The sequence below is a fragment of the Photinus pyralis genome, unplaced genomic scaffold (assembly GCF_008802855.1).
Source record: "Photinus pyralis isolate 1611_PpyrPB1 unplaced genomic scaffold, Ppyr1.3 Ppyr1.4_LG1, whole genome shotgun sequence".
Classification (NCBI taxonomy): Eukaryota; Metazoa; Arthropoda; class Insecta; order Coleoptera; family Lampyridae; genus Photinus; species Photinus pyralis.
In genome coordinates, this window is record NW_022170249.1 from 33260024 (window position 1) to 33399630 (window position 139607).

The 139607-nt window shown below is 35.4% G+C and overlaps 20 protein-coding genes and 1 long non-coding RNA gene across 42 annotated transcripts in view; 8 read left to right on the forward strand and 13 right to left on the reverse strand.

Annotated features, from left to right (window-relative positions):
• Positions 1-6271: 6271 nt before the first annotated feature.
• LOC116160672 (4-coumarate--CoA ligase 1-like) lies at positions 6272-8773 on the forward strand. The gene is made up of 5 exons (XM_031473936.1): positions 6272-6674; positions 6720-7362; positions 7426-7582; positions 7633-7929; positions 7975-8773. Exons 1-5 carry the CDS (start codon positions 6659-6661, stop codon positions 8485-8487), a joined length of 1626 nt encoding a protein of 541 aa, XP_031329796.1. The 5' UTR covers positions 6272-6658; the 3' UTR covers positions 8488-8773.
• An 873-nt stretch (positions 8774-9646) lies between these two features.
• Positions 9647-10938, forward strand: LOC116160032. The gene is made up of 3 exons (XM_031473153.1): positions 9647-9807; positions 9857-9975; positions 10023-10938. Exons 1-3 carry the CDS (start codon positions 9726-9728, stop codon positions 10755-10757), a joined length of 936 nt encoding a protein of 311 aa, XP_031329013.1. The 5' UTR covers positions 9647-9725; the 3' UTR covers positions 10758-10938.
• A 7528-nt stretch (positions 10939-18466) lies between these two features.
• On the reverse strand, positions 18467-27248 carry LOC116158596 (WD repeat-containing protein 37). The gene is made up of 7 exons (XM_031471405.1): positions 26955-27248; positions 26789-26902; positions 26537-26728; positions 19943-20115; positions 19750-19894; positions 19480-19705; positions 18467-19353 (listed from the first exon to the last, which is right to left on the reverse strand). The coding sequence occupies exons 1-7, from the start codon at positions 27184-27186 to the stop codon at positions 18972-18974; spliced, it is 1464 nt and encodes a 487-aa protein (XP_031327265.1). The 5' UTR covers positions 27187-27248; the 3' UTR covers positions 18467-18971.
• A 983-nt stretch (positions 27249-28231) lies between these two features.
• Positions 28232-30988, forward strand: LOC116159033 (synaptic vesicle 2-related protein). Its single transcript, XM_031471925.1, has 10 exons — positions 28232-28518; positions 28570-28729; positions 28779-28875; positions 28925-29049; positions 29128-29191; positions 29268-29393; positions 29443-29657; positions 29706-30002; positions 30050-30224; positions 30606-30988. The coding sequence occupies exons 1-10, from the start codon at positions 28380-28382 to the stop codon at positions 30762-30764; spliced, it is 1557 nt and encodes a 518-aa protein (XP_031327785.1). The 5' UTR covers positions 28232-28379; the 3' UTR covers positions 30765-30988.
• Positions 30989-33679: 2691 nt separating this feature from the next.
• Positions 33680-37138, reverse strand: LOC116160535 (N-acetylneuraminate lyase-like). Of its 2 annotated transcripts, none has more exons than XM_031473752.1 (10): positions 36815-37138; positions 36538-36649; positions 36313-36438; positions 36022-36080; positions 34801-34877; positions 34604-34749; positions 34390-34558; positions 34194-34339; positions 33969-34140; positions 33680-33916 (listed from the first exon to the last, which is right to left on the reverse strand). In XM_031473752.1, the coding sequence occupies exons 1-10, from the start codon at positions 37051-37053 to the stop codon at positions 33768-33770; spliced, it is 1395 nt and encodes a 464-aa protein (XP_031329612.1). In that variant the 5' UTR covers positions 37054-37138; the 3' UTR covers positions 33680-33767. The 2 variants fall into 2 exon arrangements, with proteins under 2 accessions (XP_031329612.1, XP_031329613.1); XM_031473753.1 differs by lacking the exon at positions 36815-37138 and adding an exon at positions 36725-36779 and having other exon boundaries at positions 36538-36671.
• Positions 37139-42214: 5076 nt separating this feature from the next.
• On the forward strand, positions 42215-43844 carry LOC116160536 (N-acetylneuraminate lyase-like). 3 transcript variants are annotated; one of them, XM_031473754.1, is made up of 8 exons: positions 42215-42328; positions 42447-42508; positions 42557-42633; positions 42685-42830; positions 42881-43049; positions 43099-43244; positions 43294-43465; positions 43514-43844. In XM_031473754.1, the coding sequence occupies exons 1-8, from the start codon at positions 42311-42313 to the stop codon at positions 43657-43659; spliced, it is 936 nt and encodes a 311-aa protein (XP_031329614.1). In that variant the 5' UTR covers positions 42215-42310; the 3' UTR covers positions 43660-43844. The 3 variants fall into 3 exon arrangements, with proteins under 3 accessions (XP_031329614.1, XP_031329615.1, XP_031329616.1); XM_031473755.1 differs by having other exon boundaries at positions 42256-42328; positions 42447-42512; XM_031473756.1 differs by lacking the exon at positions 42215-42328 and having other exon boundaries at positions 42399-42512.
• An 800-nt stretch (positions 43845-44644) lies between these two features.
• LOC116160537 (rab-like protein 3) lies at positions 44645-45649 on the reverse strand. Its single transcript, XM_031473757.1, has one exon. It carries the CDS (start codon positions 45577-45579, stop codon positions 44884-44886), a length of 696 nt encoding a protein of 231 aa, XP_031329617.1. The 5' UTR covers positions 45580-45649; the 3' UTR covers positions 44645-44883.
• Positions 45650-48617: 2968 nt separating this feature from the next.
• LOC116160538 (N-acetylneuraminate lyase B-like) lies at positions 48618-51106 on the forward strand. 2 transcript variants are annotated; one of them, XM_031473758.1, is made up of 8 exons: positions 48618-49236; positions 49291-49346; positions 49867-49943; positions 50001-50146; positions 50192-50360; positions 50411-50556; positions 50600-50771; positions 50822-51106. In XM_031473758.1, exons 1-8 carry the CDS (start codon positions 48814-48816, stop codon positions 50995-50997), a joined length of 1365 nt encoding a protein of 454 aa, XP_031329618.1. In that variant the 5' UTR covers positions 48618-48813; the 3' UTR covers positions 50998-51106. The 2 variants fall into 2 exon arrangements, with proteins under 2 accessions (XP_031329618.1, XP_031329619.1); XM_031473759.1 differs by having other exon boundaries at positions 50600-50766; positions 50822-50947.
• Positions 51107-53864: 2758 nt separating this feature from the next.
• LOC116160541 (ras-related protein Rab-8A-like) lies at positions 53865-59287 on the reverse strand. Of its 2 annotated transcripts, XM_031473763.1 has the most exons (5): positions 59077-59287; positions 58408-58468; positions 58011-58356; positions 55213-55215; positions 53865-54342 (listed from the first exon to the last, which is right to left on the reverse strand). In XM_031473763.1, exons 1-5 carry the CDS (start codon positions 59198-59200, stop codon positions 54247-54249), a joined length of 630 nt encoding a protein of 209 aa, XP_031329623.1. In that variant the 5' UTR covers positions 59201-59287; the 3' UTR covers positions 53865-54246. The 2 variants fall into 2 exon arrangements, with proteins under 2 accessions (XP_031329623.1, XP_031329624.1); XM_031473764.1 differs by lacking the exon at positions 55213-55215 and having other exon boundaries at positions 59077-59285.
• A 2495-nt stretch (positions 59288-61782) lies between these two features.
• LOC116160540 (probable tubulin polyglutamylase ttll-15) lies at positions 61783-64084 on the reverse strand. 2 transcript variants are annotated; one of them, XM_031473761.1, is made up of 6 exons: positions 63668-64079; positions 62936-63612; positions 62630-62887; positions 62378-62581; positions 62104-62323; positions 61783-62052 (listed from the first exon to the last, which is right to left on the reverse strand). In XM_031473761.1, exons 1-6 carry the CDS (start codon positions 63695-63697, stop codon positions 61939-61941), a joined length of 1503 nt encoding a protein of 500 aa, XP_031329621.1. In that variant the 5' UTR covers positions 63698-64079; the 3' UTR covers positions 61783-61938. The 2 variants fall into 2 exon arrangements, with proteins under 2 accessions (XP_031329621.1, XP_031329620.1); XM_031473760.1 differs by having other exon boundaries at positions 62104-62581; positions 63668-64084.
• Positions 64085-70980: 6896 nt separating this feature from the next.
• Positions 70981-85411, reverse strand: LOC116172354 (probable ATP-dependent RNA helicase spindle-E). 4 transcript variants are annotated; one of them, XM_031489572.1, is made up of 24 exons: positions 85312-85411; positions 84912-85227; positions 82548-82709; positions 82268-82489; positions 82015-82218; positions 81812-81967; positions 81575-81759; positions 77479-77669; positions 77263-77429; positions 77042-77212; positions 76834-76996; positions 76658-76782; positions 76400-76606; positions 75247-75473; positions 75032-75190; positions 74793-74973; positions 74506-74745; positions 72965-73180; positions 72773-72916; positions 72453-72721; positions 71754-72027; positions 71587-71708; positions 71323-71538; positions 70981-71274 (listed from the first exon to the last, which is right to left on the reverse strand). In XM_031489572.1, exons 2-24 carry the CDS (start codon positions 85128-85130, stop codon positions 71139-71141), a joined length of 4356 nt encoding a protein of 1451 aa, XP_031345432.1. In that variant the 5' UTR covers positions 85131-85227; positions 85312-85411; the 3' UTR covers positions 70981-71138. The 4 variants fall into 4 exon arrangements, with proteins under 4 accessions (XP_031345432.1, XP_031345439.1, XP_031345424.1 ...); XM_031489579.1 differs by lacking the exon at positions 85312-85411 and having other exon boundaries at positions 74793-74970; positions 84912-85304; XM_031489564.1 differs by lacking the exon at positions 85312-85411 and having other exon boundaries at positions 84912-85304.
• Positions 85412-88502: 3091 nt separating this feature from the next.
• Positions 88503-90641, forward strand: LOC116182363 (potassium channel subfamily K member 9). 2 transcript variants are annotated; one of them, XM_031502894.1, is made up of 5 exons: positions 88503-88920; positions 89004-89221; positions 89274-89555; positions 89606-89724; positions 89779-90641. In XM_031502894.1, the coding sequence occupies exons 1-5, from the start codon at positions 88794-88796 to the stop codon at positions 90041-90043; spliced, it is 1011 nt and encodes a 336-aa protein (XP_031358754.1). In that variant the 5' UTR covers positions 88503-88793; the 3' UTR covers positions 90044-90641. The 2 variants fall into 2 exon arrangements, with proteins under 2 accessions (XP_031358754.1, XP_031358764.1); XM_031502904.1 differs by having other exon boundaries at positions 88505-88920; positions 88996-89221.
• A 3075-nt stretch (positions 90642-93716) lies between these two features.
• LOC116182353 (39S ribosomal protein L37, mitochondrial) lies at positions 93717-95414 on the reverse strand. The gene is made up of 5 exons (XM_031502886.1): positions 95134-95414; positions 94741-95082; positions 94407-94693; positions 94046-94215; positions 93717-93994 (listed from the first exon to the last, which is right to left on the reverse strand). Exons 1-5 carry the CDS (start codon positions 95304-95306, stop codon positions 93746-93748), a joined length of 1221 nt encoding a protein of 406 aa, XP_031358746.1. The 5' UTR covers positions 95307-95414; the 3' UTR covers positions 93717-93745.
• Positions 95415-96388: 974 nt separating this feature from the next.
• Positions 96389-97462, reverse strand: LOC116173012 (RRP15-like protein). The gene is made up of 3 exons (XM_031490303.1): positions 97251-97462; positions 96887-97200; positions 96389-96842 (listed from the first exon to the last, which is right to left on the reverse strand). Exons 1-3 carry the CDS (start codon positions 97288-97290, stop codon positions 96441-96443), a joined length of 756 nt encoding a protein of 251 aa, XP_031346163.1. The 5' UTR covers positions 97291-97462; the 3' UTR covers positions 96389-96440.
• Positions 97463-98177: 715 nt separating this feature from the next.
• Positions 98178-104891, reverse strand: LOC116173024 (isopentenyl-diphosphate Delta-isomerase 1-like). 2 transcript variants are annotated; one of them, XM_031490319.1, is made up of 3 exons: positions 104479-104891; positions 98695-98960; positions 98178-98646 (listed from the first exon to the last, which is right to left on the reverse strand). In XM_031490319.1, exons 2-3 carry the CDS (start codon positions 98857-98859, stop codon positions 98188-98190), a joined length of 624 nt encoding a protein of 207 aa, XP_031346179.1. In that variant the 5' UTR covers positions 98860-98960; positions 104479-104891; the 3' UTR covers positions 98178-98187. The 2 variants fall into 2 exon arrangements, with proteins under 2 accessions (XP_031346179.1, XP_031346170.1); XM_031490310.1 differs by lacking the exon at positions 104479-104891 and having other exon boundaries at positions 98695-99817.
• Positions 104892-104953: 62 nt separating this feature from the next.
• LOC116173039 (isopentenyl-diphosphate Delta-isomerase 1-like) lies at positions 104954-109656 on the reverse strand. The gene is made up of 2 exons (XM_031490325.1): positions 105828-109656; positions 104954-105779 (listed from the first exon to the last, which is right to left on the reverse strand). Exons 1-2 carry the CDS (start codon positions 106104-106106, stop codon positions 105321-105323), a joined length of 738 nt encoding a protein of 245 aa, XP_031346185.1. The 5' UTR covers positions 106107-109656; the 3' UTR covers positions 104954-105320.
• An 875-nt stretch (positions 109657-110531) lies between these two features.
• Positions 110532-112213, reverse strand: LOC116173048 (isopentenyl-diphosphate Delta-isomerase 1-like). 2 transcript variants are annotated; one of them, XR_004145850.1, is made up of 3 exons: positions 111634-112213; positions 110680-111585; positions 110532-110622 (listed from the first exon to the last, which is right to left on the reverse strand). XR_004145850.1 is itself a non-coding variant. In XM_031490337.1 (2 exons), the coding sequence occupies exons 1-2, from the start codon at positions 111898-111900 to the stop codon at positions 111127-111129; spliced, it is 726 nt and encodes a 241-aa protein (XP_031346197.1). In that variant the 5' UTR covers positions 111901-112213; the 3' UTR covers positions 110532-111126. The 2 variants fall into 2 exon arrangements, 1 of the variants encoding a protein (XP_031346197.1); XM_031490337.1 differs by having other exon boundaries at positions 110532-111585.
• A 707-nt stretch (positions 112214-112920) lies between these two features.
• LOC116159622 lies at positions 112921-113586 on the forward strand. The gene is made up of 2 exons (XR_004143017.1): positions 112921-113170; positions 113226-113586. It is a non-coding gene; the product is annotated as an uncharacterized LOC116159622 (long non-coding RNA).
• Positions 113587-114087: 501 nt separating this feature from the next.
• Positions 114088-115822, reverse strand: LOC116158738 (BRCA1-associated RING domain protein 1-like). The gene is made up of 6 exons (XM_031471570.1): positions 115660-115822; positions 115405-115601; positions 115170-115348; positions 114924-115120; positions 114594-114877; positions 114088-114542 (listed from the first exon to the last, which is right to left on the reverse strand). The coding sequence occupies exons 1-6, from the start codon at positions 115725-115727 to the stop codon at positions 114109-114111; spliced, it is 1359 nt and encodes a 452-aa protein (XP_031327430.1). The 5' UTR covers positions 115728-115822; the 3' UTR covers positions 114088-114108.
• A 2787-nt stretch (positions 115823-118609) lies between these two features.
• LOC116177822 lies at positions 118610-123277 on the forward strand. 7 transcript variants are annotated; one of them, XR_004146765.1, is made up of 7 exons: positions 118611-118825; positions 119814-120179; positions 120226-120361; positions 120412-120646; positions 120697-120772; positions 122312-122329; positions 123045-123277. XR_004146765.1 is itself a non-coding variant. In XM_031496949.1 (6 exons), exons 1-6 carry the CDS (start codon positions 118789-118791, stop codon positions 123119-123121), a joined length of 813 nt encoding a protein of 270 aa, XP_031352809.1. In that variant the 5' UTR covers positions 118610-118788; the 3' UTR covers positions 123122-123277. The 7 variants fall into 7 exon arrangements, 4 of the variants coding, with proteins under 4 accessions (XP_031352809.1, XP_031352817.1, XP_031352846.1 ...); XM_031496949.1 differs by lacking the exon at positions 120697-120772 and having other exon boundaries at positions 118610-118825; positions 120412-120590; XR_004146763.1 differs by lacking the exon at positions 122312-122329.
• Positions 123278-123374: 97 nt separating this feature from the next.
• LOC116177800 (kinesin heavy chain-like) overlaps positions 123375-139607 on the reverse strand; it is a 24261-nt gene continuing 8028 nt past the window's right edge. For 2 of the 4 annotated variants that reach the window (XM_031496910.1, XM_031496936.1), the window contains 7 exons: positions 135674-135685; positions 135218-135339; positions 130747-131025; positions 130569-130691; positions 130348-130520; positions 129345-130299; positions 124023-125396 (listed from right to left, as the gene is read on the reverse strand). In XM_031496910.1, coding sequence (XP_031352770.1) covers positions 124144-125396; positions 129345-130299; positions 130348-130520; positions 130569-130691; positions 130747-131025; positions 135218-135339; positions 135674-135685 — 2917 coding nt within the window. In that variant the 3' untranslated portion in view covers positions 124023-124143. The other 2 variants (XM_031496918.1, XM_031496927.1) reach the window with 2 other exon arrangements.

Genomic DNA, 139607 nt, shown 5'->3' on the forward strand with positions numbered 1-139607 from the left:
CGTTTTGTCCGTCCGTCCGTCCACACCCCACCCCCCCACACCCCCCGAATCATTTCCTGAGATGCTGTTTTTGAAAGTAAAACTTTAGTGGTGCCAAGTTAAACTTTAGAAAGGGGGGGGGGGGGGGGGTTAACACATGTTACTACCTTCATGGTATTATAATGAAAGGTCTCATCGAAATAAATTGCTTTATTTTTTGCAAGCTGGTAAGAAAATAACATACATTTATTATTTATTGTCAAACTGATGCTACACACGCTTCAAAATACACAATAAATTAATATTGTGTTGTTATGGTCACGTAATTGACGCGATTTACTTGTATTTTCTTCCGTCCTATTCATTCGCTGGAAAACTGCGATTTTTATACTCACAAATGGGATTTATTATACATTAGTGTGTGTCGGTGAAATAGGTGAACGATTGCAAACATTCAAGGGATAATTTGAATTTTGAGCTTCGAAGTTCAAAGTAATTACTTATCACCTTTTTCACCAGGGAGGTAACAATAGGGGTACAACTGGTGCACTGGGCCGGACTCCGCATGGGCCCGGGGTGCCACAACGTTTATGTAGGTATGTTTAAAATATCTCTACATCCCATAGCGAATAGACAATTAAGGTATAGGGAAAAAGAGATGAAACGATATTAGTGGAGTGAAATAAAAAAAATAAAAAATAAAAAAAAAAAATCGGGCCAAAAATGTGACAAAATTTTTTTTGAGGTATAACAAGATCAGACCTATTAGAATGTATAGATATTGTAATTCTGCATCCGAAATGGTGTTTTACGACATTTTCCGGTGGTCATGACATTTTTTATAGTCAAAAAACCACTCAAAAGTGCTTTAATAAAAATTAATGTTTTTAGAGATTTACACCGGGATATCTCGGCTCCCGCACGAGATAGTGTTATAATTGTTTCAGTTCTATAATGCCAAATAGTAAGTGCTTCTAACTATGCCTATTACATCGAAAACATGATATAACTACATTATGATAATTGTCATCAAAGTCGATAAATCGATTATTGAGAAGCGTAAACTTCACTCTGCGAGAAACTTTTTTATTATTTGAGGAATCTCTATACATGTACGTACGAATTGTAGCTGATAGTCACCAAAAGTTTTTGGTGAAAGAATTTTAGTGATAGGTCTTACCGTTTTCGAATAAATGATATTTCTATATGCAGCTCGTGCGCGTTCGCGGTCCGCCTAGCAGCGCACTTGCTTGGCTGCTATCGGCGCCGGCTTGTCACCTGTAGTGGAGCGAAATCATTCCAAAAACTATAATGCCAAATGGTAAGCGCAGCTGTTCTGCATATTATATTGAAAACATAATGTAACTACATTATCAGAAAAAATCTGAGTCGATAAATCAATTGTGCAACATAAACTTCACTCTGCGGGAAATTTTTTTAAATTTTTGTTGGCAGTCTAGTGTTACAGTTTCTGTGAGCACAGTAAGATGGACAGGTATCCAAATATTACTTTACATGGATCATCTGTCGAGTGTTGGTTTACATTGTTTGCTATGATACCACACATTTAATTGGTATATGCATCTAGAATTTTACTGAGTGTATTGTTGACACCGACATTTAGTCTACCTAAATCGAAAGTTTACAAGAATACTGTAAGAAATTATGTCAGAAAGCACCATTAATTAACGGAAGTTCCGACGATTGTTTATTAGTTGTTTTTGCTAAATGCAATCTTAGGTACCTAATTCAATGTTGTAATATTATTATTTTCATTCCGGTAAACCAGTATAGTAGCTACGAATATATATCGTATTGCTAATTCTAAGGCTCCTTTTTGTAGCAGTTCAACTAATGTGGGTATCAACCGCAATTTTCTCGCGTATTTTGAAGAGGGGCATTTGTTGTGTCACAACCCGTTTGAGCATGAATTCCCAACAGGCAGGCGGTTCAAAATTTCATTCAATAAAATTCTAGATGCACATGCTACGGTGAAAGTAATTAATGCAGGAGTTATTCATAATAACCGGTGACTGTGATAATTGAGGTAGGAAAATGTTTTTGAACAGCCTCCAGAATGATTTTTTTTAAGATTCAATATCTTCTTGGTTTCCTAAATGGCAGTAGTTTCCCTTCCCCTAAAGTTTAAAAAGGAAATGCGCCCTAAATTTATCACAATGGTAGGTATAATTACTTTCACCGTAACACATACCTTTACCAATTAAACGTGTACCGCAGCAAACAATGCAAACCAACACTCGACAGATGATCATGTAAAGTAATATTTGGATACCTGTCCAACAAACATTTAAAAAAATTTCCCGCAGAGTGAAGTTTATGTTGCACAAGCACAATTGATTTATCGACTTTCAGATTTTTTCTGATAATGTAGTTACATTATGTTTTCAATATAATATGCAGAACAGCTGCGCTTACCATTTGGCATTATAGTTTTTGGAATGATTTCGCTCCACTACAGGTGACAAGCCGGCGCCGATAGCAGCCAAGCAAGTGCGCTGCTAGGCGGACCGCGAACGCGCACGAGCTGCATATAGAAATATCATTTATTCGAAAACGGTAAGACCTATCACTAAAATTCTTTCACCAAAAACTTTTGGTGACTATCAGCTACAATTCGTACGTACATGTATAGAGATTCCTCAAATAATAAAAAAGTTTCTCGCAGAGTGAAGTTTACGCTTCTCAATAATCGATTTATCGACTTTGATGACAATTATCATAATGTAGTTATATCATGTTTTCGATGTAATAGGCATAGTTAGAAGCACTTACTATTTGGCATTATAGAACTGAAACAATTATAACACTATCTCGTGCGGGAGCCGAGATATCCCGGTGTAAATCTCTAAAAACATTAATTTTTATTAAAGCACTTTTGAGTGGTTTTTTGACTATAAAAAATGTCATGACCACCGGAAAATGTCGTAAAACACCATTTCGGATGCAGAATTACAATATCTATACATTCTAATAGGTCTGATCTTGTTATACCTTCAAAAATTTTTTTCCCATTTCTAGACGACTTTTTTGCCCGATTTCGCTCCACTTGTATAGGTAGAAAAGGATTTTTTAAAGAATTTGGTTATTGTTGCATACATAGGTATTTTGTTACCTTCATGTTCTTTCGTTAGAAACGTTAGAAAAAAACATTTAGTTGACGGTATTTTGTCAAATGTTCATGACGAAGAAGATGGTCCTTTTTTTATCACGATTATATGAATGTATCAGCCATTGGCAGCCGATATACGTCCATATCGATCACGTGGCCGATATTAATATCGGTATCGATCGATCCCTAGTACTATACTCGTATGTTAGAGTTGACTTTTTTTAATGATGCCGTGGGACCCGTATATTTGGTGTTGCACCAGAGCCCGCACGTGACTTGTTACGTCCCTGATGCTTTTTACAAAATCTCAAACTGTCATTTACATGTCAATTTTTGTAAAACTCAATTCCAGGACCTTCTAGACTTCTTTTAGCATTGGAAATGCTTATGTTTTGTATATGGATATGAAGTTACTATATAATATATAGTTTCGTTCAAGCAGAAAAGACACGCCGGTGTCGGATCAAGATGATGATTCTATACCGCACTCGGCCGCAATCGGTAGGTTTAATAGACTGGTTCACTTTTATAAAAAGCAGCGTTTTAACAGGTTCTAGGGGCATTTCAGACAACATTTGGCCAAATAGGCGTTTTTTACTAATTTGGACCTGCTGAACACGAATGTCAATGTTGGCACCTCGAAATCTGAACAGGAAACGCAGAATTCAAGATGGTGGCTAATTTCCGAAAATGTTGATCTTTTCACTCATGCGACCGATTTTTTCGATCTAAATCGGATTATAATGTTATTCCTGACGGAGGTACGGCACGATAATAATAGTGAACAAATGTTTAAACAATGATTCCATAGTTTTTCTAACGTCAAAGTGGGTAAAAGGGGAAACCTTTTTTTCATAATACATGGCTACGGTTTAAATTTCTTCATATCGTGTAATTATTAAATTATTTCTGTTTTGGCAAGCATTTTGGTTCCTGTGCGTCGTGTGATAGATATCCGCGAAGTTAAATTACCTCACATTTGGAAGAATTTCCTTTCATTAGAGGAAAACAAAAGAAACGAGTTATTGTCGCATCACCTTGAAGACGCCTCATTTGAAGGCGTACTGGTGATTGCCGGAGGCTTCCCGCTTCAGTAATGAAAGAAAGGTTTTCTGTAACCGTCAGACGACACAGATTTCCTCCTTAGAATCTTTTCACAAGGAAGCGGATACTAAGATAACGCTACAGATAAGTACAGATGTGTTTCTATTGCTTCTTCATCGCCTCGAGAAAATACTGGCAAACTAAGTTTGGTTGCTAACCGATACTTACAAGAAAGATAGCCTTTGTTCCTATCCATAATGATGTGCAGAGGAACTGGTCAAAGGGAGTAGTAACGAATGTCCTGTCATTTTACGCTATCACAGGAATAGTGATGTCAGTTGTGAATTGCCACGCTTGGATGCATTTATTTTTATTTATTTATTTATTTTTGACCTTTCTTTTTAAGTAAGGGGGTTTCAGGCAAGGCTGGTCTATCAACCCAACCCACTAGACATTTACAAATATCTATATCCGAACCCGGATTTGAACCAGAGAGTATTTCAAAAGCGCTCTTCTTTACTGTTCACGCTGGGCACCATACCCCTGAACGAGAAGATATATCTTTTGCAAAAATCTTCGTGACAAAGCTATACAAGGTTGGTATCATAACTAGGTACATAAAACTTCACTTGTTCAGGGTATCGACTTGACTCGCATATTTTAGGTGGCGTCTTTTCTACTCTTTAGGTAGCTGATACCATAGTTTCCACGGACGGTGCGCGTCACACTTAGTTCGGTAGGGAGAAGTTGCTACCAGGCGTCCGTTTGGAAGAATGCGCACGTCTCTGGCCCCATCTCGATTACCCAAGTAGGACTTCCCAGAGTGAAGAAGCATTGCCAGGTTTCAGGAACTGCGAAGCTTTAGATCTAACAATTCTGAACTCCATTCTCTAGGGATTCCATCTAATCTTCTCTAGTACTTCATCCATTTCCATAATTACGGCATATCAGGTGTAAATCTCAACAGGTACATCTTTGACCTTAAACTCTAAAATGTCGCTCAGACTAGCATATCTATCCTTGATTTCCTGGAGAAAGAATTAAAAATTGCTACATTCTCATTCTCACAACGTTAGATTTAGCCCGAAGGCTGCTCTAGATATCGTCCTTTGTCGTTGTAAATAGGATTGCTCGTCAAAACTTTGTAAAAATGTCGCAAGGATCAATTGATTTGTAAGTAGATGTACTACCTAATTCTCAAGAAGACGATTGACCTAACACCATGAGAATAAGGTGTTAACAAATTTGTATTGACTTTTCTATATGCTTTCATACTTCAATAATAATAATAATATATCCTGAGTAGCGGTGACTAATACCATATTATGCTAATACCTAGCAAAATAAGAATCTTCCGAAACACCGCAGTTTAGTTGAACTCCTTCATTTTTTTCATTTAAAAAGTAACGTAAAATTCGAAAGAATGTAGTTATCAAAACTTTATAAGCAGAATTATGCAATATAAACGCATATCGGGAATACTTATATATGTCAGGATTACTAGAAATCGTTTTGCAAGTTCTCCTTTTGGCAAAGAGAGGTAGGAATTTCGTAATTCTTCATTTTACGCATCCTGCCGCTAAAAAACTATTAGGTTATTGTTAAAACAATAGTTAACTATTATTATCGTGACGTACGTCAGGAATAACATTATAATTCGTTTTTAGATCGAAAAAATCGGTCGCATGAGTGAAAAGATAAACATTTTCCAAAATTGGCTGCCATCTTGAATTTTGGACTTCCTGTTCAGATTTCGAGGTGCCAACATCGATATTCGTGTTCAGCAGGTACCAATTATTAAAAAAAGCCTTGTTGGCCAAATGTTGTCTGCAATACTGTTGATACGGTCCTTAGTACATATACTTACTTAATAGTGCGCAATTGTTTTGTTAATTCCAATGTAAAGTTCTCGCACATCTGCAAGTTATAATTATAATTAGGCTTATTATGCAGAAAGTTGCATGGATTGCGACTATAATGTTATCTAGATTTTAGATACAAAATATAAGTATCTATATCTAGATACAGTAAAACAAATGTACCTATGTTTCTAAAATGTATCTAGATACAATTTGGTATAAATGTCGAATAAAAGCATCTGCCACAACACTGTCTGATCGACATGCTTCATACTACACAACAATTGTTTGAAAAATAAAAATCTTCCAGTTTACAAAAGTAACTTTCATCAGTAAACAAGCGTGGGTCCTAAAATAGCCCTCAAAAGAAAAAATAATTATTGATAGTGATATTCCATGGCAACGGCCAACGAAAGCGATAATAACTTGATAATTTGTTACATATAGGTATAATTAAAATTTTCAAGGATTTGCATTTTTACTGCGATTTATGCTTGCATTTATGGCGTACCTAGTGAAGATCCAATCAAGAAAACTTTTAGTGCTATAATTCGGTATAGTAAGTTCAAAGTACTAAAGATAAGTGCGTATGGTATAAAATACGTCCCCCTAAATTCGGTACGCTTGGACTTAAGCTCTTGTGAAAATGGAGAACTTCGAAGGTAAATAAACCTCATGATTTGCTTTGTAATTAACACAATTTTCAGATGAAATTCGTTACGAGAACAATATCATATATACTGAAGGTCTCGATGACGAACCCGACTCTAGAGGAGTGGGTTGTGCATATTTTGATCAAATGCTGAAAAATAAAGATCTTTTAGCTCAAGTCGATGGATTTACAAAAGAAAAAGATACATTTGGTTCGCTTTTGAAAAAATGCGTACGGACGTCCATCTGGTTAACAGAAATTGGATTGCAATACGGCGACGTGGTATCGCTATGCAGTAATGGTCACTTAAACAGTTGCGTCGCTCACATATCAGCGTATTTTACTGGGGCAAAGGTAGCAGCTTTAAATCCAAGTTTTTCACTTGCCGAATCAGTCCACCTATTCCGCCAAGTGATGCCAAAGGTGATATTTGTGGGACATGAATCGGTGACTCTTATAGAGAATGTTATAAAAGAAGTCGGCGCCAATACTACAATGGTAGTTTTCGGGCCTACTGATACCCACGTAGCATTCAGTGATCTAATTCAACCCAAACTCAACGAATCATTGTTCAAACCTGTTGAAGTGCACGACCTGAAAGACGTTGCCTTAATTTGGTTCAGCAGTGGAACCACAGGGTTACCAAAGGGAATTTGTCACACTCACTATTCCATTTTGAAAGCAGCCGAACTTATAAGGTAGGTACTTAGTTATTAATATCCACCGGTGAAAAGTATAGGAAGGTACTCGTAACTTTTTAGAGGTCAAGACTTCCGAAATGAGCTGATATATACTAATTACATCCCTTATTGGAACGTATTTGTGTTTTACTTGCACCAGTCGATTTATACTAAAGGTGCAAGGTTATTGGTTCCTCGATTCGATATTACCAACCCATGGGATATGTTCAGTTACATGGTAATCCGGTGAAGATCCTACGAATTAACTATAGGAGCTTTCTTCTTTAGGCAACTTGGGTAATACTTGATATAACCAGTTCGTTAGCATTGTGTCGTACTCCAAAACCTAAGAACGTAGATTTGAGGAGCTTGAAAAGTATATTGGTGGCCGGTACCACAATATACGAAGAACAGTTAGAGGAGATAAGGGAGACCTTTCCGAACGTGTTTGTTTCACAAATGTATGGGGAGAGTGAGGTTTTTTCCCCTCTTACATATTTTGACCTTGCCAAAGCAAAACACGTACACTTTTTACATACCAAAAAGGGATCGTGCGGATTACCAATGCGAGGAACTTGCTACAAGGTGAATTCGTGCCCTAAAATATTCTTATATTAATGTTTACTGTAGGTGGTAGATCCAGATACAGATAAAGTGCTTGGACCGAACCAAAAAGGGGAAATTCGCGTAAAATCCCAAATGCAACTTGGTGGCTATTATAATTTAGATTCAAGTGGCATTTGGGATTCTGACGGTTGGTTAAAAACTGGCGATTATGGCTACTATGACGAAGATTATTGCTTTTACGTGATTGATCGTCTGAAAGAAATGTTCCCATATCGCGTGAAACACATTACTCCAGCTTCGATAGAAAACGTTATCAACACCCATCCTGCAGTGTTAAAATCTGTAGTAATCGGAATACCACATTATATCGACAATCATCATGCTATGGCTTTAGTAGTATTAAAACCTGGCCTTCCAAATGTAACTGGCGAGGAAATTCAAAAGTATGTCGAAGACAGATTAGATGACCCTTTTCATCTAAGAGCGGGTGTAAAATTTGTTGAGAATTTTCCTATGACTCCATCTGGGAAAGTCCATCGGTTAAAGTTAAAAGAAATGGTTTTCAACGAATTGTAACCTCGATTGCTCGTTTGTTTATTAATTTGGAAGTTTTTAGACTGTAACTAATTTTTTAGAACTATAGTTCTTATGTTATGTTTTGTGTGTTGTGTCGATTTTTAAACAGTTTCACTAATCACGTTCATTTATTTGGAATAGTACAGACTACAGAGACAGGGTATACCACAAACATAGTTATCTATAACTTCTATCATTGTTTAAATTTTAAACAATGCTTTTCTCTCTATATAAAAATCTTCTGTTCTATGTATAATAAAGTTTAAAAAAATGCGCTATTGTGGCCACTTTGTCCGTCCTCCTGTCCACCCCTACGGCTGTGCCGCTACTATATCTTTGTTGTACTTTTTTCGCTTTTTGGTTCTTTATGGTGTCGAAGTTTGCACTAAGGAAGGAGTTTTTTTTCTGCGTTTATTACTAAAAAAGTTATAGTAATCAATGCATTTTTTTATGTACCATAATTTTCCACTTTTGTCGTTTATTGTGCTTATAAATTCTATATGCTAAAAGATGCTTCTTATAAAATCAAACTGAAGTGACGTGTCAAAGAATAGGTTGTGCATACCTATTCTTCGGATTCTACGTTTCTTTAGAGTATTCATATGGTTTCGGATCTTAGGATTCTTAAAAATCTTTTTATTCTTAAGATTAAGATTCTTCAGCCTTCGACCAAGCCTCTCATTTTGCACGCATGCCTTTAGTGGTGCAAAGTTAAACTTAAGGAAATGGGGGGGGGGGGGTTAACATATGCTCTACCCTTCATGGTATTCTAATTAAGGTCTCAACGAAAGGAACCCGGGGGGGGGGGGGGGGGGGGGGGGGGGGTAAAATTTTAAATTTATCTCTTTGTATTCTAATTAAAGGTCTCAACGAAAAGAACCGTTTTCTACCGCACCCTTCTTTCTGTCCTCTGATCAAAGTACGGGGTGGAGGGGGAGTGGAACTAGTTTTATCTCTCATGGTACTCTAATGAAAGGTCTCAACGAAAGGAATTAATTTCTACCAACCATAGTCCTCCTCCTCGACCTCTTATCGTGATCGTTGGGCGTGCTTTAAAGACATGATTATACACTTGTATCTTAATATACTATTATAATTGGCACTAAATTGACAAAATCATTTTCCTGACTTTTATGTAGGTAAATAAGAATAACTAACAAAATGTCAAACCACTGTAGCTACACAAGGAATTGTCACACATATGTCATTTAGACAAACCTTGAAAATTCTATGTAGTAATGGCAACTATTTTTCAAAATATATCAGCTGTAACGCAATGTATTACTTCTACATGCAGTCGAATAACAAATACTACCAGGGGTGAGTGGTAGAAGAATATCTAAGTAATCTTTACGTTCATATTTTGTAGCTGTATGGATCCAAATATTTAACGGTACCCTAAATCAACTTAAAGAGTTGTGTTACGAAATGCACGAAATTGATCTTTTGTTGATCAGAACAAATGTGCTGTTCAGCATGTGCTGCCAAGTGAGAACTAAACCTATTTGCACTCATAATCTCTCCAGTGGTTTTAGATTACATTCGTAACAATGCTCGACGCTCTTTTTACCGAAAAGAAAATATCAGGAGTTTTAAATTTACTAATATGCTCAATGCTGGGGCTTCTCCTTACTCGTGGGAGGAACATGATCAACAGCACTAGCGAACGCCAAAGCAATATCACTGAAGGATGGTTACCCCGCTATGGCAAACTAACAATGGAATTGTTCAGAATGGTCATGCTTGTCATTTTTATAAACGATGAAAGAAGGATGTTCCATTTCAACTTTGTGCATACATTCCTTTCAGTTTCCTACTATATGTGCACATCCTATCTTTTCAAGGAGATATTTATTGATTTTGCGGCTTACTTTAAATTGTCTTCTTTAGAGGCAATGGAACATTTATACGTTCCAATTGTCTTAAAATCGTACGCTTTGCTGCTCTCAATAACACTAAGTATAGTTGCATCGTTTAGAAAATACGTTCATTTTTCGTTATTTGCTTCTTACTTTTTGATACATCTCCCGTTAAAGGATATATATTGCAATTACGTAAAGAGATTAATTATTCAAACACGAATTTACGATTCTTTTAAAATGGCAACGGAGGAGGATATTCAGCAGCGAGATGATGTGTGCCCAATCTGCTTAAGTGCTATTGAGGAAGCGAAAGTAACATCTTGCAACCATTTCTTCCATCCGGTCTGTCTTAAGAATTGCTTAAAAACGTCACTAAAATGTCCTTTATGTAAACATCAATTCTTTTAATAAACCGTGACTTACCTACTTACAGTACAAGTACATATACTTCTGTTTCGAATACTTATATAAACCCGCGTTATGGCATTGGGCCGCAAGACATTAGGACGCAGACATTTGGACGCGCGGGCATTGAGAACGCAAGCATCATGTAGATCACCTTACAAAGCAGAAATTAGGTCGCAAGTAGGACAATAAAAGAAAAGGTATAACTAAATTAAACCAATGTTATTTTACTTATTTCATCTGTGTATATGCGCTCTAACATCTAGTCCTATCTAGCCTAGGATCTGTGCCCTAATGTCCGCGTCCCAGTGTCTGTGTCCTAATGTCAACATCCTAATGCCTGCGTCCCAATGTCTGCGTCGTAATGCCTGCGGCCTATTAAAATGCCAAGGAAACAATTTTGGTCGGTCTGGCTGGGTAATACAAAAATCAGTATACAATTCTTGAATTTTTTGGGCTCCGTGGCCTAGAACTTGATTAGTAGTGTGTTAAATGTGATGGTTATTTGGGAAGTGCCGTTTGTGATTGATAATATACAAATATTTGAGAAGTAATTTTTTAATTGAAAATTACAACACGATTCACAGATATTTTTTATTTTTCTGAAACTTTTAAATTCCCATGACAACTTACATTATATGTAGTCCAAATTGCATAACTACAATATACTCCCTCTCAATTTAGACATAGTACAACCAAAGAGTAATAGTTACTCTTTGGTACAAGCTACAACGATTAAATACTTATTTAAACAGTGGTACAACCTAGAATTATCTCTTACTTATAGAAATATTGGGTAATGCAGAGAATAAGCAAATTAAACATATCTAACCACCCTCTCCGTGGGTTTATACAGTCATTACCATTAGTTCACTATCAAAAAATCATTAAGAAATAGCCAATAGAAACAAAGATCTATTGCACGTTGTTAACCAACGAAACCATCTGGAGCTTAGTGAACTAATGTCTAAACTAGTGATTGAATAAAAGAAACCGACATCAAACAAACACAAAATATCAGTTCCAGTTCCAGTTTCAGTTCATCTGAGAATATCTAAATCACGCCATCATATAGCGAGCAATCAAAATTTATTTAATTGTGACTTTACGTCAACTCTTTAGTTACCTACCTCGTATGAAATTTCACGCAGAGCATTTTCAGCTAAACACATTTCATCTAGCCCCATAGGTTGCGATATATTTGCAAAAAAAAACGCAAAAAAACACGAACATTTATGATATTCGCCTCCTTTTATGAATTTTCCTCGGAATTTTCTAAGCTAAGAGGCACACCTAGGCTAACTTCTGAGTATCTGCCTTGTAACAAATTTCACGAGGAGCATTTTCAGCTAAAAATATTTCATCTAGCCCCAAAGGTCACGATATATTGGCAAAAAATCGCAAAAAACACGAAAATATTTTCAGCAAAAAATATTTCATCTAGACCCCATAGATCGCGAGATATCAGCCAAAAAGGGCGAAAACACGGTTTCTGGGGGGGGGGGGGGTGGCTGGAGTCTTTAGCACAGGGTCTGGGGAGTGGGATTTTTAAAATGTTGTTTCTGACACCTAACTGAACATATTCCGTACTAACGGTACTAAAGACCTTTTTTTTCCAAATCAATCAAACTTCCTATTGGTATAACTTTAATTTTTGTAACGTAACCAATTTTGAAAACATGTACTATCCGCTCAAGGCGTACGATTACAAGCGCATGTCCGATTTTGATAATAAATGTTGGTAATATTTTAAACGTTTTTTTTTAATTTAGCCAGCCTGAAACATGCAGTGACATCTAACAGTGAACGTCATAACGTTACACCGATTTCTATTTCAGTTTCAGTCCGGGTCCCTGTCCAAAGCTCATCTGAAGCTGAACAGTTTTGATACCTATCTGCTACAAATATTTAATGATGCAGTGAGATCTGCCCGTGTAGACAGCATAGTAGTGCTGTGTGCACTGATCCGCAAGCCAAAAAGACCGTACACACAACACCAAAATAAAAACCTAGCTATTAGCTCTTCACCTTTATTTATTATCACGGAACAAAACTTCCCCCTAGCACAGAGGGACTCTGCTCTCAGTTTGAAATATCCGTAGAACAAGTCAAGAGTAATTACAGTTTATTAGAATACTTTTTGTCCAGTCAAATAAGAAAAAATAAAAACATTAATCGGTAAAGATCTGAATTTTGGTACACATGTTCATTAGTGTTCCCTATTGGACATACTAAAAGTCCCCGTCAAAATCTGTTGCGCTCGAGGCGCCATCCTGGAAAAAAGGAGCACTTCTTCAGTTTCTTGCCTATATATCGGCAACAATTATTGATACGGAAAAATATTCAGATAAAAAATATAGTTTATTAAATTCCCCATAAAAAAGCATATTAACATTTTTTTGCAATACTTTAGCTATAATCCGACATCGAATAGGGAATCAAGTATCCTGAGCTATCGAAACAGTCGCGCAGATATTTTTTTACAACTTTTTACAAATCATTAAATTCATTGAAAATTCTACCAGTATTTCTTATATATGCGAAGCCGTCGCACTCAAGCTTCGTATGAGACACGTTTAATATAAGGTTTCTCATAAAACTCTCTCTCAATAGAACTTTCATCTTCAATGTGAGCACTGAGTGTGGACTGGGAGCCTTCAGTGTCCGAACAGGGTCAAGGTATTTCTGAAGGTCTGATAACGATGTCGGTTTTAATATCTCTCACTAGCAGGCACGTTATACTTATGCAGATAAGGGCGTTCTTCAGCTTCAGAAATCATTTCGTTGCTCCAACACTTTTACACATTTTCGCTTACCTTTTTGAAAAAAAACATGATGTATCATATCATCAAACATTATGTCATTGCTAGAATGCTTTATCGCACGACGATTCTGTTCATTTTTTGGTGCTGTTACAGCTATCGGTGTAGTCATAAAAAGGACGGCCTCCTTCTATAACTACGATACGGGGCCTAAACGCGTTTTGACGTATTCAACGTGAGATTACAGCTAAAGTACTGGAGATCCAAAAAAATGTAAATACTCTTTTTTATAGGGAATTTAGTAAATTATATTTTTCATGTAAACTATTTCTTCGTGTCAGTAATAATTACAGAGACATGGGCAAACAAGTTACAAAGTAATCGTAAACGATTTACATAAAGCGCATTTCCACTTGCATTCATTTCCCATTTGTAAGATGCAACTTCTGTTAAAATCGTAAAAATCCGGCCACAAATATAAAAGATAGCGTTGCACATGGGCAATCCATTTTTGACGTGCTACTTCAATTTCAGTTTATGAGAAGAATTTCATTTCAATGCTTTTCTAAATAAGAAAGTTGGAAATGCGCATGCGCAAACCTAAATTTTAAAACTAATGTTAGATTTTCCTTTGTTCCAAGCGCCTAAGTATCAAATTTCACTTAAATGGTTCCATAGATTAAAAAAGTTGGCACTCCGCATGCGCAAAATAAAATTTTGAAATTGGCGTTTGATTTTCCTTTATCCCAAGTGCCTATGTATCAAATTTCGTTTAAATTCTTCCATAAATAAAAAAGTTGGCACTGCGCATGCGCAAAACCAAATTTTGAAATTGGCGTTTGATTTTCCTTTATCCCAAGTGCCTATGTATCAAATTTCGTTTAAATTCTTCCATAAATAAAAAAGTTGGCACTGCGCATGCGCAAAACCAAATTTTGAAATTGGCGTTTGATTTTCCTTTATCCCAAGTGCCTATGTATCAAATTTCGTTTAAATTCTTCCATAAATAAAAAAGTTGGCACTGCGCATGCGCAAAACCAAATTTTGAAATTGGCGTTTGATTTTCCTTTATTCCAAGTGCCTATGTATCAAATTTCATTCAAATACTTTTATAAGTAAAAAAGTTTGCAATTCGGTTTATAAATGGTCGAGATGCGAAAAGGGCACTGTGAATTTTGAATCGATTCGATTCAACTTTTGGCATTGCGTATTATATGGCTAAAGCTATACCCATATTGAATTTCATGCAATTCAGTTCATAACTAACGGAGATGTAAAAGCGATCGAACATTTCTAAACAAAGTTATCGTTCACACGGACAGATAGATGGACAGACAGACAAAGGAACAGACGGACAGACCAACCGGCAGGCGACAGATAGCAATGCAAAATTATAAACGATCTCTAGGATCGTTAATAAACGGCAAAAGTGTAAAATTATGGAACATGTAAAAAACGTTTTTTTGTTTTTTTTACAATAACTTTTTTTGTAAGCGGTACAGAAAAAATTCCTTCCTTGGTACAAGACTCGACACCATAACGAACCAAATAGCGAAAAAAGTAGAACAATAGCTCTTAAAATAAAGAACTAGTAGCGTCGCAAAACGAGCGGACGGACGGACGGACGGACAAAGTGGCCACAATAGCGCATTTTTTTTTATTTTTGTGGAAATGCGCTAAAAACTGGAAAAGTGTATCGTTTTTCCAAGATGGCGTCTCGAGCGCAACAGATTTTGACAGGGACTTTTAGTATGTTCAATAAATGTGTATAGGTACCAAAATTCAGATCTTTACCAATTAATGTTTTTATTTGTCCAAAATTGCGCTAATTTGACTGGACTATTTATTATTTAAGAAAACGGAAAACGCGTGTTTTTATATGTTTGACATAATTCGAACTGTCATCCAAAATCAGAGCCGCCTGCTTGTATTAGGTGTGTTACATCACAGTTAACCTGCTAACTTCTAAAGCGCGGTTTAGACGCTACGATCTTGGCTTCGATAAATCGCAACGATCTGATTGTCCAATTTATCGTTCAATAAATCGAAAGAGTGCGTACTGTTCACATGTAACGATTTCTTGTTCCAATCTCATTGTCGATCACGGTTTAATACAGTTTTTATTTTTTTACTTTTCAACTTGTCTTTTGGTTCTGTCCACTAATATAAACTATACTCGCATTTTATTGCTTACATTGCTTGCTTACAATAGACTCTTAATCTCGATTATGATTTATGAGTAGTCATGTGTCGCTAAATATTTTTTTTTGGGTGGCCAAACTTGATCGCCACTCGCCAAATGTAAAACGTGTGCACTAGAGACAGTCCAAATACAAAAATGGTTCACGTCGGCAAAATTTGTCACAAATCGTAGCGATAAATCGCTGTTATTGTTTACACGTTCCAATTTATCGCTACGATTCGCAGAGATTGAAGCCGGCCGCCATCAACCATCCAATCCAATTCCAATAAATCGCTACAATCCTCTGTTCACACGCAACGATAAATCGTAACGATTCGATCGTTACGATAAATTGTTACAATTTATCGTAGCGTCTAAACCGCGCTTAACAGATAGTGGGTCAGACCCAAGGATACTAGTATCCTTGGGTTAGACCAAATACCTACGCTACCGAACTTCAACATTTTAAACAATTAAAATGGACCTCGGGAAGCATCCACTGAAAACACAGGTAAATTAGAAATGGAGTCGTTAGAATGAAACATACGGAAAATTAATGTGACAAATACAAAAGTGCGATTTAATTCTAACACACACAAGGAAAATGGTACAAATAGGTAATGCAATCCCGCAGCAAATTTAGATCCCGGTATTTGCGGGATCATTAAATAGTAATCCCGCGGGGCCCGGTATTTGCGGGATCCCGCAAGATTTTAAAAACATTCGGAACCAAGCAATTTTGTGCAGTTAACGGAATATTCTCAAGAAAACACATTCTATTTCGCGGAAAGAATGCATCACACTTGCCGTCATTTCTTGTCGCCGGTGGATTTCTAGAATATTCGCTGCAATATTTCCATACAGTCACTTTACTACTAAATTCTTTTATAAGCAATCGACGAGTCCGACATATTGTCTACAAGAACACTTCCTGCGTTTTAAAACAGTAGCAAAATAAGTCCGATTTGCGTACTCACTCGTTGTTTAACAAAGTTAATAACATATACAGGTTTGCGTGTAATTATTACATGAACTGCAACAACAAAAATGTGCGAAATAATCAAATTCGTAGAGTTGGAGTTGCTAATGTATGATGGTAAGCTTGGTCGATAAATTCTGCAATCCCGCGGGATCTCGGTCCATTTACGTAGGTACGGGATTAATCCCGCAAGAAAGACTGCGGGATCCCGGTATTTCGAGATCCCGCGATCCCGGTATTGCATTCCCTAGGTACAAACACACTAACAATTATTACAAAGACTAAAATTAAGACTTAACTACTTACATTACTTATCCGGGAATTGTAATCCAAATAAAAGGTATCTAACACGGTAGGTACACGAAAATTACAATTTTAAAGAACACACTTCACACTAACGACCCTGGGTAATCGCAGCATCCTCTCCTCGGGCAGAAAAGGACGTTCCAACAAAAAAAAACTCAACTTCAATTCACTTCGACAACACACTTGGGGGGGGCGCCGACGAACACCTCTTCTTGACCTTTGGTGACCAAAACTTCAAAAACGTAGAACAAAAACTGGCTGCAAATTGGGATTCCGGCTACGCAAACGGAACTTCTTCGACCTTCAAACTCACATTAGACGAAACTTTTAATGCTGGCTGTGATGCCAGTTCAACACAAATAATCCCCAATGCAACTCGCAAAAAGTGAAATATAAATTCATCTACGAAACGTAACTCGGTGCTGACGTACCAAAAATCTGAGAAATTGGGACTAAACTTGGCGTAAAGCCGATTTCAAATCTTCAAAGAAACGTAACTCTGCTCTGATTGTGGCTAAAAGCTAATTTAAATTTTCAATGAAACGTAGTACGGCGTAAACTCTGGCTAAAAGCGACGCTTTCCTTCTTCACGTTCTATTTACGGCGAAACCTTTCTCCGAGAATCAAAATTATATATAACAACCAATCACACAGTAAATAGAGGTCGAATAATTTTTATAAATCAATGTGTTATCAGACATTAAGAGATAAATCTAATTTCTAGGAAAAATAAAATTTCACCTCTCTTAACTACACAGGAAGGGGGATAAATCAAATCCACCTGTCAATTAAATTAAGCATTTACAATTGATAACAGATAAAGACCAAACAAAATTCCCAGAAATTTGTATGTTAAATAAAATAAAAATATAAACAAAAACAACCTTGACCCCTTTCTCGTATAACACAAATAATCCCCATGCCGTTACATAGACCAACGACAAATTAATAAAGTTGAATTACAAAAGTTAATTACATAAAAAGGAGACCACCCTTGTCCATCTTAATTAAGATAGCAGCAGTATACATAAGACAACTGATCAATTCGCGCACTGGTTTTGTTTGAGTGCTTTTGGAATTTTCAATTTTGAATCTCTTTACCTCATCCTTTACCATCGCATCAGTGTCTTTACTGGGTTACAATTTGGGGTTGGGTTGATTATGCATGTCAAATTTGACTTTTCAATTCATTTAGATGATTCATGGCCTTGCCGGGTATAATAATGTAATCAACGTATAGAATGAGGTAAAAGTTTCGATCCTTGTGTGACCGAGATATTGGAACTACACAGATGCAAAGTTTAATTGGCAATGCCGAATAATGAAAAACAATATCCATCTAAAATATTTATTAACTTAACATCACTTTTTAAAAAATAGGTATGTAAAAGTAAAATTATACTTGTATTAGAACTAATGGGAATTATGTTCGCTGTATAGTGTAGGTAGGTACATAAAATTTTACCAGAAAAACACAAAATTATAGACTTTCAACAATTCATTTATTGCAGGTATACGTTAAAAACAGTAACAATGTATTATTATACATACAATCATCATTTTATTATGAGTGTTTCTGCTTAGACAATAGACTTCATATTGTACTTGTACAGAGTGTGAATATATTTTCAACTCAAACTGACCGATTCATGACATTACAACATTTAAAGTGAATGACGCATTTTTTAAGACCAACCTTCCACTAAAACTGGATTCATTGTGTAACTTAACCCAACAGTGGTCATCTTGCTATGATACTGTTAGATGTAGGTATAATACACAATTATTGCAATGAAAACTTTATGTAGTCATTTACTGATGTATTAATCAATGTTCTTTTTATTGCCCACATGGCAAATGACAAAAAAAATATAATATATATTTCTCTACAAATAAATTTTATCACAACACAGATAATTAATCTAAATGGAAGCTAAAATTCTACTATGTTCCACTTACACCTATTTTACAATGACAACATGAGAATTTTATAAATCTTTAAGAGATTGCACGGACCAACCTAGAACTCGCCTATCAAATCCACAAGTGAACAAATTTACATGATTTAGATGGTCGTTAGACCACGCTACACAAGATACCATACGATTATGACCTTGACCGCCTTGCCTACTCGATCTCGGCAGGCGAGCTAACCTCTGTCCATTTAAATCGAATAGCCTTATATGCCTATTGTCATGAGGTATCGCTATAACACCATTAGATGACACAGAAAGTCGGTTGATGGCAGAATCTGCTCGAATAGTGGCGACAGGTGACCGCATGTTACGCAGATCCCACACTTTAACGGTTCTGTCATCAGAACCAGATACAACTTTGTCTTCATGTGTGAAAACGGCAGAAGTGACACTCCTATGGTAAGATCATCACACGTATAAATATACTACAGATAAATCATCATACACTGATTTCGATTTGATGTAGTTCGTATCTTTACATATGATATTATATAAACGAAAAGGTTATCACCATACTTACTCAGAATGTCCTTGAAAGACAGATACTGATTGTACACTCTCTCTGAAATCCCATAAACGAAATGTGCTATCCCGCGATGAAGTAACGGCTAATCTTTGGGTAGGATGAGTAGCTGTGTGAGTGAGTTCCAGATCGTGACCCGTCAAAGTCGTAATTGTGGCACCTGATTCGACATCATGTAAAACAGCTAGTCGATCCCAACCTGCTGTTATAACCTGATCCGCCCCTACATCCACAAGTTACACCAAATAAAACTAAGATTTTTGTTACCTGATAACCATTCTGCCGCAGATATTGCGTTTGTATGCCCGCCCAGTTCGCACACTGGCGTTCTTAAAGTAGCCGCTTTGGCATCTGCACGTTGATCTTCACATTCCTCCCCTAATTCCAGTTCCTCCTCCGACGAGTGGCCTTTCTGTTAAGATTTTAAACTAGGGGATGTACCCAGAGTCGTAATACTTACTGGAAGGTCCCAACTAACTACGGCTTGCCAAATATGGGCGGAGCAATCTCCACTAGATGTTAACACCATGTCCTTAATAGGATGAAAACGTACCGAGTTTACAGAGCCATTATGGCCGTGGTATTGGAGTAAACATCGACCACTATCCACACTCCAGATACAAGCACTGTGATCTAAAAAAGAATATCGTCATTAAGTAAACACGAAATGTCATTTCCATTTTTCTAAAAATGTAATTAAAGTGATAAAATTAATGTTTAAAAATACTTGTGGGTCATTTTTCAAAAATTGTCCAAACAATGTAGGTATACAGAATGTTCATTATTATTATAAAAGTTTTTCAGTGCAATAGAACACTCTCGAAAATGATGTTTAATGAGTGCCATAGTGCGTTTCTATATGATTAAAAATCATTGGCCCGTGTAGCGCAGTTCAGTGGAAGCTCGACTGCGGTACAGGGTCCCTGGTTCGAATCCGGGTTCGGGCATGGATATTTGTAAATGGATAGTGGGTTGGGTTGGTAGAGCAGCCTCGGCTGAAACCCCGCCCACTTAAAAATAAAGGCAAAATAAAAAAAATAAAAAATAAAAAAAATTATATATGGTTAAACAAAAAATAGTATTTTCGAGAAGGCCAATTTAATTTTAGTGATCAGTTTAATAATTCATTATTCTTTAAATAATCATAGGCTATTTTTCATTGTAACGAAGCACCCGTTCTCGTATACGAATTATACCAGCATTAATGAACACCTGGTATATAGATGAACTCAACCTGGCGCTTCTTTATGAGAAACTGTAGCTTCTGGGCCAATGTATCTCTTTAGGAGTTGGAAATAGAAGGTAAAAGCAATATTTCACACCGTGAGTTTGACCAAAGTTAAGTTTTTTTTTATATACACCGTCTTACAGTTTAGAGGGTGTCTGTTTTCCTCTGTTCGTCGCCTAATTATTTGCCGTTTCCGCTCTGGAACGCATCCTTTTTTGTCTTAAAAATATGTGTACTAAATTTTGTTGAAATCGGTTCATCCGTTTAGCCGGTACAGACAAACAGACAGACTGATCGACAGCATCGAGATATCGTTTAATTCTGATTCTTGGTGCTTCAAAACGTATTTTTATTATTATTTTTATTATTGACGTGTAAATAATTTTTATTGTAATTTCTTTTACAAATACAGGGTGATTCCTATAGTACCTGCCACCGTTTGGGAGCGTGTAGGTGGTGCGTAGGGGAGTATTTTGATATAGGACACTTGGGGTCGGAAATCTAAAATAAGGGTGCCAGAGCCAAATTTACCTTCTGGAATTTCGCGCCTGTAGGTAGGCAACCCAACCGGCCGGCGGTGCACACGGAGCGATCTCAGGCGGCGATGTGTGGCTGACACTTGATCAGAATTTTGTTTAAACCCACGAAATCCCGTCTGCAACGACGCGTATCAAGTGAATAAACACTATGGCACGTTTTACTAACACGGAATGCTAGTACGCGGGTTTGCCTCGAAACGTTCCAACACATCCTCCTCTAAGGCATTTACCAACGGGCGATCGCGATCACGGGCGCTAGTGGGCTGCGAAATAGGAGGAGGTCGGTGTAAACAAACAAACTTTTCGAAATGGGTGCTTAAATGACCCAAGTATCGATGTGCATCACGAATCGTGTGTAAAGTTAAGCCTCCGTCAGCTTACCTGCAATTGCCCTGTCTCGCACAGTCGGAAGTGAACTTGAAAGACCTGTCTGCAGGGTAACTGACGGTTTGGATACCGCTCAGCGTACGCTCGTCGTGCAGCTCGTGCGTTACCATTTGCCAATCCGTACATGAAGTGCATGTCCGCGTATTCCGTGTTAGTAAAACGTGCCAAGTGTCAGATACGCGTCGTTGCAGACGGGATTCGTGGGTTTATTCTGATCAGCAGCCACTGAGATCGCTCCGTGTGCACCGCCGGCCGGTTGGGTTGCCTACCTACAGGCGCGAAATTCCAGAAGGTAAATTTGGCTCTGGCACCCTTATTTTAGATTTCCGACCCCCAGTGTCCTATATCAAAATACTCCCCTACGCACCACCTACACGCTCCCAAACGGTGGCAGGTACTATAGGAATCACCCTGTATATGATATGGTATGAAATATGATATTTCCGTCAAGGTGTCGTGCGGGTGGTAAAAGGATAAAAACTGACTATTTTAAATATTTTTACGTAGCATCCCGTGGCATAGTCAAACAATTTTTGGACCACTCTTTCTGAGATTTGACCCAAAGTTGATTTTTTTTAACACACCACCCTGTATATCTTACGTTAATTTTTGAATTCATTTTACTGATTACATGCATATATCGCAACTTATATAATAGTAGGCCATGGATTCACGGAGATTTTGTTTTGTTTAAGATATCCTGGTAATTAAGGCGCTGATAAAATAAAAATGGCTGACGGTAGAAACAAGTCAAAATATGGACCACTCTTTCTGAGATTTGACCCAAAGTTGATTTTTTTTAACACACCACCCTGTATATCTTACGTTAATTTTTGAATTCATTTTACTGATTACATGCATATATCGCAACTTATATAATAGTAGGCCATGGATTCACGGAGATTTTGTTTTGTTTAAGATATCCTAGGTAATTAAGGCAGCTGATACCGATCAATAAAAATGGCTGACGGTAGAAACAAGTCAAAATATGCTATAATTTAATATATAATTGTATTAAGGAAATATAGGTTGAGGTACATCCGAGGGTACATGAATGTACTCAGGAAAATGAATGCAAACAAAATTGACGTTAAAATATACAAGATTTTGCATTTAAAAAATAGCAACTTTGGGTCAAAGCTCAGAAAAGGTGGCCCAAAATTTTTTTACTGCGCCACTGGATTCTAAGAAAAAATATCTAAAATAGACAATTTTACCTTCTTTCTATCTTACATAAGTAACATCCCAAAAAGTCAAACTTACACTGCAGTCTAAATCAAAATAGGACACACTATACACATATAATCTCGCACATGAGTTGCCATATGTCTATCTATATCTCATAAAGGAGACCTGGAATACAGTCAATGTACAGAAAATTTCGATAGACAGCGAGGCGTCATGAAAGATTAAATCATCGGCGGTAAAGAACGAAGTGGATATAACGTAACCTTTCCTAGAAATATGGTGTGTTTGTTCGAGAACATTCTGAAGCGCCCTTGAGCACTCCATTTCTAGAAAGAATGTTATTTGCTATACAGTGTGTCCCAGATCGGGTGGGATTGCATGGGTAACTTTGTTATTATTAAGGATAGAGAATTGGTTAAATGGGCAATGTTTTACAGTTCTAGATGCTTATTTAAAATTTCCTTCTGGAAATTCAAAATGTCGCATAGGTTCGACGTAAATTCAAAAAAACTAAAATTGGTCATTTCCTTGAATGTCTTATAACATCGAAAGTATAAGAGATATAAAAAAAAGTTTTATATAAAAGTTACTGTCTTTGATGCGTTTAATTTAGAATTGATGTCAAAAAAAAATTCAAGATGGCTACTTTTGAGGAACATTTACCAACTTCCTAAAGTTAAATAGGCGCCATATGGGATTTTTAGATTACGTGATAGATTTTTTAATTCTCTTTTCAACCAGCCATCATAACATAAGATTGAAAATAAGGTACCAGTTATATCAACGGTTTTTATATTTTAATTAAGTAGGCTGTGATGAATTAAAAAAAACAAAACAAAATCTATTCGAGGCAACAAAACAATGAAAATAATTACATCAGATGTTTAAAAAAAATCAGGGACGCACTCATGAGAGGGGGGGTTTGTGCATTACAACTCCCTCCAAAATTTTATATAAGCATTAGGTCTAGAAAAATTTGATTTTTATAACATCACTTATTGACTTATTATCCATACACTTACAAATGGTGGTATAACTACAAACTATCCCCTCGAAAAAATGTCATGCCATTATCCAGTTAAACACATTTCAAGACACTTTGCTTTATTTTACACAATGTATTACCATTGATGCATTGTCCCAGGTCACATTTTGTAGGTCAGTTGGTGGTTTATCCGCAAGAATATCGAAACTAACAGTTTTACCAGTCCGAGTATATGGACAGATGAATCTTATTTTTCTAAGTGTTCAAATCGACATTATGAACACTACTCGTCACAGGAAAACCTACATGTTTTAGTTTCACGCCGAAATCAAGTAATATTTTTTTTAATTAATGTATTTTATGGCATAATGGGAAGTCATGTAATTGCACCGGGAATTTTCGATGGATCTTTAACTGCTCACCATTATTTACAAATTCTCCAATAAACTTCCTTAAAGGATTTTTCTTGACAACGTATGTTTCGAAGGAAGGCTTAGTTTATGCTACCTACCAACAAACTGGCTGCTCAGGTCACAATTCACGAATTATGTACAGTACATTAAATTATAAAAGTAAGTACTTAATTAAAAAATAAAAGTAAAGTGGAAGTAGCTACCACTACAATAATAATAATAATCATCAATGGCAACACGTTGCCTAAACTAAACTGTCTTGAAGTGTGTTTCACTAATAATGGCCAGTATTTTAAACATCTGGTGTAATTATTTTCATTGTTTTGTTGCCTCGAAAAGATTTTGTTTTGTTTTTTTTTATTCGTCACAGACTACTTGATTAAAATACAAAAACCGTTAATATAACTGGTATCTTATTTTCAATCTTATGTTATAATAACTCGTTGAAAAGAGAATTTAAAAATCTATCAAGTAATATAAAAATCCAATATGGCGCCCATTTAACTTTAGGAAGTTGGTAAATGTTCCTCAAAAGTGGCCATCTTGAATTTTTTTTACATCAATTCTAAATTAAGCGTATCAAAGACAGTCACTTTTATATAAAACTTTTTTTATATCTCTTATACTGTCGATGATATAGGACATTCAAGGAAATGACCAATTTTAGTTTTTTTGAATTTACGTCGAACCTATGCGACATTTTGAATTTCCATAAGGAAATTTAAATAAGCATCCAAAACTGCCAAACATTGCCCATTTAACCAATTCTCTATCTTTAATAATAACAAAGTTACCCATGCAATCCCACCCGATTTGGGACACACTGTATAAGCAAATCGAATTGTTTTTCGAGTTAGTTCCAACATTGACGGGCTTGATTTATTTATGTTACAAATTGTGAGTGAAATAATAATTCCTGTTCAAAATTAACGTTACCACTTAATTAATATAATCCTCTTTTTTTTTAAATGTGACCAAAATTAAAAGATCTGACTACCTCGCGTAAACGATGTGTTACTTTAACGAGTGGGGGTTATGGCTTTACTTTCAATTACAATTTACAGTGCTTAAGATATCATTTTAAAATACTCCACTTTTGAAAATGTGACTGAATGAATTAATACGGCGAGGCGAATCCGAGCCATGAACAAATATTTAATCTGAGCGAGGCGAGGCGGCGAAGTCACCGAAGACGACATGAAACCCAAATTAAAAAGTAAGTGCAGATGTTTGACGGGAATTTGAAGTCCCACAGTGACTTTTTCTGGCTTAGACGTCAATATTACCTGCTATTACCTAAGAATTGCATTCAATTTTAAACGATTATACATTGAAGGCAGTTCAATGAGAATAATCAATCCTGAAATATTAAACTCCATACCCAGAGACAACGATCTGAATCGAAATTTTCCAATACAGTCTCGTTATATACCCACGTGAAGTTAGCCCCCCAACATTAAAATAATGAAACATCAAATAGCTCCTTCGTCAACGACTTTTTTACTGAAGATAATTTTATTCACTTTAACATTTTATAATGCTCACTCAGATTCTTTGATTTGGCTAGTGAATCAGCATATTACCATATCTCTGAGCTAAATTCACTAAACTAATTTAAGTAAATTATTTGTAAATTCGATGAACCATTGGAACATTCTGTAAATTATTGGTAATTTATAGTGGTCATTTTATGCTTAAAACAATTTTATTTCATCATTAAGTATGCTTTTGTTGCACATACATTGCAACTCACATTGGAATATGTAGATTCCCATTTGTTCTATGTTTTTTTATTGAATTAAATATGCACTAATCTCGGCACTAATTGACTTACAAAGTGTAGTAGTTTGTACTTGGTTTATTAAATCAGGATAGGAGGTGTGCTTTTATATTCAGAATTTCATTTTCTTTCAAAAACATACAGGATGCTTCGTTTAAAAAAAAAAAGGTTACTTTGTGGAAAATTTTAATAATGCAATGTTCTTTTCTTTTCATTTTTAACCGTTTTAGTAGTGAGCCATGAAAATATTGTTAGATGTGCATTCTTTTGCATCTATCAATTGTTTCCAGTGTCTACTACTGAAAAGTATAAAAGCTGGATCGCAATGCTAACCATCGGAAGCGCTGTATATAATTTTCCAGACTCCATATTACTTAAATGAATGAAAGACTTAATTTTAACATTCAAGTGCATGATATTTGAACTGAATTAAATACAGACTCGAATGGATCCCACGATAAACAATAACAGTAGGTAATTAAACTTTAACCTTCAACCTTTCTAAAAACAATAATATACTAAATGAGATTGTACCTGCTGATGCCGTTCCAATAATTGGTTGTCCAAGACGGGCCACCGATACCTCCCAGATCCCATCTTTGTGTCCCACATATTCTCTTATGATCGAGCAATTTAGATGAGGAGCTTTAAAACTGGACACTATCTTACTTGTTTGAGCTTTAAGTTTATTTGCCGTCTTTAACTTCTGCGTCGATGTGTTGCTTACTGTCCAAAAAAAAATACAATTTTGATGAAATCCTTACAATCAATCTGCAATTGACTTACATTTTTTACTTAACACTTTAGCAATGTTATTATCAAAGTCGACACAATCGAAATTCTGTTTATCATACCCTTCACGTTCAACTTTTTCATTCAATAATTCCACTTTCTCGTGCACTATGAAATGAGAGGTGAAAGGTGAAATTCGCGTTACAATGTAAGTACTTACAGCTTTGATTTTCTTGGTATAATATTTCAAATTCTTTCTCAATTTGTCTAAATAAATTATGTAACCGTAAACGATATGCAGGATTTAAAGAATCATCGAGATCACTTCTTAAACTGCTGTACACCTCTTCGATGGTACTTTGCGGTCGTGCCATCGAGTTACGTTTCACTTTAAACGATTTTCCGGAGGACGGCGTTTGATTTATTGACATCCTATAACGAATGTGCAACATCAAACATTAACTGCATAAAAAACATTAATAATGTATTAGCACATAAATCAATAACACTTGCTACTTTCCCTGCACTACACATTTTACTGGTACTCTACCTGGCTTGACAATTAGTTTCAAGGCCTTCCGGTACGTCAGCTTTATTTTAAAACTTTTAATTTAAATGTTTGGTAAGAAAATTACGTTTTAATTTCATTATTGCATTTTTTATTATAATCTAATGACACAAATCAGCTGGATAGTCAGTTGCAAAACCATTGGCAAAACTCCAGAAGCATTCAAGGAGTAGATAGTTGTTTTTCTGTACTTCAAGTACTCTATGGTAGATATTACAGTGTCGTAGCTAGAAAGGGGTACACTAAAATCTAAGTATATCTGAGCAAAGTTTAAATTCGCTTATAAATAGTTGAAATTAGCCCAATTTTACTAATAAGAGAATAGATTATTTAATTCAATTAATCAAAGCCAAGTGAACGAAAATGACTCCTTTCACAAACCGGATTGCCAACAGTTTAATTAATTTAATTTTCTGTCTTCTACTATAACTACTTCAACCCTTATTTGACCACGATTTTCCCAGCACGTGAGTGGAGCTCAAATCAATATATCCAGCACGACTTAGGGCCCGTTGTACAAAGGCAGTTTAAACCTCGCTTGGAATTAACCAGTGTATGGTCTAACTAAAAAATTGGTTGAAATTTGATAAAACGTCAAATTTCAACCAATCATATGTCTTAATCCATTGCGTTATGAAAATGTTTGGGTATTGAAACTGTGTAACATAAAACCCATCTTTTTGAAATGAACTGGTTCACGAGAAGGCTTGCAACGTCCGATTATCTTCTTTCACATATTAAATTGAAATAGGAATTCCTAACACTGCACGTTTAGACATATTGAAATATGAATTCACAATTCTAAAATTGAACACTTCTCAATTTTAGCTGATCCACGTCAGGGTTCCATGTAAGATGGAGCATCTAGGTCTGTGTAAATTTAAATTTGTAGTCCCTATGCAGACATTAATGGCACGCCACTGGTGTTGGTTATTCACGAAAAATTTGTAGGTTATGTTTCTGTTTATTTCCACGTCCACCTGAAGACTAGTTGTCTTCCACAAAAATAAACCATAATAATGTAAAGGAAGTTGACAGTTATTACTAAACATATACGTATTATAACAGTATTATAAAATGGTGTTGAGAAGGGTACGAGGTTACCAAGATATCGACGAACAGTCACCAAGCGATGGAAGTAGAACAGAACTTCCCGATCCAGATCTCGGAGTTACACCGGAAATCGAAATGGCTTCTGTTTCAGTTGTGCCTGATGGTAGGACACGTCCAAATATGTTCGAAGGTTGTTAATTTTTTTATGTTACAGACACGTTTACGGTTACACAAGCTGTTAACGCATTAGGCTTTGGTTGGTTTCAAGTTAAGCTATCGCTATGGACTGGATTGTGCTGGATGGCCGACAGTATGGAGATGACTATTTTGTCAATATTATCTCCTGCTTTACAATGCCATTGGCACATTACTCGGTGAGTGTACTGTTATAAGTATTACAAAGATTTTATATGTGATTTTAAGATACCAGCAAGCATTGACGACCACAGTGGTTTTTCTGGGGATGATGTTATCGTCAACGTTTTGGGGGAATCTAAGTGACAGATATGGTCGGAAGCATGTGAGGTTGATCAAAATAACTAAGTCAAGATTACTTATTTACGTTTCAGGCGTTAACACTGTGTGCAATCTTGCTGTTCTATTACGGTTTACTAAGCGCAATTGCACCAAGTTTTATGTGGATTTTACTGCTTCGGGGATTGGTGGGGTTTGCTATTGGTTGTACACCACAGTCGTAAGTGTAATTATTCACTATGTATTTAAAAACGGTAACAGTGCCAGTTCTGTAGTCTATTTTATTTTTTATTTTTAGTGTAACTCTTTATGCAGAATTTTTACCCACCAAGCAAAGAGCAAAGTGTGTTGTTTTGCTTGATGTGAGTTTTTTAATGTTTCTTAATTTGCAAATGGTTGAACACGTGGATATTTTAAACTAAGAGTTCGTTATTACAGTGTTTTTGGGCACTGGGGGCATGCTCCGAAGTTGCACTGGCTTTGGTGGTGATGCCAACTTTAGGATGGAGGTGGTTACTTGCGCTGTCCACAGCACCATTACTTGTATTTGCTTTAGTTTGCCCAGTAAGTATATATCAATATGTAAATTGTAAAACGTAAAATTGTGATTTAGTGGTTGCCAGAATCTGCAAGATATCATGTTGCAAGTGGGCAAACCGAAAAAGCTCTAGTCACATTGGAAAAGATTGCAAAAGATAATAAAAAACCAATGCTCCTAGGGCGTCTAGTAGTAGACGATGCACATGGACATTCCCCTCACCGTGGACGGTTTCGAGATTTGCTTGTGCCATCATTAAGAACAACATCCTTATTGCTGTGGTTTATTTGGTTCGTGTACTATGTTTAGTCATTTAATTTGACCACCAATAATTATAGGATGGCATGCGCATTTTGTTACTATGGTCTAGTATTGATGACAACTGAGCTATTTCAGACTTCAGGCAATTGCCAACGGGACACAGTAAGGAATGAGAGCTTCGAAACTTGTGCAGCAGAATGCAAGCAGTTACAAACAACCGATTATATGGATTTACTTTGGACAACTTTAGCTGAATTTCCCGGGATTTTTGCTACTATTTTCATAATAGAAAAATTTGGTCGTAAAAAAACAATGGCGGTACAATTTGTTGTTTACGCAATTTGTTCCTCTTTTCTAATTATCTGCACCGAAAAGTATGCATAAAGACTAATTTTGAAATTTCTCACGTGTGCCATTTTAGACGTGCATATCTAACTGTAATGCTATTTCTGGCACGAGGTATTATAGCGGGTGTATTTCAAGCTGCGTACGTCTATACCCCTGAAGTTTATCCAACATCTTTACGTGCAGTGGGCGTTGGATCTTGTAGTGCAATGGCACGATTAGGGGCCATGATTACTCCTTATGTTGCACAGGTATGTTTTTATACAGTGCATTCCAATTGAGGTGGTTACTTACTAACTGGATTATCCTGGGCGCCGCGACCTCTGTTAAATTACCAGAGGTAGAGCATTTTTTGCTTAGGTGAATCTGAAATCAGAAAAACAATCAGATTATCAACAAAATAACACCCAATATATTTTTACATATTTTAAAAGAAAAAGAAATTTTGGATAAAAAATTTGTTCTGTAACTCTGTTATTGCTTTAGTTTAGAATTTAAATTGTGTGTTCAAAAATATACAGGGTACTCCACTCAACTTACCTTTCTCTTTCCACCACTTTAATACTGAAAAAAGAATGTTTCAGAATTGGAATACACTGTATAACACTAAAACAAGTATGTAATTATTTAAGGTGCTGCTAAAAACTTCGATTCCATTTGCTACAACTGTTTACGCAGTCTCGGCAATTTTAGCTGCTGTAGCCTGTATCATTTTACCCATTGAGACTAAAGGAAAAGAATTGACTGATAGTGTTCAAGAACAAATCAATACTAAAAGTGATACCAATTAAGAGGTAATAATTCTGTACTTCCCCGGTGCTCGAAAGTATTCTTTATGATATACTGCAATGTTAAACCAAAGCATTTTAATTATATTAGGAGGAAATTTGATCTGATAATTTTTTGTTAACTTTATATTTATTTATTATTTATACATTTTTAAATGTTTTATAACTGTTAACCATTTGGTGAGGGTGGTATTTTTATATTAGAGTATTAAAGTATTTATATACATTTTTTAAATTTATGCATATATAAGTTATTTGATCAAAAACACCTGATGAGGTCAATAACTGGTAAGTAATTGTCAAGGGTTATGTTATCATTGTTTGTATTAATAATATATTCCAAATAATAGGCAAGTTTGACATTTTTTTATTTTAACTGAAGTGGAGAGATTTTGTTGTTAAAAAACGATCAAAAAAAATTTGGGCGCAAAATATAGATTGCGTCCACTGTAAGCATTTCAAATCAGGGGTCGGCGGGAAGCATGAAAAAGTACCTGTGCGCGAGACTATACTATACATCGCGTGACGTCAGTAGGAAACACATTTGCCGCCGCGTCGGCAGATTATACGATTTCACTTAAACTGGAACCGATGTGTTTATTTTATTTGTTGTGTGCATATTGCTGCCATGGTATAAAAAAAAGCTGATTCGCGAAATTTACCCAATGTTAATGTGGAAATGGAGTTATCGGCTAATGCAAATTTAAAAACTAAATGTCACGAATCAGCTTTTTGATAACCTTGCACCATATTGTGGACAAATAAATACAATAAACGAAACGGTCCCAGTTTACGTGAATTCGTATATTCTGCCAGTGCGGCGGCAAATGTGTTGGCTACTGACGTCACGCGGTCTAGTCTCGCGCACAGGTACGTTTTTTCTCTACCCGCTGACCCTTGATTTTAAAATGCTTACAGCGGAAGTAAATATCAATATTTTGCTCTCAAATTTTTTTTGATCCGTTTTTAATAACAAAATCTCTCAATTATAGCATAAAAAAATACAAAAAATGTAACCTCCCTATTAAAGATTTTATTTTTTTTATATTATCATTAATAAAATCTTTATATACGGTTTTCGGTATAAAAAACGTTGCACGTCATTGATTTGATGACGTCACATCATTGCCAAACGATAATTCCCAATATTTCAAAAGAGGATTTTCTTATTATATTGTAAAAATCTATAATGAGGTACCAGACATCGTAAAACATTTACAAGTGCTCGGTTCAAAAACAAACTTTATTCGCTTATGAAAAGGGGCTTAACGTTCAATGTTTAGAGTAGTATTGTAGTAACCCTATGTAATTGAAGTCACACAATTTTGAACTATTTGTAGTATACATGTAATGTACAGGCTTAAGTGGTAGAGCAGACTACGGTATTTTACTGTGGAACTGAACTTCGCCCCATTTCACCATTAAACTGTATTTTTCTTCTTTCGCCAATTTAATAAAGGCATTATTATTATTAAGGATCCTCAGGTCCTTTATAGTTTTGTATTGTCGTCCGTCCGTCCGTGTGCGCTCTTAACTCTTTTTAAAAGTGGCTGATTGTGTTGAAATTTGGTGTACGGGTACTTTGGACATTATGGATCGACGCTATTGATTTTCAGGAACCTGGTTCAACAGGAACAAAAGATATAGGACTTCGAGTGAATCGGGAACAGGAAAAACTGCGGGCTCAATATAATAGAAATCAAAATATTTCATTCCCTAGGTCATGTATCGAGTTCGGACATGTCAATGATGACTCCCCTATGACTCTTAGATGTGTAACAATTCAATATAACTTCTCTGTGGTATAGGTCGAAAGTTTTAGAGCAAAATGTAGCCAAAATTATACTTTATACAGTGAATTTAGAGTTTTAAAAGGTTTCAAACGCATTATCTTGATGCTGAAAGAGTACATCACGTGCACATTTGATAACCGCATGTGTGTGATTCAAAGATGTTAAATTATTTTTATGATGCCACATGGATTTTGATCAAAACATGTCAAAATCGTTATTTATGCACCAAGATCGTTGGGAAAAGACCAAGAGCATTATCTCAATGACCAAAATATGAATTTGTCCTATTTTTGGCGACCCCATGAATTTTGATCAAAACATGTCAAAATCGTTATTTATGCACCAAGAACGTTGGGAAAAAGACCAAGAGCATTATCATTGAATTTCTCAATGATCAAAACATGAATTTGATCTATTTTTGGCGACCACATGGATTTTGATCAAAACATGTCAAAATCGTTATTTATGCACCAAGATCGTTGGGAAAAAGACCAAGAGCATTATCTCAATGCTCAAAACATGTCAAAATCGTTATTTATGCACAAAGATCATTTGGAACAAGATTGAGAGCATTATCTCAATGCCCAAGACATGAATTTGATATATTTTGTAAGATTAAAATTAATTATCGTTAAAAGTGATTGTAATACTGAGGATCCTTCGATATTTCGTTGTATCGGTTTATTATTATAAGGTTGAAACACAGTATTTACAGTTTGTCGCGTGTAATGTTGGTTGCCTACAGTCATCTGTTCCATGCTGTGATACTATAGACATTCAATGCTATAGGTACTCCATTCAAATGATAGATTTGAAAATAAATGTGATTTTTTTAAACCGCAATTGGAAATGGTGTAGATGCACGCCCATTTTCTTCAAATCATATTCTGATGAGATGACATTTGGCATCGTTGTTGTGCTTGTACTATAGTCAAGATGAGATTGACTATAGAAATGAGCACCTGCAAAATTACCCAACATACAAAGGTTATACTAGTCTAGTCTCAACTTGAAAAGTACATAACCATCTGCAGTTGTCAATCCTCATTTCTGTATGCTAACGCCGCATTTGTGGTAGAGATAAAGAGGTGGAAGTGAAATGTGACGAATTAAAGGGTATCAAACTACAATTTATTACATTAACTTTATTCAACACAAGCAGTATAGTAGTTAAGCTCTCAGCTACCCGCTACTTCGTCGTTATGTACCTAACTTACGATGTTATAAAACTTAAACTTGTCAATTCATTTTCCATTTGTTTGGCTTCTTCCGCGGTTAACGTTTTTATTGGTTCCCTAGTAGGGCCCACATCTATTGGTGACAACAAATTCATAGCCATCTTCGTGGATGGTACCCACGCTCCTGCGTATACGCAAAATTAAAGTAATCATTTTGTAAAACCGAGTATACCTACCATGTTTTGCAATAATTTCTAATGCTGAATTTAGATCGTTCTGTTTTTCCTGCGCTTCCTTTATATTTCCATCTTTGATACATTGAACGATCTGCTGTCCAAATTGGGGTAACATGTTTAGTGTGGTTGCGATCGCAGACTCAAAGCCTAAGGCATATGCACCTGCCATTACCTGCATTTGTTAATTAGAAAATGAAGTGCAAAAAACATTCGGTAAATACAAACCGTGTCTGAACCCAAAAACACAGTAAATCTCTCGTTACATGCTTTAAGTGCAGCATATCCTTCATCCAACACAGTTGATGTAAACTTTATTCCGCTCAATGTTGGTATAGAGCCTTGGACCTTATTTAAAAACTCGCCCATGTGTACTAAAAGGAACATGAGAATAATAAGACATATGACTTAAAGTAATACACACAGTTAACGCCACTATAGCTTGGAATGTGGTAATAAAATAGTGGTGTATTAGGTGCAGCCTGTGAAACAAGTTGCAAGTATCTTATAAGATCGTCGCAAGTTGCCGGTTTATGAAATAATTCGGGTAGACACAATATAGAATTTGCCCCGATGTGTTCTGCATGTTGCGCCTAAAGAAATAATCTTACAATAAAATAAAACTGGAAGGTATATACCAGCTCAAGAACGTCAGGTAGAGGAACTCCTCCGACATGAACCATCAAATGCAACTGCCCTTGAGAGCAAAGTTGTGCCCAAACTTCTGCAACCAATTTTCTTTCTTCGACTGTCATTACTGTTCCCTCGCCCGCCGTTCCGTTAACTATAAGAGGATAATTTAATGATTTTGAATAACATTCCAATGTTTTCTTACTTAAGATGCCTGTTATACCATTATCAATCAAATATTGAGCATATGACGGAAGAATTTCCAAATTTAAAGATCTTGTGCTAAAAAAACAAGCAATTATTAAAAGTCGTACGGACAAAATATACCGGTAATTTCTATGGGTCGCAGTTATAGGAAATCAAGTAGGCGCAGCATGCGCTCTAATTCCATAACGGTGCTAAAGTAGGATTTTCCTTAGTTCACGAGCACGTCACCAATTCTGTTTTTCAGGAATATTGTAATGCCAACTTATTAGCAAAATAAAAAAATCATTTTAAACCACAATAAACCTTGGAATTACGTGTTTATGTTAGACTGATCAATGTATTTCACAAGGTATTTCACAAAATATAGGTTCTTGATGTAGAGTTGTGCGTTATTTAAAAAAAATAAAGCTAAAAACCTTTAATGAAAAGGGATTTTTTTTGTTTTCAGATTTCGTCAATCAAAATTGTCTTTGTTAACGTTTACATTGCGACACGTCAAGTTTGACAACTTATTACTACAGTTTTCATTATTTTATTGCGTTTTGCTACATTCGCCGATAAAATTGCGTTAGTTTCATGACGAATAATTATAAAAGCATAACTTGCGATATTCTGCGCCAAAAGTTGTATAACGCAAAAATGCCATCGGGTTTACGAAGAAAAAAAAAGCAAATTATTTATAATCTTATTCGTTCTATTTCACATTTTTTAAATCGGGCAAACCTGTAGAAAGTCCTAAAAAACCAGGCAATGTAAGAAACCCAATAGCGATGTTGATGGTTTCACACAAACAGCGTAACCGATTGTCTTAAAAGAAGACACATTTCTACTAAAAATCGACCCTGTGCCAACCAGTCCGTTCTCGCTCACTCTCATGTTAATAATTTCCAATGAATATACTTATTAATGTCTGATTTATTGGGACATGGTACAGTGCTAATGAAAATATTGTTATGTGGTGGGGCCCCAGTATTTTCCCAATAGGAATGTCAATCATACTTAGTTTTAATTTTTTTTAATTTCCAGATATAGGTAGAAAAAAATGCATTTTTATTTTTAGGGTATTTTTGAATCCATTGCAATACACCCCTGTTGTCTCGAATAACTAACTTAACCATTCTATCTATAATAAGTAAGGGAAATTTTCATGCTATCTTTACAAACAATATGTGTTCAATGATTCCATTTTATGAATAGTTAATTAAAATATAATACTTACGGATCATTATTAAAAGGTGTATAAACTGGTGCTATCAAGCCTTCATATTTTACAATTTCCTAGAAAAGAAAATCAAAACATTAATCAAACACTACCGAACAAAGCCATTCAAATACAACTAACCATAATGTTGCTGGGTGAGTTAATGCAATTGGAGACAAGAACTGTTATTTATAAGCGAAAAGTAAATTATGATAAGGTTATCAATTGTTACACATAAATTATTATCTATTTTTGTAACTTAATAACACATAAAACTGATAAATAATAAAAGTGTGACTGTATATTTACTTCTTTAAGGTCATCGTCGTCTTGATCATATGTGTCTCTCTCGGTGTCGTTCATGTTCTCCCATTTAGATCTTTTCGTTTCCGATTCGCTCAGTTCGAATTCTGATGTCACCTTCTTTTTCGTTGGCTACAAAGAAAAGGCCTAAGTGGAAATCCCGACACAATATTGATATTCTATATTGACGTACACGAAAGTGGAAATTTTATTGCTAAATAATCAACTTACTAACTTCAATTCGTGATTATGATTCAGATTTTTCGCAACCAACTGAAGAGCTTCACCGTCCTCTGATGCCTTAAACCGCAAAAATACGGGGCACCCGTTTGTTTTTAGGCTTCTGTAACGAAATGGTTCTATTACTGAAAAAGAAACAAACTATTCGTTTAATGTAATCAAGCCCGCTGTAATTTACCAAGACAATCTAAAAGGACTAAATCTACATCTATCATCATCGTAAACTACAATTACTATTTGATAATCTACAGCAATAAATGTTACTGACGGCTGTCTAGGACGAATATTTCTTCCTTTCGTTTTAAAATCCACTCCCCCATAAACACAAGAGAATTTTAATTCAAAATATATTAGATCTGGATTTAAATGCTTCGTTACACCTAAACTTCTAGCAGCACCAATAGTCCTCGCATCTCTTTTCCAAAATTTGCATTGTGTTTCCTTGGTAAATTCCTCCAAGTGATGCATAAGTAAATGGTAGGATGGAAAACGAACGCCAATTTCCATTACAGATATAATACCTTACTTAATAACTATAATTTCACATTCTTTTTAGTTTTTGAAGATTACAAAATTCTCATATAAATATGGTACTTACAACTTTTGAAAGAGAGGTTATGTTCACCGTGTCGTTTGTTGATAAATATACAGCGTATGTTAGAAAATATCAAATCATTGGTGTATATACAAGGTCCTCCTCGTCCTAAATATTCTTTTAAACGAATGCATGCACGTCATTGCCCTATGTATTCTTTTAAATAGACTACATCAAAACCATTTTAGATCGCATTAAATAGCATTTGTTGACTATACTACCATTGAATAAGTATACCTATAATTACTTATTCGATTCTACTACACATTTGAAAATTTGATACTTATTTTATTGTAATCTCTGAACACGAGCACATACAAGAGGTATAATCAATGAAAATGTACTTAACAGAAAATCGAAAAATTAAAGACAATCATCAATGTGGCGCTGTATTGAACTCAGTCTCTATTACTTAGCATTTCCCCTCGAGCCACTGTTCTTTTGCGCACCTACTTTCCCTATTTATTTTGTTTTTTAATTCTTTATATTTATCCCTATACCATTGAATTTATACAGGGTGACAATTTGAAAACTTACCACCCCCCATATCTTAGTAAATAAACGAGATATTTAAAAAAATCAAAATCCGTTTCGGTAATTTGGAGGGGGAATCACAATGACATAGTTGGCGACGTACCCCCTCCAACCCCCTGCGCCCCAGCCACCCCAACTTTTAAATCTTAAATAGTGACCCCCCATGTGTGATACGTCTTTGGAAAGCTCTGAAAAAATGCTTTCCAACCATACCAAATAGCATTACATTTAGGTTAGTAATTATCGTGCAAATCAAAAAATAAACTAATATGATACATTTGAAATCTGTCGTATTTAAAACGCAACCGGCGAACATAGACGAACTAAGACAGAGAATAATTCAAGAATGTCGAAATATTGCAAAACCAACATTTGAAAAGGTTCGACAAGAGTTTGAGAATAGATTATAACTGGCGATCAAAAATGAGTTGCTGTCGAGTCGGCTTTGGAAGTTCAAGTTAAATACGATTTTCCATGTTTATTTTTTGATTTGCACGATAATTACTAACCTAAATGTAATGCTATTTGGTATGGTTGGAAAGCATTTTTTCAGAGCTTTCCAACGACGTATCACACATGGGGGTCACTATTTAAGATTTAAAAGTTGGGGTGGCTGGGGCGCAGGGGGTTGGAGGGGGTGCGTCGCCAACTATGTCATTGTGATTCCCCCTCCGAATTACCGAAACGGATTTTGATTTTTTTAAATATCTCGTTTATTTACTAAGATATGAGGGGTGGTAAGTTTTCAAATTGTCACCCTGTATATAAATTCAATGCTTCTATACCATGCTGACTTGATACTTTTTTTTATATATTCTCCTTTCGTCCATGCCTTCTAAAATTTCCTCTCTGACCCTTTTGGCTTATGCTTGTTAAGCCATGGGTTCATTTTAGCGAATCTAAAGTACCTATGCTTAGCGTAAAATTGCATTAACTAGTCCTTCCTCTAATTTCTGTTTCCTAAACCGTCAGGTCCTATACTAATGTTGTTTTCCCTATTTCTTCTACGATTGCGTTCCAGTTTCCTGTGATAATTAAATTTTCTTCGTCCTTAATTCCTGTTAACGCGCTTTCTGGCTCTCTGTATAGGTACATGCTGCTGTTCTATCTCTTCATCTTCGCGCACAGAAGTTTCCATGTAAAACCTGAACGAAACACGCCACACGTATTTATTCTCCGAACGTCCAATATCATTCAATTTCTGGTGCGAGGACCTCTTTTGGGCGACCCGAACGCTCGACGTCATTTAATTGTGTCGGTTCGACCACAACGGAAGTCAGTAAACCACTTTTTAATCATTGAAATGGATAGTGCAGAGTCTCATAGTAGGTATATTTATCGAGCTTTGCCTTGGTTTCGGTTGTGGTTTTTTACGCAAAAAATTATGCTTAATCAGCAGATGAAATTTACTTTTTTCCGCTGTCTTTAAAATTCAGGAGGTTGTTTGCTTTCAGGAGGTATATATTTATCAAATTTGGAAGTGTATGTTTAAAATGTCTCTACATCCCATAGTGAATAGACAATTAAGTTATAGGAAAAAAGACTTGAGGAGAGGATTTTTTAAAGAATTTGGTTTTTGTATGTGATTTGTGGTTATTGTTGTATACATATTCTGTTAACTTCTCAATGTTCTGTCAGCACTGGGCTTTGCTGCTTCTTACAGTGATGCAGTAACGTTAGAAAACACCGTCAATTATTTTCCAGGTTTATTATTTCACGGCGTAGGCGGCGCGTGGGTAGAAGATCTTCACCTTGGCGGCCATCATGGATTTTATTCGCGGGGTCAATCAAGGTCAATTAAATCGAGAGTGTTTTCGGGGGATAATTTGGTTATTTCCGGGAATTTCTTGGAATTTGGACTTTGATTTAGATAAATTAATTAAAAATTGGAACGATTTTTAACTATTGACATTTGATTTGATTGATGACGTCATCAATTAAATTGTAATTAGGTTACTCCGCAGAGCCCGCACGTGACTTGTTACGTCCCTGATTAGCTGTCAACATCAACTGTGTAAGTAGGTACTTAATTATTGTCAGATACCTAGTGCTGAAGACAAGTAGTATATTATTATAGTTCAATATACAGGTACGCTATTATATATACCTAAATGCCAGGTGGAAAGCTTTGTAGCGTTGCTATACAGGGTGGTGCCTAGCGCAACGCAGGCATAGGGATTTCAATGGTAATTTCTTTATAGTCAATTACTAGCCCCCCTAATTATTTTAGAGCAAAAGTCTAAATAAGTTTTTTTAGAGAAAAAAATACTGCATCTGTTCATACTTTTAGTTATAATTTTCCATTTTTCAAAACCGTAGAAATCGATAAAATAAAAAATTATATTTTTATAAATCAGTGATGCTTTGGAATCTTTTATAACAAACTACAAGCGCATCGCATCTAAGTTATCGTTGTTTGACGTCGAACGATTTTCATATTTAATTCTGTTACAACTATTCGATGCAAGAAAAAGCGGCAATTGGGTAATGTTTTTTTAGAGAATGTATGCTGATGGTTTTGACGGACATTTTGAACGTTATTGCACTTGCAGTTCTTTAACTAATTTATAAACAAGTATACATTTAATATACGTCAAAGGCAAATCATGAACCGTGATCGCTGTTTTTTTAGGTAATTCCAAGGCATATTTGATTTATTGTAAAATGGACCTTTTTATATTTTGTCGATTTCTACGGTTTTGAAAAACTGAAAATTATGAGTAATAGCATGAACAGATTCAGTATTTTTTTCTCTAAAAAAAACTTATTTAGACTTTTGCTCTAAAATAATTAGGGGAGCTAGTAATAGACTATAAAGAAATTACCATTTAAATCCCTATGCTGCGTCGCGCTAGGCACCACCCGGTATATGCAATACGCAGCTCCAACAAATCAAAAGCAAATGGACCGCAGATTCGCTTTTCCAAAAGGTAAGTAGGTACCTGCTGCAAAAAGAATGGGTTATAACGTGCAATCGAAAGGGAAACCTGAAACCCGTATTTAATTATTTATTGTCCCCCCGTACGCAATAGTGTGCTGTGCAGTCTGCATTTCCCGGCCGAAAACTAGGTATATGAAGATGAAATGTCAGCTACTTTCAATAAAGTGCAGTGTTTTATATTTCGCTAACATGTTTCTTTCTATGCAATGCATAGCACATGTAAAGTACCATTTCGATCTATTTTGCATTTTTTGAATTGTTCTGTTGTTGTGTTAATAATTAATTTTTATGTTCGACTCGATCATAATACGCTGAGTTATGACACTGTTTATTATTATTATTATTATTACGTATTATGATCGAGTCGAACATAATAGCTAAGTATGTTACTCGTACATAATCAGACTTTATTATCTCGTCTTTTTTATTGGCCTCGCACGCGCTCTGCCAATAAATTCGACTCGTCCAATAACGTCATAGATTATGTACTTGTAACATAATGGGATTCTGGGTACCGTCATTCGCGTATTTTAATACTGAACGTTTATTTTCGTCTATTAATAAAGACAATTGACGGGAGCAGTGTTGCATTTATAAGTTATTCCGGGGGAAATTCCAAAAGTCACTAACTTAGGTATCACACTGTCTTCGTATCAAATTTAATGGAAATCGGAATATTTTGCAACTCCTAGAGGCGCGTTGTCATAAAACAACTTTTGAAAAATTTTTAAAAATGCAGAATCGGCACATCCGAAAACAGGTACTACGGGGTGAAATTGGTTTCAAAGGTGTGTATCCGTATAAGAATTCGACTGCTTTTATCTTAAAACAACTGATAATTAACAATATAGTACTATACTTTTACCGCAGTTGTTCAAAAACCCTGTATACGGTACCTATAGTTCTATACCGTACAGAAAGCGGACATTCAGCCGCCATATGGGACATATATGTATTCTAATTGACTTATTTAATAGACTTCAATTTTAGGATTTCAGTGGAATATTTAATCCAATAATGATTCAATAATAGTAATTATATTTAATTGGTGAAGTGTATTTGAGAGAAATGGCGGCATTCTTACTATTCTTTTACTTTACCTACCATATGTTATGTCATTTGCAAGACATACTGTTCTCGTAGATCATTTACTTTTTATATTAACGGATTAACAAATCCCAATCTGCAATTGTATTCTTACGATTAAATTAATGTTACACAATGTTCATTAAATAAATTTATCTGCACCATAGATAAATTATCAAATAAGTAGATATAATAAAGTACCTATATATTCGCTCTGCAACATCAGACTGCACATTCGATCTATTATATTAGCCAATGTTTTGGCCAAGAAATATTAAATGCGTCTGCCACCTTATTACCTTCCCTTTAGTAATTGCTTCATGATTCCAAAGGCGCGATGCATACCGACACCGTACCGGTAACGTAAAATATTCGACGTTTCGTTAACGGTACGGTGTCATGCCGTATAGTATGAAATGAACAACTAGCAACTAGTTTATTTTAATCACAACCCATAGTCACAACCTCCCTCTACTGATACACAGTTTAAATATAACTTGTTTCTATAATTAAATTACGTCAGCATTAATAACTATAGTACCTACTCAATGCCAAGGATCATTACAGTCTCCTAAGTACATATAGCACGTTATACTTGTCGGATCAAAATGGGTCATAGAAAAACGGTTGTGTATTTTTTTTACATTACATTATATGCAGCTAAAATTTAAACTTACCACTTGCGCGCGCTTGTATTCCTCTTAAAATGTATGCCTAATTATGAAAAATGAGTATTTTTTCTAGGCTACCATGCTTACATATCGGGGGTTAATGGCGCCTGTTTTTACACCATTCAAAAATGATGTGTAGGTAAGTACTAGTTTTTGGAAGGCCTAATGACACGTTTATTTTAGACACAAGACTTTAAATGTGGATGTGATTCCCTCCTATGCCGATTATTGTCAGAAGAATGGCATAAAGGGTATATTAGGTAAGTTGATGTTGTCACTTGTGCCATATACTTAAGATTAGCATTGTGCAGTAAATGGAACTACTGGAGAAGGATCGTCTATGACCACAAAAGAACGGAAACTAGTAACGGAAGTTTGGATGGAACAGTGTAAGTCAAGAAAGCAGCATCTCATGGTTCAAGTTGGAGGAATTTCGCTACCAGATGTTCTCTCACTGGTAAAACTTAATTAATTTCATTTCCCAACATAAAAAAGCTCCACCACTAGGCTGCACACGCAGAAAAAACTGGCGCAGACTCGATTTTATGTTTACCAGAACTATTTCAAAAACCAACCTCGATTGCCGACCTTATTCGCTACTTAAAAATGGTGGCAAAAGCTGCACCCAATACACCTCTATTATACTATCACATACCAAGAATGACACATGTGAATAGTTAGTTTCAAGCTACTATTTCGTTTCATCTAATTTTGTGCAATTCCAGTTCACATGGGCACGTTTTTAAATTCAGTTGGAAACAGTATTCCAACATTCAGTGGTATAAAATTCAGCTCGACTGTTCTAGATGAAGGATTGGCCGCTGTCAAAGCAGACAAAGAAAAATATTGTGTCTTCTTAGGGGCACATGCTGTAAGTATCATTTGGCAATGTTTACCTATACTTATTCAATAAAATTCAGATAATGGCAGGTGCATATACATTAGGATTCAGTCTTGGAATAGCAACGACGCAGAATATATTTCCACAGTTTGGCGAAACAATTTTAAAGTCCATTATGAAAGGACAGCTGTTACAAGCACAGGAGACTCAAGCCGATTTAAATACTGCTGTTAATATCATCAATAAATATGGTGAGCTAACATGAACCCTACAAAAAGATCCTAATGCTATATTTTTAGGACCTTTTGTTCCTAGTATGAAGGCGGCAATGCAAATATTGTCTTCAGTACCAGTTGGTGAAACAAGGGAACCTGTCACGCCTGTACCCGTAGAGCAAATGAAAAAAATGGAAATTGAGCTTAGAGCATTACCGTTTATCAAGTGATTACAATATCAAATTCACTTTATTTTTTGTTGTTCTGGCTTGGTGTTTTTTATTAAACACATTATACGAGAGTCAGTCTTAACCTTGTACGGAATTCTCATGTATAGTACTACCATAGTATTATACTATGGTACTACAATTAGATCTCTTCTACAGAACAATAAATTATTACGATTATGTTCCAATCTCGACAATATGTTTCCTCGTTGTGAAACCATTTCAAAAGAAGAACTAGAAATGGTATGCGCTTAGATGACTATCATAAGGCCCCGCAAAACTATATAGCTAGCGACTGAGGCCCGCAAAAACGTCTTTACAACATAAAACTCCAATTGCTACCGCTATACAGTTTGGATTGAAAGTGTTCTTGTGGATCTGTAATCATTTAGTCCACTCGATTTTGAAATATTATTGTTGCAACAATTTGTAAATCTTCAACTTAACGATAAGCAGTTTTCAACTTTAACTGTGCAAATAGGCATGAAAGCAAAACGAATGAATTTACATCAATTGAGACTCATCAAAAAGTTACTAACAGATTACATATGCGTGTTTAAACAACGTCATGTAGACGTTATTTCGGCCTAAAACCACCAAAAATAATGACGGCACATCCTGTATATGAAAATATTTTGTATTTATTAAGTGTAAATCTGGGAAATTATTTACGAACTAAGCGCTAAGAGTTGGTTTATTGTACTTGAATTTGTTATCACGGTGTCTAATTTTTGTTTTAGAATTGTTTGTAATTGCGGAAATTTTAAGGCTTTTGTAATTTATTTTAGATAAGACACATCTGATAATGTTTCGGTACTTGAAAAACGGTTTAAAAGGGATAAGGAGTCTTATCAGGCGAAAAGTTTTTAGAAATCCCAGGTACCACCAGCCCCAATTAGCTCGAATTATCGAGATTCTATATTTGTATTACCAATTCAGATGCCATTTGGTAGAATTATAATTATAAACATCTTTATTTAGACATAAGATTAAATAATACAAAAACATGCAACAATATTCAATATTCCGAACTCTTATCAGACACAAAAATTCCAAAAATACTACCTATAGGTACACAAGAGTCCACAAAAATATGATCTTGTGATCGCAATACCTACTGGAACTGGAAATCACAGAATGATAAAATTGAAAAGTTGGAAATATTACACTGCTTCATACTCAGAAAATTATCAAAAGATATACAATCCAATACCTACCCTTACCATTTTAATCTTGATGTGTAGGAGAATAGAACTTCGACGATAAAAGTGGAGACACAGTATTACCAAACCTCTCGGAATACTTTGTATGGTTTCTACATTGCGACCGCTTCTCAATAACTTTATCATAAAACCTTGTTAACTTAACGGCATTTGATGTACCTGCAGCCACATATCTCACCTGACGGCAGTCTAAACTAATTTCGTCCGCTCCAAGTTGAGTTGCCAATCGACTGGTTTTAATACCAAACTTCTTATCATCTATCAGATCTAATTTTGTTCCAATTAATAAAATCGGTAATTGAATAGTTCCGAAAAAATTTTCAGAATCCCATTCGTCTACACTATTCAACGATGTACCCATATCTTGATTAATCAGCTCTTCTAACCAGTTATTTAAATGCTCCTCCGACTTCCGGTTTGTTAAATCGTGCACCAAAATTACACCGTGGCAAGGATTATAGAAGACGTGTCTGGTATTTCGATGGTTATGACTTCCACCAACATCCCAGTATTCGACGAAGTATGTCGTTTGTTCCGGAGTGCCCTCTTTGTATTCGTGTAACTTCACTTCTACATTGCACCCTACAGTCCAACTTGGCGATTTTAGGGGTTCATTGTGTGCAATTAAATGCACAAAAGACGTTTTACCAACACCCGAGTCGCCTAAAACCATAATTCGAACTCTTTCTATTGCAGACATTTCCCGATATTGGTATTTATTGCTTTAAAATTCTAAGCCAAATTTAAATTAAAAATTAATATAACCTCAAAAACGTAAAAAAAAAACAAAACGTAACAGCAGGTATGCCAACCATTGATGTTTTGCTGTAGTATTATACAGAGTGTCTCAAACATATGGAATATCGTAACTGAATATCATAAACACAATATTGTACAGTGAGTTTTTTTTAAGAATGAACATAGGATTTTACATGCTAATTTTCCACCCCCTGTTAACTTTGGCTTCAGGACAACATTTAACCCGTTTTGTAGTACAGTTGTGCCTTCAAATGTGAAGAAATACTACTAAGTACTAAATATAATTGTTTATTTAGGTTTGGTAGTGGTTAAAGAAATCAAAAACCTTAATCCGTGTTCTCCTTCTGGTGAGCGATGCAATCATTAATATTGCACTCCGCATCAACTATCAACTTATTAAAGCTAATTCAGCGAACAAGAAATTTGTTCACTACAATATATTATTCTTCAAAAGGGCAATGAAATATTGTAGGTGTCGTCTAAAATAGTTATTTGTTTCATTAGTACAAAAAATGTCAGTTGTCGGGACGAGGAAGATAGTTGCTGGACGACGCGTTAGCGGAGTCCAGCAACCTTCCGAGTCCCGAAAACGCATTTTTTGTACGAATAAAACATAAAATTTTTTCTCCAACCCCCTTTACTTCAAATTATATTCGAATTTAGATTCAGTCACAGTTTCACTACTAGTATAAGAACTTCTGCTTTCTTGTCCTCACGTGTCATGCCACTCTAGTTTTTAGGTTAACTTATAACCTATTCGTTCTTACTTCTTACTTCTCACCTCTCGCGACTTTGTAGGGAGCAAATCTTGAGGTAGCATGTTCTGCCGTTTCTATAATCTCTGGCGGAGTTCAATCCATGTCGCTATCAGTTTCAGTCATTTCTATTGTATACACAATTAATATTGTTATATTTTGTATTGAAATAAAAAACTTACCATACAGTTTTTTAATTAAAATTAATTGCAATTAACTTTTTCAAATTTTGAATTCAAAATGACAGATAATAGTGCAATGGGTCTGAAGTAGATGGCGTTACGCGCGACGGCGGGTTGTATACGTATTAAAATTACGTTCACCGAATATGTAAATTACGTTACACATGGTTTAAATAAAAATAGCGAGCGTAAATCATTTTCAATACATGTACATACGTATAGGTAACAGCATTATTTGCATTGAATATGCAAAAATATTTGATTTGTATGTATAGAAATATCTTACAACCTGCAATGTAAAACGATGTCAATGTGACATATCTCCGTGATTGTAATTTTTTAATTGGCCAACTTTCAAGGTCAATTTCTTTTTGGTACTAGGACCAAAAGTATCTACTTTTTGTACAGTTGCCATGGTGAAAGCGATTAATCCGCAAAACGTCAATTTTACGTACCGAACACTGTCACAAAATAGCGTCTTATTCAGGTGGTTGGAGAAAATAGTTATTTGTTTCATTAGTACAAAAAATGTCAGTTTTCGGGACGAGGAAGATAGTTGCTGGACGACGCGTTAGCGGAGTCCAGCAACCTTCCGAGTCCCGAAAACGCATTTTTTGTACGAATAAAACATAAAATTTTTTCTCCAACCCCCTTTACTTCAAATTATATTCCAATTTAGATTCAGTTACAGTTTCACTACTATAGTATAAGAACTTCTGCTTTCTTGTCCTCACGTGTCATGCCACTCTACTTTTTAGGTTAACTTATAACCTATTCGTTTTTACCTCTTACTTCTCACCTCTCGCGACTTTGTAGGGAGCAAATCTTGAGGTAGCATGTTCTGCCGTTTCTATAATCTCTGACGGAGTGCAATCCATGTCGCTATCAGTTTCAGTCATTTTATTGTATACACAATTAATATTGTTATATTTTGTATTGAAATAAAGAACTTACCATACAGTTTTTTAATTAAAATTAATTGCAATTAACTTTTTCAAATTTTGAATTCAAAATGACAGATAATAGTGCAATGGGTCTGAAGTAGATGGCGTTACGCGCGACGGCGGGTTGTATACGTATTAAAATTACGTTCACGGAATATGTAAATTACGTTACACATGGTTTAAATAAAAATAGCGAGCGTAAATCATTTTCAATACATGTACATACGTATAGGTAACATCATTATTTGCATTGAATCTGCAAAAATATTTGATTTGTATGTATAGAAATATCTTACAACCTGCAATGTAAAACGATGTCAATGTGACATATCTCCGTGATTGTAATTTTTTAATTGGCCAACTTTCAAGGTCAATTTCTTTTTGGTACTAGGACCAAAAGTATCCACTTTTTGTACAGTTGCCATGGTGAAAGCGATTAATCCGCAAAACGTCAATTTTACGTACCGAACACTGTCACAAAATAGCGTCTTATTCAGGTGGTTGGAGAAAAAAGTAATTCCGTGCTTCACTGCTATTAAAAAAACGAATTTCGCTTTAGTTTAAACAAACCATAATTTTATGCTAAATAGCTACATACTATATTCCACACTTTTTAAATACTATGTTGCAACGGCAATTTACTCAGTTGAAATGTCGACACGTTTCTTGGAAATGAATATAGTGAATAGTATTTTAAATGGGACCGTAATGCCACCGGATTAAATAACAAAATTAGTTACCCCTGGGTGGCAACCCCCCAGGCCCAAATCCAATACGGTACGTGTGTATTTGAAATTTTGAGTTTTCAGGTCGTCTTCTCTTCCTATCTTTCGCTTGACCCTTCTTCGCCCAGATTCACTTGCACCTCAAGAAACGGAATCGGAACCTGAGAAGAGCAGAAACTACCAGCTTACAAAATTCGTTATTCATTTTATTTTTCAGTGTGATACTGACTCGTGTTTTAACCAATCACAGTGAAGGTCAAAGATTCTCTATACGTGCCGCCACCTTTTTAAAAATGTAAATTATGGTCTAAACGTTATTGTAGCACTCTGTATATCACTACAGTTGAAGCAACGGTGGGATGTGAAAATTACCAACCCGTTCCATTTGTAGGCGCACAGTAAACAATCATTCATAACCTTATAAATAAAATAATAAATAACAAATTAAAAAATTTAGTTATTGAAGACTTGCAATGCAACAATCTTTATGAAAGCGTTTTTAGCTGATGAATAACGGAGTTTTGTAGGTACCCCTTATCCTTCGAACGCCCAATTAATTGATCCTACAAATGGAGAGTGTGTTAGAAGTGTTTGTACGAGACGATGATGTTGAAACCCAAGTAGAACCCCATTCGATCAAAGAATTGTTTACAGATGAGTATCAGTCATCGCCAACGTTCGACTTAGAAGACGGTTCGAATGGCAGCGATACTTCACAGCCCGACGAGGCTGTGAAATTAAATCCAAAAAAAAGAAAGATCAAGCTCGATTCGGGGTATCCAAAGAAAAGGTTTTATTCGCAAAAGTATCGTAAGGAATGGGAAACGGTGCCGGCGTATAAACCGTGGCTTTCCGAAAGTGTTCTAGGCAGACATTATTTTTATTGTAAATTTTGTAAGAATAATAATAAGTGTGGACGAACGGAAATAGAGAAGCATATGGCGTGTAGGAAGCACATACGGAATTCTACGATACCGCAATATAGAGTACAGGTAAAATCCCGGGTTTATTCCTATCATTTGGTGATCGAATGATTTGTGTTACAGAAAAAATTCACATTCAGAGGATTATTATGTTCTGTGTTCACTCCCTTTAAAAATCGGTAAGTTACGCTTGCGAAGTATTGTAGGCCTGCTTTGTTGTGAAGTGTACCTAGATTATTAACATTAAACTGGTAGACTGAACATGATTCTCTGGACTGTCTCAAATTGTTTTGATGTAATTAAAAATTGCCAGAATTTGATCGTTTCCGACAAACTTAAATATTCCCATAACGCTTTTATAGGTCCTACAGCCATTCCCTTCAAAAAAGATTTTGATTCTACTACTCTTAGTATGCAGAGTGAGGGATAATGTCTTAATCATTGAAAAATTCTCCACCCTGCTTCATCATCGCATTGAACCCGTTTGCAGCTGAATGCCCATTGCTCCAAGCAATCATTATGATTATCTCACACCAGGTCATTTCTTGATTGACACCGCATTGATTTCATCGCCTTAACCGCCTTTTGATTCATATAATGAGCTCCTCCACACTATGGCGTTTGATACAACCAATGTCATACAACTTTAATTGTTATTAGTGAACAAGCAAATGATGTACCTCACTGTAATTGTTTCAGGGAAAACGATATTAACTACATGGTTATACCAAATTATGCAAAGTATTTACTAGCGTGTGGAGTCAAAGGAATTTTATGTAAGTGAAGTTGTGCCATATATCCCTGATTTACTCACTAAGCGATTTTTTGCACAGTAAACGATGTGGTTGGTGAAGGTATGTCGTTAACCGTCGCGGAACGAATCCGAGTGTTAGAAGAATGGATGAAAATATGTGAGAAAACCAAACAGTTCCTAATGGTTCAGATTGGAGGTGCAGCGTTTAAAGATGTCCAAGAAATGGTTTGTTTCCTAGTTTAAGTGTTTTGTCTCTATCTTGAACTTTAGGTCAAGCATGCGGAAAGGAAAAAAGTCGATGCCATTGTTGTATTACCAGACTTATACAACAAACCGAAAGATCATTTCGACTTGATGCGGTATATCAAGTTAGTAAGCGATTGCGCGACGACCATTCCACTGCTATACCACCATTACCCCTCATACACCGGTGTCAACAGTACGCTAGATTCAACAGAATTATGCAAATTTAAAACTGTAAAATTTTAGTTGACATGGCCAAATTTCTAAGCGACATATTAGGCGAAATCGACTCATTTGTTGGTATTATTTACAATGACAATAACTTAAAAGATGCCACCCTGTCTCTGCTAGTAAATCCAAATAAGTTTACCGTTTTCATTGGTGCAGATGAAGTAATGGCAATTTTGTAATGAATTGATCGAATAATCTTTTTAGATAGTACTAGGCGCCTGCGCGAGTGGGTTTTCGTCCATTATGGCAACATCTCTCAATTTCGTATCCCACATAGTCCAAAGTATATACAACGATTTAAAGAGTGGCAAAATCGACGATGCTCAAAAATGCCAAAACATGTTAAACAATATTTTGGAATGTATATATAGGCAAGGTTGGATGTCAGATTGGTTAACAAATGTACCTAATTTGTCGATTGTTTAGGTGACATGCTTCCAACACTGAAATCAGCAATGAATCTACTATCGCCAATTGACGTAGGTCCTGTTCGAGATCCTTTGGTACCTGTCTGGCAAGATAAAGTTTACAAGATGAAGCTGGAGCTGCAGGATTTTGATGTTTTCTCAAGTAATGCAACCGTGAAAACTGAATGTCTATAAGTTTAGTGACATATTTTGATACTTTTACACATTAGCAATTCGTTTACGTTTCTTGTTCGAAGTGTAGGTAATTATTATATTTGTATCAATAGAATACATTAATTTTTAAGGTTGTCTTCTATTTTTAACTTCGAGTTCACAGTCTGAGGTAGGAGCGCCAATTTTGAGGGGTCCGGATTAACACAACTTAGGGGCCCATTAAATTCAATGGAGGTAATTCTTCTTTGATCTAAAGAATTTAAATAAATCATATTAAACTCAAGTACCTATCGTTTACAGCTATAATAGTTAGTATTAACTGGAGTGAAATTATTGTTAAGAACTAAAGGGAGCATGTCTGCAGTATTCGAAAAGGACAGATTCACTCAACTAAAAAAACTACTTAGTGAATTTTATGTTAGAATTAAATGAGGTAAAAGAAAAGAAGAATGTTTTTAGGAAAGTTGGGAAAATGGTTTGGATTTGCGCGACATTGGTAAACTGCGCAATAGCTCGTAACAAAATAATTGCACACCACTACAGTATTTAAACATGGATCTTTCTTTTATAAATTAGCATTTGATTTTATGGAAGCCTATTGATAATAAATGATTTTATAAATTTGTTCCACATTCTACAAAAACTGTTCATATTATATATAGGGATTTGATTTTTGACGACTCTCGAAGATACAGTGCGTAAATTTTAACAACATACATATATCTCCTAAGTTCAATTCTGAAATATACAAGGCAATGCATTGATATACCTGACAGGTATGCAACCCACCTTACACAAATTTAACAGCAGTCATCGAATAATTAGCTCGAGGTTGTGTTGTCTCCTGACGCGAAGGAGATTTGTATGTTCAAAGTTAAAATTTACAAGAGTTTATGACACTGATAACTGCACGTTTACGAATGTGGCTATTTAAGTGTTCACTTTCCAATCCCTCACAGTAGTGGCAAAACCTAGAAGTGCAGCTTCTTAATAAGTACTTTCCATGTTTTTACAGAAGCTCTTCCAAAATTGCTCTTTACTTCAATAAATGAATAGTTTCCACCTGCACTTAAACGTGCGCGTATTAGTGTTATAATGTCTACGCATAGATATACCTTATTTGCACGAAGAGACTTTTCTTACCACGCTCGAAAAGTACTTCGAATGAAGGGATGATTGCTCTATGAAGGTGATTGTGTTAACTTACCATGTTTGACGATTACTTCGATGCGTTTCCTAGTGTTTTAATATACATATAGGTATATGTGACCAAACCGTGGTTCGGGTTTGAATAAGGATGGTTCGTCTCCAACTGGCATTTTTGAATAATCGTCAAGCCTGTTTGAAAGCGAGGCACGACCTCTTAAAAGTATTTCTCTTTACTTATATACCACCTGTTGCTGAATTCTTCTCTGTAAATACGCTTCACATCAACAAATTAGTCCAGATCACCATTGTGCTTATCAAGACCTTTTTGAAATTTGAGTATATCTTCCCAGGTTTGCGATCGAAGTTGATGCTTTATTCAATTGTACCTTGTAAATGGGTGGTTGCTATGCCGTTTCAAAAATTTAGTTATTAATTTGTATTTTGTTAATAGGGATATTGCCACGTGCCACTTTAGAGTAAACTTGAACTAAGTCTGCCGATAACAAAAAACGTATGGGGGAAATCGAGCGCGGTTCTCACGATCTCTTCGGACCTTGTTGCATTCATTCCATTTAAGTCGCCTGAAAAAGCCGAAATGTGGGTTTTCTATTGGTTTGTTGCCAGTCGAGGTCATTGCGTTGAGAAAAGAAAGCGAGATTCAAATAGCGAAAGAAATGGGAGAGTGGACATTCTAAGCTGATTTTCGCGTATGTGTGAAGAATTGCAATTATGGACCTACTGTAAGTTGTCAATTTTTTTTTCATTTGTATAAACTAGTGGTCGGTTATTTTTAGGAATGTGTCAAGTTATTTTAATATTCCTAAAGGAATCGACCCATGAAAACTATTTGCATGGCACAGATTTTGTATTGCATTTATTGACAATAGAAGAATCCAAACAAAGGATTTAGGGTAGGTGTATGCTTGTCAAATAACAAATGTGACAATGACAGCCCAAGGAGATATATTGTGTTTTAATACTTCAATTCAACCATATGTCAGTTTGGCATCATTGCGGTGAGGAGCAAGGATAGCGTTATCGCAGAATGACCCAAATTAGTAAGAGAGGCACTTAGTCCATAAGACCCCATACTGCATCTAGAGGTGCAGTATAGTATAGACGATAAAATGCTGACTATTTTGCACTCATCACATTTTGGCGTAAACATTCGTTTGTTCTGACCATATACACATAAGATGTCAATAGAAAAATACGGAATGAATGAAATCATACGAGGATAACCAGCAAACAACCAACTAACTCAATATTGACAAAATCACATGAAGGTATATTAACAGTATCTTAAAAATAAAAATTGAAGCTGCAATAGCAACATAAAAAACCAAATATAGATTGATCAAGATTAGAAGAGCAGTATGACAACCAGTAGGAGTAGTGATCTAGCAAAACTAAATAAACACAATATAAACAGAAACAAAAAATATAAAATAAAAAAATTTATTTTTCAATAAATCTAAATAATTTAAATAAAAAATCTATGTCTTTAAAATAATACGAGCTGCACAGAACTTTGTGCGGCTGATGTATTGTAATATAATCCTATATAAAATTTTATTAACTGTTAACGATAAAAAAATTTAATTGCCCTCCATCACATACATACAAGCCTTCTTCACAATTTAAATAATACAATATGTACTAATATATACAGCCATTTCTATAGTCATATCAACTGAATTTGCGGTAATTGAAAAATAAACACATCTATGGCAAATTCGTTCTTACATTAGTAAGGAAAACAATACTAAATTTAGTCCTTTAATAAAACTGTGTTCACATTCAGATTTGAAAGATTTTAGTACACCCTTCTTTGTCCTTATGCAACTAGACTTGATAATGGTTGTACATAGTATAAAATATGAAAAATGTATAGGCCATGTTTAATATCAAGGATGTACACAAGAAAAAAAGTCTGTGCCGGACTTGAATCTTCCATCCTATGAGTATATCACACTTACAAATATTGTTCATTTATTTTTTTTACCATCTGAACAATTGACCTGTTTCTAAAGCTAGTCACATATTGATCAAAAATATATTTATGTATAAAAAAGTCCCAGCTTGTGATTGTGTGATGGTTCGTTAATGTACCGTAATTGGTCAAAGCAAAGTACAGCGTGACAGCCAGTTTGTGGGTTTTCTTTGCGGTTCTGTAGCTTTCAGCTGATGGCCGCCTTTTGGGGGATTGCTCGCCTCCTATAAACATTAACAAACCATAAATATTATTTGCAACGTTCTTAATAACTAAACTGAATGATGGAGAGATATGTTCAGGTGTAAACAATGTGTAACATTACAGTCGCTTTCAATTCATACCAATCGATATTTCAAAAATCACACATTAGTTGCTGCTCCATTCGTCGGTGGGAAGATATAGCGTAAAGCGTGCATAATTACTTGTGCTTTAGGAAATATGCAGTAAACTTTGGTAAGCAAGTTAAGTTTTAGGAGTATTGGTAGTAATTAACCATAGCAAACCAAACCAGCCAAGTTACAGCAATCAATATAGGTATGTAATTTTGCCACAAGTTTAATTATAAAATTGGCATAAAAATGGCAGACCTAGAGCATATGGCTGCATGGTCACTGTATTCTAAACTAGAGTCCATCTATTGATATTGAGGGTATCAGGTCATAGGGGTGTATAAACCTTTAGTAAGTAATTGTGGGGCATATGTACATGACTTGACGTATATAAAATTGGCTTATACGCCTACACATTTTGTATAATTTTAATCATCGAGCTAATAAAATCATATGCCCTTCTGTCCTGATGTGCACAACAGCAGAGATTATTGTGATACTTACTGAATCAAGAAATAGGTTATTATAAAATTGGAAATGAAAAAATTTACTATGGTCATGATTTACAACCCACACCTGGTAATGGTGACTACAGTTACTTTTATTCCTAATGCTAATTTGAAAATGTTGATCTTTCACGTGAAATGTACTTAGGTACTTAATTTAAATTAACGATTTTATGATACATGAATATACTTGAATGATAAATTGTTAATTGAAGCAGTGTCTATAGCTGCATGCAACACAAAAAGACATATTTACCTTCTGGATCCCCATAGAAAGTTAGAAGAGAATAGAAGAAAAGAAAGTATTAAAAACTGCTTATTTACAATACGTTGATACTTATATAAAAAGAAAAACCCAATATTGGATAGCAAAAGACTTGTACGGTCAATAACCAAAACAAAAAACTAATTTCTATGGTGTAAAATATTTCATTTTGCATATCACATATGGATTTGCAGTACGTCTACTAGTGTAATTTATTATTAAAGATTAGAATATTATGAGCAGAACTGGTAGTAATTTGATCAATTGTCGTTTGAAAGGTACAGCAATCATTTACAAATGAAGGCTCTTGTAAGTTTCAACTAAACTAAGTATATGAAATTCTTTAATTTACAGTAATGGTTGTAACAGATGCGTTTTTTTTTCAATCTGGGTGTTTTCCAATCCCGAACAAGCACACGTGATTGTCATCACTATTGAAATCTTGAAGGGTAAACGGTTGCAGTAATTTGGTACAATGCGCACTAATTCACCAAGCTGTCTAGTAGTTCACACTAACACTTCTAGTATTCTTCTTAGTGCAATTCCCATAGTTCTTTAGAAAATGGACATACATTATATAGTGTATAAAATCCAATAATGAAATAATGTATTTTAAATATTTCAACAGGATGGTGCACTCGCGCGCAACGCCTTAATAATACCTATCGGTATTTTCCATTTTCCAGGAAATTTATCTAATAGGCTATCCTGTTGAAACCAAACGCCTTATTGAAAACCTCTCAACGGTTTCTGGCGATGAGAAAGTGTTTTTTTTAAATTTTTTGTATCTTTTATTATTAAAAAAAATTATAACGTAATCGACAAATTTCGGTTTTTTAAGTATATTTTCGGAAGTAATCGAAAAATTCTGGTTTTCTTTAAAGTATGATAATCTTTATTTGCGCGTTTTTTATCTAATTTGATTATCATCGTATCTTCTATGGTTTTGGGATCCCCATGATAGACATCCTTATCTTGGACACAGTGTACACGGTTGGCTTTTTATCTGTATGAACCAATATTTAACGTTTGTACTTCTACTAAAAGGGTACGCATAAAATTTCATTCAAATGTGGGCGCGCATGCGCAAATTCAATTTTTAACAACATGATTGAGTCCATTTTTTAACATACCACTTAGTTTATGAGAGATATAACAAAAATTGCAAAGGGAAAAGTTTTGTGCATTTTTTGTCTAGTGGCGTAGATATAATTTTCTATTCGCCCCAAGTTAATAAGCGACTCCCGCTAAATTTTGACCCACAAAATTATAAAACCCGGGGAATTTTAAAAATCGCATGTCGCACTGACAACTAAATTACAAAACGTCATTCATGTGTTAAATATTGACACTTTTGAGGTTAGGTATGTTAATTCAGATGGGAATGTTTCGGGAGGAGCTTAATTATTTCTGTTGGATAAATAGATAACAGTTTTTGAGAAATAGCACCCCACATTGGTAGTTGTTGAAAATGTAGCAATTAACAAAAAATGAACGATTTAAGTCGATATTATGATTACAAATTTTCGTGTCATCCGAAATTAGATGCCTCACTAGTAGACGGAGGACACTTCTGACCCGAAGGACCAATCTTCAAATGAGTATAACTTTTTTGTTTGTTGAGCAATTTAAAAAAATGGTTCGACAATTTTGTTCCTTAACTCATCAAGTATGTACACAACAAATTTCGCGGAATTCTCTGCATTTTCATTGTCCAGTCAAGCATTACAGTGGAATTTTTTTCGAGTTTTCAAAAACTAATTTGGAATTTAGAATCAATTTTGGGACATATCTCATCATCCCTACCATCTTAGACCAAAAAGTATTACTCTCACCCATTTTTACTGTAATTGATAGGTCAAACCAATTGATAAATAAGAAACTGTCCGATAATAATGGCCTTGAAGGTTGAGATCAAGACCATACTCAAGGTGACCACGGATAGGGATGTCTATCATTGGAATCTCCAAAACCATAGAAGATAAAATAATGGATAAATTAGGAAAAAGGATGCGCACTTGTAGAGTTATCATCAAGCTTTAAAGAAAACCAGAAAATTCTGGTTACTTTTAAAGATATGCCAGAAAAACGGAAATTTCCAGATTTCGTTTTTTTTCTGCTCTTATTTGAACAGACACGACAAAATGAGTAACACTTTCTCTTTGCCACTTTTTGAGCTCTATAAGACACCGTTGAAAGAATTTTAATACAACATTTTGTTTAGGAGAAATCAGAAATCATCATTAACTCTGGCCTGTAAAAATACCTACTGCATTGCATAGCATTTTTTATTACAAGCATAACAATGTACAAATTCTCAAAAACTCACCTACCTCCAGAGGATATTTCTTAAAAAATGAATAAAAATACAATTTTCAATTCTAATACGTTTCTAACAATATTGGGCAATCTTTTATTTCAGCTAAACATTGTTTTGAAGTGATATTAGTCTTTACAGTACCTTGGGTCATGTTACCTACCACTGAAAGATTAAGCAAACATGTTTAAAATTTTGCTGTTTTTAACCCATGGAAAATACATATGGACAGACACTGAACATAATTGTGAGGAACCCAATGTGAAACATTAAAAAGAAGTCACTCTACAGATTCACAGATCAAGGATCAAAACTATTATTAGTAGATTATTATTATCTATTCCACAGAACACAATTGTTGGACCGTGTTTAATGATTGTTTCATTCCGGATATATCATATTTGATTCTCATCTAGTTCTACTCATAATAACGGTACAAAAATATAGAGACAATGATTAAAATAACACATACCAATTTCTTCTCCGTATTCGCTTTTATATCTCTAGCTAAGGTAAAGAAAGCTTCTTCCACTCGAATGCTAGCTTTCGCACTAGTTTCTATAAACTTAATACCATATTCAACAGCCAATTGTTCGCCTCTCTCCTTGGACACCTGTCGTTTATCTTCTAATTCGCATTTATTACCTAAAAGCATCTTCTCTACGTCCGACGACGCATTTTCCTCTATATTCCTAATCCAATTCTTAATGTTTTCGAAACTTTTCTCGTTCGTTATGTCGTATACTAGCATAATACCCATCGCGCCTCTGTAGTAAGCGGTCGTGATTGTGCGAAATCGTTCTTGTCCGGCGGTATCCCTAATAGCGGAGCAAATAGAATTACCTCAATAAGTCGAGACATTATCTTACCATATTTGTAGTTTAATTTTTTTCCCGTCTAAATCTATAGTTCTAATTTTAAAGTCGATTCCTGGAAGAAAACAAATAGTAAGTCTCTCGATTATTACGCTTAATTACAGGCATTAATTAAAGTTCTTAGAAAAAAAGTTGTGGAATTAAAGCAATTGAATGCTTTCACATGTAGTAACAATGTAAATACTTACTACAACAAAACCTTGTACAAAGGTGAAAAAAAAACATATCAAATTTAGATAACCATGTGATATCCTACAGGAAAACTGCATCAATTTTAAAAGATATGGGGAACTCCATTGCTCGATACACAATTTTGTGTTTCAAATTCACCATGAATCTTCCTTACCTATGTTGTATCGAATGCTCCGTGACTTCGCAAATGTTGAAAATGAAAACGTTTACATGTAGCAGCTATCCACAAATTGTCTTTGTAATGAACTTTTTTTTTAACTTAAAAAGGGGAAGGAAGTTCATGAACTTTAGAAGGTGTGGTTAAGATTCAAAACGTTATCTATTTATCTGAAACAAGCAACTAAAGTACACATTCCAGATGCAAACAGAGGCGCTAAGATGTCTGAAGTGCTGCGAGAAAGCAAACATCAACGGGACGAAGATATTCATACATAAAATACCATTTTTCTTATGAAAATAATTGTGACTCACCAATGGTGGATATAAACGTAGTGTTAAACGCGTCTTCAGAAAACCTAAATAAAACACACGTCTTTCCTACTCCCGAGTCACCGATTAATAACAATTTAAATAAATAGTCGTATGTTTTTGCCATTTTTCTTACAAAAAAAACTTCACTATTGTCACTACAAAAACCGTACCTCGCGTTTTAATTTGCTACTAACTTAACAGTTGTCAGCTTGACAGTTGACATTTTAAAATTTTGATAAAAAATAAATCCCTAGGCGACATACATTTGAAATTTGGTTTTGAATACTTTACATACAGTACCTACTAAAATAAAATAGCGTTTCGCTACTCATAAGTATAATATTATATTATTCTGAATAATAAATACACAGACTAAATAATTACTATGATATTTAGGGCGCCTATGCATTCTGGACTAAATTAAAGAATAATAATAAGGGAAGTATTGTATTAAGGTAAAAAATGACCTCGCACTGTTTTAACGGAAATACACGTTTTGAGGCACCGGGAATCCGCTTAGATCATACATATTAACATGGATGGAGCGACGCAGATCTTTAGGGAATCCGAATCAAACAAAATATCAATTATGTCGGTCGGTCTGTCTGTATTTTAATTTCCGGTTAAACGGCTTAACAAATTTGGTACATATATTCTTTTAGTCATAAAAGAAATAGCTGAAAAGCAGAATCGCGCATGCGCAGTTGTGAGGTTGGTACCTGCGCTAGTCACAGAAAATTTCGAGCTTTATATAGGTATGGAGAGTGAATTTCAAAATTTAAAGAAAACTTGATATAAGCACCTAAAATAAAGATGGCGGGTCACCCTGCTGAATTTCAATTATTTTTGACGTTAAATTAGGCTATAATATAATTTGAGATTGGGCAAGTTCGTGCCAGTTCGTTCATGTTATTTGACTGAGCATTTAAGGCATATAGAATATATATTGAATTCAAGTTTCCGTGTGTAGCTCACGCTATCCGACATCTGTCCTATATCTGCTCACCCATATAAGTTAGGAGTAGGACTTGGGAGTGTGTTCTGTTATGTTGTGTTAGTAAGGTAATGAACATCTGGAAATATTTCGCCGCACCATCTGTTACATACAATCTTAAAATGCTAAATGCAACAGGAGCGTCTTAAGGAAAGTATTTGGTAATTGCTGAACATTCACAGGTGTGATGAGGTTTATCGATGCCTTTAGGTACCAATTAGTTTGTGTTAAGTTTGGGGTTGTGAATAAAGGCAGCGTAATAACAAAAAGAGCAGTACTTTATTAGTAGGTACATTAGGTTGACTTACAGCAGCGAAAAGAGAGCGAGCGCATGGTACGCATCATAGTCATACAAGTACAAGATCGGTGGGGGAAATAATGAAAGCGGCAAATTTAATTTAACAGTTTGAAGGTAAGCAAGTTTTACCGATAAGAAAAAAAAGTGTTTAATTTTGTAGTAGCAGTAGAGAAGAGGCAGGAACTGGAAGAGGGAGAAATGTTTTAAATTGCAGAGTAAGACTTGAAAGTGGCTTTTTTTATGGTGGACATTAATCGTTGTTTTTTGATAGTCGCTTAACTAAAGAAGTGAAGTTTACGAAGCAGTTCGTCGGAGTGTTGTCTGTATCGATCAGGGATCGCTGATGGGAAGCCTTCCTTTAAGGTCTTCAAGTATCAGTGAAAGGAAGTTTTTTCCACCATCAAAAAGCCAACTATACATAATTACAACGAACCCAGTGTCATCTAAATCAAAATTTAAGTACAATCCATGAATCCCTAGGTGAACAGCGAATGGCGAAAGGCAAACGGTAAACAGCCATGGCGTCCGTTGAAACCCTTCCTCTACTATTTAACACATTTCTCGCTCTCTTGGCTCATCTTCGATTCCACCTCTTAATTCTTTAGTTAAAATTAAATAAACTTCTACAAACACCTAATACAATCCTAACAAATGTCCGTTATCTTTCCTGAACGTAATTTTCCAAGAAAATTGACAAATTAGAATATGGCTATTTAAATAAAAATTAGATATAGTCTAAACTATACGTACAATATAAATTGAACTTTTTTCCCTTCAGAATAATCGAAGTCAAATGCGAAAAAAAAGACTTCCCCATTTTTCTTCGTTTTTTTGTTTACGACAATATGCTTCGGGCGTTCCCAGCCAGGGAGACTATGATTTCGGATTCATCGGATTTTTTTGTTTTTGTACCCAATGCCTACACTTTTTTTCGTTGAGTCAGCATCCAAATTAGGCTACTTTTGCAGCTAATTTGACTGAACTAATTGAATAACAATGAAACAACCAAATTATAACAGTATCCTAATTAGTCTTCCCCTAAAATTGCATCGATTTCCATAGAAATTGTCGGAATTCAGGATTCCCCTTGTGGCATTGCTTGTGGTCTTGTAGAGCTCAAATAGTGGCAATGGGAAACTGTTTTCTTTAAATTTGCTGTATCTGTTTAAATAACATCAGAAAAAAATTTTAAAAAAATAATCGGCAAATTTCGATTTCTCTGTCATATGTTTGGAAATATCGGAATTCTCTGCTTTTTTACAACATGAGAAAATCTCCTTAATTGGGTCACTTCTAATTTCACCATCGTCGTATCTTCTATGCGGTTTCGGAGATCGCCATCATAGACATGCATTCTTATCTTGGACACTGTGTATAGGCGTTGAGTGAATATTCAATGGTATAGGACTATAGGTAATAGCTAGGTAGGTATATTAATTTTTTAAATCAAAACAAAGAGGTAAAGTTCCTATAGGTATTTGATTTTATATGATTTCTCAATTATAACTGGTCTTCAATTTCAATCACAACCGTAAAATAATGCCAATCTGCCCATTTGTAGGTTTTGGTATCAAGTACACCAGGAGGAATCCATTAAACACTTTCCGTTAAACCAACGATACTGCAACTGATTTTCTGGTGTATCTTCTTCACCATCGTCATAAATAATAATTTCTTCACTGTTCTAAAATATGGAATGATAGAATTAATATAATACGTAAACGGTATGTCTAACCATTAGAGTTAAAGGTGGGTAGATTCTTTTACATTCACCTCTGTTCATATGTTCTAAATAAGCTCGTAAGAAATTTCGCTTGTTTTCTGGGGACAGACATGGTCTGCATAATCCACACATTGGTGAAATGCAACTACTACTGCATAAAGCGCTATTACATTCGTCTGGATAAACCATGATGTTTTTATCGGCTACGCGCATTTCATTCTCTAAAGTAGACCTACGAAAGATAGCATTAATATTAACAGTATCGCAAATTAATGTACGCCCTAACATTTGATTACTTTTTACAGCATTATTCAGACCGACCAATCCCAAGAGGTTATAGATAATTTGTTCAAAAAACAACCGATTTGGAGGAAAATGTGCTGAAGATAAGTTAGGACTCATATTTGCTTCCATTAAGAACACCTCGAGATCTTCAGTAACAACAAAATCAAACCGCATCATTTCAAAAAAGTTTTCTTTTGACGGGAATCTAAAAAGAAACAATAATTACCTACATATATAATCATAAGATTTTTACCTTTTCAAACTTTCCACCAAATTCCGTTCTTTGGTTAAGCCTACAATTCTTATGGAGTCTTCAATTTGTTTCCAAATTATGGAAGGATCTCTGCCTTTTGATCTTAGGTATGCGTTTAATGACTCGCCCATTCCGTACCCTAAAGTTTTGTAATAATATTTGAGCCCTGGCACGTTCCAAGTTGGTAGATAATCGTCACCTACCACATACTTGTCTATATTTTGCGGATCAAAGGGGTAATATTTGACTGGACAAAACCTTTAATTAATTAAGTTATCAGGCGGTTAACCGGTAAACATAACCAACCTTAACAAAAAATCTCCCTTGTAAATGTAGATACGCAACGGATCTATTGATGTAAAAATTGCGTAAACCCCAATATCAAATTTGTATCCGCTAATTAACAATGGATCGTCTACAAACTCTTGTATGAATGTACTGTTACCGTTTAAATTGATATCCGTAATATTCTTAATCCGTATATCTCTGTGGTCGTTATTTTTTTCTACAAATTTCTTTCCTGGATTCGCTCCAGCGTACTCGAGAAATTTTTGTTTGTCTTTGGGCAACCGGAACGCTGGAGGAATGTATTTTATTCCACTGGTTGCCAATTCCACTTTGTTTGTAATATAACCCGATCCAGGAAACTTGTTAACTCTTTGGTGCGGTTTCAAATTCTTCAATTCCGAAGCTAATGTGCTGAAAGGATAGTTATGTGCCCATAACAAATCCCAGTCGGATGAAGTCGTGTTTATATATCCTATTCGATTGAGGACCGTAAATACATTATGCAAGTAACCACTCTCCAAATTGTGACCAAATGCTCTGACAGTTTTTTGGTGGTCTCTGGGTGCGTCATTTTGTAGTTTACATATGTATTGTATGTATTTGGGAGTTGTGTAGATTGCTAACCACATTCCGATGGATAATACAATTGTTACTATTGCCGTTTTGTAATACTGATGATTGGGTATATCTTCAATCTGCAATTTGAGTGTTATTGAAGTACCTATTCTGAAAAGAATAATAATTACCTACCTTTTTGGAAGCGGTATCAGATAGTGACATTTTTCTTTTATTAATAATAAGCACATCAACTTGGCAGAAATTCAAATCATTAATGTTTTTACGAAATTACTTTCTAAGCGTTTCTCTGATCAAATCGACTTTCCACTAATCACGGTCTTTGAATACTTATGTGTTTAGGTACTATCCCTAGAATACGTACCTACTAACCAACATTTGGTCAAAAGTTGCTCAAAAGTACGCGTGTGGATTAATCGCTGTGTTATTCTTGTTTTAACAAAACTAAATAAAGGAGTGTTCTTGCAGTGAAATGACTTTATTTGACCTCGTTTCATTAGAGATGCATGTGGAGGATGGCCGTCGCTAGTCCGATGTTACCTACTATAAAAATGTAGGTAACGAAAATCTACTGTTGGGTCTAGATACGTTGCACTACTTAAGCATAAGTACATAATATGTAAATGTACTCTGCAAATTAATTGATATTTCAATAATGTGATCGTGTGTTGTAAATGTAGTATACCTACATTTATCATTAGACAACAAAAAAAATTTAGCAAAAATGTAATTGTTATTTCGCTGTATCAATAATACAATATATTATTGTACCTACTGTTGCATGCAGTAAATAGCGAAAATCTGCAGCCAATTAATTAATTACCATCAGCAAGTTAGCAGGTAATAATTAGTAATAAGTACATAATTATTTAAACCGTTAAATTTAAATTTGTGGCCACCGGTTAATTTAATAATTTATTAGCCGTTATTGGATATATGAAGAATGGTATTCGTTGGCAAGCTAAAATTATTTTTGTGTGATCTATGGAAAGCTAATCGTAAAATGCCATTTTTGTGCAGTTACTCGTCCAAGTGGTTACCACTCACATTTTGAAATTTCCGTAATATGCCATTGAATATAAAGTGCTTATTCAATGGTAGCGCTAGTTGTCTAGAACAAAAAGAGACTCGAATCAAAAGCAACATATTTTAGCTCGTATTTTAGGTATAGTTGATCCGACTAAATAAGTATAACGGGCGATCAAAAATGAGTTGCTGTCGAGTCGCCTTTGGAAGTTCAAGTGAAGTACGATTTTCCGTGTAGGAATAAAAAAACAAAAATTCCAAAGGCGACTCGACAGCAAATCATTTTTGATCGCATAGTACTAGCGCCTATCTATATGTATGTATGGTAGGTACAAGTAGTAGGCGGGAAAAGGAACTGTATAGTATTGAATCGAGAAGTTTGGTTTTTTTCCTCAAAAACTTGACCAGCTCCCGCTTAAATTTTAATTTACACCGGGATAGTACAACCATAGTACCTAATGGTAAAACTATCACAAGTTTGTGTCAGAGGGTACTGTACTTCCCAATAATAATGTAAACAGTGATAGAGAGCAAGTGGAAAACTTGTCGGCAAGTAATTACTGCAACAAAATCTTACACGTCTAAGTAAACAAATTTTGAAAGGAAGTTGACATTTATATTTCAATTTTGTTGAAAGTTGGTGTGCAAGTGTTGTGCTACATGGAGGGAAAACGTGTGGTCAAAAGAAGACACGTCTTTAATTAACGCTTTTGAAGAATTTTCGGAGTTTTGGCAAATCAAATCAAAAATCTACAGGACGGACTCAAGAAACAAAACGCATTAATTAGATCGAAGCGCCCCACGTGATCAGAAGTTCAGAACGTTCTGGTAAATGAAAAAAATGATTTGCTATTAGTTAGAGAAGGAATTTAAAAAAACATAGGTTTCAGCGAGCGACGCTAAATATGCAATGCTGTTGCGTTTATGGAATATATTTACAAATATGCAAAATGAATTACGTCTTACGGAAAGTCGAATCGATGTCTGTAGGCCGTTTAAGCGTTTTTCCTGCCTGGTAATTACCCTGAACGGTCTCGTATAAGGGTTGAAGTGATCTCTTTCGGCGTTCCTTTCGCAAAAAACTTGTGAGCAGGTATGCAGCTCCGGATGGACGAAAATTCTTGACTTTCCATGTTTTCTTGCTTGGGATGGCCGTAAAAATCTTCGAAGGGCAAGTGCAATCTAATTAATCGAAAATGTAAACAAGCTAATATGAGCAAATTCTTCATAGTAAACAAACAACGTAACAAAAAATTGTAGATATCGGCTTCAGACAAAGTCTCGGTGACTTCAAAACTGTATCACAAAGCAACGGTACTAATATCGGTATAACACAGCTAATCTGAAGAATACAATGTAAGACTAAGACTATAAACTGATAATCTTCGTAGTAATTGGAAAGTAGGTAATGTAGATACAAACAGGTCTCAGTATCTGCATAGATTGTACCAGTAACTCAAATCTTGAGTAAAAGGAAAAACAAAGTATGTAGTATTTATTAGGTATAACGACAGATAATAGTTGGTAGAATTTTCCCAGCCAGTAATGTAGAAACTCGCGCGCATGACTCGCCAAATTAATCAATTATAAGATGGCGGGTCCAAATAAAAATGCACTGTTATCCACGTAATCAGTAATATAGAGTTAATAAACCTGGGCTATTATACATAATCAAGAATAGCGTTGATTATGTTTGATTATTCTTTTAAATTAATTGATTATTTGATCGATTATTTAAGTGATCGATTGTTTGATTAACCGATTATTTGATTCATCAATACAATAAATAATCGATGATTAAGTTAATTGTAATTGATTATTTATTAGATCGATCATTGGTTTACCCAAAAAGTAGCAGCCACAGTATAATAATAATAAAGTAAACAGAAACAAAAACTTCTCAACAAAAACAATCAAAACAGAAAAAAAACGTAGCTAAAAAAGAAGTGAATAAACAATGGTAGCGAGTAGAGTATCGGTAACTGTTATGAACCAGCATAATGTCAATTGTGATGGCGAGCGTTGCGCAAAAAAACGATTATTATCAAACGATAATTGGGTTGGATTGTTCTTATTAAATAAATCAACTACTATCGCCCAGCTAATCAGGAAAGCACAGTCACCATAATTTATGAAATCAGAAAATTATGACTTTTAATGATTTGCGCAATCGCGATTTTGACTTGATGTATTTCAGTTCTTAGTAAAATGTCTAACATATATGCCAAATTTGGTTCAATTCGATGCAATAGTTCGGCTATAATATGAAAAAACGTCAAAAATGACGAGTTTTTTTGTTACTTTGACCAGTGGTGTAGTGCCAAATTTAGCAGTGGGGGAGCCCTTAAAATGCAAGCCACCAAGGGTATCGAATACACCCCCCCCCCAAGCAAAATTGGGATCCAGGAAAATTTTTAAAAATTTGCAGTAAAATAAATGGGTTTTGAAACAATTTTAGTTCAGGCTTATCTAAGTCGCAAATATCACTAGTTATCATCACTTATCTTATCTCCGTCTCCTATCCTGTGCCGGAGCCCCGCTCCCCTCTCACAAGCAGTGAGAACACCACTACACCTGCAACGAACTTCCCCCTTTGCTCGTGCACAACCGGTATCTTAAATGATGAAAGCACAATTACTTCAAGTTCATTTAATTGATGACTAAGAATATAATTGTACAATTCAATTATCACACAGTAGACGGTCGGTCGGTCACTTGGGCGCCACCAAGACTTAACTCTGCACCCCCGAAGTCTTGGGAAAAGGGGCGGTCTTCTCGGACGGGGTGGAAAGCCTCCAGGTATTCTCAAGTGGAGAACGGAATATACCAGGGATCGGTAAGAGTTGACCACAAAATGGCGGCGGTCACTTCCGGATTACCTAAAACAAAATATGGCCGACGGCCCTAACCCATATATATAAGAGAAGCTTATATATATGCCCTAACCACAGAGTTGTATATAAGTAAATAGAGAGGCAGTACATACGACCTGCGCGTGGAAAAATAACTCCAACTACAGTGGCCGAATTTTAATGGCGGAGCCGTTGGGACTCATGCGCAGTGCGTGAAAGGGAATCAGTACGATTTTTGGGTGCATTCAGTTACATAATCACAAAACAAAACAGCAATAACTTTTCAAATGCTTCAGCTTCATTTGTAAATAAACAGACGCTTTGGAGCAATAATTTAAGCATGCCCATTACATTATACTCTTTACCGCCATTTCAATGTTTAGTAGGCGACGATCTGTACATATATAAAAGATATTTTAAAATGCTCCTAGAAAAGTGCAAGAAAAGATCAAATATATGGGTGGAAGGAAAACTCTTCGCAAGCAATTGTTGAAACTTGGTTTTCGATACAAGAAGTGTCGGGACAAACGTAGGTTGGTAATGGAAAGAAGTGACATTGTAGCAAAGAGTATACTCTTTGATTGTAGTATGGCATCTCGTTATTTAAGAAGATTAAAAGAAAATGAACAACCTGAATGTGACGAGAAACCCGTTATATACTTGGACGAAACCTATATTCACCCATCGTACGGAGTGAGTAAATGCTAACAATCAGATAAAGTATCGGAAGTTTATAATAGGGCTGGTCAGAGGTACATCGTAGTATGCTGGTAGTCGTTCTGGTTTTGTAGAGGATGTAGCACAGTAAATCGGGGGATTATTACGATGATATGAATCATACCAACTTTATGCAGTGGTTAGAGAAGCAGCTTATAACAAATTTACCAGCAAACTCACGCACCTTATCAATGTTCAAATAAATAAGCCACCAACAATGAATAATCGTAAGGAAGTGATACATTCTTGGTTAGAAGCAAATATAACATTCCTACGAGAAATGAATTCATTGACAATGTACAATTTATTGTGAACACCGGCAATTCCGATGATGATTAGTGGTCAAGTGACGATAATGAATGAAAAAAGTTAAAGGTTGTGTGTTAATTTAGTCAATGTGAGTGTTATTAATTTCAATGTGATTGTTTCAATAACTGTCCATATTTATTATTTACAGAGCAGAAGTGCATCAGAATTGTAAATTGTGTTGAACATGAACATCTAACAATCTTAAATGTGTTTACGTTTTGTAAAAATAAAATTATTAATTTTACTGTTTCCCCTTGAAGTAATGCAACTCATATCGCGTGGCCCACTTGTTTATATTTAGTAGAGTCAAATTTTGCATGAGAATGTACAGTCTAAATTTCCAACGTCCTCGGACACGCCCTGTCAGGAACCTTCTGAGCGTGGTGCCACTGTACCTACATACCCTCTGTCGATGCTCCATTTTTGAGATATTTGAGTTATTGGCATTTGAAGTTTGTCGACTTTGTGGCTACCCGTAGTCAAACTGTGTTTTTGGCATTGCACACCTGAAATTTTAGTCCCGCACCAAAATAAAATTTCAACTTATTTTATTCTTTCATTGCTTATTTTTATACTCACTGAGTGCATAAATAGATCTTTAAACTCGATCGCACGACAAATATACGATTTCCTTTATACCAGAATCTCAAAAAATCTTTTCTCGATTCTGATGTTGTAAGCCCCTTACCAGCTTTGTATTGTAGTCTACTGTATTAAAAGTTCTTAACGATTGTAATGTTTCTTATTTATTCAAGACACAGTGTTAACAACATCATTCACCACACATTGAATTTCTTTTCAATTTTTGTTGCAATGAGAAACCATATTATTCTCAAGCCGAACCTGCTTTAAGGATCATTTAATTTGAAGCCGGTTCTGTTGTCTATTACTGCGCACACTCACCAACGGCCTGCGCAAGGTTCAATTGGAGTCAATTTTTCGCTACAAGACTGTCTCTCTATTTACTTATATACAACTCTGTGGCCCTAACGGTAAATTTCCTAAAGGGAATAAAACAACACAGCACAAATCAATTAGCGGTGTCTAGAGGAAAGAAAAGCGGAAAAGCAAGGAGAACAGAATATACTTCCCCCCCTTTAATCAACGTAATTGAAAATTAAGCGCTTACCTTTGTTAATTAACGGTGGTGTTAGTTTTCTACAGCAAACGGTGATATGATAACGCTATCAATAGAAAATACGGTAGGTTAAGCTTAAGGCGGTAAAGAAGCTTAGAACGGTGGTAAAAGTTTACGGTAAGTGAAAAAAAAGGAAACTCAAAACGGTAGTGAAAAGGAAAGGGCAACGGATTGACTTACGGTCGCTAAAACGGGAAAACGGTAAAACAAAAGGGTTTCAGTGGATTTGGAATGATACGGTTTCGCAAATTAAAGAAATCAATAGGCGTACTTACAACTCGAAAGTATGAAGCAGAAAGATACTTCTCAAATTGAGCGTTTTCCTTTTAAAGGAAACCCATTTTGGTAGAAGTGGAACAGGGAATTCCCAAAGCATCGTTGCCTTCGCACCGAGCGCGGTGGAAAATAATTCGGTTATTAATTAATTACTGCTCCTGTGGTTATCTTAAAAATCTAAGACAACTTGCAAACAACTAGAAAAATTACAGCGCTTACCTCTCCCGACGATTTCTGACAACGTTTACCTGCTACTGCCCATTAACATGGCATCCATTAACAGCGCTTACCTAATTAAGCGTAATCAAACCTAAGTACTCATCAATCCAATCTGCAACTAGCTCTCTTGGACTTTTTTCTTTTCAAACGGAGCTATCGCTTTAGCACTCTTATCGCAACAAGCAGGCATATGGACGGGACTGCAAAACTTGTAAACAACTCGATCTGAACTCGTTCTATCCTTGATTTTACTTATTATGGGAATCTAAAACATCTTATAAATAATTAACGGCGCTGAAACCAAAGAAACATTAATTGTCCCTCATCTTCGCCACGACAACATCCTTCGGTGGTTACAAAAATAATTCCAAAATTCCAACAGGAGCGGTCGTAGGCGGACTAATTAATTACGGTATCTCCATGGCATCGCGGAAAATGCTCAATATCACGGTTTTCTTGCGTAACGAAGCCCAAACCAATTGTTACTATACCGGGTGGTCCTTGTAAATGGCAAACCAAACGCAGAAATTCCGGGTGCTTCGTTACACACCACTGACTTTGACACACTTGCGCATGAGCGATTCTACTCAAAAGCTTTTCAGCTATAAGAATGTACCTACCAAATTTGGTTCAAATGAGAGTACAGACACACATCATCGGGATTTTGTTTGATGCAGATTCCTGGGGCTTCACATCGCGTATTTTTGTGGGGGGTCATTTTTACCCCAATGCAATACCTCAGTACCAACGTGCGGGTGGTAAACATAAAATAAAATGGCAGCTACAAAATGAAAAAGTGAACTGATCTTACTAAATTAAAATACCACCAGACCACCTTTCTTATGTTATGACCGACATTTTTCTGTCGCGACACTGCTACGTGAGGCCTACTAAGCTGAAACAGAACTAAAACATTTAAAAAGTCACAACTCGCACAGCTTTCACCAAAATCATTTATATGCCAGTTTCGATCGAAACAGAAATTTATTGCCATCTAAATTGTTTTGTCATAACTAATTACTATAAAAGTAACAAAAGCACATTAAGAAATATTCAAATGATAAAAAAAAGAGGTAACTCTTAACAATAAACACGAATACAAATAAAATCACATGCGAGGCCGTTGTTCATATTTCATCCCAGCATCTTTGTGTGCTGATGACGAAAGGTGAATCCTCATTTCTCCAACTGAAGTACAAAAGAAATTGCATTTCATACAATTCATTTCATTGACTGTTCTCATTCTGCAAACAAGAAGGTCAAATTTACATACTCAAGACTACCTAACTTACCCCAATGCAACTTCTTCCATTTCCCTAATATTATTATCTAAGGCTGCTTCTTCCTTATTTGGGTTTAGTTTAACGCTCCAGTGTAGTGGCCAAATTTGCGAGGAATTGTTCTGTGTATTTGCTCGTAAGATGGCCGAATCATACAAAGTTTGTCCCCATACAGATGAATGTCTTACATACACACGTTCAATATTTTTACGTTTCATTTTCAAAATTCTACAAGTAAATGGTCCTTTTTACTGCTAATGATATTTGAGAACTTACTTGAGCAGCTGCTCTTTAATTTCTCTTTGACAAAGAGCCATTGAAGAAGAAGATGGAATTCCTCTACAACAAAACTCCATAACCTTAACGGCGTGATTCATCCACTGCCTCAATTGGTTAATCTAAAATTAGGATTGTACAAAATGCAAATAATGCGCCAAACGTACTTCATTCAAATCAGACTCTGTTAATTCTGTGTCTAAAGTTAAACAAATATCATGGGGAGGAAACATGGATCGATGCGTATTGTCATAACCACCCACTCCACACAGTATTGCACCAATTTGAGTTCCATCCGCGGTAGGTTTCGGTTCCATTGAAGGGCAGAACAACAGACTCATTAACATAGGAAATCCGTGGATGTTTGGCATTACTGTAGTATGTCGTAAATTTAGCATTGTACCGGAAGGATTCTGTCCAATATGGGCGGCAACTATCAACCTAAAAGGATATACTCGAGGCTAACATAACAAAATTAACCATGGTCAATTCTAGCACAATTTGTTAAGGGTTAGAGTAAGCATTCCCCTTTTTATTGCAGTAGCTATAGGTTGGGTAGAAAAACGTAGGAAAGAAGCGAGGGGGATGCTTTTGATTTTTTTTATCAAAGGCAATAGTCCTAATACACGCAAAGGCACGTGAGCGTTCTGGACAAGACGTACCTACCTGCTACAGTACAATCAACATGACCATGCATCTTGAAAATGAAGTGTTGGAGGAAGCTACTAACAAAGGGAATGTGAGGAGGGGGTTCAAAACTTCAAGTATCGGTGTGGGTAACAGTCCTAAGTGCCAAAACATGCAATCTCTGCTCCCAAGAAAGACTAGCAAAATATGCTAGTGCTCCTATTTGATCAAATTTTTACCTTTCGTGAGGGTCTTGTGGATCTGTGTCTAACAGTACAGCATTAACAGAACTTCCTTCAATCGTTATAGTTTTATTCATGCCGCTAGCCGTCACACTGAAGATTTGCATCTCCAATGGACTGTACGGTCCTTTCAAAGTCAAACTACTACTGCAGGAATTGCTTGGTAAATGGTAGTTTACTGAGTTTTGCGGCTGACATACTTCTTCGGGCAACGAAGCAAAATGTTCAGGATGCTCCGCGCAAAGTAACCTTTTATTATGGTTTTCCTATACAAAAACAATGTTAAGGATAGGGCTTACCATGCAATTGTTACATACTTTAGATAGAAAGCTTTCTTCTGCAGGTTCAGCGTACCCTTCATTAATGAGCCAATAGTTTTCTGAACGTGTAAAATCGCTCATTGACGTAACGTTGGTAGCATAAAGCTCCAAATGTACAACTTCATTAACAACAGAATAAATCTACAATTTTTCAATAAGTCCCATTTTTGTTGAGATCGAAACATTTACCTTGGCGGCTAACATTTTGTCTGCAGTACGCATGTCAAATTTCCTAACTGCTTCCTCCGACCACAAAGCTCTCGGATTCAAGACCATAGACGGTTGAATTTCGCTTAAGTGGCATTCAACAGCCTGAGCGGGACATGACATTAACGGTGTGTCGGGCAAGTAAAACAAATTAGCTGTATCCACAAACTCAGTATTTCCAAAGTCAATATACAAAACCTAAAATTGAATATATCATTTGTAAATAAAAGTTTGTCGCATGCTCTGTTCAAGAAGGTAAAATCGCCTGTGCCTTTTTACCAAGGCAACGTTAACAAGTTCTGACGAAAATCACGATCGTGCGGAAAGAAAACCGTATAAATGCATAATGGATAAATTGTGTCCCAATGGCATAGGAACTTGCATCGGTTCTTATTATAAAAGGCGCTTGGTAGTTCACCTGCCTCAATATGAGAGCGCAAGTTAGTAATCGTTTCACTTCTTCGCCTTTGTTTCTCTGGATTCTCACTTCCACAAAGCGTTTTTTTGTGTAGGATCGCATAGTTGTTTCGTTAGATAATTTGAAATTTTAAATTAAAAAAAAATATCTCGGGAAAAATGTAATATCAATCTTGTCAGTAAAATGATACTACTTGACTAGGAAATTAAACTACTCGGGGTCGACAGGAGGCAGGAAAAGTAGTTAAAGCGTTACTGCCACTGTCTAAAATAAAAATTTCCTGACGTAAAGTAGGCATGAAAATGAAGGGTTCATTACAAATAATGCATGATTGCCGCAAGAGCCTGAATTTATAAATGAGAAGAATGTGTGGACGCCAGACCCATCAAAACGATGCATTCAAAGGTATTGCAAAAATACATACACACATTTAATTAAATACTTATTATTTATAAACTTTAGGTATAATTCTATCGTGGGGTTTTTGTAGGAAATTTCATCCTCTACCCACAATTTATCTGAATCTATTACGGTTTGCCCTGGGCTTTGAAATAAATGCGCGCAATTGTGATTTTCGTAAGTAAACATGATTATTATTTTATTATTTTTTTTATTTTGCCTTTATTTTTTAAGTGGGCGGAGTTTCAGCCGAGGCTGCTCTACCAACCCAACCCACTATACATTTACAAATATCCATGCCCGAACCCGGATTCGAACCAGGGACCCTGTACCGCAGTCGAGCTTCCACTGAACTGCGCTACACGGGCCGATTAAACTCTACTAGTGGAAGACTAGCCCAACATTGCCTCTTTTACATTGCATTGACTATAAACTGCATTCATCTACTATCTACAAATAGAGTCCATAAACTGATTGAAATCAGTTATGAAATTAATTGCAAATTTGACAATTGTTAATAATTTCGGAATTATTACCGATTATTAATATTTAACAACAAAACGATATAAAGCAAGTATACTTTTTTTGTGATCTAATAAATTGCATCTAATTGCGCATACCCATAGGTATATTTCAATTCCTTTTAGAGTAATGAATTCACCTATATCTATGAATTTGCGGTGTGTACTTCAATATGAGAATTTACCTGTGCTAGAGATGCTTGCTTTTTACCAAAGGAATTTAATGAGATAACTTTGCAACGATAAAACTGATCGTCGTCGGAAAATTTTGCAGCATAAACCGTGTCTATCACAGGCATTGTCTTTCCCAGCGGTTGCAATTGGACTGTCTCTTTATTAAGTTCCTCGTAAATGGCCGGCAATAAGGGGCTTAGCGTTGAACCGTTGCTACACAAATGAGCCCAAAAATGTCCAGCATCAACTCTCTACAAAAGAGGTTTGTTTTTTTGATATTGAAATTAATCTCACTTACATGGGATATTCTTAGAATTAAAAAAGTCATGTCTAATGTTGGGACAATTGGAGAAAATTGTACTACGGAATCATCCTCTAAAATGCTGCTTACTCGTTCCAACGAAGGTAAAGATCGCCTAGTCGACCCAAGTGGTTGAATCCCGACAGATTTTGCAATAGCCCAGGCTTTATCAGAACTGCTATAAAAATACGACAATTTGGAGTAGATGATAAAAAAATACATTTTAATTCTATTACCTCATTACAGCGATTCTGTGAGTCAACTGCAACTGTCTCTGCCGTACTGCACGATATACCTCGGTTCGAATCTTTCCTGGCATTGTCGTTACAAACCTTTGGCCATCAATCATAACAGTCTCAAATTGTTTGGGCGTCATAAATTCCACATACACCTTACTAAAAGTAAGAAACGTGAGAATTACAACAACAAAAAAGCAACAAAAATCAGGTACCTGCTGTTATCAAAGCTAACATGCATGTCAGTAGCGCAATCTTTTAGGATAGCTTTAATCGAATTTGCATAAAGTGGACCAGGTTGCTTGTGGTCGAAACCTGTAAAGTAGATGGTCTTGAATGGATCACGCCCCCCTATGGTTTTGACAGCTTCACGTTCATCAATTTGACCAGCATCCACGGATCGTTTGAAATAATTTGGGTAAAAAGCTCCGCACATTACAACCTTAAATGAGATTAAATATTTTAGGAATTTGCGGAGCAGAACCAACAATAAAATTTATATTAATACAGGACTAGTTACTAAATGAACTAGACAAAGTAACCAATATACTAGTTATTAAACGATGGGTCTTAAAGTTCTTTCTTCATCCACTCCACGTTGTCATCTTATCCATCATCTTCTCGGTTTTTTATTTTTAATTGCTTGTGTTATTTTTTGTTACTTTGATTCATCATTTTTACTTTTTGTAGTTTCAATTTTTGGTTTTGAACCTGACTGCATACTTTGATACAGATTGATATGATTGACAGGTCCGTTCTTCGCGAAAAATATTGATTTGATTAAGAAAATTCCAGAGTCACCACGCTAAAATTGTTTAAATGAATTATCAAAGCGTCTTTAGCAAATGGGGAGTATTTTCAATTCCTCTTTGTCAACACGTTTCTTTTTAGGTGTTTCCATACGTTGATACTTGATACTTTGGCATATGCCTGGCGTAGCCGCCTCTCCAAGAATTTAGTCAACTATCGTAGGGATGTATCCCTGGTAGGAACTAACAGGGGTGCCTCTCTGCCAGTATTGTTGCCATTGCGCTGTTAATTTAAATTACTTATCTTTGTTTTACCTATATCGCAATCCGAAACCCATTTATTAATGAGGTACGTAAGTTTGAATTAATTGAAATTAAGTCTGATTTTGGCATTCTAGTTTTTGGATGTATCTTTCATGTAACAAACATTAACCATGAAGTACAGCCTTGAAGAAGGTAAACAAACTTTTTATTTTACTAAAGAAACAAATACTTTATCTGTTTTGTTTTCTAGAATTTGTACAAAATACCCCAATAATAAAATCAAATATAGCGTCCATCTGCATGATGCAAGCCGCGCATGCGTAGTATGAACTTTATCAGCTGTGGAGATACTGACCTTAATTAAAATTGGCAATTCAGTTTCAGAATGGACAACATTCCCAGGTCCTTCTTCGGGCTGGATATTCATTCTAGCTAACCGTGATTGTATTTCTTTCACAAGAATGTGCCATTCATTCAAAGCCCTTTGAGCTACAAAATTTTTTTCACACCACAATTTCTCTGCTTTTGGATTGGGATGTAGTCGCTTCCTTCTTTGCCACACCTAAAATAATCTTGAAAAAAATTGAAATTTAAACATTTTTGAAGTACTGACATTATACAGATGCAGGTAAGCGACGATATCACTCGCAGAGCCGTCTGCCCATTGTAAACGATTTGTGTATGCTTTAAGACGTTCTTTGAATGGAGTTTTAAATATGCTTATAGAACATCCAGTTGCTATTAAGGATGGTAAGGTTTAATCGAAATACTTTCCGTTACTTAACTCACCCATAATAATCGCAGCTTCGAGACAGCTAAAAATATGTCCAAGAAATATAAATTTGGATAAATGGACATCTAAAGGTAACATAGCGATCACTTCACCCATGAAAGTTAGATCGCCATCATTCATCACTTTTTTGCCATCTTGACACACAGTCAACGCACCAATCTAGTTAAACATATAAATTATCGCATTACAAAAATATTCCTATACCTCTTTTAAGTACAAGACGGTACTATCAATACTATCTAAGGCAGGTGGATTCATAGCAAGAGCTAAAATAGCCTTAGGCGGTTCTTTTATATCCAACAACTTAGATGCCAGAACGACATGATTCAAGGGCGCCCTCAATATTTCCGGTTCTACCGATTTCGGAAGATACAACTAAAAGCAAATACTAATAAGACCGTCCATTCATAAGTCTATTAAAATACATCAAAAAATTGTGTCGGAACAAAACGGTAGACACGACCATCGCTTACTCGTCCAACTCTACCAGCGCGTTGAGTACAGTTAACATGTGACGCCCATTGCAGTTGCAAACTTTGATACTGTGTATCGGGATCCAAGACCATAGTTTTAGTTAAACAAAAATCGATAACTACAATGTCTGTTAAAGAAAGGCGTACAAGGAAGGATGTTTAAATTACCGTATGTAATATCGGGTACTGTAATAGAACTTTCGGCAATATTCGTAGATAATATAATTTTTCTGACTCCCGATGGTGGTGGGAAGAAAACCTTTCTTTGTTCTTCTGTGGTAATGCTCGAATGAAGTGGATGAATCAACCAGCCTACAGTTGGCGTCTGTTTATCTTCGCCAACTTTCTGAGATGAATTCCTAAAAAAGTGATTTGATGTAAACTTACAATTTCGAATTTTGTAAGTAAATCAGACCTTTATACAGGGTGGCCATTTGAAAACGAAACAGAGCCTATTTTGGGAACCTCACAACATTTACGAAAAAATCCTCGGACCCGTCAATTTTTGATTCAAGGGGGAACCATTTTTTTGCTAGTTTCGCCCCCCCTAAGGGCAAAGCGCTAGCGGGGGGACTACCGCCCCCAAAATTTTAAATCGAATGGGGGGTCGAGTGATACCTTATTTTGAAGGTATTTTTATGTGGATTATAACCCTTAACTTTTAAATCGCTACTAATTTGCCTAGCCGATACAGGGGCTAATAAAAGTTATAAAAACGTGTCAACATTTTCTTATGAAAAAAAAATGTAAATGAATTAGTTAAATTTTGGTTATTGTTGAGAGCGTTATTATAGCAACATTTTGAAGTTTAATAGTGATTGTCAATTGATGTTGTCAAATCATAGTAGTGACAAATAGCACTTTAAAGTTATTTAGTTGCAAAATCGGTACATTGAACTTGAACAGTGATAATGGTTTATCCACTTCCTGAAAGAGTTGAAATAAATGCTCCTTTTTCTATTGGGCTGATTCAAATCCCAGAATATTTCGTGTGGTGCATACACAACATCCCGAAAAATTGAATGTTTGGGCTGGCATTTTTGGTAACCATATCCTAGGCCCCTTCTATTTACCTCGCAATCTAACAGGAGAGATGTACCTGGAGTTATTAGAAAATACGATTCATCCAGCATTAGTGGAGATACTAGAAAATAACAACGAGTACTTGGAAAATCGTCTAGTTTTTCAGCAAGATGGTGCGCCACCCCACTATGCTGCAGGGGTTCGTCAATATTTGGACCAAACGTTTCCAGGACAATGGATTGGTAGAAGAGGAGCTATTGAATGGCCTCCTCGTTCCCCGGACTTAAGTCCGTTACATTTTTTTTATGGGGGCATTTAAAAACTAGGATGTATGCTAGTCAGCCAACATCGTTAGACAACTTGCGACAAAGAATAATTGATGAATGTCGTCAAATCACCCCCAGGAGTTTTGCAAAAAGTACGGGAAAGGTTTGAACAAAACCTGTATTATTGTATGGAAGTCGAAGGCCAACATTTACTTGATTGAGTTTAGCTTTAAGCACTTAAAATAAAATTGATTTAAATCTGAAGAGTTATAATCTACATAAAAATACCTTCAAAATAAGGTATCACTCGACCCCCCATTCGATTTAAAATTTTGGGGGCACTTGTTACCCCCGTTATGGCTTTGCTCCCAGGGGGGGCGAAACTAGCAAAAAAATGGTTCCCCCTTGGATAAAAAATTGACGGGTACGAGGATTTTTTCGTAAATGTTTTGAGGTCCCCAAAATAAGCTCTGTTTCGTTTTCAAATGGCCACCCTGTATATTAATACAAGAAACTGACATTGAAAACCGGTCGCAAATTATAGCGCCACGACATTGCAGTAGGGGGGTCAACAGTAAGCTGTCATATTTGGTTTAAACTTTATTGATGGTTTTATGTGCTTTATTATTGTTATTGTTATGGATAAATTCATAACATTAGGGTATTTAGTTATATCACCAATCTGCCATGTTAAATAACCTTGGTAGTACAATTATTTTGCTTCTTAATTTTTCGTCATTCTACACCGAGCCGTGTAGATGGCGCTCTTTTTCGTGTTGCAGCTTACGCAAATGCAAACAGTAGCGAGTTTCCTGTATTGATAAGGTATTTGCCATCGTCTATTAATGACTGTCCTGTTCTAAGCATTTAGTGAGTGCATTAGATGTAGAAAACTAGTCCTCTGTAACCGTTTCAAAAATTTGGTTTTGAATTTGTGTATTGTTACACGTAAAAAAATTTGCACATATACCGCTTCATAGCGAACATGAATAAAAGTATGTCTGACGATAACAAGAAACGTATTGGGGACACGGGTGCGGTTGCCACCATCTCTTCGAACCTAAGAGTTTGGTTCCGTTCTTTTAAAGCCGAGCATGAATCTGGAGAATCTGAGAGCAGCGTTGGCGACGACTTACCAAGGAGCACAGTAGTGAGAGAATGTGCCCAAGGTGGGGTGCTATCGCCACTCTGCGGAACTTTAGTATAGAGCCTTTTCTGCCGCTTCAATGACAGTGGTTACTATACGCTGGGGTATGCGGACGATATGTCCATACTAATAACTGGTAAATTTGAGGCTACTTTATGCAGACTGATGCAATCAGCTGTTAGAGTAACTGAAGAATCGTGTAGGGAACATTCATTGGTTCTCTTCATAAGAAAGAGATAGGTAGAGGGTTTTCAGACTCCCCTGATATTCCAAGAACACCTCCAATTTCAGAGTCAGGAATCACACTTGAAAAAAAAACTGAATTGGAGCAAACATATCCAGCTCTGAAAAAGCAAATAGGGCTTTCTGGCAAAGTCGCCGCGCAATTGGGAGACTTTGGGGATCTTTCCCGAAGGCTGTCTTGTGGCTGTACACCACAGTGATAAGACCTATGTTCTGCTATGGAGCATGAACTTCCATATCACCCAACCACTAGGCAAACTTCCTACTGTATTCCAATCAGAGTTGGTAGAACTCAAGGTAGAATTACAGCTCATTGCAAGAAATGTTTTTATTTTTTAAGCATAACATGAAGAACGACTATCAGAATATCCAGTGACAGCAAGCCTGTCCTGCAGGTACTAGGTCACTGTAAAATTACCTCTAGGTTGGTTTCCGAATGTCACCATGCACTCGAGCAAGTAGCAAGCAGCAACACCCTTGAGCTCGCATGGGTCAAAGGGCAAAGCGCTGGAACGGAAGGTAATGAGAAAACCAATGAGTTCCACAGTCAACTCTTCCACTTACAGTTGCAATTGGAAGCAAGTTAATAAAGACACCCAAAACCCAGCATAGGGCTAGGTGGAACATTATTGTCGCCATGCGAGAGAAGCCTTGAAAAGGCCATCTCGCAGCCGCACACGGCTATCAAGAAAGAACCTGAGGTTACTTGTGGGCATACTTTCTGGGCACTGCACACTAAACAAACTCATGCACCTTATGGGTTTGGTTCATCTCACTGAGATGGCTTGAGTAACGTCGAGGGGTAGAATGACTCTAATCAGAAAGGGCTTGAGTTTGAGGCCTAGATACCTCCCTATCGTAATGCAGCATCCTGTAGTCACTTACTTTTAGGAATTTGCATAAGGAACACGCATTCAAAATCTATGCTATACACCAGGTACAGCGCGGAAACTTCCTTTTTTTAAAGTGGGCGTGGTTTAGTGAGAGGAGGGCTGTGGTAGGGTCTCACTGGTTAGTTTTTCACTATTATTATTACAATGGCACTTTGGTTCAGTGAGGAGCGTGCGTTTGCAGTGGAATGTTATTTTTCATGCGCTTTCTCATTTGTACCGTTGCAGCATGCACTTTGTGCACGCTTTCCGCCTCACATTTTCAGTTGTTCTGAAGACCTCTACCCATGATAAAATGGATTTTCTATCAGGAACAGTACTTTGAGGTGCTTTATTTACAAAATACAGGTTATTATTGTTTCAACAACCCTTTTGAAACTTCATACAAGTTTCATAATATACCCTTAATTTAATGTTACACTGCTTAGTTTGCCTATGTAACTTTTAAAGAATCCCCATACCATAAATTTTGGATAAATTATAATTTTTTGTATTTCCGCTTAGGAGTGAAGCATTTTGGCGTACGAGTTTTACAAAAAATTTTCGATTCGTTATTTGCCTTCGCAGACATTTTTGCACTCCTTTTAGAAGGGTTTGGGAAGATTTTTAAAATGTGAAAGCACATACTCAAAATTGAAACAAAACAAATCATACTTATCCTTCCTATGATTGCCATTTTAAGTAAATTTACTTACATTAAAGAATCGTGAGCTTCTTCTATTTCCAAAATCCCTGGCAAGAATACCAAAACATGTCCGATTTTTGTTTCTTTCGTAATGGGATCGATTTGATCCAATTTATCAAATGTGCGTACAAGACCAGTAAATAAAGTATACAATGAGGGGTCTATTTTTGGTTCACTTATGTTGAAAGCGGGCGCCTGCAATATTTTAAAGAAATGGTCATTCCGATACCTAGTAGGTCTACATTACCGATTTTTGAAGTTGATCTATGTAAAACTTTTGCACGCTGTATCTACTGGGCTTGTTTATGTTTAGAACAGGAGGTGGGAGCATTTGAGTATCATGGGCGTTCATAAAGTAATCTGCAAATTCATCAGTATCTAAGGTAGCAGACATTAACAAAACCTAAAATGCACAATAAATGAATGCTCGAAGTGCAATTTTGTTTTCACCTTTGTGTTGTACGAATTAGTGTTGAGAAAGCGCCGTACCAGTAGTAATAGAAAATCCATATCCTGATTCCTCTCGTGCACTTCGTCTATTATAATGTGTGTGTAATCGTTGAGATTTTTTTCTTTAACCAATTTTTGTAACAACACTCCTGTTGTTACGTACGTAAGTAGAGTATTGAAACCAGTCTGTTTCTCCAATCCCACCTATTGCGAAAATATTTAAGATTCACCATCACCATTGTTCAAAGTATACCTGGTAACCGCAAACTTCCCCTAATGGCCATGCTCGTTCCTCACACACACGTTTAGCAACACTTATGGCAGCTATTCGACGTGGCTGAGTCACAACTATTTTACACGGTTTGTCTTGCATTCTGCACTCGTCTAGAATAAACTGCGGTACTCTGGTAGTTTTACCACAACCCGTTGGACCTTGCACTATTACAACTGGATTCACAGCCAATAAACTTAAAATCTGAAATTGAGGGTATAACCAAAATCGAATCGACTCATTTATAAGAAATTTGCTTTACCTCTGAACGATAGTCGTCAATGTTCAAATACTCGGACTGCTTATCGAATCGATATTTCCTGTAGACTTCTTTGATTTCTTCTTCTTCTAGTTGATGAACCTCCACTCTACCCATTGAAGATAGCAAGTCCTCAACTACCTCCACGTTGGACATGAGATCACTCTGTAAACAGGCAATATTTCAAAAACTGAATTTTTTTTTAATAGGATACTTTATACAAAGTTATCCTTATTTTTTCTATCTTCCTATATTAAATATATGTATATTAAATATATGTAATATATCAGGACGTATTTCTTCTTATGCATTGAAAAGACTTCATTTGTATATAGTAAGAAATAAAGATTATTATTATTATTATTATTATTATATGTAATCTTAGTTGGAAAACGATTCATTTACATTTCTTGCGACAAACATTTGGAAGAGAATTACGATTACTTTTTTTTTAAATTTTTGTACCTGTGGCTGTGTTGCAAAAATTGCACTCTTTTAGCATGTAACGCTGCAGATTTGTTACAAACAAATAGAGTTCAAGAATAAGGTCGTTAAGTCATCTTTGGATGCAATTAATTTCTACCTGAGAAATTTTATTTTTAATAACGGCGGTTCAGTACTTCTGGTCGTTATTATTTACTCACTTCTCACTATCTTCAAAACAACACTAAAAAAAAAAGCTTTTTTATTATTATAAAGTTTGCCACCAAGTGCTAAGATAACGAATATTACAATATGCAGGAATACCACGATAGTACGAGTATAATGTTGAAAGGTGTTGGGCCGACAGACGCCACACTAGAATGCCCAATACCAACTCATAAAAGTCTAAATAGAGAAATATATAATCTGTCACACCCAGTAAAGTCAAGTTTGGCATATTGTTCTCCTCTATACAAGGAGCAATAAAGAGTGGCCGTTTATTTAGCGGACTTTTACCGTGTGCAGTGGAAAGTTTCTTTCCCCATGCAACAAAAAAAAACGACATAAACTGATTTCTCTCAAATAAAAAGTGCCCACTTAAATATTAAACATATTAAGGGCCAGTTTTTCCCTCTCGATAAATTTATTAGGCAAATAAGTAAGTTAAATACCTTGACTATATCAACAATGGTATCCACGTATTCGCTCGTTTATTCAAAGAGTAAAGTTATTAGGCAGTGGAAAAACCGGGCCTAAAAAACATTCCTACATTGAAATTTAAAAAATGTACACCAAGCCAACTACCAGGCAAAATAAAGGAGATTGTGTAACATTGAAGACAATGTTACAGAAATCATTGCTCTTCACTTGTGGTGTCTTTACAGTGCCATAGATTATTCATTTACAGATGATAAATTTACTTACATGAAAACTAAAAATACTTTTAATAATTGTATTGTACCTATCACCTATTATAAGTCAATTTAGTTGTGTGATCCTACTTGGATACTACAATACTAATTGTCAGCTAATAGAACAGTCATACTCAGCACTGGAACCAGTTACTGTAAGCTGCTGGTCCCTGTGTATGTTTTTAATAAAAAATTAATTAAAATTTACTAATAAACGAAGTAGGTAGGCAGATACTATTTTTTTAAACCAGAATTTTTAGTACATCCGGCTTTACGGCTCAGTGGTAAGAGCGTTGGGTTATAAATCCGGAGGTTGGGTGTTCGAACCTGGGTTGAGGTGAATTTTTCAACTGTGGCGGAGATGGAAATTACCTTAGACCAGTTCCAAGCATTCTACCGGCTACTCCGAATTAGGTTTTCCTGCATTTTTCCTAATTCGTAAGGAAAATACCGGAGTAGTATAAACCAACTTAAGACCTTTTGCAGAGGCACCTCTAAATAGCATTATGCGGGTCACTCTGTAATTGGGCGCATGCCTGTTGAGGGCCCAGAACTAAGAGAGGGATAATAAATAATAAAAAAAAATAATAATAATAAGTACTTACAAAATTAGCCTTCATCAAGAAACTGACAACATTGACAAACTGAAAGGAATACTGTTTGAGATAATGGGACATTTACGGTGTGAAACTTTGGATAATTCATCCAATTTAGGGGGGTTGGTAGAAATTGCAGTGGAACACGTTATGACCATATCAAAATCTACCAACATGGTTAGACCGGTTTACTTGACAGGGGTATTAAGAGAATTCCAGTGGATTACTCACCATGGAAACAATTGCAACCACAGCCATAGCTACCAAGTACCAATACAGTTAATCCGGTTGAATTATCATAAACACCTGTAAAGTCTGATTGACGTCCTCAGGCGTAATTTTAGAAGTTTACGTCTACATCAGTAGAAGCACAGTTTGCGATTTCACAGCTACCTACCATTAGGGATTTAAAATTCTCGAAATCGGGAAGTACTTACCTCCTTCTTGCTACGTAATTTAGCATACAACATCAGTTCCTTGTCGAGGTACTCTTTTGCGTAGGTATTTGATTTATTCTTTTCCAAATGCATATACTCCTCATCGTCACTGGAAAAGCTCTCATCTTCAATTACAATATTTCCGTCCACCTGCCCAGTTGGTACACAAATTTTTTGAAGCGGTTTGTTTACATTCATCAAATCCTTGAAGAGATCCATTTCACAAGCGTTTAAGTAGTTCGTAAACAACCAAAAATTCTTTCCACTATTCTTCACTCATTTAAAATACAACGAAATTCAACTTGGAAATATAGTCCTTTAACGAAACGAAACAGCATGAGATTATTTAAACATAAAAATTTAGCATCCTTTCCTTTCCCACATATCACAGATTACTTACATCAAGTGAATAGAGCCACAGAATAAGTGGTTAAGGTCACATTCAACAAAAGCACCTTGAGTCCTGTACAGGTTCAGTTTTAAGGGTCAATTGCAACCTCAAAATTAAGTGTCCCTTAAAGTTAAGCATCACTTAAATACCATAACAACGATCGTCTTAATAATCGTTACCATAGATTTTAAGTTCGACTTAACTTTAAGCAAGGTTTAATTTTGTTGATGCAACTGGGGCTAGTCACATCATTGATTATAGACACTGTATAATGAATGGTCACAAAGACTTATAGCAAATTATCATTGTATTACAGTGTGAATCAGACTTCGTAGTTAAAAAATGCACTATAGCACAGACAACATATGTTGTCTGTGACTATAATAATATACCGGGTGGGGTGGTGCCTAGAGCGACGCAACATAGGGATTTCAATGGTAAATTGGTAGCAAACATTTCATGATCTTGGATACCAGGAGATCACTGAGGTGGAACAACTATAAATGAATAAACACAAAACTCCCCCATCACGACATTTGTGCTTCAATAACAAGAAATGTTGCTAACTACCAGTATCATGACTTTGAGGCTATATATCTACCGAACCGTAGATGTGGCTGGGTTCCTGTGTGAAGCAAAAATGAATACTAACGAAACACTCTTAAGGATTCTGCCATCACGGCGGTATTTGTGTTTCATTAATAAAAAATCTGTGGCTAACCTCCAGCCCCTAACTTTGGGGCAAATACATCTCCTGAACCGTAGGTCTGTGGCAAGTTTCTGAAGTGAAGCATACAGCACTAAAGGCCGCTTTACATACTGCAATTTTTCATGCAAGACCATGCAATACGCAATAAAACTTGCCCAGAAGCATGCGCGTTTGAGAAACAGCTGATTCATTTTGGCAATTCACTTGCAATTGCAGGTTAGCGGTCGCGCGCGATTTTTATTGCACTTGCACGTGATATTTTGGGGGAAAGTATTGACAACGCCAGGTTCTAGAATTCCCAAACGTTGAAACTAGACTTTGTTTACTATAGGCGCTTTCTTTCGGCTACTTCGCAATCATGATTTCGAGATCGTGATTCGTAGGATCACGTTTTACGAAAGAACGCGCGAATTTGAATCAAAGTTTGGTTAAGTTTACGTAGCGCACATTTGCATTCGAATTATGTATTTTTTGTTTGGATTATGAAAATAATTTAAATACAAGTGGAAGTACTTGCACGATTATGCTCCTCTTCAGTTACAAATATTGACTAATCTAACATTTGAGCAATCCTTGCATTTATAGGTTAGGAATTCGTGTCAAAAAAATTTTATGTTCAGTTTGTTCACGATTTTAGCAATCATGATTATAAGATCACACTTCGAAAGAACGTGATTTGACAATCCAAACGCGTTTGGATCAACGAAAGAAAGCGCCTTATTACTACACAAATTGAAGCTGCGACTGCCTTTTTTCGATTAAAGTGTCTATTCATTTTTACTCAAAACGCATTCAGAATTATAACAACACCTGATGAATTTTGAATAGAATAAAGCTTTTAGTTCAATTTTAAATGCGAATGTTGGTAACAAACTATTGCAAAAAGAAAATTGCCGCGTGTAAAACCAAAGTGCAATAATTATTGCATGTACAGTATTTTTGCAATTAAACTTGCTGCAACTGTATTGCACAAAGAATTGCAGTATGTAAAGCGGCCTTAAGGACTTTGCATGATGACGTCATTTGTGCTTCGTATCGGTGGCTAACTTCCTGGGCATCGATTCCCGAAGTTAGTCGATATGCTCCGTGATGTGCATGTGATGTGACCGGCTGCCATGACGTCATGATCGTATACGATAGGGATAAGTTCAAGTTTAGCTGCATTCCCGAATCGTGGACAAACTTTATGCGCTAACCAATCACAGACAAGAATTGAACTGTCATTTGTCAGTTTTGTATTTTGTTTTGTTTTTGCATTATGGATACTGCTATTAATAACCAGAAAATCCTCGAACAATTCCATGTTTTATTTCACAGAAAATATGTGAATTTATAGGTTAGGGCACTGAATAACCTCTATAGCAAAACAGCTGCAAGATCCGTCCTGTAGCTGCAACTGCGCATGACTTTCACGCAACGAGTGGTCTAGACCAGTCGTTGCGTTCGATCAACTTTTCGCTCGATGTGGTAGATTCGAGAATGCAGTGGCATTGACGATTGACGTTCACATCAAGGTCAGTCGATGTGAACAAAACACATCTTCGGGAATCGATGCCCTGGATCCCTTCAATGGTGCATGGAAATTCGTCCACTGTACGAGCGCAATAGTGCTGAAATGAATTTAGAAGAAGACTTCGGGAATCGACGCCTGCTTCTGAATAATGTAACTAAATTTAGTTACGCGATTTATTTATGTACAATTAAATTATTAATAAATTTATAACAGTCCTCAAATAGATTGATTTATAAAAGTTAATTATTATTTATTACTTACACCTATACCAAAGAATACTTAATAATATTACTCTGCCTGTACCTACTTAAATTTATAACATGTAAATTTATAATACGAGCGCAAATTTCATTATTTATCACTTCGGTATCGATATAGGACCTTTCAGATGTCGTAAAGATTAAAATCAATTGGGCTATTTGGGCCCTAGTACAAGCATTGAATTTATAACTATCTATAAATTCAATGGTACAAGTGGAAGAATTTAAATACCTGGGAGCCACTGTAGATCGGAAAGGAATAGGAGAAAGAGAAATAAAACATAGAATCAAGGAAAGTAGAAAAGTAATCAAATGTCTCAATTCGCTATGATGGGATAAGAACTTGCATAAAGAATTCAAAAAAAGAATAGACCATACGTTATGGTAGAATCGGTACTCTGTTATGGATGTGAGATCTGGTAATCAATGTAAAAATGAAGCGCAGAATTCAAGCGGAGGAGATGGATTACCTCAGACTAGTGCCAGAGTATCTAGACTTCAACACATCTAAACGAAGAAATTAGACAACACATGAAAATAGAGCGAACAACTATAGGCAGAATTGAAGTACGCAAGTTATGCTGGCTCAAAAGAATATTCCAATATGGCAACCTCCAGGAAAAGACACGCGCGGAAGACCACGAGAGTCGTAGTACGAAGGAATAAGGAAAGCCATGGACGAACGAGATTAAAGATGCGGATATATATGACCCTGGATATATATAGAAGCGCCTAAATTTTCGTTGGCCAGTGACGTAAACACTCAATTTAAAATATTGCATTAACTAGGATTGAGTATTGAAATATAAAGCGGCGAGGATAAAGATTCAAAATAACGCCAAAATTTTCAGTATATAGACGCCGACAGCAAACGACCGTCTCATATTTGTGAAAAACGATATGATAATGGCGACGCCCAGCGTCGCTTTTGACAGCGCGCCGCTCTATTGATCTCTTTTCTATTTTTCGTAAACAACCGTTTTCCAGCTTAGTAGATTATTGAAACATAATGAAACGCCAAAGCGTTAGAACGTTATCCTTAGTCGTGTGCACATTTACCTATCTACTAATCGGCGCGGCCGTTTTCGATTCCCTGGAATCCGACGAAGAGTTAAGGAGGGATGAGATGCTGAAGGGTATTAGATTTTATAAAATTGCAACCATCGCCTGCTTTGCCCGTGCTCGATGAAAATTGGATTTAATTTCCCTAGGTTTTCAGATACATCGAATGCAATCAAAAGGAAATACAATATATCGGACGACGACTACAGAATGATAGAATTGGTTATAATAGAATATAAGCCACATAAGGCGGGGCCGCAATGGAAATTTGCTGGTTCGTTTTACTTTGCGACGGTAGTTTTGGCTATGATCGGCTATGGTCACTCCACACCGGTCACGGCAGGTGGAAAAGCCTTTTGCATGGGCTACGCAATGGTAAGGTAGATAGATGAATTGCAATTAATGGCACTGATGGAAGGTGTTTTAGGTGGGTATACCACTAGGTTTAGTAATGTTCCAAAGTATTGGTGAGCGTTTGAATAAATTCGCTTCGGTAGTTATTAAGCAAATGAAAAAATATTTGCACTGCAAGCGCGTAGAAGCAACCGAAATGAATTTAATGTTAGCAACTGGCATCTTATCATCAATAATCATTACTACTGGCGCAGCAGTATTTTCGCGCTACGAAGGCTGGACGTACTTTGACAGTTTTTATTATTGCTTCGTTACCCTGACCACCATCGGCTTTGGAGATTACGTTGCGTTACAGGTATTCCCCAACATTCGAATACCTTGATACCTCCATAATTTTGTTTTTAGAACGATAATGCATTGCAAACTAAGCCTGGTTACGTAGCGTTAAGCTTAATTTTCATTCTTTTCGGATTAGCAGTAGTGGCAGCTAGCATTAACCTTCTCGTTTTACGATTTATGACAATGTAAGTACCTTTTATTCAAACAGTTTTCTGCTTTTAACTCGCCGTTATGTTTAGGAACGCTGAAGATATTCGCCGAGACGATGCCGAACTACAACCATCATCTCAGGAGGTGTTGACGTTGGAGGGCGAAGTAAACGGTAGACTTTTGGCGGGTCATGCTCTAATTGGAGACGATGATATTGACCAAACGTCAGTGTGTTCTTGTAACTGTTTAGGAGCCAATCATACAGATAATCATGAAACTCTACTAGAGAACTGTTACCGTCCATCACATATTATCCTTTCCGCTAACTTAAAAGTTAAAAGAGCATCCGTGTGACATTCGCTTCATTATAAATTTAGTCTTCCATGAACGCGCTATCAAATACCTAGTTTTTTTTAGTCTCAGACCGCAGAAATCGAAACCATTAAAATTAAAAAATGATATAGATTATTAAGACAGATACGAATAACTTTGTAATAAACATTTTGTACTTTTACAGGTCATTTTTATACTCACTGTAATGTATTGAATATAATCTTTACAAATCACTAGGAATAGATTGTCGAACGTGGTTAGAATTTGTTACTTTACGTAATTGAGATACAATTGCAAGTAGAACAGAAATTCTAAACTATACTAGGTACTTCCAATTTTGCCATAACACACACACACACCTCTCCCACATACAAACACTCCAAGTTAACATTGCTGTAGTGATCCATTCTTTTTTTAGACGACAAATTGTTTACAAAACCTTTCCAAATATTGGGATGTACCCTTCAACACGAATATTTGAATTTCGGTCATGATAATTAACGAGAACACTTGACTGGCAATGTTGTATAAGTATCTAATGGCCGTTTGTACCGACAAATTTAAGCACTAGCTTAGCTTAAGCGTAGCTTAAAATCCATGGGAACGATTATTGAGACAATGGTTGTCATGGATTTTAAGCTACGCTTAAGCTAAGCTAGCGCTTAAATTTGTCGGTGCAAACGGCCATTTACACATTAAAAAAGTAGGGAAAGTAATTTTTTTTGCATTTTTTTGGAATAGAATTTCGATTGAAAGACGAATATTTATGCAGTTAAAAAATTTCTGCTCTATTAGCTATTTGCATCTCTGTTAAATACTTTTTATATAATGCAAAGAAAACTGTATCATATTATACAAACTAAAATAGCAGATAGGTTTCTAAATATTTACAAATTTAAATTAAGTAGTGCCGACTTTCAAACAATACAGTAGGTTTAGGCCACTAACGCACTAGACAGCCTGGCTGCGGCAGCCACGGTATGGTAACTAGTGAATGCTCAGGCACTGGGCGAGCTCGATTAACCAATCGTGTGTCGGATTGCCTAGTGCGTTACTGGGCTTAATTTCCGTTAAAAATATCAATACATAATTCCTGCCCAGTAAAAGAAATCATTAAAATATAGAGAACATAATGCAGTGAAGCGTAAAGTACGTACAACAATTGTGGAATTGGATTAGGTTTAGTACACGTTTCCTATTTTCATTTTAATGAATGATTTAACAATGTCGCACTGGATGGCAAAAAGCAAAATCATGTATATGGAATTTTTTTAGTTTATGAAATCCTACCCTCAGACAGTGCTAGTACGTTATTGAGATACGTTAAATTATTTAAATGACTTAAATGAAACAAATATATCTTTATTTTTTATATCACGATGCTGACATAAAAACTATTCAGATATCTGACAAATCTGTCCTAAAATGTTGAATGTAACACAATTTTACATAAACCTCGTTATATCACTAGTTATGTAAAAAACAGCAAAAAATGAATTATTATTATAATAATTATGTATTATTAAAATGTTTCTTTTTAAAATGTGTGTCGCCTAGGTATAGCTGGATGTAGATAACTGGACAACTTGTGCCCATTGTATGTTGGGTAAATTATTCAAAAATGTTGGTACCTACTGATCTAAACAAGTAAAAGGCACAATCATACGGAAAACTAGCAAAATGTTTGATTTCGGATGATCCTGTATTTAGTGCTCAGAGACAATATCTAGACAATCCGTTTGCATATACTCTTTGAAAATTAGTAACCGTTCCTTTAAACATTATTTTATAGAAAGTGAAAAATTATGATCTTTCTCATCAAGGACGTTAAAAACAATCCTGAGTAAAAATGCCATACTGTTTTGCGCAAACAAATAAAAAATACTCTGTCGTCCGGTCTTTTAACGTCCTCAAAACTTTCCTTTTGTACTTACTTTGAGATGACATTCTAACTACTTGCCAATTTTTGTACTGGTAGCGTTTTGATATACTAAATATTTTGATAGAACTTTCTTTTTTTTAAATAATTGTAAACATTTTTTTAATAACAACAAAAAATTGGTCCATTAAATAGTAGCAGTATGTCGACTACGGAAACTAAATCCGAATTGTATTGGATGTGTAGGGATAAACTCAATGCAGTTTGCATTTAAATGTCTCTTGTTCTATTACATCACACATGAAAACTACTGTAGCGCAATCGTTTAGATGGGGTATCCTGAATAGTTTCTACCTATTCCCGAAACAATGTACTCAAAACTAAAATCTGTTCCTTCAATCCGTTTCATTTCAGTGATTGCTGTTAAAAATACCTCCGAAGTCATTACATTCCTCAAATTGGCAGAAAAAATCTCATTGACTAGCTACCTAGAATATTGTTATCAACGTTAAATGTTATAAGAAAAAATGATGCTTGTAGTTAACAAATTTGATGTACGCTTATAATTGTGATATAATACACCCTTTTGTGATAGTTTAATTCATTGTATTTGTATACCTTACTATTTATTTGAATCAAATAAATTTCATAGGATGATAACACTAAATCATTGTTAATTGTACCCACTTGTTTACAAATTTTTTCAAGGAGAATTGATCTTTTTCTCTCTACTTGAATAATCAAAATCGTTGCGCCTCTGTTAACTTATTTGTCAATCCTGTACATGTTAAGTACTATGTATATTTTTTTTTGCAGACTTGATCAATGCCACATACTTTGGTCTATGATCTTATAAAGTTATTATTATACCTATTATTATTATCTGCTTCAGACCACTTGTGATAGCAAATTAAGACTAATAAATCTAAATTTCAAATTAGAAGAGATCGTTAACCACCGCGCCCGCTTTCTGCAATATGTTTCTTGTTATCGCCAGATATACTTTTGTTCATGTTCGCTATAAAGCGGTATATGTGTCAATTTGCCTTTGTTTAAATAAAATACAAATTCAAAACCAAATTTTTTAAAATCGCTAAGCGACCACCTGTTACATAATCGTTTCTTTCAGTCAGGTCACAGCAAGCTGTGGTCAGGTCGTGAATATTCTGCGCTTGGTAATTCATAAGATACCCAAAAAATTATACTAACATTTTAGAAGGTAGGTAATTCTACTTACTTCACAAAATATTCAAAAAATATGTAATATACTGATTTTGTGTTTTTATTTGAAGAACCATAAAGAAATAAGCTCCCTTCTCATTCCCATTTTTATCATTCCACAAGATTACAAGACCATACAGATTTCTAACATTTACAGTTTCTGAAATCCTCGTACTGTTCATTATTATCTGGGACACCTTGTATAGACTAATTAAAAATTGGAATTGAATTGTTAATTTTGAAAATGAAATTATCAGTTCTATATAAATCAGAAAAAAGACGTGGGGTCATTGGTTTCTGTAAAAAATACATAACAAGAGTAAAATGAGCACCATGCTAAAGAATTAAAATATTTTGTTTGCCTCTTTACCTCGCTCATTACGGACACATTCTTGAGCGTATTCTTGATAAGGACAAGAAGCTGAATAAAGATAGGACCTAGAATGCCGGAAAAAAACTTTAATACTTTGACAGACTTACCAGTAAAGTAGATTTAAGTAATGACGAAAATTAACTCTTGTACGCATAACAATAAGAAATCCATTTTTCAATTACTAAACATGTAAAAACTGTTGGTTAAAAAGAAGGTAATTGTTTACTTAGTGACAGTTTCTATATTTCTATCACACATTATTATAAAATGCATTTAAATGCGTAAATACATCACTATTATACCCTTCCAACATAGGCCGGCCACGTTTATAACCACACGACTCAAACAACTGCATTCTTGGTGTCTGGTACCAAAGATTTTTTATTTTACTTGCAATCGACGTATCCAACGTATTTAGCTGAATCACACCAAAATGGAAAATTTGACCATCTGTATGAATACACTGAACGGTTACTGGTTGAGGTAACACTTTCACATCCTACAAGCATATTTTAGCACATTACCTTAATACATCCTTTAAAAAATTTACTCCAAATTTCTGGCGCGCATACGATGCAGCGACAGTGTAGGCTTTCAGCAATGACCGTCCCAAGAATTGGTCTTCTGTCACAGGTTCTTCAAAAAGATTGCGAATATCGGTTTTATTGTAATGTACGAAGACAGTATGGGGACAAGATTTTTGTATAAAGCTCTCTACCGCTGGAAACAAAACATTTTTGTCAGTTACAACCCCAAAAATAAATATTACATATTTAAAATGTACTTAAGTAATATATGGCATAGGTTTACTCTATGCTACTGCTCAATGGCCAACAGTAACAAGTGTTCCATCACGGCCAATATGTGGTTGAAAGTAAATAATTAAATCAAAAACTGAAAAAGATACTTACGATATAAGTTTTTTAAGTCATAAATATTTTCCACATTTAAGCTAACGGTATATTTCACTGGATCCATTACCGGCAATTCCAAATTTTCCGTTGTCTCAGAGGAAATAGGGGGTAAAGGATTAGACGATGTTACCAAGCAATCGCCTGTTAATTGAAATTGGAATAGTTCTCCTGCTTTTTCAAATGGATACCAGAATGGCAAATCATTAATAGCAAGCCTCTGTTTGACTAAATTCTGATCGGCCAATAGTTCGATTGCTAGTAGTAGTTTAGTAACAATCAACTTGCTAAAACACAGGTGAGAAATGAGCACTACAGGTGGATAAGTTCATACTTCACTCGTTTTTCTGAAACCCCGTAATCGCGGGGGAAGTTCCAAGCTGGTCTCTCAGGATCTTTTCTCTTGGGCAATTTCACTTGCTCAGCATCGAACAGGTGAGAATTTAGAATAATACTTCTCACATTATTATCAATCTTGCTTGATGGTTTCTTAAGTTCAATAGAAAATGGAAGGCCATTGTGAGGTTCAACAGTATTAGTAATAATTTTAGCTTGCTTCAGTCCTTCTACAAGTACATCATTATCTGTATATGTGTGACAAATTCGGTCATGCCAATTTGGATGGGTGTTATCAAACTTTACGGGCTGCGGTATATAATCAGGAACTTCATCGATTCTAAAAGCAGCAAGTCAAACAAGTGCAGTAAAAGAGCACTGCATCAATTACAGATCTACTCTAGCAGGATCCAATATATCTCTTGGTTGATACAGTGGTATCCCTCTATCTGCAAGAATTTTTGCAATTCCTGTGTCACTGGCAACCTTCTTCCCTTGAGTTCTCCAGTTTTTCTTGAAATGCCATCCAATATGTTGTCGAAACAAGACGCTATAAAGTTTCATTTTGTGCTAATATTGGAAATTATTAATTAGAAATCAACATTTTAATTCAGATACTATAACCTAAAAATGTGTTCTGTGCTACAAAACAGCGTAAGCGTAGCCACTACCAACCAAACCATCCCTGTGTCACCGATGTGACGGATTTATTGTACATACATGGTGCTTCGGTTTATAAAAATGAGATCCGAAGAAATGTTACCACTCAAAATGAATTACGCCAGTAATTAACTTGTTTATTAAAGGCAGAACGCTTAGGAGATCCAATTGATTCATCCTATCGATCTCTGTACCATCACCCACTCCAACATTCACACCATCATTTTCCCCTAACACTCCACCGCCTCAACCGCTAGTCAACTTAGTTGCGGAGATAGAAAGTTGTAATAGTATTTTTTATAACGATTAAAAACCACACATTTCCAACAGACCAACACACGGCCGCATGACGGTCATACTGAGAGTGCGGTCAGTACAGTTTGTCTTTTTTGCAAAAATATTTTGGAAAAAACTATTCTACAATCGATATCCAAAGTAGGCATTTGCGCTCATATTTGACAACGCAAACGTCCTCTTTTTCGAGAAATGTCAGTTTGTCGATAAGCGACAAAAAGAGTTTTTGTCCTTGAGAGAATGGTTTAAAACCTGAGGCTTGCCAAGGGCTTTAATATGAGAACAAAAACTAGTTTAATCCAGGTTGCTTATACTATTTTTTCCAATAGCCACCGATTTAAATCCATTTTTCCATGAATTGTTCACAAAAAAAAAAAAAAAATGAGGGTAGAAAAAAATCTTGTGTGTAATTCGAGCGCAAATTGATTGTTGATTTCAAGAGAAACCAAAAACAAATATTCATCATCAACAGTTAATTATTGTAAATGTTTTTTAATTTTGCGTGTTCAGTGCTTTGTACTTACAAAAACATTGAGAATTAAGGATTTTTGATTCGGATCTGCATTCTTTCAGAATAGGTCAATTCAATATCCAGCTTTCAATTTTGTTTTTCTTGTGCAAATTAATGTATTGATAACCCAATGCTTAATGTTTTTCTGATTTAACCACTGCAATTGTGAGAAAAACATGACTTTTATTATGATAAAATATTTTTATTAAATATCACTTTCTTAAGATAAAAACTCAATCATCATCATCTTCCTTAATGTCTAATTCATCTTCCAGTTTCTTATCCCAATCTTTCATTTTGGCAGACATTAAAAAGTCATCTCTAAGTACGTTCCATGAAGGTGCATCTTCTGGTTCTGCTTTAGCCTTAGCCTGTTTAACTTTCCCTTTTTTAACATTTTGTTGTCCACCCATCAAAACATTCAAAAACTCCTTTTTATTTATATTTTTTAAAACTTTATCCTTTTTAACTTCCAAAGAACCTGCATCCTTTAATTTTGAGTCGATATCCTTTTGTTGTTTTTTAACGGCATTAAATAACTGAACAACACCTTTTGTGGCAATTTTGGAGAGTGTACGTTCACGATCCTTGTCTAATATGTTGGGTTTCACACGATATGATGGTAAATCTTTTCGCTAAAATTATACCGTGAACAACTACCAAGATATTAAATACCTACTTTCTTTGCTTTTGGTTCATCCTCGTCAGAAGACTCTTCAATAGTTCCTGTTCGTATCCGCCCGTCTTCTGTTTCTATTTCAAATCCAGCATCGCTTTTGGCTTTCTTCTTTTTTAAATCCGTGATTTTTCTAGCTTTTGATAAAACCACAGTTTTTTTGCCTTGTGGCTTATTTGTCTTTAATATCTTAGCAATAGAATCTGCCCAACCAGAATTAGTCTGGTCATCTTCACCATCGTCTGAAACCTCGGCTTCTTCCTCATTGCTAATTTCGCCTTCAGAACCTACTTCGTCGTCGCTGTCTATTTTGGTATCTGTAAAGCAATTAGTCACCTATTTGGTCATATTAATATTGAAAACAAACCGTCGGTTTCAATTAATAACCTTTTGGTCTTCATGGCCATTTTTTGTTTTGCTTTTCGAAAAGCATGTAAAATAAATTGAGGTTATAACAATAGACTACATCGAACTTATATACAGAGTGAGACATTATCATAAAATTTCCTTGTGGATTTGATATGAAAGCGGTTTTTCGCACTCAGCATGGTAAATCGTACTCGTACGTCGTACTGTTTCTAATTTGAACAAAAAGCGTGAAAAAGTTACGAAGAGAGGTGTGAAGAAAAAGATCAAGAAAGTGATTAAAATAGGTAGTTTATTAGTTCAGCGAAAAATTGATGGTCAACATTACAATACAACATGTTTACAGCAAAATTTTGTAATGAATAGGTACATAACTTGCACAGTGACTCAGAACTGTGGGTAGAACTCACAGAGTTGTATATAGTAAATAGAAGAGCAGTACATACGATCAGTGGGCGTCGAGAAATAACCCCAAATACAGTAGGCACCTATACTTATATAATTTAAACTTGTGACGTCTTTTATTTCAATGGTTGTGACACATATGCGCGGTGCTTGAAAGTGGGAATAAAAACCTGAACGAGCCATTAATTGATAAGGGTTTTTGCTGTTACACGGTACAAACTAAAAAAGCTAGATTAGATAGTTTAAACAGTGAAAAAAGGTTTTCGCCTTAAGTGCTATGACATACTATGCTGAAAACCGCATGCGGGAAACCGCATGCTGGAAAATATACTATTTCATGAGTTTTGTTAAAAATGAGGATAACTTGGAAGACAGGGACATTTATTGCTATAATTGTTTCCATATAGTACGGTCCACTAACCCAGTTAAACCGAAATTATAGAAAAGCTCTATTGAAATACTTTTTAACTTTTTAATAAACTGATAATTATAACTGATCATCTAATTGTATGCTTATCTCATAATACTAACAACTAAGACAGATGGAATATCTGCGTATGATCTTTAAATTTACTTAAATCGTGCAAATTATCCCACCAAACAGCCAAACGGTATTTAACTATTAGGTTCATCCAGGGACTCAAAGGACCATCAAGTGTGTGCAAGTATGACTTAAATTCACTTTTAGGAACATAAGCAATTGCAGATACTTCATTTGGGTTAGGATTTAGCTTAACATCGTCTTGGAAAAAAAGTATGTAATCGATTTCGTATTCCCCCCATTTACCATCTCCCTGAATTTTATATTTTACTCGTGTAAGATATTCAAATCGATCCAATGGCAAATGATCTCGGGGAATTCCAAGTTCGTAATTAAGCCGTCGTATAGCAGCTTTTTTAATTCCTAAAGCATCATTGACGTCATCCTCCCCAGCGACACTTGCTAGAGGATGGCTACAACACGAATTTGAATAATAACCGGGAAAGGTAATCTGAAATGTCATGATGCTGCTACTAGGAAACTCGCTGAAAATACTTACTTTAGTATCAGCTCGTTTCTGCATTAACAAATCTCCTTTTTTATTGAACAAAAAGACACTAAAAGCTCTGTGTAGAGGGAGATAACCGTCTTCTTTTACAGCATGGCATTCTTTTTTCGTAGCTGTGCCAATCACTTTATCGTTGTCATCCACAAGAAAGCACATCTCGTTTAATAATTTTACCTGAGTTGGATCCAGTGTTGAACAAGATCTTGTTAAATTCGAGGACCATTTCGGACAGCATCTTTTTGTACCCAACCGTAAAACTGTACAGATCATATTTGAAAAAAAAAATTCAATTCAATTTACGCGAAATGTTCAAATGAGACTAGGATACTGTAACACGTTTGGGGCCTTTATACATGTATATAAACCATCAAACAAGATCAAAGATCATAGAATTTCACGGCATATCGCCTGATAAGATTTATTTGAATTCTTTGCGATATTGGCGATTTAAAACTTTTTTTTCTCGCGACATTGTTACTTTAGCCATTAATTAAAATGCATGTTTGTACTCTCACTGACAAAAGTAATAATCGCCGAATAGGTAAAGCAACTAACATTTGAATATAACTGAGAAATGCCAACCACCAAAGTAAGGTACATCTCTCCCTGAAGAAACCGACGGAGGCCGATGTGATAGACATGTTGGTTCCTTATACTGAACAGTTTACCTATTAGGCGATCATTACTTTTGTCAATGACCGTACCCAGACTTAATTTCATTTTTTCTCACAATTTACGATAACTGTGTGAACAATTCACACAAACCTGAGTCAATATATAGCACCTAATTGTAGTTTCAAGATCATTTATTGAAATATGTAGGTAGGTACTGATATGATAGAGAACTGTTAAGAATGGAGTGTTATTGCTTTGCACAAATAGAAGGATTACTATTCAATTTGTTATCAAACCTCCCAGGAAAATCTCTTTCCTGCGAACAAATGTCCGGTAAATATTATTAAATTATTCCAGGGCCTTTCAGACTTTTTTCCACTATAGTTATCTAATGAATAAGATATTACGCCATTATTTTTGGTTTTATATAAAGCTACATTATTTGATATACATAAAATATCATTTTTATTTTTAGCGCATTTTTTATATTTTATAACACATGTTCTACCCTTCATGGTATTCTAATGAAAGATCTCATCGAAATAAATTGGTGTGTACAAACTATAACTTTCCCGTGCGACTCGTTTTCGAGATCAGTGAGCGACGCGGACTGAGGGGAGGGGGTTAAAAATAAATTTGATCTCTCATTGTATTCTAATTAAAGGTTTCAACCCTGGTCTCAACGAACGGAACCGTTTTCTACCAACTACTGCCCTTCTTTCCTCTTATCAAAGTATGTGGTGCAGGGGGCAGGGGGGAGTGGCACTAGTTTTATCCTTCATGGTACTCTAATGAAAGGTCTCAACGAAAGAAATTAATTTCTACCAACCATAGCCCTCCTCCTCGACCTCTTATCGTGATCGGGTATATTCCCTTATACCTCAAGAACGGATTGTCGGAATAGAGTAGGTACTCACAAAGGGCGATTGAGACGTCTGGAAGAAATATATCCATGCATGGGTGATGTCAAAATAAAAGCTATTTCGGTTTAAAAAAATGCGCGTTATATGCAGAAGAGTTGTGCACGATTTATACTTGTTTTAGTTTCTTATCGACGAAGGTGTAACTTAAGTACGAAAAAAATTGGGTAGTGAAGTGTTTAGTTACATATCTAGATACTTTTGAAAAAATGTAACGATATCTAGGTAACTATATATATATAGATTCATTTTTCATTATACCTATCTGGGCATCTTTTTTTGTTTTGTACCTACATATTGTTTGTGTATAAAAAGTTAAAGGCCCCGTGAAGTAAAAAATTTAAATTTACAAGAAAAAAACAATAAATAGTTATCCCGACAAAAACAAGTACCAAAAAATCCGGGCTTTCTACGTTCAGTAGATCGCTCGTAACACACGTTTAAAATTCCGTCGACCGATTCGGTGACGTCACCGCTCCCTGTTGAGTACGCAGGTCCTACATAGCGCACCTACTAACTCTGCAGTCGTGAATGCACAGCGATTTTAATCGATCTTTTTGAACGTACGTTAGACAATCAGATAATACGCAACTGCAAATGTATAATAGCCTAGCCGGTAAGTGTGGGAGCGGTGACGTCACCGCATTCGTAGTAAATATTTAAACCCCTGTAACTAGGAAACGGGACATGACACTGACACCGGATTTTTTTGGTTGCGTTTCTAAGAATATTATCTTTAGTTTCAATGTAGTCACAATTTATGCTTCACTGGGCCTTTAATAAAATTATCGAGTTATATTACTTAATAATTCTGAGAGCTCTATAATCTGTTCACCCAACAGATTCAATTATTTAGGCCACTCCCAATAAGTTTTGGCCAATGTAATAGCAGACCGGCCCATTCACAGTCACAAAAATTATAACAAGTTAAAAAGTAATCGTAAACGATTTACATAAAGCGCATTTCCACTTGCATTCATTTCCTATTTGTAAGATGCAACTTTTGTTAAAATTGTAAAAATCCGACCACAAATATGAAAGATAGCGTTGCACATGTGCAATCCATTTTTGACGTGCTACTTCAATTTCAGTTTATAAGAAGAGTTTCATTTCAATGATTTTCTAAATAAGAAAGTTGGAACTGCGCGTGCGCAAACCTAAATTTTGAAACTGGCGTTAAATTTGCTTTTATTCCAAGTGGCTATGTATCAAATCGGACATTTCTAAACAAAGTTATCGTTCACACGGACAGATAGATGGACAGACAGACAAAGGAACAGACGGACAGACCAACAGGCAGACGACAGATAGCAATGCAAAATTATAAACGACCTCTAGGATCGTTAATAAACGGCAAAAGTGTAAAATTATGGAACATGTAAAAAACGGTTTTTTGTTTTTTTTACAATAACTTTTTTTGTAAACGGTACAGAAAAAATTCCTTCCTTGGTACAAAACTCGACACCATAACGAACCAAATGATAAAGAACTAGTAGCGTCGCAAAACGAGCGGACGGACGGAAGGACGGACGGACAAAGTGGCCACAATAGCGCATTTTTTCTTTATTGTGGAAATGCGCTAAAAACTGTGAAATTTAAAATCGCATGTCACATTGTATGACCAAGTTATAAAGTGTTATGTTTTGAATATTGATCTTGAAACACACAGCAGTACATTATAGATTCAAATTGTTTATTAAGGTCAAAAAGATTAGTTTGTTCGTATAAATGAAATTACCGGCAAATTGAGGCAAGGCAAATAGAAAACGCAATGACAGGTTTGACGTTACGGATGTCAATTCAGATACGGTACTTAATTATAATTGGAAGCAAATAGTTAATAATAATAATAATAATAATAAACCAAAAACCCAAGCAACCCCACAAATACAACCTCAAGAACAAAGAAACACCATAAATACAAGCAACGCAACATGTACTACAAAGACAGGTCCATCCAATAAAGTTACACGCCCTAGCACAATTAAAAAACACAAAACTCCTTCTTCACAGAAACACACCACGTTATCACAACCCACTCGTATTCAACCCAAACGCAAAGCCAAAGAAACACTTACACAATAAACTCCATTTAATAAAATTACAGGAATTATTATAATGATATTACTGTTTTGTTTTCTTCTTTCCTGATATCGTTGACTATTGTGGCCATTAATAGCTATGTTGGTAAGTATGAATTACATACTATCCCTAGATTTCCAATGTGAGTGTGCGAATATTTATTTTATTTTTTATTTTTTATTTTTCTTTAGAACCCTACACTAGACACAGACACAGACACTAATCGTTACTTGATTTTAATCCGTGCGATTAGTTAACCAGGCTAGACCTGAGTTCTCACAAGAAACACCGACCATAATAATAATGTCTTTTATTAGCTACATTACAACAACATATATAAAGTACAGAAAAAAAAACAACATTCTGCGTGCTAAGTAGCTAATTGGGCGAAGTTCGAATGCAGTATCAGCAGAAACTGCATTCGCTCTTCCACTTAACCCATTTCCCAAATATACATATAAAGTTTTGAACGAAAGACTATATGGCTTCTAAATAATATAACATAAACTGGTGTGCGTGGTTGCAGCACAATTCATGAACGATTGATGAGTGCTGAAAATGTGAGTTAATGAGCGCGTGATTCGGTATGAGGGCTAAATAAATCCTATAAGATAACCAAATTGACAACGAGTTTATTGCAACTGACGATTAAGTAATAATAGTTGGATGTACTTTTTGAATTTGTGAGGAGGCAATCTTTTATACGAGTTTGGCAATGAGTTGTAAAGTTTCGCTATGTTGTAGCTAAAAGAGCGCTCATAAAGAGTGCTGATTTATGGAATGGTGGGGTGATTAATGCAGCGTACCTACTATTTGAGCTGAATCCGACCTTCTCATAGAGGTACCAATATGGAGTCTTCCCAGAGATTATTTTATGGTATAATGTAGCAGAGTGAGCGAATCTCCTATTTTCCATATTAAGCCATTTCATCTCATGTAATTTATGAGAGATTCGATTATACTTTCTAACACCATAAATCAAACGCAAACATGAGTTTTGTATTTTTTGTATCCTGTACTTATCGGCTGCGTCCAAACAAGGTCCGTACAATGCATCACAATAATTAAACTAGGAAAGGACGAGCGATTCGCACAGAATACTTTTTATCTGCTGACTAATGGAGCGCCTGTTACGAAAAATTAATTTCAAATTTAAAAAAGCTTTCTTAATCATCTCTGAAACTTGTTTTTTGAATCTAAGGTCAGAATCCAATACCACACCAAGGTTTTTTGCATAATCTTGAATTGGTAAGGTAGAGCCCTTTACACGTATTCGCACTGAATCTTTGTGTCGTTCCCTTGCCTTTCTCTTCCCAAACATCATAGCCAGTGATTTTGAAGTGTTAATGTGCAAACCATGGTCCTCGGACGTTTCAACTATTCTGCATATATCACTATTCATGAATTCAACCGCTTGTTCAATATTGCATTCGAGAAAGTCGTAGTGCAATTGGGTATCATCTGCATATTGATGAAATTTAGCATGCTTAGTTGCGTGTGTTACAGGTTTTGAATATTCGGCCAATTAAAAATGTTCATTTAAATTTGCCGGGAATTTTTCGGGAGGAGCTTAACTGCATCTGTTCGGTGAACAGATAATAGGTGGAGACGTTGCCAATGAATTAAACATGTCTATTCCTATTGCCACATTATATTACTGATAATGTGATGGTGTTTATAGAAATACTACTTTTGGAGTAGGTATTCATAAAATGAGTAAAATAATAAAGAAGAAATATTTTGAAACTAAATAAACGTATCAAAAGATTAGTTTCACACAGAACACGGGTAATAGACCATTTCTTATTGGAGGGATTTGTCAATGTAAACAATCTTAAAGGCATGATTTAAGTAGATGGTAGTAAATTGGGCCACATGTTTATATTTGAGACAAACAAATTTCAGTTTGTAATAAATTTAAGCCGTTTACTTACGTAGGTAACTAATGTGGAAAAATGTTTGTCTATACTACTTGAATTCTTAAAAAAAATTTATATCCATCAAAAGCATTTAAATGCTTTCCAAAAACATTTAAATAGTCCAAAAGTATTTAAATACTCTTGAAAGTATATAATTAATACCTTAAGGTAAGGAAATTTCCACCTACTTTTCTAAACGCTTACACAGCGACAAAATACAGGCACAATACACGACTTACCAGAGCACTGTCCTTCAATTCAATGACTATGAAAGCGTTTTCACAGCAACAATTAGTAGACTAATACAGCCTGCCGAAGTACAGCCACTCAGGCGCTGTCGATTTAATGTTTTCTCAGGCACAATATGCAATTCATTTGCTGGCAAAACGTATGATCCAAAGGGGAATACTTGTGCTACCATCCTAATTAACATCTCCATTATCTTAAACTTGCACATTGGAAGATGAAGTCGTTTTATCTGGTCTTTTTGCTTAAGGCAGCAGTGAGTATATAATCAAAATGTCCACTAGCTTTGAATTTTTATTCCATTAGAAACCATCTATGCAGAGATAATACGTATAAAAATAACACTTTTCAAATCTTTTCCATAACCCCAAATAATTCAGATTTATTATTCAATGGTATAACAATACCCATATATAATCGAATATATTATTATTATTATATAATGCAGTATGAATCGGTAACCTTTCCCATTTTTTAAACTAGAAATCAAGTTTAATAAATTGATCACAACATATACTTAAAGGATGTGAAGCCAATACATGCAACATAGGAATGTTAAAATCGGAGTATGGCGATATTTTGTTCCTATTAAATTGGGCTTAAAATTTCATCTTCGTGTAATGCATTTTGAAGTGTAAGTTCAATAAAGAAGAAAATATTAAGATATTTAATTATCATTAATACCCCAAGGTTGTCCGTATTAATTCTACACCCTGTATAGCGTAAGTGCAATCCTTACCTGCTATTCACGTAAAGAGGTAAACTGACCATTAAGTTATGCCTTAATTCTAATTATGACCACAATAAAATGCCACATGATTAATAACAATAATAATTAGGACAGATCCAATATTTGCTTATGATCTTTAAATTTACTTAAATCGTGCAAATTATCCCACCAAACAGACAAACGTTTTTTAACTATTAGCTGCATCCAGGGAGTCAAAGGACCATCGAGCGTATGCAAGTACGACTTAAATTCACTTTTAGGAACATAAGCAATTGCAGATATTTCATTTGGGTTAGGTTTTAGCTTAACATCATCTTGGAAAAAGAGTATGAAATCGATTTCGTATTCCCCCCATTTACCATCTCCCTGATCTTTATATTTTATTCGTGTAAGATATTCAAATCGATCCAATGGTAAATGATCTCGGGGAATTCCCAGTTCATAATTAAGCCGTCGTATAGCAGCTTTTTTAATTCCTAAAGCATCATTGACGTCATCCTCCCCAGAGACACTTGCTAGAGGATGGCTACAACACGAATTTGAATAATAACCAGGATAGGTAATCTGAAATGTCATGATACTGCTACTAAGAAACTCGCTGAAAATACTTACTTTAGTATCAGCTCGTTTCTGCATTAACAAATCTCCTTTTTTATTGAACAAAAAGACACTAAAAGCTCTGTGTAGAGGGAGATAACCGTCTTCTTTTACAACATGGCATTCTTTTTTGGTAGCTGTGCCAATCACTTTATCGTTGTCATCCACAAGAAAGCACATCTCGTTTAATAATTTTACCTGAGTTGGATCCAGTGTTGAACAAGATCTTGTTAAATTCGAGGACCATTTCGGATAGCATCTTTTTGTACTCAACCGTAAAACTGTACAGATCATATTTGAAAAAAAAATGCAATTCAATTTACGCGAAATGTTCAAATGAGACTAGGATATTGTAACACGTTTGGGGCCTTTCTACATGTAGGTATATAAACCATCAAACAAGAACAAAGATAATAGAATTTCACGGCCTATCGCCAGATAAGATTTATTTGAAATCTTTGCGATACTGGCGTTTTAAAACTTTTTTTCTCATGACATTGTTACTTTAACCATTATTTAGAATGCATGTTTGTACTCTCACTGACAAAAGTAATAATCGCCGAATAGGTAAAGCAACTAACATTTGAATATATTGTGCAACTGGCAACCACCAAAGTAACGTATCTCTCCCTGAAGAAATCGACGGAGGCCGATGTGATAGACATGTTGGTTCCTCATACTGCACAATTTACCTATTAAGCGATCATTACTTTTGTCAATGACCGTACCCAGACTTAATTTCATTTTTTCTCACAATTTACGATAACGGTGTGAAGAATTCACACAAACCTGTGTCAATATATAGCACCTAATTGCAGTTTCAAGATCATTTATTGAAATATGTAGGTACTGATATGACATTAAGAATTGAGTGTTATTGCTTTGCACAAATTCAAGGATTATTATTCAATTTGTTATCAAACCTCTCAGGAAAATTGGAATTGAACATGATCCATAACTCGTATGTGGTAGGAATCTTCTACTATTAATGCTATTAATTTGCAATGATAAATGTGAATTTCAAGTACCTATATAGAAAACCTCCTTACACAGATAGATAACCTAATTCCTGCCAATAGTAAGACACCTTTAGCTCATAAATTAGCAGGTTTGAATGCCTTAATTAACAGAGCTTTGAAAATTCCGATGAAAATTGATAAATTCAATGAGGAAATTAGTTTAATCAAACAGATAGCACTCAGTTATGGTTATGATCCAAATCTTGTGTCACGTATCATTTAGGTAATAAGAAAAGATATATATAAACTAGATTTACGTAATTGTTGTCGATTGACACTATTAGATGAGGATTGTAAAAGAACTTATATTGGAAGCATCCCCCATTTGGGTTTCTGAACTGAACTGATTCAAAAAGAATTTAGTAAATCAAAAATATTTGTTGCTTACAGGTGGCTTCTAATATTAGTAATCAATTTTGCAAAAACAAAGATAAATTAGAGAGGTTAACGAGATCTGGGGTGTATGAGTTACAATGTGGTAGTTGCAACAGTATCGGCATGACCACCCGTAGTTTTACAGATCGCGTAAATGAACACCGGAAATTAATTAAGGCCAATAATTTACTAGATTGTGAGTCTAATTATTCTGCGCATGTTTTGGAGACGAATCACTCCTTTGACATTACTAAGAATGTCAAGATTTTACATTTCCACGATAATTACCAGAATTTAATTAAAGAGCAGTTTAAAATATTTCAGTCGATTCAAGACCAGACTGTGAACTATAGAATGCACACGTTTCTTGATAAATGTTCTTGATGTTTGTTTTGTTTTGTAATTGTGTAAGGTATCACTTCGCTAAAAGCTGTCCACTAATTATTGTAGGCTTTGATAATGGCATAATTTGCCGAAGTATATGTCACCATTTATAAATTAAATTATAATGTGGTGAAGACTTGGTGTTTTTCCCTCGTGGATACTCTCAGGAAAATCTCTTTCCTGCAAGCAAATGTCCGGTACATATTATTAAATTGCCAATATTTTAGTAAGATATTACGCCATTATATTTTTGATTTTATATATAGGTACATTATTTGATATACATAAAATATAATTTTTACTTTTTTAGTTTCTTATTGACAAAGGTGTAACTTTAGTACGTAAAAAATTGGGTAGTAGCATTGAATAAACTTAATTTTGTATTCAATGGTAGTAGGTAGAAGGTACGAAAACGTACCTATAGGCAGTGTTATGATACATATCTAGATACTTCTAGCATTGCACCTAGATAAGGTACAGTAAATGGATACTTCTGAAGTATCTAGTTACCTAATCTAGATTTCTTTTGAAAAAATGTTACGAGATCTAGGTAACTATATTTAATTTCATTTTTCATTATACCTCTCTGGGCATCTTATAGGTACTTAGATACTTTGTTTTTGTACATATTTTTTGTCAAATATAAAAAGTTAAAAAAATTATCGTTATATTACATACATGAAAGTAAATTAATAGGTACCTACGAAAAAACAACCACAAAAATATCGTGCTAATTCTGAGAGCTCTAGTGGTATGACATGTTGACACAAACGGATGCTACCCACGCTTCAAAATTATACAATAAGTACTAGCATTGACTTTTTTTTTTAGTCAATGGTACTAGGTAGTGTTGTTATGGTAACGTAGTTTACGTGATACTTGAATTCTGTTCCTTTCTATTTATCCCGGCAAACTACGATTTTTGTACTCACAAATGAAATTTATTATACACAAAAAGTGGGTCTCGGTGAAATAGGTTAACGATTGCAACATTCGAACGCTAATATCAATTTTTGTTTCCAAGTAATTATCATCTTTTTACACAAACTCAAACTATTAGATGCATTTTTTTTAAACTCAATTACAGTGCCTTTCAGCCTTTTTCCACGATATGTTATCTAGATACAAAATATAAATATCTATATCTGTATATATCTCAGTACACTGGAACAAATGTACGTATCTAAAATGTGTAAAATGTTTTAAATATATCAGCTGTATCTAAATAATCAAATAAAAATATCTGTCACAACACTTCCTATAGGTACCTATGTTATATAATGCTGCACCCATCAAAAGTCTGAAGTCATCACATAGAATAATAGAACTGATCCCTAAGTCATCCTATATGTCTTTCCGAAATGGTAGTACGAAAACAATTTTGACGTTGTCGAATTGTAATGTTTAAGGATTGATGATCTTCAACTTTGACCGTGAGGGCTACAGAGAGTAACTGTGGTGACGTTGGGCACGCGTCTGTTTTAGGTTGTTTGTAGGTTTAATATTGGTTGTTTAAGTTTTTTTTAAAAACTCATACAGAGCATAATGTATTCCATAATAATCATTTTTTGCACAAAAAATGGGTATGCCCAACCAAGAAAAGTTGGACATTAGGTTTTTGTAGGTTTACGATCGTCTTCTTAAATTTGTTTCAAATGCAAACCTACACAAAAGGTGAGTTCCATTATCCGTTTCAGGAGTGAACAGAGCCTACCTACGGTGGAAAAGGTCACGTGATGACTTGAGCAAATTAATATAACTGTACAATAAACGAACGGAATGGAGTGAATGGACCTCAGAGTAAGGAATGAAGATAGAGATACCTTGATGCTCATCTAAGAGTGCCATTATCTCGCCCTGTTTACAAACATTGCAGGAAGCGAACTTTTCACATTTCACAAGAATATTAATAACACTGTAGCGAATATTCCAGAAATCTCAATAGACATCGAGGAGCCATCAAAAATTAGTCATCGACGATAAAGAACGAAAGCTGATGCGAAGTAATTTTTCCGAGAAATATGACGTATTTTGTAAGTAAGTAACAAATAGTTCCCACTGTTGTAAATTGCGTAATTGTAAATGATAAATAATAATTACTGTTATAAATTAATCCATTTTAAGATTGTTATAAATTTATTATTAGTTAATTTTAAATAAATAAAACCACGTCAAATTTAAGTTACAATACAAATATTTGGAAGGATCTAAATGGATTTATACGAGTTGTGAAAAGTTAAGAAAGAAAAGTTAAAATTAAACTCCTTAAGAAAATTAATTTTGTTTAGTGTTACGACAGCATGATTTAAGTAGATAGTAGTAAATTGGACCACATGTTTATATCTGAGACGAACAAATTTCAGTTTTTAATAAATTTAAGCTGTTTACTTACGTAACTAATGTGGAAAAATGTTTGCCTATAACTCTACTATACTATTTGAATTCTTAAAAAAATATTTATATCCATCAAAAGCATTTAAATGCTTTCCAAAAATATTTAAATGCTTTCCAAAAATATTTAAATGCCCCAAAAACATTTAAATAGTCCAAAAGTATTTATATAATTACGTAATACTTTTCCACCTACTTTTTTAAATGCTTACACAGCAACAAAATACAGGTACAATACACGACTTACCAGAGCACTGTCCTTCAATTCAATGACTACGAAAGCGTTTTCACAGCAACAATTAGTAGACTAATACAGCCTGCCGAAGTACAGCCACTCAGCCGCTGTCGATTTAATGTTTTCTCAGGCACAATATGCAATTCATTTGCTGGCAAAACGTATGATCCAAAGGTGCTACTTTGGGCCCCTACCATCCTAATTAACATCTCCATTATCTCCGAGATTATCTCAAACTTTCGCATTGGAAGGTGAAGTCGTTTCATCTGGTCTTTTTGCTTGAGGCAGCAGCGAGTATATAATCAAAATGTCCACTAGCTTTGAATTTTTATTCCATTAGAAACCATCTATGCAGAGATAATATGTACAAAAATAACACTTTTCAAATCTTTTCCATAACCCCAAACTAAATAAATAAATATGCATTTATCAAAATATATAAACAAATATATGTTTTGTTAACCTTTAACAATGCCTCTTCATCACAGAGAGTAACAATACCCAGGTATAAACGAGTATATAATGCAGTATGAATCGGTAACCTTTCCCATTTTTTAAACTAGAAATCAAGTTTAATAAATTGATCAGAACATACACTTAAAGGATGTGAAACCAATACATGCAACATAGGAATGTTAAAATCGGAGTATGGCGATATTTTGTCCCTATTAAATTGGGCTTAAAATTTCATCTTCGTGTAATGCATTTTGAAGTGTAAGTTCAATAAAGAAGAAAATATTAAGATATTTAATTATCATTAATACCCCAAGGTTGTCCATATTAATTCTACACCCTGTATAGGTAAGTGAATTCCTTACCTGCTATTCACGTAAAGAGGTAAACTAACCATTTATGTCTTAATTCTACTTATGACCACAATAAAATGCCACATGATTAATAATAATAATAATTAGGACAGATCCAATATTTGCTTATGATCTTTAAATTTACTTAAATCGTGCAAATTATCCCACCAAACAGACAAACGTTTTTTAACTATTAGCTGCATCCAGGGAGTCAAAGGACCATCGAGCGTATGCAAGTACGACTTAAATTCACTTTTAGGAACATAAGCAATTGCTGATACTTCGTTTGGGTTAGGATTTAGCTTAACATCATCTTGGAAAAATAGTATGTAATCGATTTCGTATTCCCCCCATTTACCATCTCCCTGATCCTTATATTTTATTCGTGTAAGATATTCAAATCGATCCAATGGTAAATGATCTCGGGGAATTCCCAGTTCGTAATTAAGCCGTCGTATAGCAGCTTTTTTAATTCCTAAAGCATCATTGACGTCATCCTCCCCAGCGACACTTGCTAGAGGATGGCTACAACACGAATTTGAATAATAACCGGGATAGGTAACCTGAAATGTCATGATGCTGCTACTAGGCAACTCGCTGAAAAAACTTACTTTAGTATCAGCTCGTTTCTGCATCAACAAATCTCCTTTTTTATCAAACAAAAAGACACTAAAAGCTCTGTGTAGAAGGACATTACCGTCTTCTTTTACAGCGTGGCATTCTTTTTTGGTAGCTGTACCAATCACTTTATCGTTGTCATCCACAAGAAAGCACATCTCGTTTAATAATTCTTCCTGAGTTGGATCCAATGTTGAACAAGATCTTGTTAAATTCGAGAACCATTTTGACAAACATCTTTTTGAACCCAACCCTAACATTGTAGAGATCAAATTTTTAAAAATCTCTATTGAATTTATGCAAAATGTTCAAATGAGACTAAGCAATAATGTAACACGCTTGGCACACGCTTCTAGATGTATATCACAATAAAAAAAGATCAAAAAGTCATACAATTTCAGAACTTATCTTCAGGTTAAGATCTATTTGAATTTTCTGTATTGGTTCAACCTTTAAAGAACACTCACTTATCACATTATCATTCTTCATGAATAAACAAATGCTTTATCAATGTTTATAAACCATCGTGAAAGTAATGATGCAGTAAACTAGATCACAAAACACAACACAAACTAGATATATATAACTCGCCAGGAAAGATTGCCGGTCACAGCACACCTTGTGTTGATCTACAATCTATGATTGTCTTAAGATGCGAGCGACTTCCAGAATAGGATCCTGCCAATGTTGAACGAAAAGTCTTTTTGTTCAACATTGACACGATACTATCCTGGAAGTCGATCACATCTTTAGAAAAACATAGATTGTAGACCGGAATCAAGTGTTCTGTGACCGGCAATCTTTCCTGGCAAGAGGTTTACATTTCCTTAGATCATGACATTTCTTAATTCTTGACCACAGAACTGTGACGTGACCGTGGTTGAGAAACAAGCAACTTTCTTTAGTGTCTAAACTACCGTCATGGTACTGCCTTGAGTAAAGGCGAATTCACATCAGAGACATGGAGAGAGGAGATCGGTGATCGACGAGTGCGCATCCAAGAAAGGGTGCGACCTCATGGGCGCTGCCATTTTTACACCCTTTTTGTCATGTTGTGTTTATAGTGGTGTTATTTTAGCGTGTGTTCGTGTTTAGGAGAGCTTTTTTCGAGGTTTAAGTGTTTATTTTGTAACGTCAACGTCACTGGCATTTTCTTTTGTTCATTTGGATTGAGATATTAGTTTCTTCCTACGGAGCTGCTGCCGAATAGAGTGTAGTGTATGAAGATTGCGTTAGATGTCTCTGGGTTGCGTCAGTAAACCTTTATAGTCCTGTTCAAATTTCGCGCTTCAATGGGTGTCAAAATGGCAGCCCCCTTGTTTTGTAACTTCGCGCAGTTTCATGCGTTATCTCCTCTCTCCATGTCTCTGATTCACATACCTACATCCAATATACACGTCAACGCTAATATCCAAAGTGCCACTGTTAATTTACGCTTCTGTTTTAATTGTTCTTTTTACATGTGTGTTTGATTCCATTCATGTATAATAAATCCCATGTATCTACAATGTCTAGATACTTTGGAAAAAGGTATGTACAATATTAGACACTTTAAAAGTATCTGTTCCTAACTACAAGTATCTAGATGTATCACACGGCAAGTCCTTAGGGATTGCTATCCTGGCGGCGGATGGACATCTTCGCCAGTGATGTCTATCCCAAGGAATGCGAGCGACGGCACTCCAAATTGGCATTTGGCATGCGGTAACAATTGATTTGTTTTAAAATTTAAATCAAAGTGAGTGCAATATGAAGGCCTCAAACTCATAACTTTGTACGTTAACGCACTTCACCTCTCACTTCTTGTTTTGCGTAATTTTATAATTTATATTTATGCAATTAACTTGTATAATGATCCACTGTTTATTGCTGCTCAATTGTTACCCTAAGCTGACTATAGTTGGCTATATCTTCAAAACAGTCGAGAATAAAAATAGTTTATTAGCGTTTTTTGTCTTCAAATAACCTCTACTTCAATTTCCCAAAGTACCTATTGCCCATTCCTCCTGGGACACCCTGTATACAACTCGAAAGTAACCATGTTCTGTTGAAATTCAAATAAAAGGTAATATAAGTAAATTTACTGATCCATAATTTATGTGCATTACGAAACAATTGGTCACTCAAAGCAAGGTTTAAATCCTTTTTTTCTATTTAAATAATATTAATATAAAAATGAAGCAATACATCAAACACGTGTTAAACGATTTTTAAATTATGAAAAAGATTTAAAGCAAAAATTACTCATGGTTTGATCAAACTTCAAAAAAATGATTTGTTACAACTCTGGAAATAAAAAATAACTTACTTTATAATGTATTATTAGTCCAAATAGGATACTCTTTGGGAGTATTTCTGTTTTAAATTTAGTTATTTACAAATGTTCAATTCAAATAAATAGAAAGTCGCATTTTCTTCAGTAGATTAACAAACGGAAATCTGTCAAAGTAAAGAAAACACTATACATATTATGGTAATATCTTAAAACTATTTATTGAATTAATCAGCCACTGTACAGTTTGATATTTAATTTGGTCGGGAAAGGTTTTCCTCTTAAGGTTTTTTGCCTCATCATATATAAGGTAGCAAGAAACTGTTGCATTACTTTCAGTTTTGCAAGTGTGATATGGATAAGACACAGTGTAGTTGGATCCACTAGGAGCACGTGTATCTATTTTACCTCCCCCTAGATAGATTAATGTTTTAATATCTTCTGAAGTATACTCCATATCGTTTACAGTCTTTTTTGATATGTTGACCAAATAAAAATGAATTCCATCAAATAATTTCGGTAACTTATTTAAGGAATTCAATCCAGCTTTTGATATTGCATAGTTTGGTACATCTGCAAAGTAGTTCATTGGGTTAAGTGCAGAATGTTTTGATATTAAATCGCCGACAACTGTAATCAGAGGATTGGTTTAATTTTTTTAAAGGTGCTACGAGTACTTACAATCCATGCTGCAAATGATGGCCCCTTGAAGCATTGCAGCTTGTAAATACATTAAGTTGGGTTTGTCGTTGCCAATTACAAAGTATTTTACATTTGAAAAGTTCAGTAAATGAGCCTTTTGCATTAAAGTTACACCTGGCAATTGTCCAATTCTATCCGAGATATCTTTACTGACATTATTCAAAAATATTCTCAACTCGGGAATAACATATGTTCGCACAATGGAAGGAAGCATATTTGTCATACAAATTGCATCTCTCATGTCATCACTGTCGCACAAATCTCTGCAATCCTGCCAGTTATTGGTACGAAAACTAATTACTCACCTACAAAGGTGTTTTTCCATCTTTATTGTAAGCTGTACATCTAGCACCATGTTGTATAAGCAACTTAGCGATCTCATCGTTCTTTTCCAGTACAGCACTATGAAGAGGTGTTAAATAATCCAAGCCGGGGACATTAACCAGCGCACCATTGGCCAAAAGTAATTTAACAATACCAACTCTTTGGTTTAAAACCGCTTCATGCTACATCAAAGATCTGTACTTGACAACATAGGCAACATAAATAAATTACTAATGGAGTCCAAGATGCAAAATCTTGTACGTTAACGTCCATTCCAGATTCAACAAGTGTTGACACTGAAGCGATGTTTCCTGCTCGACAATATTTATGCAATTGTGTCTCCCCATTGTGGTGACGCTTGTAGTTGTAAGAGTCCGAAATGAACAGGTAACTAATTTTAGTTGTACCACCTACATGAAAACTTGTAGTCTAGAGTAATCTTTTCTTAAATGTGCCCCTTACTTACCATTTTGAATGGAGTTAATAAATTGGTACAAACTGTTGACATGAGATAAAATTGTGTTTATATCCTCAGAATTTTTTATGTTCTTGGACCGATGTTTACTGTTACACACTGGGCAGCTTCCACTTAGTTTGTGGCAGTCATCACATAACAAATGAGTACAGCTACTCAGTCGTTTTAAACACAGTTGAAAAGTACCGCTAGATTCATTTAGTCAAGTACATGGTCATATAAAATGGAACATTAATATAGGCTTACCAATCATTACAAGAAGTATCGGTTCTCAAGCTGTTAATTGAGGATAATAGATCACTTTCCGAGGACATCTTTAAGGCTCGGATACAGTAATCTTTATGCAGAATGTTTATTGCATGATAACTCTCTTGGTATACAAAACAGAAATAATTGAGGTTATGTTATGAAAAATTCCCTCCAAATATGTACCACCGAGTCAGAGGTTTGTAACCTGTAGGAGTATTATGCAAGTTCAAATTAGAAATAGAAATTTGAATTTTTTGGAAACGTCCAACATGCATTTCAATTTATTTTATAGGTAATAATAATTAATTGAATTGAATTTTATGTACCGGAACCCCTACCAAAGTCTACCAAACTTATCGGCGGGTTCCACTGAACTATATTTTATACAGGGTCGGTCACAGGAACGTGATATACTCGTATGTTCTTAAATGTATAGTACTTGGACGATCGTTTTAGGAGGATCAGGTCGCCGGGTTAATGTATATCAATGGCTAGACCAACGCCTGTATGCATAACGGCTGTTCAGTACGATTTCCAGTCTAAATGCAAGTATTTCCTCACGTAACAATATTGCAATAGGCAACCAACCTTCAAACAACTGCAACAATACTAAAAAAATTGCTAGCACAGATACCACTGCTACCACTGGCACGATGCAATAGTTCAACCGTAATATGCAATAAAATTGACAGATTTTTGTTAGTTTGACACACTTGCGCATTTTAATTCTGCCCAAAAGCTGTTCAGCTCTTCCTTTATGTCTAAGAATAGGTGTACCAAATTTGGTTTCAATCGGTTCAGCCGTTTAGCCCAACATGAGAGTACAGACAGACAGACATACCAACCGACATCATAGAGCTTTTGCTTGATTCGCATTCATGGCACTTCATAACGTGCATTTACGAGAAGGAACGCAAAATGAAGCATTATGATGGCGTAAATAGTAGGTATAATTTATTTTGAATAAGTTATTTTAATCGTCAATAATCTCGAATAAGCAATAGCGAAACTGTTGTTCATGGTTAAGATACTTTAGTGCAATTTATTGATAAGAAAGCATAATAAATATAAAGCCAATACACAAAACATGATAGCAAATACAGGTTTTAAGCAAGTCGGAAAACAAAAAAAATTAGTTGGGGTACAAGCAGGTAACAAAAAGAGGTAGCTGTGCAACGCCCTCCGCCGCAACATCGCGCACCGTGTCAATTTTGCTCTAACAATTTGAAACGTTAAAGTTGCATTAAGAAGATCTAGTCTGATAATCCACGCCCTTAGACCATATAGTACATGGACTGCTAATTGTAACGAAAATATGGTCAAGGACATCGCCTGGGTATGTGAGTTTCAGGGTAAACGAGTCTGTCCGAAGTTGTCCGAATAGACACGATTTGAGAATGTCAACCTATAAATTAACAAACGTCAATGAATTAATCGCCTAGATATGCCAAAAAAGCAAACCTATTGTTATTAGTGGACGTGTAGAAGATAATCAAGGATATTTAAAGCTTCCTGTACTATGTGGTTACTATAAAAACTACTCTTTACGCGATCCGTGTGGTGTTCATACGACTTTAGTTTACCCTGAGATTCACATACCCACGACTACAGTGCCCTCTATCCGTGACCACCCTTTTGTATTGAAAGCATAGGGGTAATAGCAGTCCATGTACTATATGGTGTAAGTCCACGCCACAAATACCAATCAAACAACCAATAAACAAAATTTCAAAGGGATTCCCAAAGGTTGTCAAACGGCCCCAAAGGTTTTTAGAGCCCTTGAAAGTTCTTACAAAACGCTTGCCATGGTTCCAGAGATTTCCAATAGGTATAAATATCAATCTCAAAATGACTGCAAGAGTGTCCAAGGGTCTTTCAACGAATGTTTAAGGAAAAATCTTTGGATTTCTTGAAAAGTATTAGGTTTTAGAATCTCTAAAAGTGATCACCAATATTCATGAGTTTTGTTAAATATTTTTTACAGTTTTTTTCAGAGCTTTGAAGGAACTTTAAGAAGATCTTTTAGGTCCTTTCAAATCATTCGGATCTTCCCGTTTTAGGGTACCCTTTAGAGCATAAGGAAGTAGACGAAACAGTTTGGAGATGAGGATTGACTAGGAACCGTTTAGAAGCCCCCACAATATTCACCCCTTAACTTTTAGGCGAGACAGACCAGTTCTAGGAAAAGCAGCTTTAAAGTCTAGGGCAAAACACGACTTATTTAAAGATTCAACAATAAATTGTTAATGTACTGTAAGGTAAATTCAAATGCATGATTTATTTATGTAATATTAATTATTAATTAATATAGAAAAGTCTTGTACAGTAGTACATCAATTTATAGCATGTAAATTTATCACATACGAGCGCTTCACTATTTGTCACTTCGGCATCATGAATATTGGAACTTACTTTTAGTACGTTTCAATAACGAATAGAAAGTTTCTACAAAAAATCAAGTACATTCTCGAAAACTGTAGAATGTGTCTCATATTTCAGGGAAATAATGTCTTGCCTTCACTTTCATTCCTTATTGCCGTTGACTAACCTTTCATCGACTTCATGGAACCTGCTCTGCTGGCGCCCCGATGTCTGTGATCCCCGCTACAATACAATGTAGATAAATGCAAATCTTCTGCTCATTACTTTCTAAGCGCGTTTGTTCAACTTTGAGCAAATAAATACATTTATTACAATGTCGGATAATGTTTATTTAAAGTTAATAAAATGTGTCAAAATGTAAGTAAGGATGTAAGGATCGAGGTAACTAATGACGATTGCTATTTCAACAAATGAACAATAGAAACAAATAATTAGAAAATTGTATTATATAGCTAGAGAAGGTAGGCATAGTAATTATAAGAACAAGCAAACGTTACAAATTGCAACATGAATTATGAATGAAGTAACAGGTGCTGCCACCTTTCTTTCGATTTGATGGAACCAGTAAGAGCGGGCTCATTACCATATAACGCTTCTTTCAGTAAACGTCGAAGTTTTAATAAATGTGTATGTAGGTAATAACTACCTATGCACATTTTCCAGTAAAATTAAACAGAATATGTGCAACACTTAGTAAAATAATTCATAATCTAACGTAATAGTTTATTCTCCATAACTTCCAAAATGTGGAGACGTTTATTGATATATTGTTTCATAATGCGTAAGTATGAAATTCTCCTTTTTATGACCAGTATCATTTAAAATGAAAACACAATTAGTTTATATACGTGTAGAGACATGTTAAAGAGGATCGCCCTATTTATAATTTACACTTCGAGCATATCAAGTAATCAAGCTCCAATGAGCACTTTGATCGTAGATTATAAGCAGAGCATTGCTCTATACACTTTATTCAGTTGCTTAGTTAATCTTTTATTTCATTAAACATTTATTTTTAATTTAGTTTAATCGATCAGTTTCCACTGAACCTTGAATATAAAATATTCAATCTCGCAAGTTATCCTTGCTTACTGGTAGAAATTGAGCAGAAAAATTGTCCAAAAAAGTTAACTGTGAGTATTTTAGAAGTTCCTACAGGATATGTATACTGTATACATGGTACAACATCTAAATATGTTTTTTTCCAAATAAACTGAGGGTAGGAAACATTTGATCTGGAAGATAATCTCTTTTTCTATCCGATTTTGTCAACAATAGTACGGTATGTCATACTCGAAGGATACGTAAGTATTATCGAACGAAATATGGTAGTTGGTGATCTTATGACTAATGACTTGCCAAATAACGAATTTGTTTGTTTAAAAAAAAATGGAAAAAAAACGAATTATTCGAGATATATTGTAACGTAAATTTAATATCGCACACGAACGAAAATTAGAATACGGAAGTCAAAGCGATAATATTCAAATTAATTAATATGAATGGTAGATCTTCATTTGTTGTAGGTAGTTATTTTGGTTGCATAAAGTCAGGCATCCTTTAGAAGACTTTTTATCCTGTAAAAGTAGACATAGGAAATTCCTATAAGAAATCCCTATGTCTACTTCTACATGAATATCACTGTATATTCGCTACAATGTGCAAAAATTGTATGCAATCCTGGCAATTTCCTTTGTCCGTTCTACATTAAAACTGCAATTTTTGAAACTGAACAAACTACAATGTTTAATAAACTCTTTCTACTACAGTTCCTCAAGCAATAAGAGCAGTTCAAATAAACTACATAAAAGTTCCATCAGCCGTACAAAATGACTCAGAGCACTCCATTATACTAGAGTGCAATTACTCGCTGCGTCCAGATGATGCCGGACTGGTTGTTAAATGGTTCCTAAACGACGCCGTTGTTTACCAATGGATACCTCCAAAAGAACCGCAAGCATTAGGCGTAATGAAAGGCAAACTTAATCTCGACTATGTATCATCAAACGATCCAAAAATGATGTACAGATCAATGAATATTATTAACCCTACAACCGAGTTGGCCGGTGAATACAAATGCACCGTGTCCACATTTACTGATGAAGATTTCAGTCTGAAGAATATGATTGTTTTTGGTGAGTGATTCTGTTGTCAACAATGATATCTTTTTATTCCTTTTAGTTCCCGAAACTTCTCTGGAATTGTCTCATAGCGGTTTTAGTAATAAGCAAATAAACTTCACGTGCACTGCTTCAGAAGTCTATCCTGAACCCAAGCTTATCATTTTCAAGGATGTTAAGGATGAATATCACGACAGGTATATATGTTGATGATCGGTTATTGTGGTCAAACCCGCCCTATTTACAGGAAATATCTAGATGCCGTTGAGTGGAGTACAAGTAGACTGCCCAGCGGAAGATTCTCTCTAACTACAACGACTTCAGTCCTCTTGGACACCATATCGCCTGGTTCTCTGGTACATTGTGATTTAAAAATTCCTGGTACTGGTTACGTCAAGCGAAAAACGATGCTTTACTACCCTATTAGTAAGGACAGTTCTCAAAACTCTACTGTAGACCCAACAGAAAATGTAATGTGACTTGTATGTTCTGCACTTTTTAAACGACCAAGATGAGAATCCTATAATTGTAGCTTGTGTACTTAACTCTAAAGTTTATAATTCCACTTTCATTGCCCTAGATCATGTTAAACTTCCGCACTTTCCAAGGTAAGTACCGGCTAAATATCGCTAAATAGAGCATGCTACTACCGTTGAGTGAAGGATTAATTACTCAATGCTACTACCGTATTACTCAATGCTACTACCTTATAACCCAACCATTTACTAAGCTATTTCGGATGTTAAAAAATGCACAAGAGTTGTGCACAATTTATACCTGTTAATGCTGGTGTTAATTATGCTGATTGAAAGAATTTGCACCTAATAAATCCTGTGAATAATGAAATGTATCTGTAAAATTTCCATTTTAACGCATTTCTACAAAAATTAAAAAAAAATGCGCTATTGTGGGCACTTTGTCCGTCCCTCTGTCTGTCCGTCCCTACAGCCGTTCGGTGGCTACTACTTCTTTATCTTAAGAGCTATTTTCTACTTTTCTCGCTATTGGGTCGTTATGCTTGCACCAAGAAAGGAATTTTTTCTGTGCCGCTTACGAAAAAAAGTGATCGTCAAAAATCAATTTTGTTCATGTACCATCATTTTACACTTTCCTCGAGATGATGATTTATAATGTTGTATTGCTGTCTGTCTGTCTATCTGTCTGTATCCGTCTGTCAGTCTGTGTGTCTGTGTGCAATCCAATATTTTTATTTGGTAAGATATTTAGAGGATTTTTGTATGTAGACACCTCGAATAGTGGTACACTAATAATGAATCAAAAAATTTGTTTTGCGCTTGCGCAATCCGATTCAACTATAAACACGTAAAACAATAATTGCTCATGCCCAGACCCGCAAATTCGTTATTTGTAAACCAATTCTTCTAAAATTTTAGGATGAGATTCTTTTCGTAAACTAAGATGAAGTAGTACGTCAAATGTGCAACGCTAATTTTCTTATTTGTGACCGGATTTTTACAAAATTTTAAGAGAAGTTTCATCTTACAAATGAGAAAAAATACATTTTATTAAGACTATAATTAATTAAAGTCACTAAATATAGAAAGTACCGCAATCCATTGGGCTCGTGTGTTAGAGAGAGAACGCATGATTTTTGCCCAAAAATGGCGGAAGTTACCAGATTCTAGTAACTTTAATGTTAGGGATTGTTCCACCTGTTTGGAGATATCTGTATATATTTTTATAAAACATGACAGTACTATGAAGTTAGGTTATAAAAAATGACAGCTATTCAGATTTTATTTGTCAATTTTTTTAAGTTGGCAGCAAATTTGCCCAAAAATGGCGGATGATTGCGGTACTTTCTATATCTAGTGACTTTATAATTAATAATCTTATTTAAATAAATAATTCAGATATTAACGTTTATTGAAAAACATTTGAAAAAGATCAAGGTAGGTAAGATTGGTTGCATATCTTAAGGGGTATTTGACATATATTTGGGAATTGAACATAGGAGATTTGCTGTTAAGTTGTAGTATCATGGGAGATTTGTATGTTCAGAGTTAGAGTAACTGTAAATAATTATGTGTTTTAAATAAGTAGGTAATGTTAAATGTTGTTGTGCATTATTGAACGTTTTTAAAATAAGAAACATTACCTAATAAAGTATTTCTATTTTCAAGCAGACATGGATAATGGACGAGGTGAGTTTTATTAAAATTAGATAGGTGTCTAAAGCAGTAGACATTAAAGTTTTAAATCGGATTTTAGGGAATTGAAGAAGCTCTTACATTAAGCAATGTCTCAAAATTTGGTGCCTACTTATTTTATTGTAATCTCTAAATTAAATATGAGCACACATATACAATGCTTAATAAATGGAACTTGATTTAACAGAATAACGAGAAATTAAATACATTAATCCTGTAATATGATTGTCCAATTTCACAAGTTAATCTAGTCCTATACAAGCCCCGTAGGTACCTACATTTCGCTTAAATAAACCATTACCAATTTATTATTTAATTTTACTCTCATTTTATACAAGCTGTGTCCAACGACGAGATGAGTAGATTATGACTTGTTGTTTAGTCACTTCGTACGACACGCAGTGCCCTCTGCGGTAGGGGTATACTTTCCCGCCCCTACACGGGTCGGTTAAAAAACACAGCATTAGTATATCCAACCCGATGAAAAGAGAGAAAACAACCCTTTTAAATTATATTTGTACATATATTACACGTAAGGCATAAATCTTATTTTTATGAAGTTTTTCTTTGGTTGCTCACTAACTCACGCTTTACAATTAAGAATTACTTACAATAAAATACAGTCTGATCTATTTCACTAGTGATAAAACACTGTCAAATTAGCAATTAAAACATTTACCGATATTGATATTATTTTGATATGTTTCAGACTCCACCATCACCCAACAGAAGAATCGATTGTGGAAAATTTGTGTATTTTGCTTAGCTATATCGCTATTAAATTAATTGCGTTCTTATCCATAAAGTTTGTCGCCTCTTTATATCAAAATCAACATGAAATATTCGTGCTTTCTGTTTTGAACTTAAGTGTAAACTCCCTCTGTAACTTTGATTATTATATCTGTGACGTAACTAACGAAAGACTTCCCCACCTGGTACTAATATTCAAAGTTTTAATTGTGACAAACGTATCATTTTTATGCTGCGTTTTACACATTTATTTATAAGTTTATGATTTTAATAACCTCGGGTGTTATAGACAGATATTAAACGCCTTCCCATACCGAGCAATTTGGAAACTGCCATAATTTAGTGTATTGCACGAAACATTATGAGTGTATTCGATTTATGTAATAAATCAAAGTATTTCTATTCTACTACTTAATTTATAGACCTACCTACATAGTGTCAAAAAGCTTATACCTAGACCAATTTCAAGTGTATGAAATTTGTACCAAGTAACGGTAGACTCTGTCCATCAGTTACAAGGGCGACATAAAATGAAGCTCAGGTTTTCTTTTGTTCTCGAAGTAAATGTCTTCTACTCTTCCGCATATGCCCATACACAATATTTTTTCTAATCTTTACATTTAAAGTGATACTTTTCATCACCAGTAGCGAAATACTATACTTTTGTGGTTGTGAAAAGTAAGGTGTTTGACAACGTCAACAAGTTTTAAAAAGTGTCATTTTAAATGTCAAAATTAGAAAAAGGTTATTTCACACTTCACAGTACATCCCTGAATATCGCATCAAGCATCAACCACGATGTCTATAAGATGGATGGACTGAAATGAAGGTGGAGCGTAAACAAACTTGAAAGAAATCTACAGCATGTTGGTCGTTCCTCAAATCCTCAAACCTTACATAACAACGTTCTCTGCGCTTTTGGTCGACTACACAGAAAAAATTTTTATTAATTTATTATTATTTTATCTGTAATGTACACATATATTACAAAGTTTATATAAATTTACCACTCAATATCTTACACCTACATAGTACCTACCTAATTAAAAAAATAACAGCTACTGTTTTAACTTTACTTCGCTGTCACGTGTTGAATCGACAATGTGTTGTCTCAAAAGTGTGAGCTGTTTAAGATAATCACTAGGAAAACTACTGGTTTTCCTTATCGAATGACGAGGTAAACTGCCATAGTCTGATGACGTGCCTTGGCTGTTCAAACTGTAATCCTCCGATTCTTCGGTCGACTGCAACGTACACAATAGTGGCCTTTTTCTCTCAATTTTGCTGATGTACTCTTCCAATTTGTCACACGAGTCTTTTACTAGAGCTTCGTACTCGTTTACAGGAATTTGAAATGGCGTTTCGGTATTCGCGGACACGTCGTGACAAGCACGTGGTGTTGTTTGCGATGAGGCTTCTTCGACGGCGGTGGCTTGTGCGGAAAAATCGTAACTGGTGGTGTGGTCGTTCCAGTTTGGTAAGGCGCTTATGTCGTTCACTGTCAGTTGCACGTCGTATGATTGTTCGGATTGAAATTTAATGGCCGCTTTAGACAAATTCTTTAGTAGGTCTGTGGCTTCCTCCATAAATTTAGACAATGCATTTAATACACGATCATTTTCTTTGGGGGAAAATTTAATCTGTTGATCTTCATCTGTATCTACCGCTCTCGAATATCTCCTTTTTCGTTCGGGCGCTTTCAACACTTTTGGTTGATAACAAGTTGAAGTGCACAAAGGAGGTACGTTCCCCATTGAAGCGTACGCCATTTCAAAATGTGGTTCGCAAATATAATGGCATTGATGTGTGAACGTTTGGGGAGAGGTTTGCTGTTGTGGTCCGTACGAAGGTGTGATATTGATCGAGGATAAGTTTTCTAATGAGTTGGTTTCAATGACACAGTTCGCTGCACACATGGGGAGTATTGATGAATTGAAATATTGACACGAATATGAAGACTCCGACGTTGTTTCGTAGGATGCGTATTTTTCCCTCAATAGGCTGGCTTGTAATGGCTCTGGAGATGGATTTACATTGCCGTGTTCCAAGGAATTATGATTGCTTATGATATCTGGAGTTGGAAGGTTAACACTACCCGCCTGATTGTTATCATCTAGACTATCATCAGATGCAATATCTGATAGTCTTTGACGGCCGATGTAATTGTGCGATACGTTTATGTTAACAGTGTTAGTATAAATCGGACCACCATGTGCAGGATTCACTATTTCTATCGCGGGCTCCTTTATACTTTGAAGATATTTGGTAAAAGACACAGCAGAATTTTGTTGCTCCCGTGCCTTTTGAGTTTCTGTTAAAAGAAAATAATGTATATTAGTTCAGACATAAAGGAAATACCTTACTCTCTGGTTCAGATAAAAACATAAGAATAAAGTGACATGTCAGATTAGACCCTACCGCTATCGTAACGTTTGGACAGATTGTTGAAAAGGTTCTCAAATATCTGTTAATTTTCTTAAAAGAACCTTATGCGTCAACCAGCTTAGGCGAGAGCTTAGGTATCAGAAAAAATATATTGCGCTCGCTCTTTGCAAAATTCTAATTACTTACTTTGTACCTGACCAACAAACGTATGGCACTATCCTTTGTTCTAAATACCTAAAACATTTGACTGCGCAGGCAACGATATCGTCCGGGGTAAATACACAAGAGCTTGATTTTTAATCGGATAATTTTATTTTTACACGAAAGTTACAACGGAAAAAACTAGAGATCAAAAGCGTGATTCGCAACAGATGATTGGAATGTATTAATCTTAAATAAAATAGAAACCTATGGGTGACGAGGGAATCTTCACAAACTTTTGAAAAGTTATCTAACTAATAGAAGGCAGTTTGCGCACTGTTAAGGAGTCAATTCAAAAGAGCATGTCATAGAGGGGTTCCTGCCCTTTACTCCACATGTTGTACTGTAACGATTATCTTTTAAAAATATAAATGATTTGACTTAACGATTTACATTCAAATTCGTTTCACTCAACCAATATCATCGAAGAAAAAATTTAGTTTTAAGTCAATGGAAGACATTTTATTATGAAAATTTTGAAGCAAAAATAAGCTCTACCGTTGTGTGTTGGTAGTACTAGCGGTATACCAAAAGATACTGCATTTTCTTATACCAAGGTGCCACTTGGTACAGCTGTTCCTTAGAGCCATTTAGACTATTTGGCCCGAAGAACACTTGACATTTTCCGTGTGGGTAGATTTTAGAGGGGGTGGGGGTTATTTATTGTAATATTTTTTTTTAAACTAAATATAGCCTAGAGACGAGATCTGGGTGTCGATTTCGTATGATTTTAACCCGAGGAATCCAATCTCAGACGAGGTCAGCGATGTACTCAGGTGATTCTTCATAGGCTTATACATTTTTTACCCCATGTTTTAATATAATCTTATGTTTTGTTAATGTGTATTTTTATTAAATAGAATAAAATAAGTTTATATATTAAAAACTTTGGAATATCTTGGGCTTCACCCAGTGGCGTAAATACAATGTCTCAAAGGTACGCAATGAGGACGGGCCCCGACTTAAAAGGGGCCCCAAAAAATGTACAAAAAATGTAATTTTTATATAAAAAATACTGAAAAAAATTGAAAATTTCCCGAACTCCTTCAATGTTACGCTTGTGTTAATTATTTACATAGTTTGCGTTACTAAAGGAACAGATAACATTGTTCACAGGCGGTAAATAGGTACCTATAGGTGAAAAATCCGGACCAATATCTACAATATACAAAAATTAACAATCCGAGGAAGTAACTATTGAATTTAAATCATCATATCATATCATTTAAATCTGACCTTAATTTAATACGAAATTTGATATGCTCAAAAGTAGCCAGCTCAAAGAGATTTAAAAGCAACTCCACCCGTTTCCCATTTGTGAAACATAAAATTCCGAAGTCTCTTACATAAAGTACCTTCATGAAACACTTTGTTAATTAGCGGGACCTTCTGCAGTCCAGAAGATATCTGAAGGTGCTGAATACGGTAACCTTAAACTGAACTTGTATTTCGAGATGAATGCGACTAAGTACTTTTAACACTCTAGCATTTACCTCTGCATGGACGAAACAGTTACCGTCATTCAAAAAAGGCGGATTCATACACAAAGAATAGAAATCGCTAATCAAACTTAATAACTAAATGAGTTTAAATGTATCTCCAGCGGTGTCTGTAGATACGCCACCTGTACTTTCGTTTGAAATTTTGAAAGCAGACATCTCAGAATGGACGAAAATACCATAGTGGAACCTCCAAGAGAAAAGCAAAAAACGAACTTTGAACAGCGAAGAAATAAGTTCAGAGTTGAGCAACGTCGGAAGATCGATATGAGGGTGATATCTTTATTAAAGAATCCGAATCTTCTGGAGTGTATTTCTAGTGAACTTTCATTTATATATTTTTAAGATGGTTGTCATTAGAAATCCAAGCGGTTATATTAAGCGTAAGGGAAAGGGCCCCCAAATATTTTTGAGGACGGGCCTTTAAAATGAAGTTACGCCACTGGTTTCACCGCGTGCGACGTCTTCAAAAAGTGCAGTAGGGAAGCCTCTCATGCAGTTCCGATGCCAGTAGGTTATTTTTGTTATCATAAATGAATTCCCTGGCCCCAAAAACATAAGTCTAGACACCTTACACGACCCGGTGTGCCTTAAAAATATAATTCGATCAAAAGTCTGTCATTTTCTAAAAATGGCGGCTTTTCACGGACTTCCGGTATCCGGATTACATTTCTGGCGCTACCATTGGATTCCTCGGGTTAAAATCATACGAAATCGACACCCAGATCTCGTCTCTAGGCCATATTTAGTTTTTAAAAAAATGTTACAATAAATCACCCCCAACCCCTCTAAAATCTACCCACACGGAAAATGTCAAGTGTTCTTCGGGTCAAATCGTTTAAATGGCTCTAAGGAACAACTGTACCAAGTGGCACCTTGGTATAAAAAAATGCAGTATATCTTTCAAGAATTTCCGTTATACCGCTAGTACTATGGGGTTTGGCACCTTCACACGAGTAGTCATTCTTCAAAAAGGGCATTAAAAGCACTGCTTAGTTTCAAGAAATTTTAATCTTACCAGAAACCTTTGAGGAACAGATTAATGTTTCCTATAGTAGGTACCTATACAACGACTAACATTTGTTAAACTCAATATAAGCAATAGATTGCTAACTTTACGCATTTCGTGTGTTCTATTTAGAAAAATGAGGTTAAATCCGATAACTTCTTTATTTGCCTCTGTATACTTATTTTAAATAAGCTATAAAGTTATAAAGAAACTTTTGTGATAAACATTTTTCTGTACCTCTTTTGAGTAAGAACATTGATCCTGAATTTTTCGAGAATTTCGAGAAAATAAAGCACAAGATGTATATTTTTTTTAGAGCAGTAACAATTTATTATGCGGAGACAATTGTGACTCTATCAAAGTGTCGAAAATGGAACGCCCCGTACCTACATTCAAAAAAGTTTCTAAAATTGTCGCATTATGTTGTTCGTTCGAATCCATTTATCCAATAAAAAAAACCTTATTCTAACTAAAGGGTTGGCAATAAAATATTAATATGTTATTTAGAGTGATATGAAAAACAATTCAAGTCAGTTAGCCACTATTTGTTGTAGGAATGATTCATTTTTAATTATTTATTAAATACATAATAATTCTGTGCTAATACCGTGAAAAGTCATTGCCGACAACATATAATGTGATAAACTTTTGGCCGCTCCTGTATCTGGTATAAGAGTATATGTCAATAGTGTAATAATAATAATAAACGAGTTCTTGACCTTCAAGTTTGATTTCGAGACCGTCAATTGCTCCGGACTGAATGACTGGGTTCAAGACGGGTAGTATTTTACGTGGCCACAGTTGCTTTGGCTTCACAGAGCGACCCTAATGTCTACTTCTGAATAAGTATATCGCGATATCACGCCTACTATCTAGCATCGCCAACTACCATTTTGGTCTACAACTTCGTTGATCATTTTGGAAATTTTTATCTATAATTCAACTTTCAAAGGACAAGGGATAGAGGTCAGATGGTGGGCACTTTCTTTGGAAACCTATGGTCACAATGGCCGAGAGTCGAGAACTGGCGGTGTTTAATACGGTATTATTCTCCCACCTCATCCAATGAGGATATTTAAATACTTTGATTTCTATTATTTTATTACCCCCTAACTAATTACGCAGATCAAGTAAATAAAGCAAGTATAAAAATTCGTAAACTTACCGCACGAGGTTTCGGATTGTGTACCGCACGAACGTGTAACCACAAAATTGTTATTTTCCGTGCCGTCTCTAAACGTTTCGAAACCACATTCAACCGATGCATCTTTCATTTCAATATCCATTGTAGCTACCTCAATGTCCCTCACTTCCGCCAGCGCAAACCTTAAATCATCGACGTCAGTCGAAATTTCTTTCACACGCATAACCGGGTATAAATCGGTTTGCGTTTCCACCGATCTCCTTCTGTGAGCCTTTAATGCCTTTTGCGTTAATTCCTGTAATCTCAATCTGGCATTTGTGCATATCGTTAGTTCTTTAGGCACGTCTTCGCTGGGCGATTTGATTTCTTCCGTTTCTGTACCGGCTTCTTTCTTTTTCGATGTGCCATACAATCGACTGGTGACGGCCGCCACAATTTTGGCACGTGGTTGTACAGTCGGCTTCTTCACCAAGTCACTTTTCTGAGGCCCCTTTTCTTCGGTTACGACTCCTTTTTCAACCTTTTTTGGTAAATTATCCACGGACTTTTTCAAAAGTGAACTTCTCAGCGAGGTAGATTTCTCAAGACTTCTTTTATGCAAAAGTGACGGTTGTGAAAGTCTCTTAGGTTTCTCCTTGGAAGTGCTCGAGATTACTTCTTGTGATCCATACGCTCTACTTGTTTTAGCGTTCATTATGTCAGTTTCGACGCTGTACGTACGGCGAATCTTGGGCAATTGTCTTTTTTCGGATTTCACTGCACTAGTCACATTCATTACCGGTAAAAGCGTTTCTCGTGTAGCATACGTAGGTTTAATGACACTACGCGAAACAGAATCTATGGATTCCTCTTCTTCTTGTTCGATGAGGGTCGAAACATGAACCGGATTATCTTTTACGATGGCACTGTCTGAGTTATTCACGGCGTTCTCCAGATTGGTAGACAAGTCTGGTGGATGTATAAATAGCTTGGAATCCTGCATTGTTAGAAATTAGTATTTAACCTCACTAATATAAACAATTACTTGAATTTTGGCGAGTATCTCCTTTAATTTTAATATTTCCGCGCGAAGTTCGCGAATTGTCCTCTCTTTGGGATCATCAATAACGACTGGCCGCGATAAAATTCGCTTGGCTCTTTGCCCGAACCGCAAAGTGTTTATAGTTTCATTGTAAGATGCGTTTGAAGGAGAAATAGCTAAAAGAGATTTCTAAACTAACATGTATAAATATCGAAAGTCCGTACTTGCTATCATGGTCGTTTTGGAATTTCCGCCGAGAGTGTCCTTGAGGAGCCATGTTAATACGGAATCTCGATACGGAACAAAGCGTTTCCGTCGATTTTGGAGAGCTTTCGCACTGTGATCCGCTAAAATGTTATCACGAACGTAAAGGATCGCGAGGAATACAAAGTTATAGTATACCTAAGGTGGAAATGACGTTACCAAAAGCAACCAAACTCTTGTTTATAGTGGCACCTTCTTTGAGTGTACATACATTTTGATAATTATTTCCGGCCCTCTCGCTACCTGCCAAGTCGATCAGATGTAGTTGCACACCTTCTCCATACGTTAACGTGAAAACGGAATGGCTTCTACTGGAATTGGGATTTGTTAAAGTTGCGGAAACTCTTCTGTTCGCATTCCCTACATGTAACCATTTTAGAATAGTCGCCGGATTATCAGCTGTACGTTTTGTTAGCCCTGAAACAATTTTTATTGTAATCAAACTGATCAGCCAAAAGATATATTTTCCTTTTTCCGAAATCGATCTAATGGTCAATCAATAGTTGTTAGTACCTAGAAGCAAATTTTCTTCCCTCAGCAAATTAGATACGCTCTGAATGCAATAGTCAATAGAACAAAGGCGCAAAGTTAAGAACATATTTTATTTCATATTCTAGGTAGAAACCACATCGTGAAAAATTTACCGGTATTTCAGACTGAGTTATAAACAAGAATCATGACAAAATTAATAGAACTGAAAGTTGTCGAATTTCATGTCTAACTTGAGGAAGGGGGCCTTGATACGACATTTGTCAATAGTGTTCGTCAAAAGCGACTTGAAGCTGCGCTGATTAAGGAAGGGATAACTCCCTTGGAGGATTTGTTGGAATTAGAAAATCTCCGACATCTTTCTAAAAAAATTAAACATAATTATAAAAGGATGAAAGAAGAAATTACCTAAAAAATGGAAGAAGTTTAAGAGGTGAATATGTGGAAACTTCCATATAACGTGTTTGGGACAGATTGGACAAATAGAGAGAATCTATAAAAAACCCTTATTGTGCCTATTCCTTGCCTCTTGCCTCCTGAACAACGTTATAACTACACGAAACTAGTGAAGAGGATGAAAATGACCTACAGTCACTCTCATATGGCGGAGGTATTAAAAATAGGGCTCAAAAGGTTATTAAAAGTTTGCAAGAATGCGGAGCGTATGTTGCAAGATTGTGTCGCATTGTTTGTCACGATGTACCTGCTGTGGTTTGAATAAGTTGTCAGTCGATATCTTCCGGAAAGCTATTTGATTAGCGGCACCTAACACTTTGACTGCCTCGTTAGCCAAAGCTCTCGAAGAAGCAGCTCACGGTACAATGAAGAAAAGCAGTAACGTTAGAGGTTATTTTTTCATCCAAGCGTTAGAGCTATAAAGGAGGATGACATCGTTCAAAACATATTGGTGACGGCACTGACTTGGACTTCTGAAGTTCAAGCTGTCAAAACTAGGTATAGTGGCAAAGAAACAGCTCCGTTAGAATTGCGAAGAACTTGGGCATTTCCTCAAGCGATGTCAAAAGTCTCGTGGAAGACCTCGTGGTAAATGCACCGATGCACAGTGAAGCAGCAATGCGGATTCCGTTTGGAAGTTCCTGTATTTGAAGAAACTGTTTTGGTAGCCGATATTGAAAACGATTTTATTTTGGGTATGGACGTCATGAGGTAATGCGGGTTCAAGATTGATTTAAATGAAGGTAATTCATCCACTTGAGTGCGGCCTGTCGCCAGTGATTTTAAGCGAGGACACTAGATCATTTTCATGGCACGATTGGACAGCAAATTCAGTGAAGACAGTATTTCGTTCTTGGATTGCGAAAGTGGTGCTCTAAAATTGGGTCGAGGAAAAGAAAAGAGCGCTCGAGCACCGAGCACTTTAAGTAAATGCGTGGAAGACTTGTGAAGTCTACCCGGACATTATTGTGGTGGGAAAACCTTCGAATCCACATGAAGAATCTGCCAAATGTCTTGCGTCGGCCAATCTAAAACTTTCGCCAAAGAAGTGCCATATTTTCCAGAGTACAGATCAATATTTAGGACATTTTGTATCGATCAGTGGTGTTGCTGTTAACCCTGAGAAGGCCAGAGCCGTTAAAGAATGGCCAAATCTCAGGTAAAAGGTTTTCTTAGCCTGTGCACCTATTACCGACGATTTGTGGCTGTTTTTTACTCCCTTTGACTCGCCTTACTGAAGATGCTAACGATTTTCATTGACTTTTCAGGAGATGAAAAAGCGTTTAACAACTTAACGAGTGCGCCGATGCTGTGTTATCCTATATCGGACGGGGCATTAATTTTGGAATTTTTACATATTGAATTTTAAGTGGAATCCAAAAATGAAATAATATACAGTAGTACAGTTAACAGTATGCTCTACGGCTCTAGATCCTCAGTCCGACGGAAGGGTGGAAAGTGTGAATTGAACGATCAATCGTTCGTAGAGTGCGTTTTTTGAAACTTTTTGAAACTACAATCAAAATTGAATAATTATCGTATGAAATAATGAAGTTTGACACATAGCAATCTAGATACGGGCATGTTTCAATTTTAAGTAACGCAGCAATTGTTCACTAGAGAGAGGAAAATTGCATTTTCTTCACCCTTTCTAGAGACGAAAGTAGTTCTTTCTAACGTAGTTTCAGAAAAACCATTTTTATACGCTGTCAATGGCAACGAGGACTTTTTTATACGCTGCCAATGCCAACGTACATGACGCCTAAAATGTCCAACTTTTATATCAGGAAATGACTTGAGAAATGTCATGTTCTACCGGCGTTTGAAGAAGAAGGAGAAAAAGCGTCTGACGCTGCCAATGGGAACGATCAGGCTAATTTTTCTTCCGATTTCAAAACCATTATTTTGTCGTTATTCTCACGTTTGAAGAAAAAATAGTATACATTTTGCGGAGGTAAAGTGACTACTTATGGCTCATCAGTATTTTTCAATATTTATATTCAAACACTAGCATCGTTCTGCGGCTAAACAAAGGCCCGCCATGAAAGATCATCTCCACATAAAAGAACCCACTAGTCTTCATAACCATAACAAAATGTAATAGTTCTAAAATCTTACCACTAGAGAAATTTAATCTTTAATCTTTGGTAGTTACTATGAGAGGAAGCTGACCGGCCCAAAGGTCACAATAAATCTACGCTAACTTCTTTTAGGATATGTAGCACATGAGTTTTCGGTTGCTTTCCGATTACACACATACCTAGTTTAGTTTAAACTAAAATCAGATGAAGATATTAAGTAAATTTCAAAATCTACAATTACACAATATGCAATAAAAAAAATTTTTTTCTACGACTCCCTTCACAAAGCATCCATTTCTTCAAAATGAGTCGACTCGAAAATTGTGTATTTCGTCCATTTGTCAACAAATCAGAAACAGAATCAATCTAGCTTCTGAGATGCACGGTGAAAACGATAAGTTTGAGTTTATGGGATTGTATTATACCTTACTACCCAGGTAAGATAGGAAAAAGGTAAAACGTGACGTATAGTAAAAGAAAATGTTTGAACTACAGGTTCTGAGATTTGACCCAATGTTGGTTTTTTTTTCGAAATATAACACGCTGTATATCTTAACATCAATTGTTTTTTTATTCATTTTCCTGATTAAATTGATGTATCACAACCTATATTTTTTTTAATTTTAGCCTTATTTTCTACTGTTTCTAAATAGTATGCCATGGATTCATGGAGATTTTGTGTTGTTTATTGTATCCATATGATGTCATATCAAGAAAAATGCAAACAATTACGTTAAATTATACAAGGTGCTGCATTAAAAAAAATTGCAACTTTGGGTCAAACCTCAGAACCGGTCTACGTCACTGGATTCTACGTAAAAATATCTAAAATAAACAGTTTTTACCTTTTTTTATCTTACATGAGTAGTAAGATATGATAACATCTCAAAAAGTCAACGTTTTCGTTTCCACCCTATATCTCAGAAACAAACGTAGCTCGATTGGTTCTGTTTGTGGTATTAAATATTTCACAAAAAAGTGGTAAGGGTAGCGAAAACCGAATCGCGAGTTTCATTTTTTAAAAACAGCTGAGATACACTACAGCCTCAACCAAAATACACTGTACTGTTTGCTTTACACATTATTAGTGTAACCAAAATATATTCAGTATGTATAAAACATGATGTACTACATCAATAGAGAAGAGCGGTTTTAACTTTTTACTACAAAGTTTGTTTATTAGATTAGAATAAACTTTAAAGACCACTGTACGTATTCAAGGATCAATTCAGTTCAAATAAAAACCGCAAAATTCATATGAGCGGGAACGAATAAGTATAATTGGGTATGAAATAAAACCCTGTACCATCATAATAAATGCCAACATTCTCGTAACGTCGCCGTCGCTTTAATTAATAATCCAAAAGTTGCCCAAATATGTTAAGCGACTTCTTACAAATTCAAAAGTACGGAACAGGTAATTTTTTGCAATGTGCACCCTAGCCCTTATGATGTAAGTACGTTAATAAAGTAGGTCAAGGTTCAAATTCAATAAAGCAGTATTATTTCTAATGTTAGACACAAAAGCCATTTTGGCAAACAAACCAACATCAATGCTAAAATCACTCACAACTGACTCATACCTTGCACATAAGGTCCTTTTCTGGGATGTTCCCTAATCCTTAAGCTATTCGATTTGAAGTGGTGGCTATCTTCACTTGAAACCAACAAATCGTGTACTTTTTCATTATATATCTCGAGGTAACTAAAACACAATTAATTAAGTTGAATAAATACAAAAAAATCACTATAAAGTTTAAAAAACACTCATTGCGGGTTTGCAGCACGATTTTTTTACAATAAAAGTGCTCCGCGTTAGGTGCAAGTTATATTAACACAAACACGAAACTTACTGATTGTAACCAAGTGAAATTAAAGTTTTATGCAATGCGCAGGAATTTTCGCATAAAATTTATCCACTTTCGTGAAACTAATATAAAGAGACAAAGGATTTTTTTCACATGATATACTCATCTATCACGTAATATGATTAACGAGTCTTCCTTAATTGACTAACTGGAGGATCCCATAATTATTACCTTTTCGTTTCCCTGGAAAGAAGTTCAAGCTTATACCTTTAAAAAACGAAATTTGTGTCGCTATTTTAACTAACGCTAAAAAAGCGTGCTTTAACATAATTTGGGCCTCAAATTTAATTCAACACATGATAATATAACATGTTGGTAATGGTATAGCTAACGTTTCGAATACAAAAGCTTTCAAATTAAATAAATTGTCAATACTTCTTACTCACGTAGGTAATTTAGAAAAGAAAAGTGAAATTTTTGACGTTGCATGCAAAAGAAATAGTGACTCATGCAATTCTTACGAATAGGAAGACCAATTTTTTTACGTATCCAACATGCTATATTGCTTTTGATGCATAAATGGCCGAGATGACAAAAGGGCACTCTGAATGTTGCATCGATTATACTCAAATTTTGAATTTCATGCAATTCAGTTCATGTTCAGGTCACTGTTACTTTGAATCGCGAATAGTTATAGAAGCTGCCTGGATTCTTATATGTCTTTTACACATATATGATAGATACATTTGTATTACGCAGGGTACATGATGTACATACCGAAGGGGCTAATTATGTGGCTTATTTTATGACTTCTATCTACAGGGTGTTATAATTTCTGGATTTTTTTAAGTATTTTCTTTATACCTCCTGCGGTTTTTAAGAAATTTGGTGAACAAATTCAATTTAAAAAAATATACTTTCAAAATTTGAGCTAAATATTTCCCAAACTAAAGGAAATCGTGAAATTATTAACACTCGGTCGGTAAAGAAGCGTTTGCGAACCTATGTTTATATGACCTTTTTGTCATAAAATAACCCAAAGAATTATACCTCCTTAAGTAGTAGGTACTTTTTTAATAGCCAATTGATACTTTCTAGAACATTAAGGAATAGTTTTTGGGGGCTAGCTCATGAACTCCCTTTGGGGGTGGATAATGTAAAGTAAATTGACTTACACGATTTATATACGTAAAATTAAATTAGTAATGCATTGGTCATGGTCCTTTAATATATTGATTAATAACAGTTATTATTTATCACTTGCTTGCCCTCAAATGTATAACATGCAAAATTTATAAAGTTGTAAACTGTTGTAAAATTGCAATAAATTTGGAAAGCAAAAAATTAAAATTCTCTCCAGGGCTGCCACAATAATTTCTACCAACTTAACCTTAATACTAAACAAACATAAGTTATATTTTACTGGGCCTAATACTGAAAATGAATCAAAAACAGTAAGAAGATTGAAGAAAAGCAATAAGTAGTTCAAACTAACGGCGCCCTGAAAAAATTTTCCGGCAGTAGCTTCGCTTCCAAGGAAAATTCAATCCCAGGAACTACACCACGAAAATTAAAGTCAGTTCTATTATGATGCAACGCCACGCCAGCTCTCGTTAGAACTGTACTGCAGCATTACTTAACTAACCCTGATCAAAATAAGGGTGAAAATCAATTTTTATCAGCGCACTTTCAAGCGCGTACTTTCTGGACGAATCTTGGGAGAATCTTCCAAGGACCAATTTTCTGGGGTGAATTTCCCAGGGGCAAAATTTCGGCGACGAATATTTGTGGAGCGAATTTTTCGGTGCGAATTTACGTGGAGCAAATTTCCTTGAGCGCAAATATTCCGAAGGAGAATTTTAAGGGGCGAATTTACTGGGCAAAGTTTCTGGGGCGAATCTTCCCACAATCCCAGAAGGTTTTTCTCCTAATCTACATACTTTCCTATAATCGCATCCAAATAAAAGTGATGGTGTGAATAATTAACAAAAGTAGGTATATCCTATTAGTGTTGGAATCTGAGTTTTCTTGTTGATAGATTATAGCTATATGTCATTTGGGGGCAGCTTGCTAAACGAAACTGACGAGTAAAATGTACATATTGGCACTCCACAAACGAGCATTTGTCGTAAGGTACATTAATTCTTGGGCAGGCTATTTTTACAAGGTAAGCGCCATACGCTCTGCACATCAAACATAAAGCTCGACATATTCACTTCCTGATTCCTAAAAATTTCACATTACACATAACCATCTACTTTCCGAAATGACCACTTCGCGTTAATGATGTATTTGCGTGGTTTACCATATGTTTTTTTACAATACTAGAATTAGTATAATAGATATTTTTGTCATATATTTTGTGCTACAATATTAATAGTAACACGCCAAGCCAGTCTAAGAATACACTCGAAGGAAATGAGCCGTTAAAAAAAGTAGAATAATTACTTCGTTTATATAAATTACATTCGATGCTTAAAAGCTCCCAAAGATCAGCGGTACTTCTATGAAGAAGTGTCGAATTTATCTTCAAAGGTAAAGATGTATGTTTCCTCTCAATCTAAGTGAAACTATTACTGTTTTTATTTCCTGTAAAGATAGAAGCTTTGAATATAGTGTATTTTATAATTTATAAGCAACACCATTTTAGTTCAGTATTTCTATGTATTTTGAAAAATGATTTATTAGCGTCGTCTTTAGTTCTACAAGATGAATCGTTCCTTCATGCACTTCCAAAAATTTGGTAATACATATCTATTACTTTCAAAAACTTTCCGTGTATAATTTATGAAACATTCAAAAACTTTCACATTAAAATCAATTGACAATAAATATTTATCTTTGGTTGCCTTTCGATTTCATTATTGTTGATTTATGTTCATACATCCACTAATGCGTGTAAAACACAAGAATTAAATTTACCTATTTTATCGAGTTGTTATTTATATGTTATCTCCGTATGGATGGCGTGAGTTCTCACACTTCACACATGCAAGGACATCAGGATAGCATTAATATCGATCGTAATTTATATTAGATTCCTTTTATTAGATGTTACTTCAACGTTACATCTTTCTAAAATAAATAACACAATCGCAGGAAATTGCCTAACTTTGAATTAGTTTCGAACTTTTATATTTAATTATATGGGAACGGTGTTAACTGTTTCGTACCAGGATCAGTTGCTCTTGCATCTATCAACCTACACAAAAGTGATGAACAGTGAAGAAACAACCGCCAAACAACGTGTACCCATTGAATAAATTATTCAACGATGTACCAAAGTATCTAACATTCTTTTCACAGCTATTGGTTACAAGTGACAGGGAACTGAGGGAACATGCAAAACTACCAACATCATTGCACATTTGTCAAATTTATTACGTAAGGATGACTAACTCTTTTACTCATCAAATATTAATTTGAGAAATTTAGAAATGAGCGAAATTGTTAACTATTTTAAATAAACATAGCTACATTAGAATATATTAAAAGAAATCACAATTTAACCTTTCCTGATCCCAACGATCGTTTCCTGCATCTTAATTCTTGTGACGAAGACGAAGCACATCCTTTGGTATTATGGTCAGCCCCAAGGGCAGCATTCTTTGGAAAAAGTATCCCTCAGGATCTAAAATGGCGGGGAGAACGAGGCTTTTAAGCTTCTTTGAAACACATTACAATACAAAATTACCATAAAGAAGGCCGAGTGATCTATATGGCTTATAAACGATGATATTTAGAGGATTAAGGTTGATTGGGGTGATAACACGTGACACGAATAAGCAAAGATGCAGTAAATGAATAAACAACTTTTTTATGAAATCATACTTGCGGCCCGTCTGTCTATGTGGAAGTGGAAATATTTTTCCATTAAACAAATGGTTTCTGAACTATAATCATGCTGAGCTATAATGAGAAGTAATCATCTTATGCGTAATGCCTCACAATATAGAGTACGCTAATACGCTTCTATCGTCGCGCAATTTTCCATTTGAAAAGGAATATGGTATTAAAATCGTCGATTTGTCTTTCAAATTGACTAATACGCACATTTAAAGCGAGGAGCAATCTCCGCTATGTTTGCCTACGTCAAAAAACCGCGTGGACGTGCTGGATGCGGCGGTTCCGTTTCATAACTTTCATTCGGTCCATACTTAAGTAA

Coding starts and splice junctions, on each gene's coding strand:
- LOC116160672 (XM_031473936.1), top strand. Junction 7,583..7,632: donor GGGATATGTTCAGTTACATG/GTAATCCGGTGA, acceptor TTTCTTCTTTAG/GCAACTTGGGTAATACTTGA. Junction 7,930..7,974: donor TGCGAGGAACTTGCTACAAG/GTGAATTCGTGC, acceptor TGTTTACTGTAG/GTGGTAGATCCAGATACAGA.
- LOC116160032 (XM_031473153.1), top strand. CDS start 9,726: ATGGCAACTATTTTTCAAAATATATCAGCTGTAACGCAATGTATTACT. Junction 9,808..9,856: donor AATAACAAATACTACCAGGG/GTGAGTGGTAGA, acceptor CATATTTTGTAG/CTGTATGGATCCAAATATTT. Junction 9,976..10,022: donor TGTTCAGCATGTGCTGCCAA/GTGAGAACTAAA, acceptor CAGTGGTTTTAG/ATTACATTCGTAACAATGCT.
- LOC116158596 (XM_031471405.1), bottom strand. CDS start 27,186: ATGTTGCACATTCGTTATAGGATGTCAATAAATCAAACGCCGTCCTCC. Junction 26,729..26,788: donor TAAAGTGTTAAGTAAAAAAT/GTAAGTCAATTG, acceptor TTTTTTGGACAG/TAAGCAACACATCGACGCAG. Junction 19,354..19,479: donor GTCTTTCAAGGACATTCTGA/GTAAGTATGGTG, acceptor ATCTTACCATAG/GAGTGTCACTTCTGCCGTTT.
- LOC116159033 (XM_031471925.1), top strand. CDS start 28,380: ATGGTGTTGAGAAGGGTACGAGGTTACCAAGATATCGACGAACAGTCA. Junction 29,192..29,267: donor AGTGTGTTGTTTTGCTTGAT/GTGAGTTTTTTA, acceptor TCGTTATTACAG/TGTTTTTGGGCACTGGGGGC. Junction 29,394..29,442: donor TATTTGCTTTAGTTTGCCCA/GTAAGTATATAT, acceptor ATTGTGATTTAG/TGGTTGCCAGAATCTGCAAG.
- LOC116160535 (XM_031473752.1), bottom strand. CDS start 37,053: ATGGAAATTGGCGTTCGTTTTCCATCCTACCATTTACTTATGCATCAC. Junction 36,650..36,814: donor AATATTCGTCCTAGACAGCC/GTCAGTAACATT, acceptor ATTTCGTTACAG/AAGCCTAAAAACAAACGGGT. Junction 34,340..34,389: donor AAGCTATAGTGGCGTTAACT/GTGTGTATTACT, acceptor TGTTCCTTTTAG/TACACATGGGCGAGTTTTTA.
- LOC116160536 (XM_031473754.1), top strand. Junction 42,509..42,556: donor ACACCATTCAAAAATGATGT/GTAGGTAAGTAC, acceptor CGTTTATTTTAG/ACACAAGACTTTAAATGTGG. Junction 42,634..42,684: donor TGGCATAAAGGGTATATTAG/GTAAGTTGATGT, acceptor AGCATTGTGCAG/TAAATGGAACTACTGGAGAA.
- LOC116160537 (XM_031473757.1), bottom strand. CDS start 45,579: ATGTCTGCAATAGAAAGAGTTCGAATTATGGTTTTAGGCGACTCGGGT.
- LOC116160538 (XM_031473758.1), top strand. CDS start 48,814: ATGGAGAGTGTGTTAGAAGTGTTTGTACGAGACGATGATGTTGAAACC. Junction 49,237..49,290: donor TACCGCAATATAGAGTACAG/GTAAAATCCCGG, acceptor TTTGTGTTACAG/AAAAAATTCACATTCAGAGG. Junction 50,361..50,410: donor CTCATACACCGGTGTCAACA/GTACGCTAGATT, acceptor GTAAAATTTTAG/TTGACATGGCCAAATTTCTA.
- LOC116160541 (XM_031473763.1), bottom strand. CDS start 59,200: ATGGCAAAAACATACGACTATTTATTTAAATTGTTATTAATCGGTGAC. Junction 58,469..59,076: donor TACGTTTATATCCACCATTG/GTGAGTCACAAT, acceptor GTTTTCTTCCAG/GAATCGACTTTAAAATTAGA. Junction 58,357..58,407: donor AAAATTAAACTACAAATATG/GTAAGATAATGT, acceptor CTCCGCTATTAG/GGATACCGCCGGACAAGAAC.
- LOC116160540 (XM_031473760.1), bottom strand. CDS start 63,697: ATGTCACTATCTGATACCGCTTCCAAAAAG. Junction 63,613..63,667: donor CTGATACCGCTTCCAAAAAG/GTAGGTAATTAT, acceptor CTCAAATTGCAG/ATTGAAGATATACCCAATCA. Junction 62,888..62,935: donor AAGGGAGATTTTTTGTTAAG/GTTGGTTATGTT, acceptor AATTAATTAAAG/GTTTTGTCCAGTCAAATATT.
- LOC116172354 (XM_031489572.1), bottom strand. CDS start 85,130: ATGGATCTCTTCAAGGATTTGATGAATGTAAACAAACCGCTTCAAAAA. Junction 82,219..82,267: donor GGGAAGTTTGCGGTTACCAG/GTATACTTTGAA, acceptor TTTTCGCAATAG/GTGGGATTGGAGAAACAGAC. Junction 72,722..72,772: donor AAGAAAGCTTTCTATCTAAA/GTATGTAACAAT, acceptor GTTTTTGTATAG/GAAAACCATAATAAAAGGTT.
- LOC116182363 (XM_031502894.1), top strand. CDS start 88,794: ATGAAACGCCAAAGCGTTAGAACGTTATCCTTAGTCGTGTGCACATTT. Junction 88,921..89,003: donor GAGGGATGAGATGCTGAAGG/GTATTAGATTTT, acceptor CTAGGTTTTCAG/ATACATCGAATGCAATCAAA. Junction 89,222..89,273: donor TTTGCATGGGCTACGCAATG/GTAAGGTAGATA, acceptor AAGGTGTTTTAG/GTGGGTATACCACTAGGTTT.
- LOC116182353 (XM_031502886.1), bottom strand. CDS start 95,306: ATGAAACTTTATAGCGTCTTGTTTCGACAACATATTGGATGGCATTTC. Junction 94,216..94,406: donor TGACTTAAAAAACTTATATC/GTAAGTATCTTT, acceptor TTTTGTTTCCAG/CGGTAGAGAGCTTTATACAA. Junction 93,995..94,045: donor ATGCGCGCCAGAAATTTGGA/GTAAATTTTTTA, acceptor ATATGCTTGTAG/GATGTGAAAGTGTTACCTCA.
- LOC116173012 (XM_031490303.1), bottom strand. CDS start 97,290: ATGGCCATGAAGACCAAAAGGTTATTAATTGAAACCGACG. Junction 97,201..97,250: donor GTTATTAATTGAAACCGACG/GTTTGTTTTCAA, acceptor ATTGCTTTACAG/ATACCAAAATAGACAGCGAC. Junction 96,843..96,886: donor ATGAACCAAAAGCAAAGAAA/GTAGGTATTTAA, acceptor GTATAATTTTAG/CGAAAAGATTTACCATCATA.
- LOC116173024 (XM_031490310.1), bottom strand. CDS start 98,973: ATGATCTGTACAGTTTTACGGTTGGGTACAAAAAGATGCTGTCCGAAA. Junction 98,647..98,694: donor AGAAACGAGCTGATACTAAA/GTAAGTATTTTC, acceptor ATGACATTTCAG/ATTACCTTTCCCGGTTATTA.
- LOC116173039 (XM_031490325.1), bottom strand. CDS start 106,106: ATGATCTGTACAGTTTTACGGTTGAGTACAAAAAGATGCTATCCGAAA. Junction 105,780..105,827: donor AGAAACGAGCTGATACTAAA/GTAAGTATTTTC, acceptor ATGACATTTCAG/ATTACCTATCCTGGTTATTA.
- LOC116173048 (XM_031490337.1), bottom strand. CDS start 111,900: ATGTTAGGGTTGGGTTCAAAAAGATGTTTGTCAAAATGGTTCTCGAAT. Junction 111,586..111,633: donor AGAAACGAGCTGATACTAAA/GTAAGTTTTTTC, acceptor ATGACATTTCAG/GTTACCTATCCCGGTTATTA.
- LOC116158738 (XM_031471570.1), bottom strand. CDS start 115,727: ATGTCCTCGGAAAGTGATCTATTATCCTCAATTAACAGCTTGAGAACC. Junction 115,602..115,659: donor GATACTTCTTGTAATGATTG/GTAAGCCTATAT, acceptor AAATGAATCTAG/CGGTACTTTTCAACTGTGTT. Junction 115,349..115,404: donor TATTAACTCCATTCAAAATG/GTAAGTAAGGGG, acceptor GTTTTCATGTAG/GTGGTACAACTAAAATTAGT.
- LOC116177822 (XM_031496949.1), top strand. CDS start 118,789: ATGTGGAGACGTTTATTGATATATTGTTTCATAATGC. Junction 118,826..119,813: donor GATATATTGTTTCATAATGC/GTAAGTATGAAA, acceptor TTTCTACTACAG/TTCCTCAAGCAATAAGAGCA. Junction 120,180..120,225: donor GAAGAATATGATTGTTTTTG/GTGAGTGATTCT, acceptor TATTCCTTTTAG/TTCCCGAAACTTCTCTGGAA.